This window comes from Oncorhynchus kisutch, linkage group LG19 (genome assembly GCF_002021735.2).
Source record: "Oncorhynchus kisutch isolate 150728-3 linkage group LG19, Okis_V2, whole genome shotgun sequence".
Taxonomy (NCBI): Eukaryota; Metazoa; Chordata; class Actinopteri; order Salmoniformes; family Salmonidae; genus Oncorhynchus; species Oncorhynchus kisutch.
Genome location: NC_034192.2, coordinates 19478005 through 19622183, shown reverse-complemented (window position 1 = coordinate 19622183; position 144179 = coordinate 19478005). Strand labels below are relative to the sequence as shown.

The following is a 144179-nucleotide window of genomic DNA, read 5'->3' as shown; positions in this document are numbered from 1 at the left end:
TTGGGGCTCCTGAACTATTACGGAAAGTTTGTGGCAAACTTGTCCACATTGTTGCATCCGCTTCACCAACTGCTGCAGGCCGATACAAAGTGGAATTGGTCCCCACAATGCGAAGAAGCATTCAAGACTTGCAAACAGCGTCTGCTAAAGAGCAAGTGGCTTGCCCACTATAACACAGAGATGAAGCTGAGACTCGCGTGTGATGCATCTCTATACGGAGTAGGAGCCGTCATCTCACATGTTCTACCGTCAGGTGAAGAACACCCTATTGCATTTGCATCACGGACTCTGTCACCAAGTGAGAAAAATTATGCTCAAATTGAGAAGGAAGCCCTGAGCATAATATTCGGAGTGAAGAAGTTTCACAAATACCTCTACGGAAGGAAGTTCCAACTGCTGACAGATCACAAGCCTCTGTTGGCCATCCTTGGACCAAAATCAGCTATACCAACCCTTGCTGCACTTCGAATGCAACGTTGGGCTCTGATATTGTTAGCCTACGACTACGAGATTGAGTACAGACGATCCAGTGATCACGCAAATGACGATGCACTATCAAGACTACCATGCAATAGTGACTCCGACAGTGAAGATGATAGAGCAGTCTTCCAGATCTCTCTCATTGATGAACTGCCCATATCTGCTTCTGACATAGCAGAGGAAACAAGGAAAGACCCAGTGCTTTCCAAAGCCTTGGACTTAATATTAGGCGGTTGGCCAACCTTCGTAAATGACGATAACCTTCGTCCATTCATCGACAAGAAAGACCAGTTGTCCACTGATCAAGGGTGTATTCTGTGGGGATCAAGGGTGGTGGTCCCTCACAAATTCCAGAGGAGACTGCTATCTGACCTGCATGAGGGACATCCAGGGATCACTCGAATGAAAGCACTCGCTCGCAGTTATCTGTGGTGGCCTGGACTGGATCAGGACATTCAACAGCATGTAGGCCACTGCTCACCTTGTGAAGCTGTTAGCAACAAGCCTGCTGCTGCACCTCTTCATCCATGGTCCTGGGCTGCTACACCTTGGGAACGCATCCATGTGGATTACGCCGAAATTGACAAGCAACATTTCCTTGTTGTCGTCGATGTCCATTCCAAGTGGATGGAAAGTGTTCCCTACTCAACTGACCACAGCGGAGAAGACCATCAATCTTCTCAGACACCTGTTTGCATCCTTTGGACTAGTCAAGGAGCTCGTATCGGACAATGCCCCCCCGTTCACGTCAAACGATTTTGAAATGTTTCTCAAGAACAACGGAGTAAGGCACATCCTGTCACCACCTTACCATCCGGCATCAAACGGAGCAGCGGAGAGAGCCGTGCAAACCTTTAAGAAGGCCTGGACTAGACTCGAGGTTCAGTCTGTGCCCATCCACCAAAGGCTTCCCCGGTTCCTGTTTACTTACCGTAACACCCCACACACAGTAACGGAATGTACACCAGCTGAACTGTTTCTGAAACGTACCCGCCTGACATTGTTGAAACCAGACTTGTCAAGCACTGTGGCAAAGCACCAGCTACAGCAGAAGAAAGCTCATGACAGACACTCAAAGACTGTCAGAGAATTCAAAGAGGAAGAGGGTGATGGTACGTGATTTCAGACAGAGATGGCCGAGACCTCTGCAGTAGAGGCAGCAGCCGTCACGCATGCGCCTGTTATTTTCCTGTGGGCTCAGACGTGTGCGTCATAGTTGCATGGGCTCCTCAATGCTGGGCTCGGGAGATGCTGGGCTTGGGTTGCTCCGGAAACCGGGATACGGGGGTGGTGTCAAAAAGGTGCTGCCTCACATGTTCTTGGATGCAGTTAATCCTGGCGGCCAGCGTTATCAGGGACTCAAGGTCCTCTCCCAGTTCCTGAGTGGCCAGTTCATCCTTGATGGAGTTAGACCCTGGTGGAAAGCGGTGACAAGTGCCTCAGTATTCCACTCACTCTCGGCGGCGAGAGTGCGGAACTCAATGGCGAAGTCAGCCACTGGTCTGGCCCCTTGGCAGAGATTGAACAGTCGGCTTGCCGCTTCTCATCCGCGACTGGGTGGTTGAAGACTTGTCGCAGATCGGCAGTGAAAACTATTATGGAGCTGCAGGATGATCGCTGCTGTTCCCACACCGCCGTTGCCCACGCCAGGGCCTTGCCCGAAAGTAGAGAGATGATGCAGGCGATCATGGCCAGATCGGTGTGGAACGAGGAGGACTGTAGCTCGAACACCAGAGAGCACTGAGTGAGGAACCCCTTGCATTCTCCTGGGTGGCCGTCATAACGCTTGTGGGCTGGGATCTTGGGTTCCCGGTGCAGGTTCCCTGGAGGAACTATGGCGACATCTGTAGCACTGGGCGATGAGACTTGGACATTGGCTCCTCCTGGATTAGGGTTGGGCCGTGGTTGGAGGGAATCGGTAAGTGCCCAGAGGGTCTCTGATATTTGGGAGAGTTGTTCTTGCTGCCGCCCCAGCAGTGCTCCCTGTTGGGTTAAAGCATTCTGGATCTGGGTGATCTCTGCTGGGTCCATGTTGAGGCAGACCCTTGCTGTGATGTGGTAAGGTTGGATCCAGGTGTAGAGAAGAGACCAGATGAGGAATAAGTGGTTAAGGATAAACATAATACTTTACTGAGAACCGGTAGACGCGGGATGACAGTACACTTGGAAAACAACAAACTCTAAGTCTCAAACTCACTCAGGGTAAACAATTCAAGCTTCTGCAAAGGACAACAGGAAACACACCTCTTTTAACAGGGAAATCATGAGTAAATAGGACACACCTGAGTCGTTAATGTCTCTAGGACGGTCTCTGCCGCCCTCTGGTGACAGGTGGAACCATGACAGATTTTTTTATGTTATTACTGAAGGCTGTCTTATATAAGGATGTCCAATGCACTTACTTTTTACCCCAATCCTTTTCATCTTCAGATGTCATTTGGTTGTGAATGTTTTGTTATGTTACTGAAGTCTGTCTTGTATAAAGATGTCCAATGCACTTTCTTTAAAGGGCCTGTGTCTCCTAATGCACATGAGGCGAGTCTGTCGGGACGGGGTATTTGAAATTCAAAAACTGGAACAAACCCCATGTTCCATTGAATATTGTTAAATATTGTAATATTGTATGTGAGCAGTTTTCTTCTAAGCAGATGAACTGAGCAGAACTTTTGTTTACCCTTTGTATATTTCCATGTTGAAAAAAACATTCACAATTTATTTGGTTAGTTTGACCATCTTTGTGTAATCAAATGGAACTGTTGATATGCAACTGCTTGCTAGCATTATGGTTTAGATTTACGGTAAGGGTTAAGTTTAGGTTTAGGATATGGGCAGGGTTGCACATTTTGGGGAATACTCAGAGGTGGAAACTTTTTCCGTGGGAATTAACGGGAATATATGGGAATTAACAGAAATATATGCAAATTAATATTAACACCATTTAAATGTAGATGTTTTTTGCATTGGATATATTTACCATATCATATGGAGACAAACATACACATTTTTACCTAATCATAAGTAGACATAATTGGACATTTTAAAATCCTTCCAATAGAAAAAAACAATAATTTAGTTACGAATTGAACGTTAATTAAATGAGTTGACTCTTTCACATAGGATTATTTCACTGAACAACAAAATAAAGGGAATATTGAATGATCCATTGCATCTCCCAAAAACCTTTTCAACATACATATGTAAAATGATAGTCTAGAAACTAAACTATTTGCCAGGATTGCCACAAATTTTTCACCCCTTATATTGGGGGACCAGTTGCGCTCTGAAGCGGGTGATGTTGGTGGAATTTGGAGGAAACGGGAAAGAGCCTCAGATCCACAAAGTCCCTTTCACCAGGTGGCTGATGAGATATTTTCGCACAACTGCCATATTGCATCTCCATGCCAAAGCCCTTGCTTGGAAGTGTACTTCGCCAGACTGGCAAGAACCTTGCCTAGTGGTTAGAGCGTTGGACTAGTAACCGAAAGGTTGCAAGATCGAATCCCCGAACTGACAAGGTACAAATCTGTAGTTAACCCACTGTTCCTAGGCTGTCATTGAAAATAAGAATTTGTTCTTAACTGACTTGTCTAGTTAAATAAAGGTAATAAATAAATAAATCCAGGCCAAGGTGGCGAGACATGGTAGTGATGACACCATAGGCCTTGTTGATCTCCACACCAGACAGGATGCTCTTCCCAGCATACTTGGGGTCCAACATGTACGCTGCGGCATGTATGGGATTCAGGCAGAAGTCTTCATGCTTTTTGAAGTATTCAGAACTGCAGTTTCCTCTGCTTGGAGCAACAGTGAAGTGGGCAGGGCAGTACGGATCTGCAAGCAGAGTCTGAACATCAGACAGGATGGCATTGTCTCCCTCAATCCGCGCAATGGCTACTGCTATAGGTTTCAGGAGTTTCAGGCTGCTTACCACTCTCTCCCAAAATACATCATCCAGGAGGGTCCTCTTGATGGTGTTGTCCATATCGGCATACTGTGATATGGCCATTTCTTGGAGAGACTCCTTCCACTCCAGGAGTCTGTCAAACATAATGACAACACCACCCCAATGGGTGTTGCTGGGCAGCTTCAATGTAGATTGCTGCTATAACTGACACTTCACATACCTAACCATTTCCTTGGCTCTCTATAAGAGTGTATCCATTGTTTTCAGTGCCATGATGTCTTTGAGGAGCAGATTCAATGCATGAGCAGCACAGCCAATGGGTGTGATGTGAGGGTAGGACTCCTCCACTTTAGACCAAGCAGCCTTCATGTTTGCAGCATTGTCTGTCACCAGTGCATCTACCTTCTGTGGGCCAAGGTCATTGATGACTGCCTTCAGCTCATCTGCAATTTAGAGACAGGTGTTTCTGTTGTCCCTTGTGTCTGTGCTCTTGTAGAATACTGGTTGAGGGGTGGAGATGATGTAGTTAATTATTCCATGCCCACAAATATTCAACCACCCATCAGAGGTGATTGCAATACAGTCTGCTTTCTCTATGATTTGCTTGACCTTCACTTGAACTCTGTTGAACTCTGCATCCAGCAAATGAGTAGATAAAGAATGTCTGGTTGGAGGGGTGGATGCTGGGTGAAGAACATTCAGAAATCTCTTCCAATTCACATTGCCTGTGAGCATCAGAGGTGAACCAGTTGCATACACAGCTCAAGCAAGACATTCATCAGCATTTCTCTATGTTCCACCATTGAGTCAAAAGAACTTCTGATTCCAGGAGAACCATGAGCTGTTGCTATCAACAAGGTGTCTGATTCATAATTTTCACCTCGAATAGAAGTAGAGGGACTTTTGTCAGAGGTTGCTTGTGAGCGCTGAGGGAACTTTATCCACTTGATTCTGCATCTTTGTTGCATTCTTCACATATGATTTGGACAGTATTTGCAGATGTACACAGCTTTTCATTCTACATTAGCTGCAGTGAAATGTGCCCGTGGCATTTAACTGTAAAGATTATAAAAAAAATTGTAAAGAAATAACAAATTCAATTCCATGTACAGATATAAAATATATTCACCCCACCCAGTATTGTAATCAAAACTTACCAGAAAGCATGGGGCGGCAGGGTAGCCTAGAGCGTTGGACTAGTAACCGGAAGGTTGCAAATTGAAATTAAGAATTTGTTCTTAACTGACTTGCCTAGTTAAATAAAGGTAAAAAAATAAATAAAAAATGTAGTCCTTGACTCAGACAGTGTAGTATTGTGGGCTCAATAGCACCTCATTAGTGTGCAAGATCTTCAGAATGCACTGCACATGTGATGGAAGAATGCACTGTGCATGCAGGTGGTTGCAATTCCATTGAATTGGGGATAGTTTAACCAAAATATGCTACAAGACTTATGTGTATCCCACAAAAAAAGGCTCACTGTTATAAACAACGTTTTTTGATGAATTTAAGCAAAAAACAAACAAATTCCCAGGCAATTACGGAAATTTCCCGGAAAGTTTCTGACCCTTTGCAACCCTAGATATGTGTTAAGGTTAGGGTAAGCGTTAAATTTAGAGTTAGGATAACGGTTAGGGTTAATGGATGGTTAGTTGAAATGTTGACAGTTATTGAACATCTACAAACCATCTACTTGGGAGACTATTCAAATGAAGTGATACCAAAGAAATGTTAGTTGTCCAAAATGCATTATGTTTGTTACAGGATATTTTGTATCATATCCAGAGCACTTAATTTTACCTGTAGAAGACTACAACACATTTTTAAATATTTTTTTTTACCTTAAATTCCACTCAAGGCAGCCGGCTGTAATGAAGCCTCACTGAGGCAATCCAAAATCGTCCCCTAAACCCAATGCACTTGTGGAGATCTGAGAGAATTTGATTGGTATACACAATATGGTGTAAATTCCACCTAGTGGGGCAAGGTCAAGCTATACCAGTTGACGCACCTGTCAATTCCTCTCAGATCTCCACAAGTGCATAGGACAGGGTTTAGGGGATGCGTTTTGATTGGGCCACTGCTCTTGGATGTAAAAAACATTGAGACAAAACCTTTCACAGTTAAACAATTATTGAATAGTACAGCTGCTTTGGAATGGTTGAATGGATAGCATGCGCTATAATCCTTTTCTACCCTGCTTATTGTAATGTTTTATAGTAAATGCTTTGCTTTGAAATGACTGTCTGCAGACTTTTGAATGGTAGACCTAGTGTAAATCCTTTAACACTGACCTAGTGTAAAAATCACACTCTGTGTTACATGCACTATATATACAAAAGTATGTGGACACCCCTTCAAATTAGTGGATTCTGGCTATTTCAGCCACACCCGATGCTGACAGGTGTATAAAATCGAGCAGACATCCATGCAATCTCCATATACAAACATTGCCGGTAGAATAGCCAGAAGGCCCATTCATTCTAATTCTGTGGTTGGTACAGTATGCCCATATAGACTTCTCTTAATAATCATGTAGTGTTTCTGGTGCATTTGGACCTTGTACCTCTCCCTCCCTCCACTGAAATAGTGGCTGGATTACATGCTAATCCCATTATGCTGTTGGTGACATGTGAGCACAGATGAATACAGATTAGGAGCAGAGCGTCAGGTTTCATATACACTTAGGCCTAGTATGAACACACACTTGTCTGTCTCCATTGAGGAATAACATTACCATCTCTCAGCCAGACGCAGGGGTTTTGTGACGGTACGTGTGTGTGTGTGTCTGTGTGTGATGTTGTTTCAATCAATAATGTAACAGTACAGCTATGGGATTTGTTTTAGGGTTTTAGTTTTCAGTATTGCTAAATTTGATCTCCCTTCCTTAATATGTATTTCCCTCATTTACCCTCAGTTCCATAGAAGTGTTTGGCGAAGATACAGGAGAGATGCTGCTCTCTTTAGCCTGTCCTGTCCATCAGCTGGCCTTGTTGTAGCCTGAACCGTGTACCAAAGGTCTGTTTTGGGAAAGAGATGACTGATGGCTGAATGAATGTTTAACCCACTGTGCCAATGGGGATGCCAGTGTCTGTGTACATGGAGAGGTGAAGGACCTGATAGGTTAGTGTGATGGTGGGTTCACAAACACAAAGAGAGAAGCGCAATATACTGAGCAGTAGAGAGTGGAGGAAAGAGAGGGGAAAAAAGACAAAAGTCAGGATTGAGACTTGAGAGAGAACATCATTCGTCAGGTGTTGTGTTGTTCTTTCCTGACAAAGTGGCCAGAATTATTATCACAGTCGTAGCAAGCTAGAGTAACAATCCATCTGGAGGGTTTGAAAAGTGGCTACCGAGTGTTATGGTGAGGAACATGGATTCAATCAAGTTACCAGTCAGTCGGCAGGTCAGTCTTTGCTAACCAGTGTGTCAGAGAGAGAGAGAGAGAGGCTGGGTGTGAGTAAGCAGTTATCACAGGATTGGAACTGGTTCTATGGCAAGTTACAGTCAAAGAGAGAGCAGCGAGCTTAGAGGATTGTAGCGGGCAACAGTACCGTTATAGCAATCGTGTTTGTAGTAGAAGAGAGTGTAGTGTTAGTGTGGGGAAGGAGGACCAGTGAGAGTGTATGAGTTAAAAAGACAGAGAGCGGGAGTTAACTGAAATAGCAGCAAGAGGGTATATCATTATCATCATCAGTCCACCATGGCGTCAGCTGCTCTAGAACTGATGGGCTTCTTCATGGGTCTGCTAGGCATGCTGGGTACCCTGGTGTCCACAGTGCTTCCCTACTGGCGGACATCTGCCCACATCGGGCCCAACATCGTCACTGCCGTGGCCAATATGAAGGGCCTCTGGATGGAGTGTGTCTACCAGAGCACTGGAGCCTTCCAGTGTGAGACCTACAACTCCATGCTGGCCTTACCCTCAGACCTCCAGGCCTCCCGGGCCCTGATGGTGGTCTCCGTGGTCTTTTCCGTCCTGGCCGTCGTCATCTCCACCGTGGGTATGCAGTGTACCATCTGCATGGAAGGCTCCGCGGCTAAAGGCCGAGTGGCCGGTACTGGGGGAGGCCTCTTCCTCACCGCGGGGTTCCTGGCTCTGATCCCGGTGTCGTGGACCACCCACGAGGTTGTCCAGACCTTCTACCAAGCCAACCTGCCCAGCAGCCTGAAGTACGAGCTGGGGGACTGTCTGTACGTGGGGCTGGCCGCCGCCCTGCTCTCCATGCTGGGCGGGGGGCTGCTGTGTGTCTCCTGCTGTGAGAAGGCGGATGGGGGGCGCCGTGGAGGGAGGAGGCACGGCGGAGGGTACCCCTACCCAGCCCCGGGCATGGGGGTAGGCACTGGGAGGGCCAGGACCAGCTCACAGACCTATAGGAACCCAACTCTACAGATGGGGGTGAACGCTGCCACCAAGGCAGCGACCCTGGCAAGGAGTCACACCAGCACTACTACCCAGTCCAGCACCCCCGCCCAGGGGGCCAAGAAAGACCCACGCCGCAACCCTGCGGTGGGCTACGATGTCACTGGGTACGTCTGATCGTGTTCAGGCCAATGTTAACATTCACACACACATCACGCTGTCTCTTCTATACAGTATGTGGTGCAGAGCATAACCAACCCAACAACTTGCTAAGGTAACTGACTGTGTTATCTTTTACAATTAACTGATCAGGGGACTTTTAGTGCCACACTACCGTATAGGAAGACTTTTGGCTCCTCGCAATGGAATTCAGAGAGACTTGTAGTGCTTGACCATGCATACAGTACTGTAGTGACTGAACGAACTGAGTATGTTTTATACACCCTTTGATAGATTTACTATTGAAAATGGATTTATTGCAGGAACATCTGTCTTGATGTGATTACTCTGAAGTGTTCGCTCCATCTCTATTTTTTTGCTCTACGACCCCCACAAGCCTTGTCTGAAGGTAGCCCGGTACCAGTTGAGAAAATTAATGGAAGTATGTAATGGTGGTTTAGTGCCCCAGAAAATGTGTTAAATATTGCAAAAAAATATACACATGTATAATCATTTCCTGATCTGTCTTATATCTCTCAGATGCAGGACAGACACTTTAAAACAAATGTCCTTTTGATATATTTTTTCTGTTTTTCCATGTATGAATCTGTTATTCAATGCATTTCTATGGGCTAATAGCAGTAAAGCCAAATTCAATGTTTCATAAAAAAATATATAAAATAAATATGTTTTTATACCTAAATGGGTCCTAGAATTCCAAATCAAATAACTAAATGATCCATGGTATGACCATCTTAAAACAATTCCATATGTTAGCTTAGTAGAACCCCCCCCCCCCCACCTGTGAATTATAATCATTGACAAATGTTTATTATCAATTACTATGTTAGCTAATCTCTACATGTTTCTTTTGATTGATAATCATTAATGTGAAAGTTGAAATGCTTTCTTCTGTTTTGCAGAATGTTTCATATGATTTAACACTGATTGTTTTTTTTCATATTAAGACCCTTTATACAAATGATTGTAACACTTTCTAAACAGAACTTCTATTTTCCAAAGATATTTTGCAGTCAGAATAGTAAAGAAAAATGCAAGTGATTTAACTAAATAAAATGTATTTTGATCTTCATTAGAACCGTCAGTCATTTTCAGTTTATTACAGATGAAGCCCGAGGACGGCTTATTCACCTGAATGTTATCTACTCCATCTCTGTTGTAGAGGGGACACTTATGTCCCATTCCAAAACGGATGAGCCATGAACGATGATGAAAGACAAACAAGAAGGAAAGATGGGCGCAAATAAACCCAAAACAAGCAACAAAGACAAACTCCCCTCTAATCGATAGGTAGTTAGTTTCGGTGTTGGTGACAGGAGTGAGGTACTTGGAGGTTGAGGTGATCTGACAGATGATTTGAAAACAGGTCACTTTGGCTGTTGTCCACAAGTAGACAGACAAGACCGCTGTTTCCTTGTATTGGTGGGAAAGCAACGCAACTGTATGTGGTGTTTAATGACCCCTAAAAAGACTGCTGTAACCTGACACCCCTGGACTTTAACCTTGATTGAGCAGTATTGTGCACGGCTTAACACACACTTCTGCTGGTGGGAAAAACAAACCTAACACACATTCTCTCCATACATACAGTATGTATTTCAGTTTATTCCCGCTCCATTTAATCTGTGTCCATGGGACTGGTAGTTCATCATCCTACTTGATCATTTTGTGTACGAACTTCACTTAAATCTTATCTTTTCACTGAGTTTTAAAAATGGCCTACCAGTCAGGACAACTATTTCAACATGAGAAGAAAAAGGTTCCATGCTCTGTGGGAAAGGAGAGGAGAATATCATGGAAAGATCTCCTCTACAACTCTCTCAAGTGGCTACTCTGCCCTCTACAGTTCCAAAACAGGTTCCAAAGGCAGATCGTGGCGAACAGGAAAGTGAGTACAAGGCAAAACCACTCGCAATGAGCAGTGAGGTACAGGGACATCTAGTGACTCACCAGAGGAATGACACCCGCTCTCAATGAGCAGTGAGGTACAGGGACATCTAGTGACTCACCAGAGGAATGACACCCACTCACAATGAGCAGTGGCGTACAGGGACCCAGAGGAATGACACCCACTCACAATGAGCAGTGAGGTATAGGGACCCAGAGGAATGACACCCACTCACAATGAGCAGTGAGGTACAGGGACCCAGAGGAATGACACCCACTCACAATGAGCAGTGAGGTACAGGGACATCTAGTGACCCACCAGAGGAATGACACCCACTCACAATGAGCAGTGAGGTACAGAGACATCTAGTGACTCACCAGAGGAATGACACCCACTCACAATGAGCAGTGGGGTACAGGGACCCAGAGGAATGACACCCACTCACAATGAGCAGTGAGGTACAGGGACCCAGAGGAATGACACCCACTCACAATGAGCAGTGAGTTACAGGGACGTCTAGTGACCCACCAGAGGAATGACACCCACTCACAATGAGCAGTGGGGTACAAGGACATCTAGTGACCCACCAGAGGAATGACACCCACTCACAATGAGCAGTGAAGTACAGGGACCCAGAGGAATGACACCCACTCACAATGAGCAGTGAGGTACAGGGACGTCTAGTGACTCACCAGAGGAATGACACCCACTCACAATGAGCAGTGAAGTACAGGGACCCAGAGGAATGACACCCACTCACAATGAGCAGTGAGGTACAGGGACGTCTAGTGACCCACCAGAGGAATGACACCCACTCACAATGAGCAGTGAGGTACAGGGACGTCTAGTGACTCACCAGAGGAATGACACCCACTCACAATGAGCAGTGAGGTACAGGGACATCTAGTGACTCACCAGAGAAATGACACCCACTCACAATGAGCAGTGAGGTACAGGGACGTCTAGTGACCCACCAGAGGAATGACACCCACTCACAATGAGCAGTGGGGTACAAGGACATCTAGTGACCCACCAGAGGAATGACACCCACTCACAATGAGCAGTGAAGTACAGGGACCCAGAGGAATGACACCCACTCACAATGAGCAGTGAGGTACAGGGACGTCTAGTGACTCACCAGAGGAATGACACCCACTCACAATGAGCAGTGAAGTACAGGGACCCAGAGGAATGACACCCACTCACAATGAGCAGTGAGGTACAGGGACGTCTAGTGACCCACCAGAGGAATGACACCCACTCACAATGAGCAGTGAGGTACAGGGACATCTAGTGACTCACCAGAGGAATGACACCCACTCACAATGAGCAGTGAGGTACAGGGACATCTAGTGACCCACCAGAGGAATGACACCCACTCACAATGAGCAGTGAAGTACAGGGACCCAGAGGAATGACACCCACTCACAATGAGCAGTGAGGTACAGGGACATCTAGTGACTCACCAGAGGAATGACACCCACTCACAATGAGCAGTGAAGTACAGGGACCCAGAGGAATGACACCCACTCACAATGAGCAGTGAGGTACAGGGACGTCTAGTGACCCACCAGAGGAATGACACCCACTCACAATGAGCAGTGAGGTACAGGGACGTCTAGTGACTCACCAGAGGAATGACACCCACTCACAATGAGCAGTGAGGTACAGGGACATCTAGTGACTCACCAGAGAAATGACACCCACTCACAATGAGCAGTGAGGTACAGGGATGTCTAGTGACTCGCCAGAGGAATGACACCCACTCACAATGAGCAGTGAGGTACAGGGACCTAGAGGAATGACACCCACTCACAATGAGCAGTGAGGTACAGGGACGTCTAGTGACCCACCAGAGGAATGACACCCACTCAGAATGAAACCTGACCAATAGTGAAAGAGAACTCATGCTGGGTTTATATAACTCACATTTCAAACACAGCCAAAGCGATCACACATAAAAACCACAAACATCCAGGACAAAAATACAAATAAATCCACATTTGTTTTGATTGATCTTCACACAACAAATTACATAATGACCAGAAATGTCAAACCTCAGTCATTGAGCTGCGGAGTACCAAACCCTCTCCTCCTTTGACAACATTAGTTGTCTGTCTCTTATTGACGACTCAGCCCTTGTTGAGGCTGTAGAGTCTATAGTACTGGGGTCAGAGATCACTACATCCTCTTTTTCTCCTCCTCCTCCTCCCTTTTCGGTTGATGCTCAGTCGCCGCTCAGGGCCAAACTCAAATCACCAGAGAAGTCCCTAGCAACCAGTACCCATTCACTATCTCCAGTGCTCTCTGGGACATTTCAATATTTTATACCCCATAGAGATCATATTAAATGACTATTTAGTTCATTATTATTACTATTAAATAAGCATTCTAATTCCTAATTCTATGGTTATACCACTATAAGATATGACATAACATGGCTAATGTTATCTGGGTTAGGGTTACATTTATGAGTTAGGTTAAAGGGTTAAGGTTAGGGGAAGGGTTAGCTAACATGCTAAGCAGTTGCAAAGTAGCAAAAAATGTGTAAGTAGTTGAATAATGGCTAATTAGCTAATATGCTAAAACTGTCCGTGATGAGATTCGAACTTGCAACCTTCGGGTTGCTAGTCGTTCATGGTATACGCCCACCCTGACCAACCACCCTCCTTTCGTTTTTGCTTTGAGTAACCATCTGTCTTATGTTACCACACCAAACGTAACACATCACACTCATTTGAGTGTACTGGGTTTACATTTACTATGTTATGTCTAGTCTATGAGACCAGGTTGATATATCAGACATGTAAAATTAATAAGGGTTCCTGGATCCTTACACAGCATTATAAGGCTTTGTTGAGACAATGACTTATCAATGACCCAAGCTCATTTAATCTCTACCATTGTGACGCTGAGTTGTCAAAATGCTTCAGCAAATGTACATTATCCCAGGGGTGTTGATCAACACAATGTAAGTAACCTAATTTATGTCCCTCTAACTGCCCTGAATGCCTCTGCTGATCCTACAGCTATTGTAGGATCCAGGCTGTATCACATCCGGCCATGAATGGGAGTCCCATAGGGTGGCGCACAATTGGCCCAGCGTCATTCCGGGTTTGACTGGGGTAGGCCGTCATTGTAAATGAGAATTTGTTCTTAACTGACTTGCCTAGTTAAATAAAGGTTAAATGAAAAAATATTGTATGCAGTAATCATGTGCCTTACTATACGGTTAGCATTGAGGCGGTGTGCCCTAGTAGGAAGTCCACTGTGTGCAGCTCACCCTGCACTAACATAAATAACATGAGAATATCTACTTCTGCTAAGCTTCCCAGTAAAGCAATGAAAACAATCAAGCATCCGAGAATAAAAGTAGCCCACGTTAACATACAGTGGGGCAAAAAAGTATTTAGTCAGCCACCAATTGTGGAAGTTCTCCCACTTAAAAAGATGAGAGAGGCCTGTAATTTTCATCATAGGTACACTTCAACTATGACAGACAAAATGAGAACAAATTTCAGAAAATCACATTGTAGGATTTTTATGAATTTATTAGCAAATTATGGTGGAAAATAAGTATTTGGTCACCTACAAACAAGCAAGATTTCTGGCTCTCACAGACCTGTAACTTCTTCTTTAAGAGGCTCCTCTGTCCTCCACTCGTTACCTGTATTAATGGCACCTGTTTGAACTTGTTATCAGTATAAAAGACACCTGTCCACAACCTCAAACAGTCACACTCCAAACTCCACTATGGCCAAGACCAAAGAGCTGTCAAAGGACACCAGAAACAAAATTGTAGACCTGCACCAGGCTGGAAAGACTGAATCTGTAATAGGTAAGCAGCTTGGTTTGAAGAAATCAACTGTGTGAGCAATTATTAGGAAATGGAAGACATACAAGACCACTGATAATCTCCCTCGATCTGGGGCTCCACGCAAGATCTCACCCTGTGGGGTCAAAATGATCACAAGAACGGTGAGCAAAAATCCCAGAACCACACGGGGGGACCTAGTGAATGACCTGCAGAGAGCTGGGACCAAAGTAACAAAGCCTACCATCAGTAACACACTACGCCGCAGGGACTCAAATCCTGCAGTGCCAGATGTGTCCCCCTGCTTAAGCCAGTACATGTCCAGGCCCGTCTGAAGTTTACTAGAGAGCATTTGGATGATCCAGAAGAAGATTGGGAGAATGTCATAGTCAGATGAAACCAAAATAGAACTTTTTGGTAAAAACTCAACTCGTCGTGTTTGGAGGACAAAGAATGCTGAGTTGCATCCAAAGAACACCATACCTACTGTGAATCATGGGGGTGGAAACATCATGCTTTGGGGCTGTTTTTCTGCAAAGGGACCAGGACGACTGATCCGTGTAATGGAAAGAATGAATGGGGCCATGTATCGTGAGATTTTGAGTGAAACCTCCTTCCATCAGCAAGGACATTGAAGATGAAACATGGCTGGGTCTTTCAGCATGACAATGATCCCAAACACACCGCCTGGGCAACGAAGGAGTGGCTTCGTAAGAAGCATTTCAAGGTCCTGGAGTGGCCTAGCCAGTCTCCAGATCTCAACCCCATAGAAAATATTTGGAGGGAGTTGAAAGTCCCATGTTGCCCAGTAACAGCCCCAAAACATCACTGCTCTAGAGGAGATCTGCATGGAGGAATGGGCCAAAATACCAGCAACAGTGTGTGAAAACCTTGTGAAGACTTACAGAAAACGTTTGACCTCTATCATTGCCAACAAAGGGTATATAACAAAGTATTGAGATAAACTTTTGTTATTGACCAAATACTTATTTCCCACCACAATTTGCAAATAAATTCATAAAAAATCCTACAATGTGATTTTCTGGATTTTTTTCCTTCTCATTTTGTCTGTCATAGTTGAAGTGTACCTATGATAAATTACAGGCCTCTCATCTTTTTAAGTGGTTGAACTTGCACAATTGGTGGCTGACTAAATACTTTTTTGCCCCACTGTATGTATCTTAAGAAACAAGGTTCATCAAATGAATAATTTGCTAGTAACAGATGACATTCATATTCTGTATGTATCTTAAGAAACAAGGTTCATCAAATGAATAATTTGCTAGTAACAGATGACATTCATATTCATATCTCTGAAACTCACTTAGATAATACCTTTGATGATACAGTGGTAGCAATACAAGGTTATAACATTTATAGATAAGACAGAAATGCCAATGGTGGAGGTGTTGCTGTTTATATTCAGAACCACATTCCTGTAAAGATTTAGAGAGGATCTCATGTTAAATACTGTTGAAGTAATATGGCTACAGGTTCATCTGCCTCACCTAAAGCCCATTCTGGTAGGAAGCTGCTATAGACCACCAAGCGATAACAGTCAGTATCTGGATAATGTGAAATAATGTTGAAAAAATATGGCTACAGGTTCATCTGCCATCACCAAGTGGTACGTCAGTATCTGGATAACGTGTGTGAAATGCTTGATACTGTATGTGATATCAACAAGAGAGGTATATTTTCTGGGTGATTTAAATATTGACTGGCTTTCATCAGGCTGCCCACTCAAGAAAAAACTTCAAACTGTAACCAGTGCCTGCAACCTGGTTCAGGTTATCAGTCCACCTTCCAGGGTAGTTACAAACAGCACAGGAATGAGATCATCAACATGTATTGATCACAGCTTCACTAATGCTGCAAAAATGTGCTTTAAAGCAGTATCCAGATCCATCGGATGTAGTGATCACAATATAGTAGCCATATGTAGGAAAACCAAAGTTCCAAAGGCTGGGCCTAATATTTTATATAAGAGGTCATACAATACGCTTTGTAGTGATTCATATGTTGTTGATGTAAAGAATATTTGTTGGTCCGTGGAGTGCAATGAGAAGCAAACAGACACTGCACTTGACACATTTATGAAATTACTTATCTTAGTTACTAATAAGCATGCATGGAGTAACCCTGGATTGTAAACTTTCATGGTCAAAATATATTGATACAACAGTAGCTAAGGTGGGGAGAAGTCTGTCCATAATAAAGTGCTGCTCTACCTTCTTAACAGCACTATCAACAAGGCAGGTCCTACAGGCCCTAGTTTTGTCGCACCTGGACTACTGTTTAGTGGTGTGGTCAGGTGCCACAAAAAGGGACTCAGGAAAATTGCAATTGGCTAAGAACAGGACAGCACGCTGGCCTTGGATGTACACAGAGAGCTAACATCAATAATATGCATGTCAATCTCTCCTGGCTCTAAGTGGAGGAGAGATTGACTTCACCACTACTTGTATTTATGAGAGGTATTGACATGTTGAATGCACAAGCTGTCTGTGTGAACTACTGCGGCACCCCACAAGACATGCCACAAAAGGTCAGACTATGGGAGGCGCACAGTACTACATAGAGCCATGACTACATGGAACTCTATTCCACATCAGGTAACTGATGCAAGCAGTAAAATTTGATTTAAAACAAATACGAATACACCTTATGGAAGAGCGAGAACGGTGAAGCAACACAAACATAGGGACAGACACATGCATACACACACAAGCTAACATACGCACTATACAGACGTACACATGGACTTTGTGTTGTAGATATGTGACAGTGATGGAGTATGGGCCTGAGGGCACACAGTGTGTTGTGAAATCTGTGAATGTATTGTAATGTTTTTAAAATGGTATAACTGCCTTAAAATGTTGCTGGACCCCAGGAAGAGTAATGGGGATCTATAATAAATACAAATCCTCTACCTATCTCTGGACCATTACCAGACCCTGCCTTCGCCGCACCAGACAGGCTACTGATTTGCTGACTCACGTTGATCCTCTTTGGAGCTGCCAATCGCTTGAGTCCTTGATCCGGCCTCTCAATCCTGCTATGCCCTCTTACGAATCATCAAATAGGCAAAGATCAAATCCTACTACACCGGCTGTGACACTCAGCAGATGTGGCAGGGCTTGCAAACTATCACGAATTACAAAGGTAAACCCAGCCATGAGCTCCACAGTGACATGGGCGTACCTGACAAGCTAAATGTCTTCTACACTCGCTTAGAGCAACTCTGAACCATGCGTGAGAGCACCAGCTGTCCAGGACGACTGTATGATCATGCTCTCCGTAGCCAACATGAGTAAGACCTTTAAAACTTCTTAGGGATAGGGGGCGGTATTTTCACGTCTGGATGAAAAGTGTGCCCAAAGTAAACTGCCTGCTAGTCAGGCCCAGAAGCTAGGATATGCATATTATTAGTAGATTTGGATAGAAAACACTCTGAAGATTCTACAACTGTTTGAATAATGTCTGTGAGTATAACAGAACTGTTTTGGCAGGCGAAAGGATTTTTTTTTTATAGGTCAATCTGTTTTCCATTAGTTTTCTATTGTAAACCCTTTTTAATAGGAATCTGGTTACAGTTCCTATGGCTTCCACTAGATGTCAACAGTCTTTAGAAATTCGTTGATGTTATTCTTTTGAGAAATGAAGAAGTCGCCCTGTTCTTTCCATGTGTCACTCCAGGTGGACTCTAGTCTTTTAGTGCGCACGACCTGGAACGCGCTTCACTTTGTTTTCGTCCGGTATTGAACACAGTTTATCCCGTCTTAATTGTATAGATTATTTACAAATTACGATACCTAAATTTGGATTAGGAAAGCTGTTTGGACCAAGTTTACAGGTAATTTATTAGATACTTTGTAGTCATGTTGGGCGAGTTGGAACCGGTGTATTTTCTGAATCAAACGCGCCAAATGAATGGAAATTGGGATATAAAGAAGAAAATTATCAAACAAAAGGACCATTTGTGATGTTTCTGGGCCATTTTGGACTGCCAACAGAAGTGCCAACGGGATGAAATATGATTGTCTGTGTTTGTTTGATGGGGTGCTGTCCTCAGATAATCCCATGGTTTGCTTTTGCCGTGAAGCCTTTTTGAACTTTTTTGGCTGGATTAACAAGAGGTGAAGCTATTTATTTATTTTGATGTATTATACATGTATTTTTTTGTGAACTTTTATTATGAGTATTTCTGTTTTTGAATTTGGAGCGCTGCAATTTCACAGGATGTTGTCAAATCAGTCCCGTTACCGGGATCTGAGCGGGAAGGGATCACTAGAAGTTAAACGGGTTAACATTCACAAGGCCGCAGGGCCAGATGGATTACCAGGACGTGTATTCAGAGCATTCGCTGACCAGCTGGCAAGTGTCTTCACTGACATTTTCAACCTGTCCCTAACCCAGTATGCAATAACTATATGTTTTAAGCAGACCATCATAGTTACTTTGCCCAAGAACGCCAAGGTAACCGGTCTAAATGACTATTGCCACATTGCACTCACATCTGTAGCCATGAAATGCTTTGAAAGGCTGGTCATGGCTCACATCAACACCATCATCCCAGACAATCTGGACCTCTACATTGCCCTTTCACACCTGGACAAAAGGAACACCTAAGTAAGAATGCTGTTCATTGACTACAGCTCAGTGTTCAACACCATAGTGCCCCTCGAAATTCATCACTAAGCTAAGGTCCCTGGGACTGAACACCTCCTTCTGCAACTGGATCCTGGACTTCCTGACGGGCCGCCCTCGGGTGATAAGGGTAGGTAACAATATATTCGCCACGCTGACCCTCAACATGGGTGCCCCTCATGGGTGCGTGCTTAGTCCCCTCCTGTATTCCCTGTTCACCCACGACTGCGTGGCCGCACACAACTCCAACAGCATTATTAAGTTTACCAGGACAACAACCTCTCCCTCAACGTCAGTAAGACAAAGGAGCTGATTGTGGACTACAGGTAACGAAGGTCCGAGCACGTCCCCATTCACATTGACGGGGCTGTAGTAGAGCCGGGTCTAGAGCTTCAAGTTCCTCGTTCCACAACACTTGGGATATATCATGGTCCAAACACACCAACAGTTGTGAAGAGGGCACAACAACGCCACTTCCCCTCAGAAAAAAATTGGCATGGGCCCTCAGATCCTCATAAAGTTATACAGCTGCTTTATCGAGAGCATCTTGACTGGTTGCATCACTGCATGGTATGGCAACTGCTTGACATCTGACCGCAAGGCGCTACAGAGGGTAGTGCGTACTGCCCAGTACATAACTGGGGCCGAGCTCCCTGCCTTCCAGGACCTCTATAACAGGTAGTGTCAGAGGAAGGCCCAAAAAAAACTGTCCTCTCTGCTACCGCACGGCAAGTGGTACCAATGCACCAAGTCTGGAACCTACAGGACCCAGACCTGCTTCTACCACCAAGCCATAAGACTTCTAAATAAGACTGCTAAATTGCTAATCAAATGGTTACCTGGACTACTTGCATTTACCCTTTTTTGCACCAACTCTCATGCATTGACTATACACACACTCACTGGACTCTACTCACACAGACTTACACTGACACCCAAACTACATACGCTCACACACACATAACATGCACACCCATGCATACTGACGCAACAAACACTTTCACCCTCACCACATACGTTGCTGCTACTGTTTATCTATCTTGTTGCCTAGTCACTTTACCCCTACCTATATGTACAGCACATACAGTTGACGTCGGAAGTTTCCCTGATACTTCAATAAAGAAATATGTCGTAAAGTTGTTTTTCAACCACTCCACACATTTATTGTTAACAAACTATAGTCGGTTAGGACATCTACTTTGTGCATGACACAAGTAATTTTTCAAACAATTGTTTACAGACAGATTATTTCACTTATAATTCTCTGTATCACAATTCCAGTGGGTCAGAAGTTTACATACACTAAGTTGACTGTGCTTTTTAACAGCTTGGAAAATTCCAGAAAATGATGTCATGGCTTTAGAAGTTTCTGATAAGCTAATTGACATCATTTGAGTCAATTGGAGGTGTACCTGTGGATGTATTTCAAGGCCTAACTTCAAACGCAGTGCCTCTTTACTTGACATCATGGGAAAATCAAAAGAAATCAGCCAAGACCTCAGAAAAAAATGGTAGACCTCCACAAGTCTGGTTCATCCTTGGGAGCAATTTCCAAACGCCTGAAGGTACCACATTCATCTGTACAAACAATAGTATAAATAGTATAAACACCATAGGACAACGCAGCCGTCATACCGCTCAGGAAGGAGAGGCGTTCTGTCTCCTAGAGATGAACGTACTTTGGTGCGAAGTGCAAATCAATCCCAGAACAACAGCAGAGGACCTTGTGAAGATGCTGGAGGAAACAGGTACAAAATTATCTATATCCACAGTAAAACAAGTCCTATATCGACATAACCTGAAAGGCCGCTCAGCAAGGAAGAAGCCACTGCTCCAAAACCGCCTTAAAAAACCCAGACTACATTTCTTACAACTGCACATCCGGGGTCAAAGATAGTACTTTCTGGAGAAATGAAACAAAAATAGAACTGTTTGGCCATAATGACCATCGTTATGTTTGGAGGATAAAGGGGGAGGCTTGCAAGCCAAAGAACACCATCCCAAGCATGAAGCATGGGTGTAACGGTTTTCTTCCGTTGAAGGAGAGGAGGACCAAAATGCAGTGTGGTTAGTGTTCAACATGTTTAATATAGACGATAAACAAGAACACTACAAAATACAAAACAACAAATGTGAAAACTGAAACAGTCCTATCTGGTGCAATGACACAAAGACAAGACAACCACCCACAAAGTACCCACAGAATATGGCTGCCTAAATATGGTTCCCAATCAGAGACAACGATAGACAGCTGCCTCTAATTGAGAACCAATCTAGGCAACCATAGACATACAAACTACCTAGAAAGGACACAGCCCCATAAACATACAAAAAACCCTAGACCAGACAAAACACATAAATTCCCCATGTCACACCCTGACCTAACCAAAATAATAAAGAAAACAAAGATAACTAAGGCCAGGGCATGACAACGGGGGTGGCAGCATCATGTTGTGGGGGTGCTTTGCTGCAGGAGGGACTGGTGCACTTCACAAAATAGATGGCATCATGAGGGAGGAGAATTATGTGGATATATTGAAGCAACATCTCAAGACATCAGTTAGGAAGTTAAAGCTTGGTCGCAAATAGGTCTTCCAAATGGACAATGACCCCAAGCATACTTCCAAAGTTGTGGCAAAAATGGCTTAAAGACAACAAAGTCAAGGTATTGGAGTGACCATAACAAAGTCCTGACCTCGATCCTATAGAAAATGTGTGGGCAGAACTGAAAAAGCGTGTGCGAGCACCCCTGCACATCAACTCAGTACCGGTACTCCCTGTACATAGCCACAGTCTATTTATTCCTCGTATCACTTTTTTTTTTTATCGTAAAAAATTTACCTCTGCATTGTTGGAAATTGACCTGTAAATAATCATTTCACTTTTAGTCTACACGTGTTGTCAGCGAAGCATGTGACAAATAAAAATGTGATTTGATTTGATCAATGACAGATTTACAGTGAGGCTGGACTTATGATTGGTCAGTGCTTTTCCATAAGCTATGTGATTGGTAAAACTCAGTTTAAGGTCTGGGCTGAGGTAGAGATGAGTCTCCTGTGGTTTTCAGTTCAGAATTCTCTGATACAGTCTGTGTTCTCCCATCACTAGGGCCATCTCTGTACAGCATTGGTATCCAGGACGTCGGTCACGGTCGACCGCAAACTTCTTTCTAGTAGACCACATACAAGTTTTCAAAATCTAACTTGTGTAACAGTATAGAGCCTCTGTCCCTCTCCTCGACCCAACCTGGGCTCAAACCAGGGACCCTCTGCACACATCAACAACAGCCACCCCCGAAGCATCATTACCCATTATCTTGTTTTGCACACTTTGTACAAAATAATAAAATGCAGTACTACAGGATATTTCTTAATGTAGCTCTTTATTAGCTAGCTATAACTGGCATGATCACTTATCGCCAACCAGGATCAAACTGACCATGACCTAACCATTTGGGTGGTCTTAACCAATCATAGCACAGTATGATATGGCGGTAAAATGCATCCAATTACAATTCAGTATGTTTACACATATGAATATTACACCCATCGCGCCACAAAAGCTACGGCCCTTGCAGAGCAAGGGGAACCACTACTTCAAGGTCTCAGAGCGAGTGACGTCACCAATTGAAACGCTATTAGCGCGCACCACCGCTAACTAGCCAGCCATTTCACATCGGTTACATGTGCACAAAAAATATAAATTTGGGCAATTCACAGCGTTACCATCGAGTCTGCTTAAAAATAATGAGGTCCACAGTTCTGAAGCACAGTATGCTTTGCTTACAGGTTAGCTTCTTTCTCAAATATTGCTGCAATATTTAAAAACTGCTCGATTGACATAAAATTGGACCAACCCCTGGCACTATAGTTGCTACATTTGTTTTCCAAACCTTCGCTACCATAGCAACCATCTGCAGTTAGTACATTTACATGCTTGCCAGACCTGAAACAGACCTGTAACACAATATTTTTTGTTGTTCCAGTGGTAGTTTTTTTTAAAAACTACTTTTCTCCTATGAAGTTGCAGTTACATTTTTAATATGAGTGCTGGACCAAGCAGCGAGAAACCGAAAATCTACCACTTTCACAGTGAGATCATTTTTTCCCCACAACAAATTCAAAATGTGTGTGACTGATTTCCCATTCAAACGTAGCTCTTGATAAGAAGGGAAATGTCGAGAGGCATTTCAAAACTGTTCACAAGAAATATGAAAGTGACTTTCCAGCTAAAAGTGAACTACGTAAGAAAAAAGTAAGAGTTGAAGTCTCAACTAGCTGCCCAACAATCGATCTTTACCAAGGCCCAGTTCAAAATCAAAGGCAGCCACGATTTCATAATTCCGGGTGAGTTGCATACTAGCAAAGCACAAGAAACCGTTACAGGATGGAGAAATAGTCAAATAGGCCTTTTTAGAGGCAACAGACTCATTGTTTGATGTTCTCAAAAAGAAATCTGAAATATTTCCAATATTAAGGATGTTCACCTATCCAGAAATACTGTGAAATGATGGATGAGGATTTGAGGGACCATCTTAAAAAAGACATGAGTATAAATGCTCTTTTCACTTCAATTTGACGAGTCGACAGATGTGATCAACACATCTCAGTTGTGCATTTTCATCAGAATGGTGTTTGAAGATATGACTGCCAAAGAGGAACTGCTCACAATCGTATCGCTAAAATGAAAACTCGAGGGGAGGACATTTTTGTGGCATTCAAGGACTTTTTTAAAACAGCAATCAGTTACCCATTCACAAACTACAGATGGAGCACCAGCATGACTGGCTGCATCAACTTTGCAAAAGTGATGACTTTCCAGACTTCCTCAATTATCACTGCATAATCCATCAACAAGCCTTGTGTGGTAAAATGCTGAATATGAAAGATGTCATGGATATCGCCCTCAAAATCGTGAATTTGATTCAGGCCAGAAGTCTGCAGACCTCTTCAGGTCTCAACTGGAAGAAAGTGAAGCTGAACACAAGGCCTCTTGCAACACACAGATGTAAGGAGGCTTAGTAGAGGTACATTCCTGCAGAGATTTAAGGATCTGTTATTTGAAATCAAGGAGTTTCTGGCCTCAAAATATGCCGAATATGAGCAGTTGGAAGGCAAAGTGTGGCTGTTAGATGTATCTTTTTTGACCAATGTAACTTTTCGGCTGAATGAACTCAATTTAAAGCTGCAAGGAAAATACAAAAATATTATTGAAATAATTAGCCATGTGACAGCTTTTAATCAAACATTAAAATTGCAGTCCTGACACTTGCAGCGACCTGAACTGAGGAATTTCAAAAATATGTCAGAACTCGAGTATGGGAAAGGCACCTGCACTTTGTGACTGGTCGATACGTTCAACAGGTACACAACATTATCGCAGACTTTGACCGACGCTTTCAAGACTTTGCAATCCTGGAACCTGTGGCAACATTTATGTGCTTTCTGTTTGGTGTGGAAGTTGATGTTGATGAAATTGCAACAAACATTGCATCATTGTTTCACATGGAGACATCAGCTGTCAAGAGTGAAATTTTGACTCTGCAAAGCGACCTCAAAATCAAATCGAGGGCATTGGGGGAACACTTTTGGAACCTTATTGTGGAGGAAAAATATCCAAAGATGTGAAAAGTTGCCATGTACTTGACACCATTTTTTGGATCTATCTACCTTTGCGAGTCAGCATTTTAAGACATGAAGATCATCAAGTCAAAATAGCGGTCCACTCTAACAGATGATCACCTGGACACCTGCTTGAGGCTAGAAAGTCTGGGCACCCCTGCTGTACAGTGTCCAGGTCTGAGCAGGATGCCCCCTACTGGTCAGCCAGGGTATCTTCCTCTAAGGGAAATACCAAAAACATGAGCAGGTAAGTGTTAGTACTCCATGACAGCTTGTAGCCTACTTACTAGGTAGTTACAGGGTAATTTAAAAACTAAACATATTGCAACAATAATAACAATATTACACATCAATACAGGGTAATTGCTTACTGTCAGATTCCAATATTGTAAATGACAAACAGGATGATGGACAGCTGAATTCCTTTATTTCTTTTAAACATTTTACTTTATTTTTTCAATACATGACAGTCACCAATAACACAAAACATTCAACATATACACAAAATACACAGTGATGCCAAGGTCATTAATAATAAAACATCTTAAAATATGATATTTTCCGGTTCAAGCCCAGCACCCAACTCCTATTGTGTCTTTTCAAAGACACTTCCAACACACATAGGACTTGTTCAAACTCCTCCAAAACTCCTTTTCGTTCTAACTCGTTCAGGCTTTCTAACCTCTTGGTCTATGGAAGTTGCAGTGTGAACACTTAGCATTGTATAACATCACCCCACCTTGGTGATAGAGTGCAGTGAGGAAGCCCAGGTGGTCATTACCATGGAACAGGGCCTACTCGACCATCTCTCTGCGGGACAGGGGTCAGCTGGCTGAGAAGCAATGTGGAGCTCTGCCCGAGCCACCATCTTGTCCTGGATCACCTGCAGACGCTGCTGCCGCACCCCGGGGGCACACACACCCACCCCATGACCCTGTAGGGCAGAACACACAACGTGGCTGCCTGAAGCACACACCCCACAGCCCTGAACCACACACACACACACACACAGCTGCCTACTTGACCATACTGTTCAATGAGTCCAACCGGTAATACAGGTGGAATAATAATAGCATCCTTTTATCGGTGAGTATTGAAGTAAATAGAGTTGAGGAAAGTTACACCCTGATCTCTTCCAGTTTGGATGGATGCCTGAGTCAAAGAATCAATAACAGGCTACACCACCAGGATGTTTTTCATGTCTGACAACACACTCATAGTTGATCAGTCAATATCACTAACATTTATTCCTTCTCAGGAGGTGTAATTGATAAGCACAACCACACACATTGTCTCTATTCATAAAACATCTCGTCGTTACATCCAGCAGCTGGCAAAAACAGTGGGCAAAACTAGTTAAAATGACATTATTACAATCTGGTTGTAGAGACATTTCAACCAGTTTGCCCACTGTCTGGGGAGCAACAATCACCTTCTCTTCACTATTTTGACCTATTCTTCCTTCTATGTGGCTGTCCAAATGTACTGTCCCTGGTAGTAAATTGCATAAATGATATAAATAAATAACATTCACCATCTCAGTGTTTTAAGGCTGGTCTCTGGGTAACCACAGTTCTATCTCCAGGTCTGAGAGCCCCAACTCCCTAAGACTGGCCAGCTCCCTCCCCCCGTTCTGGTGAGCCTGGAACTGGGATATACTCCTCACCCAGGCATCCTGCTCCCCAAAGGCTTGTACAGCGCCACAGGGGCAAAACACTTCCTCTTGGCAACACATCTGGGACAACACATGAGAGGTCTAAAAGTCTCTCTGAATGTGGTCTGAAAGTACATAATGACATTTAGCAGTAATACTTAATCATTTAGTTATTATGCCTTGATCATTTAAAGGTAAAACTCAAGACTCAATCAGGTATAACACGAGAGTTGAGGAATTCTTATCTTATTGTCTGACTTTCAGACATTGTTTAATTAACGGCTTGGGTTAAGCTAAATTGACGAGTTCATGTGTCTAGACGTTGACAAATCATTGGCTGGCTGGCTGTCCTTAGGTGAACCTGTACTGGAATGCACAGGGGAATGTAGACCCTCCCCTTATATGTCAGTTCAGACATATAAGAATATGTAAATAGTGTGGCTGTTGCAACTTGCTATTGTCATGCTGCAGAAGAAAATAAACAGTTGGATGAGGTGAGTTTCTTCCTTACATGTAAAGCACTTTGAGTTTGTGTTGGTAAAAAAAAAAAAGCGCTATAGAAATCCAAATCAAATTATTATTATTCAGTAGGAGTGTAGGCTATTGTATGTAAACTGTGTGGGTGGTGCTATTGTAATTGTGTGTGTGTGTGTGGAGGCTCACCTGTCTATGTTGAAGTCCGTGTCTAGCTGATGTAGGACGAGGCTGTGGAGCGGTCTCTGTCCCGTTCCTCACACAAATGACAGGTCTTACTGTAACACACACACACACACACACACACACACACACACACACACACACACACACACACACACACACACACACACACACACACACACACACACACACACACACACACACACACACACACACACACACACACACACACACACACACATTACTCTATACATTTTCATTAAATATACAACTGTTTTTAGCAACCAATTTTAACGGTGCAGCTATCACTGGAGTAGCTGACGTTAGCTAGCTAACGTTAGTGCATCGCATTCCAGCTACACAATGTTAGTAATGCAAGTGACAGACAGCTTTTGGCAACACGATTATATAAACACCTCATATATGCGTGCATATTATACAGCAAAATGAGGCCAATAAAACCGCAGTAAATCAATGTAATGTGAGCTTGTTAGCAGAGAACGTTGTTTACCGTCGCATATTTCCGTTTTGTTCTCCTGTAGGAGGAGTTTGGGACGCAGCACGGAATTTTGGGAAATGGAGTGAAATTGTGCTAGCTCAATTTCACAGACTCCAGAGGGAACGATTGTTTAATCTATAATAATAGCATTTAAAGGGAGTTAATGGAAGAGCATTTGAGGACAGAAGCCATTCCCACATAGCTGTGCCTTAGGTTTAGTGTAGAAAGTCTACAAAGGTAGGTTAAGCCAGATCCTGAAATGTTTCAATTTGTTGCACTAAAGGAAAACCTGTCAGCATTGACAGTAATATAATTGTAATAGCATTTAGCTGTTTAGCTGAAACCATAGACTATATGGTTGAAACATCTCTGTTGGATCAACACTCAGATCAAATCAAATTGTACTGGTCACATAAGCAAGTTTAGCAGATTTATTGGGGATGTAGTGAAATGCTCGTTGATAGTTGTGAAGTGATAATTCACCTTAATGTCACATTTTCCTTATAGTCATCTTATGAATAGGCTATACAATATTGGAGGACACCTATTTAATACATTTTCTAGAGTTGTGAAAGAGCTCCCAGAGTGTATATCTTTTTTAGGAAAAGATGTCAATTTTTTACATTTGTTTTCGTACTCGTCAATATCTTCTGCTGTAGATAATATTGGCACTGTACTGATCATAAATGTACAGTAGTAATTTGGGCACCTAAGCTATCCCTTCAAAAAAATATTTTTTTAGGAACCACACCCTTCTGATGTCAGGACAGAGACCACACCCTTTCTACGTCATAACAGAGGGTGTGGTTGAAAGCCATCCTCCCCTCCCTTTACACCAGCATAAACAGAATATTCAGAATGTAATAACACATTAGTTCATGTCTTTTTGGACCGGGCTTTCTTGAATTGCATTGAATACATGTTCCAAGTTAGTTAATAGGAGACATTGCAATATTCAGCTGTGACATATCAATTTGCCTCATAGACATCCACTACAACTTACTTTACATCATTAGGTTGACATGGATGTGTGTGTGCCTTTACAGAAGCTATGACGACGAAATGCATATGCACATTTAGTGTGTGGTTTTTGGGGGATAGTTTGGCGTTGCTGCAAGCTCGGGTAGGTCTGGCCTGTGGCTGGCTGCTCAGCTTCTGATTGACAGGGTTGAGGGGTGGAGACGCAGGGTGGGGTCACAAGCAGGGAGAGGCGGAGGAGAAACGAAGAGAGAGAGCGCCCAACCCTGTACACGGCAACAACACACCGAGAGAGAGAGAGAGACTTTACTGGTGAAGAAAGAGGAATAGTCGACGCCGTGGATATGATCTAAAAGAATACCCGAAGAGGCAAACAATACAACTTTCTCCCAAATAGCAAATAGATTCAAAAAGGTGGAAAACTGCCAAAAAGATTACTATTATTCAAATTCACCCCACCCGATCAACCCCCCTCCCCTCTGCACCCTAGCTACCGAGATGCACACGGAGACTCGAAGCAAGAAAGTAAGTCTGTCTTGACCATTATTGACTTTGCCCTGTCCAGCAAACTGCTATCGGCCGATATTTAAATGAGTTCACATTGTCAGTTTAACATGTGCCAATTTAAAGACAATTGGAGAGTGTCTGACAAAGGAAAAGGCATATGTAAGAAGCTTGACTCTTACATTCAGTTAGCTAGCTAGTTGACCAACTACTAGGCAACGGCACTGATAATAATAGCATGTTAGCTAGCTAGGTGACTGACGCAGGCTACTGAGAGCTAGAGGTGGAGAGTCGAATCGATTCCTCGACTCCCAGTTGTGTGTGTCAAGCTTCGATTTTGCTAGGAATCGACTCATAGGATTCAGTATTTTTGCAACGGAGGAGACTGTTGCCGTAGGCTACTTCCGAGAACACAAACTCTCGCATCTTCCACAGCAAAGAAAGAGGTTCGATAGCCCCCCGACAAATCGACCGCAGACTGTGCTGTTGCCTCTCTCACCCTGTCTCTTAATAAACAATGTTCTCTCCTCTGTAAACGTTAACGATTTAACGGGCATGCAAATGGAAGGAATTGAAACGTGTTAACTATATACCCCTTCTCGGGTAACTGTCTCTCTCACCCCCTCTCTCTGTGCGAGCTTTGGGGTACAGGTTTTTTAAAAGTGCGCTGTGATCTATGTGAGGCAGGAAGGAAACACAGGAACTGCAGCTAGTACATAGAGATGGATAGAGATCTCTAGATGGATATAACCCCTTTTAGTATGGGCATTGCCATTGAGGGTTTCCACCATGAACTGGGTGGTTTATTCCTGTGGGTTGGGAGAGAAGATCAGCTAATGATCAGAGCATTGTCTTCTTCAAATTGGGTTGACTATGGCTTTAAGCTATATCACTGCCATCTAGTGGCCACAATATATGAATGACACAAGATTTGGTTGAGGACTCCAGCACTGCAGGTGGTGGTAAATCACCAATATTAGCTGTATGCTTTTTTCAAACACAGAATAAGAACATTTACATCTTTTAAAATGGAGATGGCCTCAATGGTGCTGCCCATGCCACCATAATGGTACAGATACAAAGATTAGATCTCTATCTATCTCTATGAGCTGGTAGGACACAGTCTTAGTTCCTTAAAGGGACAGTAGCACTCACTCACATCCCAACCCTGGGAACGAGCCAGGTGTAGGCCTACTGCCTCGAGCGACACTGTTCACGCATCCGGCCTGCCGTATCTCGTGCACAGAACTTTACATAATTTGGAAGCCTGCTGTAAATATTTTGGTACAGCCGTCAGGTACAGTAGCAAAAGGTCAGAGTGCAAGACAAGTATTCAGGCTCAACCAGGGACAGGAAAGAACCCATCCTTCAAGCTTGTCTGGGGTGTCAAGACTTTTCATCATTCACAAGATCGTTATCGTTATCCTTCAACAATATGAATAAAGGTTTCATTATGCATCATACATTAAACAGGTAGCCTACTGATCTATCATCATGTTGACACAAATTATGCATTATGTCTGAGATACCTCCACATTACTTTTGGCCTCAGTTATTGTTTTTCTCTAAGCATGACACAAATCCATTTCTTATCATGTCTGTAGTCTGTGTAGTTGCCTTATTATGATGATTGACAGTTTCATGCTGTAATGAAACATGAATCGGATGTCGTCACTCGTCACTGCTACACAAGAGACACAGAGCACACTCCTTTTCCTGTATGTGTGTGTGCAAGCGTGCTTCTTTGTGTGTGTGTGTGTGTGTGTGTGTGTGTGCTCGTCCGTGGGTATTCTCTCTGTGTGCGAGTTTGGCTTGTATACGCCTCTGTATCTGTGTGCATGGCATGGATTAGGCCAGCTCTGAAGGTGTAATCTATACGCAGGGCCTATAACACATTCCTATGCAAGACAGCAGCAGCCTCAGCAGGCCTAATGGTGGTGACCACTGAGTTTTGTGGAGGGAGAGGCCCAGTCATTTGGAGGCCAGTAGTGTCTGTAGCCGACCAATCAGCCTGTTACCAACACTTAGTAAACTTCTGGAAAAAATTGTGTTTGACCAGATACAATGTTATTTCACAGTAAACAAATTGACAACAGCATTTCAGCATGCTTATAGGGAAGAACACTCAACAAGCACAGCACATACACAAATTACTGATGATTGGCTGAGAGAAATTGATGATAAAATGATTTTGGGGCTGTTTTGTTAGACTTCAGTGAGGCTTTTGACATTATCGATCATAGTCCTGCTGCTGGAAAAACGTACAGTTGAAGTCAGAAGTTTACATACACTTAGTTGGAGTCATTAACTCGTTTTTCAACCACTCCAAAAAGTTCTTGTTAACAAACTATAGTTTTGGCAAGTCGGTTAGGACATCTACTTTGTGCATAATTTTTCCAACAATTGTTTACAGACAGATTATTTCACTTATAATTCACTGTATCACAATTCCAGTGAGTCAAAAGTTTTATATACACTAAGTTGACTGTGCCTTTAAACAGCTTGGAAAATTCCAGTAAATGGTGTAATGGCTTTAGAAGCTTCTGATAGGCTAATTGACATAATTTGAGTGAATTGGAGGTATACCTGTGGATGTATTTCAAGGCCTACCTTCAAACTCAGTGCCTCTTTGCTTGACATCATGGGAAAATCACAAGAAATCAGCCAAGACCTCTACAAGTCTGGTTCATCCTTGGGAGCAATTTCCAAATGCCAGAAGGTACCACGTTCATCTGTACAAACAATAGTATGCAGGTACAAACACCACAGACCACGCATCCGTCATACCGCTCAGGAAGGAGACGCGTTTCTGTCTCCTAGAGTTGAACACACTTTCGTGCAAATCAATTCCAGAACAACAGCAAAGGATCTTGTGAAGATGAAGGAGGAAACGGGTACAAAAGTATCTATATCCACAATTACCAATTAATCGGAATGGACGATTAATTAGGTCCGAGTTCAAGTTTTCATAACAATCGGAAATCTGTATTTTTGAACACCCAATTATTATTTATTTTTTTACACCTTTATTTAATCTTTATTTTAACTAAGCAAGCCAGTTAAGAACACATTCTTATTTTCAATGACGGCCTAGGAACGGTGGGTTAACTGCCTCGTTCAAGGGCAGAACGGCAGATTTTTACCTTGTCAGCTCGGGGCATTCAATCTTGCAACCTTACAGTTAACTAGTCCAACACACTAACCACCTGCCTCTCATTGCACTCCACGAGGAGACTGCCTGTTACGCGAATGCAGAAGCCAAGTTAAGTTGCTAGCTAGCATTAAACTTATCTTATAAAAAACAATCAATCAATCATAATCACTAGTTAACTACACATGGTTGATGATATTACTAGTTTATCTAGCGTGTCCTGCGTTGCATTTAATCGATACGGTGCATATCATCGCTCCAATGTGTTCCTAACCATAAACATCAATGCCTTTCTTAAAATCAATACACAGAAGTATATATTTTTAAACCTGCATATTTAGCTAAAGAAATCCAGGTTAGCAGGCAATATTAACTGGGTGAAATTGTCACTTCTCTTGCATTCATTGCACCCAGAGTCGGTGTATATGCAACAGTTTGGGCCGCCTAATTTGCCAGAATTTTACGTAATTATATTAACGACCTATGGCTCTGTGTGTTATTATCTTATAACTAAGTCTATGATTTGATAGAGCAGTCTGACTGAGCGATGGTAGGCAGCAGCAGGCTCGTAAGCATTCATTTAAACAGCACTTTCGTGCGTTTGCCAGCAGCTGTTTATGACTTCAAGCCTATCAACTCCCGAGATTAGGCTCGTGTAACCGATGTGAAATGGCTAGCTAGTTATCTGGTTGCGCGCTAATAGCGTTTCAAATGTCACTCGCTCTGAGACTTGGAGTGGTTGTTCCCCTTGCTCTGCAAGGGCCACGGCTTTTGTGGAGCGATGGGTAACGCTGCTTCGAGGGTGGCTGTTGTCGTTGTGTTCCTGGTTCGAGCCCAGGGAGGAGCGAGGAGAGGGACGGAAGCTATACTGTTACACTGGCAATACTAAAGTGCCTATAAGAACATCCAATAGTCAAATGTTAATGAAATACAAATTGTATAGATAGAAATAGTCCTATAGTTCCTATAATAACTACATCCTAAAACTTCTTACCTGGGAATATTGAAGACTCATGTTAAAAGGAACCACCAGCTTTCATATGTTCTCATGTTCTGAGCAAGGAACTGAAACGTTAGCTTTCTTGCATATTGCACTTTTACTTTCTTCTCCAACACTTTGTTTTTGCATTATTTAAACCAAATTGAACATGTTTCATTATTTATTTGAGGCTAAATTGATTTTATTGATGTATTATATTAAGTTAAAATAAGTGTTAATTCAGTATTGTTGTAATTGTCATTATTACACATTTTAAAAAAATGTAAAAATCGTCTGATTAATCGGTATCTGCTTTTTTTGGTCCTCCAATAATCTGTATCGGCGATGAAAAATCATAATTGGTCGAACTCTAATTGACATAACCTGACATGCCACTCAGCAAGGAAGAAGCCACTGCTCCAAAATCGCCATTAAAAAAAGCCAGACTACAGTTTGCAACTGCACATGGGGACAAAGATCGTACTTTTTGGAGAAATGTCCTCTGGTCTGATGAAACAAAAATAGAACTGTTTGGCCATTGTTATGTTTGGAGGAAAAAGGGGGAGGCTTGCAAGCTGAAGAACACCATCCCAACCGTGAAGCACGGGGGTGGCAGCATCATGTTGTGGGGGTGCTTTGCTGCAGGAGGGACTGGTGCACTTCACAAAATAGATGGCTTCATGAGGAGGGTAAATGATGTGGATATATTGAAGCAACATCTCAAAACATCAGTCAGGAAGTTAAAGCAAATTGGTCAATGACCCCAAGCATACTTCCAAAGTTGTAGCAAAATGTCTTAAGGACAACAAAGTCAAGGTCTTGGAGTGGCCATCACAAAGCCCTGACCTCAATCCCATAGAAAATGTGTGGGCAGAACTGAAAAAGCGTGTGCGAGCAAGGAGGCCTACAACCTGATTCAGTTAGGAATGGGCCAAAATTCACCCAACTTATTGTGGGAAGCTTGTGGAAAGCTCCCTGAAACATTTGTTAAACCAAGTTAAACAATTTAAAGGCAATGCTACCAAATACTAATTGAGTGTATGTAAACTTCTGACCCACTGGGAATGTGATGAAAGAAATAAAAGCTGAAATGAATAATTCTCTACTGTTATTCTGACATTTCACATTCTTAAATTAAAATGTCGATCCTAATTGACTTAAGACAGGGAATCTTTACTAGGATTAAATGTCGAAACTTCGTTTTCACAATTTGGCTCAGGTGTATGTAAACTTCTGACTTCAACTGTATGTGTTATGGTTTTACACCCCCTGCAATAATGTGGATAAAGAGTTACTTGTCTAACAGAACACAGAGGGTGTTCTTTAATGGAAGCCTCTAAAATATAATCCAGTTAGAATCAGGAATTCCCCAGGGTAGCTGTTTAGGCCCCTTGCTTTTTTCAATTTTTACTAACGACATGCCACTGGCTTAGTTGCATGTCAAACCAGAGTGTCTATGTATGCGGATGACTCAACACTATACATGTTAGCTACTACAGCGACTGAAATGACTGCAACACTCAAAGAGCTGCAGTTAGTTTCAGAGTGGGTTTCAAGGAATAAGTTAAACATATTGATACAACAGTAGCTAAGGTGGGGAGAAGTCTGTCCATAATAAAGAGATGCTCTGCCTTCTTAACAACACTATCAACAAGGCAGGTCCGACAGACCCTTAGTCATGTGTCACAAAAAATTGGCTCAGAACAGGGCAGCACGGCTGGCCCTTGGATGTACACAGAGAGCTAATATTAATAATATGCATGTCAATCTCTCCTGGCTGAAAGTGGAGGAGAGATTGACTTCATCACTACTTTTATTTATGAGGTATTGACATTTGAATGCAGTTGAATGCACCGAGCGGTCTGTCTAAACTACTGGCACACAGCTCGGACACCCATGCATACCCCACAAGCCATGCCTCGAGTTCTCTTCACAGTCCCCAAGTCCTGAACAGACTATGGGAGGTGCACAGTACTACATAGAGCCATGACTACATGGAACGCTATTCCACATCAAGTAACTGAAGCAAGCAGTCAAATTTGATTAAAAAAAACACCTTATGGAACAGTGGGGACTGTGATGCAACACAAACATTGGCACGGACACATGCATGCATACACACACACGATAACATACACACACAATAACAAACGCACTATACATACACATGGTTTAGTACTGTAGATATGCGGTAGTGGTGGAGTAGGGGCCTGAGGGCACACAATTTGTTGTGAAATCTGTGAATGTATTGTAATGTTTTTAAAATGGTATAAAATGCCTTAATTTTGCTGGACCCCAGGAAGAGTAGCTGCTGTTTTGGAAGCAGCTATTGGGGATCCATAATAAATACAAACCTAGGCCTGAACCTGACCGTTTTGCATTCAAGCATGCCAAATTGTCACATTACTAAATAAATGGTTGACAAGTTGACAAAGGCAGAAACAGGCTGGCACCCAGGCTAGGAGCATTAGCCCCTTTCGGGCTTCAGCTTGTTTGAGACAGGAGTGGCCCTGTACTATTACAGGGTTGTAGCATGTGGTGCATGATATTTGAGGGAGAGGGGATTCATTTTGTGAGTGTCACAACAGGGGGTAAAGAGAGGTGAGGTGACCCTGATTTGGCAGACTGGGGGCGTTAGCTGACTTTGTGGAGCAGCCAGTCACGGGATTATGAGCTGGGTGGGGAGACAGGGTGGATGGTGTCACAGTCACAGGGGTATTAGTTTGGAAGGAAGGGAAGGACAGTTGAGTGGGGTTGGGGTGGATAGGGTTAACATGGGTATTAGTTTGGAAGGGAGGGAAGGACAGTTGAGTGGGGTTGGGGTGGATAGGGTTAACAGGGGTAATAGTTTAGAAGGAAGGACAGGAGTGGTATGGTTGGGGTGGATAGGGTTAACAGGGGTAATAGTTTAGAAGGAAGGGAAGGACAGTTGAGTGGGGTTGGGGTGGATAGGTTTAACAGGGGTAATAGTTCGGAAGGAAGGGAAGGACAGTTGAGTGGGGCTGGGGTGGATAGGGTTAACAGGGGTATTAGTTTAGAAGGAAGGGAAGGACAGTTGAGTGGGGTTGGGGTGGATAGGTTACCAGGGGTATTAGTTTGGAAGAAAGGGAAGGAAGGAGTGGTAGGGTTGGGGTGGTGTCATAAGGGTATTAGTTTTGGAGGACAGGAGAGGTGGGACGATGGTAAGGGGGGTGTCAAGCGTGTCACTAGGGCTGGCACAATTACAGTATAGACCTAACTGTGTAATGGACAGTTATGGATGAAGACCTTTATGAATATAAAATAATCGGCATAACCGTAAAAAAAAATCTATTAAAATCTGAAAGTATTCAGACCGCTTTACTTTTTCCACATTTTGTTACGTTACAGCCTTAATCTGAAATGGATTAAATTTAGACTTTGTCATTATGGGGTATTGTGTGTTGATTGATGAGGAAAACATCTATTTCATACATTTTGAATAAGGCTGTAACTAGTGATGCACCAATATAACATTTTTGTCCGATACTGATATCCGATATTTTCCTGGCCAAAAAAACTATATTTAACGTTTTAGCGGCCTTTTAAGCATTCTAGTACAGTTAAATAGTTAAAACACACACATGCACGCAGTGGTCTAAGACACTGCATCTCAGTGCAAGAGATGTCACTGCAGTCCCTGGTTCAAATCCAGGCTGTATTACATCTGGCCGTGATGGGAGTCCCATAGGGCAGCGCACAATTGGCCCAGCGTCGTCTGGGTTTGGCCAGGGTAGGCCATCATTGTAAATAAGAATTTGTTCTTAACTGACTTGCCTAGTTAAATAAAGGTTACACACCACACTGACCAAAAAGTAATTTTGTTGGCATTTACGTATGTCCCCATTACCAGTAAAACAATCAAAACCTATATCTTTCACTTACTTTCTGTGCTGTTTCATGGTCATTTGTTCAATTGTTTCATTCTCAACCAGGATTTCATCATACATGTCAAGCTGTGAAGTTTCAGCTCTGTCTGTCCGGTGGCCTCTTCTGTCGTGGGTACTCTTCTTCGGTGGGCACTGTCACTGTGTCCGTTTCCATCTTGTCCAGCTGTGTCTATAACATTTCACGTAAACCCGGTTTCTTGTCTGCATCGATGTAGCGGTCCTTGTACATAGCATCGAGCATGGTGGCAACACAGTAAAGAGCGAATGCCACCGAATCGCTTGTTCACAGCCTGTGCCGGTAGTTTTGATGAGCAGGCGTTTCAATGCCATGACAGAGGGTATCACGTCTGCTGCAGGCGCAGTTGATGAGCTTATTTCTCAAGTCAGTTGTTCGAACGGAGCTAGCTAGTGTGTTCATGTTTCAAACATGTTCTCAAATGCCATTGAAATGGCAGCAGCGGTATGACAACCAGCACATTCTTGAGCAACGCAATACGACTTTCCTCAGTACGAAATACTCGACAACCCACTGTGCTGTCAGACTCGGCATGCTCATGGGGCTAATATTGCTGGTCCAAATGTCAGTCGTGAAGCTAATAGCAGTGCCGCTATTACTGTGTAACTCCGGTAGCGTATACCAGTGCTCGACCAGTTGCCGAAAGCCAACGTCTCCCATGACAGAGAACGGTTGATTGTCAAGGGCAATGAATTCCATTATCTTGGCGTTATGGATTTCACCTTTGAGTTGTCTCGCTAAAATGTTCTTACTCTTTTCAAATGACTGCTCGACTTGTTGACTGCTCGATCCCATTGTGGGCTAGGTTAGGAATGCTGTGTTGCACGTGTAGCGCAACATTTTATGTGGCGTCATTACGTCATGTACCTACATTGTATAGGTATGCACGTCAGCTTTGACATCGGTTTTGCACATCGGCGTTATACTAGACTTCGGGTCTATGTTGGCATTTTTAGCTAATATCGTCCGATTCCGATATGTTCACCGATATATCGTGCATCCCTAGCTGTAACGTAACAAAATGTGGAAAAAGTCGAGGAGTCTGAATACTTCCGACTGCGCGGTATATTCGACTTTGGGAATGGTTTATTCAAGTTTTAATTAAGCCTAAACGATTTGATTATTTTAACAATATTGAATGTATATGTATTGTTTTGTTATTTTGGCTATAGGCTTTTATTAGGTAAGAAGGCTAATTAGAAGGCTCTTTTTCTCAAAGCAATTTGAGTGACTCAACGCATTGTGAAAATACAAATATTTTTCTTAATTCATAGCATAGTTTCCTTTTATCCAAATATCGAATAGACATACAAACAAATTAATTAACACAGGGAATAGTAATAATAGACGAATAATAATGCTAATAAAGTTATAATTATTATTTATTTTTATATGGTGGGTTACGGATTGGCTCTCGGAACAATTCTATGTGGTATATCAGCTTAGCACCCATCCCTCACCCCAACGTCTTACATGCTGACCAGACCGGACAAGTCGTGTGCGCGAGCGTCGCAAAATACATTTAGAAATCCATGTTATTCAATTATTGCACCCACACTGCTCGCGCGCGCCAACAAGAGTCTACGATGCCAAGGGCTAAAATAGAGCTCCTTTCTATTTCTAATGCAGATCGCGCTGAAAGTCCTGCCTCTCCCATTTCCTCATTGGTTTATAGAAGCAGGTACCCACGTGCCATCTCCTCATTGGTTATAACCACGTGGGTGATTGAAAGACGTCCTGTTTTGCCGGTCATCGTGGTAATATTATGAAAGTTTAGATGCCAATCACCATATAAGTACAAAGAAGAAAAAGCCTGGAAGGAGGAGAGATGACTAGAAACGATTCGGTTGGCCGTTTTATGTGTGGATTAATTGTCGGAGTAGAGGACCTTGGGAATTTCAGGTAAATGAACAACTCAATGTTTATATCCCAGGGCAAATTAGCTAGCAACAGCAAGCTAGCTAAATAGTACAAATTAGCTAGCAAGTGCAAGCTAACTAGATACATTGCCATACATGTTTAATGCTTTTCGACCTCTCCCCAAATTAATGTCATTGGTTCAGAGTTTGTTTTGATATTTTAACCTGCGTGTCGTGATTGCATTTGGTCTAGGGGGACAAAATAGATTTATGCACGATGGCGCACGCGCGCAGGCGGTTTGGGTTCCGTGTTAGACTGGGGAAAGCTTTGCCAATAGTGTGCAATGCTGTCATCAAGGCAAAGGGTGGCTACTTTGAAGAATCTCAAATATAAAATATATTTAGATTTGTTTAACACTTTTTTTTTGGTTACTACATGATTCCATATGTGTTATTTATAGTTTTTTGATGTCTTCACTATTATTCTACAATGTAGAAAATAGTAAAAAATTATAGAAAAAAACATGTCTAAACTAGAGGTCGACCGATTAATCGGCTATGGGACCAATTTCATGTTTTCATAACAAACGGTAATCAACCTTTTTGGACGCCGATTATGGCCGATTACTTTGCATTCCATGAGGAAACTGCGTGGCAGGCTGACCACCTGTTATGCGAGTGCAGCGTCAAAAGGACCTTGTGGCTGCAAGGAGCCAAGGTAAATTGCTCGCTAGCATTCAACTTATTTTATAAACAATATTTTATAAGCAATCACATAATCACTAGTTAACTACACATGATTGATGATATTACTAGTTTAACTAGCTTGTCCTGCGTTGCACATAATCAATGCGGTGCCTGTTAATTTATCATTGAATCACAGCCTACTTCATTTCTCCAAACGGGTGATGATTTGACAAAAGCGCATTCGCGTAGAAAGCACATTTGTTGCACAAGTATACTTAGCCATAAACATCAATGCCTTTCTTAAAATCAATACACAGAAATATACATATTTTTAAACGTGCATATATAGTTCAAATAAATGCATGTTAGCAGGCAATATTAACTAGGGAAATTGTGTCACTTCTCTTGCGTTCAGTGCAAGCAGATTCCGGATATATGCAACAGTTTGGGCCGCCAGGCTCGTTGAGAACTGTATTTCTTCCTAACAAAGACCGTAATTAATTTGCCAGAATTTTACATAATTATGACATAACATTGAAGGTTGTGCAATATAACAGCAATATTTAGACTTAGGGTTGCCACCCGTTCGACAAAATACGGAATGGTTCCGTGTTTCACTGAAAGAATAAACTGTTTGTTTTCGAAATGATAGTTTACGGATTCGACCATATTAATGACCAAAGGCTCGTATTTCTGTGTGTTTATTATAATTAAGTCTATGATTTGATAAAGCAGTCTGACTGAGCGGTGGTAGGCAGCAGCAGGCTCGTAAGCATTCTTTCAAACAGCACTTTCCTGCGTTTGCCAGCAGCTCTTAGCAATGCTTGAAGCACAGCGCTGTTTATGACTTCAAGCCTATCAACTCCCGAGATTAGGCTGGCAATACTAAAGTGCCTATAAGAACATCCAACAGTCAAAGGTAAATGAAATACAAATGGTATAGAGAGAAATAGTCCTATAATTCCTATAATAACTACAACCTAAAACTTCTTAACTGGGAATATTGAAGACTCATGTTAAAAGGAACCACCAGCTTTCATATGTTCTCATGTTCTGAGCAAGGAACTTACACTTTAGCTTTTTTACATAGCACATATTGCACTTTTACTTTCTTCTCCAACACTTTGTTTTTGCATTATTTAAACTAAATTGAACATGTTTAATGATTTGAGACTAAATGTATTTTTTCTTTATGTATTATATTAAGTTAGAATAAAAGCGTTCATTGTTCATTGTGTTGTTGTAATTGTCATTATTACAAATATATATATTAGAGGTCGACCGATGATTTTATGATTTTTCAACACAGATACCGATTATTGGAGGACCAAATGAAGCCGATACCGATTCATTTGCCGATTTTATTTATTTATTTGTAATAATGTCTGGTGTGAACCGCTCTCTTGAGGTCATGCTACAGCATCTCAATCGGGTTGAGGTTAGGACTCTGACTGGGCCACTCCAGGAGGCATACTTTCTTCTGTTGAAGCCATTCTGTTGTTGATTTACTTCTGTGTTTTGTCCTGTTGCATCACCAAACTTATATTGCGTTTCAATTGGCGAACAGATAGCCTATAATCTCCTGCAAAATATCTTGATAAACTTGGGAATCCTTTTTTCCGTTGAAGATAGCAAGCTGTCCAGGCCCTGAGGCAGCAAAGGAGCCCCAAACCATGATGCTCCCTCCACCATACTTTACAGTTGGGATGAGGTTTTTTGGGACAGCAGTGGCTTCTTCTGTGGTGTCTTCCCATGAACACTATTCTTGTTTCGTGTTTTATGTATCGTAGGCTAGTCAAGAGATGTTAGCATGTTCCAGAGATTTCTAAGTCTTTAGCTGACACTAGGATTCTTCTTAACCTCATTGAGCATTCTGCGTTGTCCTCTTGCAGTCATCTTTGCAGGACGGCCACTCCTAGGGAGAGTAGCAACAGTGCTGAACTTTCTCCATTTATAGACAATTTGTCTTTCTGTGGACTGATGAACATCAAGGCTTTTAGAGATACTCTGTAACCCTTTCCAGCTTTATGCAAGTCAACAATTATTTGTCTTAGGTCTTCTGAGATCTCTTTTGTTCGATGTATGGTTCACATCAGTCAATGCTTCTTGTGAATAGCAAACTCAAATTTTGCGAGTAAATTTTTTTTATTCATTATAATACATTTTTTGGGGTGAGGCAGCCCTAACCAACAGTCTCGTCTCATTGATTGGACTCCAGTTAGCTTTTGGAGAAGTCATTAGCCCAGGGGTTCACATACTTTTCCCAACCTACACCTACAATGTTTAAATGGTGTATTCAATATAGACAAGAAAAATACAATAATGTGTGTGTTATTAGTTTAAGCACACTGTGTTTGTCTATTGTTGTGACTTCGATGAAGATCAGATTAAATTTGACGATCAATTTATGCACAAATCCATGTAATTCCCAAAGGGTTCACATACATTTTCTTGCCACTGTATGTGTTACCTTCATTTTGGCAGTTACCGGTATGCCTACAGTCGGGAAGGCTGCAGTTTGTGCAGCATGCGCATCAAATATACAGCTTGTTGCATTGTGGCCATTAAAATATAGTCCATAGAAGGGTATTGGAACCTCTTACCCTGTCAATTTGATTGTTGAACTCATGGGTACACTTGCAATGGATGCCAGTCTTGTCTTGAATGTGAACTGCCGTCTATAGATTATATTTCTATGGTTGGTTGCAGCTGTCGTTTTTTAAAGTTTCAAAATACAATTGTGGGAAAAACGTACAGTTTGGAAACCAATTGAAACAAACAGCAGCACTGTTTTTTCAAAGTAGCACATCTGCCATCACCATGAGTAGCTTACATCTTCATCAAAAGGTGAGTCAGAATGGGAAAAAAAAACAAAGCCCCGGGGGCCCATGATTTCTTAATCGGGAGCCCCCACACACACACTTTGGACTAGAATGAGGCTCTCTCTCGATTGTTCCTGCAGAGAGGATTCAACATAATTTATCTGCAGATAATCACCAAAAAGCAGTAGTAGCTTACCAGTATGCAAATTAGGTAGCCAAATGAACAGCTCTTTCACCAATGCGATTCGGTTCCTGATCTGTTCAAAAAGAGCCGTTCGTTCCCGAACAACTCATCACTGATGAGTCACTTTAGCGGTCACTGGCAAGTCCCGGCATAAAAAAAATTAAAACAAGATCTTGGTTTACTTGTCCCCATGCGAAACCATGGACATACTGTATAACTACATTGTATGATTTCTGAATGGCAAAGGGATATAGGAGATTGACTTTATCCAGCCAGTTCAACACCTTTTATAAACTGGTCAAGACTTGCTGTTCGGTCGTCCAGTCAAGGCACAGTAAATAGCCTAAGCGCCCCGACTCTATGGCAGGCAATATGAAAGTTGAAACACACCAAATAAAATGTATGAATGTGCCACAAAACAATTAAGCCAAATAAACTCATCGTAACCACTTACATTACATGGTCAAATCAAAGTTGATTTGTCATGTATGCCGAATACAACAGGTGTAGTAAAATACAGTGAAATGCTTACTTACAGGCTCTAACCAATAGTGCAAAAAAGGTGTTAGGTGAACAATAGGTAAGTAAAGAAGTGACTATGCATATATGATGAACAGAGAGTAACAGTAGCGTAAAAGAAGGGGCGGCGGGACACAATGCAGATAGCCCAGTTAGACAATGTGCGGGAGCACTGGTTCGTCGGCCCAATTGAGGTAGTATGTACTAGAGGTTGACCCATTAATCGGAATGGCCAATTAATTAGGGCCGATTTCAAGTTTTCATCGGAAATCTGTATTTTTGGGCGCCGATTTTTATTTTTTTATACCTTTTATTTAACTAGGCAAGTCCGTTAAGAACACATTCTTATTTTCAATAACGGTGGGATAACTGCCTCTTTCAGCGGCAGAACAACAGATTTTCACCTTGTCAGCTCGGGGGATCCAATCTTGCAAACTTACAGTTAACTAGTCCAACACAATAACGACCTGCCTCTCTCTCGTTGCACTCCACAAAGAGACTGCCTGTTACGCAAATGCAGTAAGCCAAGGTAAGTTGCTAGCTAGCATTAAACTTATCTTATAAAAAACAATCAATCATAATCACTAGTTAACTACACATGGTTGATGATATTACTAGATATTATCTAGCGTGTCCTACATTGCATATAATCTGACTGAGCATACACGTATAAGTATCTGACTGAGCGGTGGTAGGCAGAAGCAGGCGCGTAAACATTCATTCAAACAGCACTTTTGTGCGTTTTGCCAGCAGCTCTTCGTTGTGCGAAGCATTGCTCTGTTTATGACTTCAAGCCTATCAGCTCTCGAGATGAGGCTGGTGTAACCGAAGTGAAATGGCTAGCTAGTTAGCGCGCGCTAATAGCGTTTCAAACATCACTCGCTCTGAGCCTTCTAGTAGTTGTTCCCCTTGCTCTGCATGGGTAACGCTGCTTCGATGGTGGCTGTTGTCGTTGTGTTGCTGGTTCGATCCCGGAGAGGAGCGAGGAGAGGGACAGAAGCTATACTGTTACACTGGCAATACTAAAGTGCCTATACGCAAATGGAGTGGCACACAATGCAAATAGTCCGGGTAGCCATTTGATTATCTGTTCAGGAGCCTTATGGCTTGGGGGTAAAAACAGTTGAGAAGCCTTTTTGTCCTAGACTTGGCACTCCGGTACCGCTTGCCATGCGGTAGTAGAGAGAACAGTCTATGACTGGGGTGGCTGGAGTCTTTGACCATTTTTAGGGCCTTCCTCTGACACCGCCTGGTGTAGAGGTCCTGGGTGGCAGGAAGCTTGGACCCAGTGATGTACCCTCTGTAGTGCCTTGCGGTCAGAGGCCGAGCAGGTGCCATACCATGCAGAGATGCAACCCGTCAGGATGCTCTTGATGTTGCAGCTGTAGAACCTTTTGAGGATCTGAGGACCCATCCCAAATCTTTTTAGTTTCCTGAGGGGGAATAGGCTTTGTCGTGCCCTCTTCACGACTGTCTTGGTGTGTTTGGACCATTCTAGTTTGTTGTTGATGTGGACACCAAGAAACTTGAAGCTCTCAACCTGCCCCACTACAGCCCCGTCGATGAGAATGGGGGCGTGCTCTGTGCTCCTTTTCCTTTAGTCCACAATCATCTCCTTAGTCTTGGCTACGTTGAGGGATAGGTTGTTTTTCTGGCACCACATGCCCAGGTCTATGAACCACCTCCCTATAGGCTGTCTCGTCGGTACGTGTACATTCACTCACAGGAGACGATGAAGAAGCATCAAGCTCTCTCCCTCTTCCGTGAAAATAAATTTGACCGCAACCAACCATATTGCACAAAAATAACACCGGTACTGAGAGGCGGGACAGACTGTAGACTGACAAACCAGCAGTGTTTCCATGTCATAGCTGGCTTTGTGACTGACAGGTGCCTGTCCTATCAATAGATCACTAGAAGATGCAATAGTTTATTTGAGCGGTAGAAGGCTATACAGACTTTTCTGACTAGCAAACTGAAACTTTTAAATGAGGGGGAAAAAAGCCTGAAGTGGAGAAAGTAGCCGGCCGACAATGACTCTTATCGGCTGTTTAGGCACAGAAAACACTGATGGGGGCAAGGTTATAGGGACGAGGCTGACTGTGAGGAGAAGCAGTCAAGCAGAGGTGCTGTCAGAGACAACAGGCACACCACCCTCCTCGCTCTTATTTTTGCCCCTCCCTCAACCAGCCTCCCCCTGCCCAACATGGAGAGGAGTGGAGACATAGAGAGAGCTCTGGCTGGAAAAATAACTCCCCAACACTCTCGCCTACTATAACAAGGATCAGCTAGCTGCTATACCCTAACCCTGCAGCCACCATCTAGGAATGCATACTCCAGTACTGTCTCTGAGTCTCTGGCTCATTGGCTACATCCCAAATGGCACCCTATTCCCTATATGGTGCACAACTTTTGACCTGAGCTCTATGGGCCTTGGTCAAAAGTAGTGCACTACAAATCAAATTGTGTTTGTCACATGGGGAATAGGTTGCCATTTGGAATGCATCCTCTGTCTCTCTGTTAAGGTGTGAAGACAAGACACAGGTATTCTCTCACTTCTACCTGTCAGGACTCAGTTCATATGCTTGTCAACCTGCTCACTGACGCTGGTTTCAGCTAAAGTAGCTCCTCTCAGAGAAGATTCATTCGGGACTCTATGCAGTATGAGGTGGCGGGAGCCGCAGAATAAAGGAGAAAAAGAAAGGGGGACAGAGGAAGGGCGGAAAAGAGAGAAGGAACAGGGAATGTATGGTGTCATTTCTGTCAGGGTTGAACACACAGACTGAAGTTTGTATGAAGAGTGGGGTTTGTGGATTCTCATGTCTGATAAGGATAGAGAGAGTTAGCTACACCTGTCTTTTTATGGTGGACTAACACTCAGTGATAAAACATTAAAGGGTTCTACTATCAGGGCTGCGTCCCACATTTATCCCTATTACCTTTAATGCACTACTTTTGACCTGAGCCCTATACTATGAACCAGGTTTGAGGAGTTACCAAGGTAACTCGGGATAACCGGTACTACAAAAGTTGCTCACCAATACTTCAGAACTAATGTGCTCCGGGTAGGCTAACTCCACTATCCTGCATTCAGAACTAACCTGCTCCAGGGCAGGCTAACTCCACTATCCTGCATTCAGAACTAACCTACTCCAGGGCAGGCTAACTCCACTATCCTGCATTCAGAACTAACCTGCTCCAGGGCAGGCTAACTCTACTATCCTGCATTCAGAACTAACCTACTCCAGGGCAGGCTAACTCAGGGCTAACTCCACTATCCTGCATTCATAACTAACCTGCTCCGGGGCAGGCTAACTCCACTATCCTGCATTCAGAACTAACCTGCTCCAGGGCAGGCTAACTCAGGGCTAACTCCACTATCCTGCATTCAGAACTAACCTGCTCCAGGGCAGGCTAACTCCACTCAGGAGTTATCCCCTTCATTTGAGGAAGATTACTGATTCGATATGTAATTAATCAAATGTTTATTTGTCTAAAAAAAGAGTCATGTTAAAATACCTATCACATTACACATTTAGTAATGACAGAATGCATTTGTTAGGAGTGGGGGGGGGGAAGGTGCTTGTACACACCAAAACACACCGTAGTTGGCATGACGATAAGTAATACAATAAAGACGGCACTTCTAAAAGTTCCAAGCCTGCGAGAGTTAAAAATAGCACAATACCTATATAGGGAATAGGGTACCATTTGGAACGCATGCATCCCCTCATCCATCCTCCCTCACCTCATCCTACTCATCATATACAGTACATTCGGAAACTGTTCAGACACCTTGACTTTGTCCACATTTTGTTATGTTACAGCCTTATTCTAAAATGTATTATAGTTTTTTCCCCCTCATCAATCTACACACAATACCCCATAATGACAAAGCAAAGACAGGTTTTACATATTTCTTTTGCAAATGTAAAAATTTAAAACATTTAAAAAAGAAGGAAATATCATATTTACATAAGTATTCAGACCCTTTACTCACTACTTTGTTGAAGCACCTTTGGAAGTATTTACAGCCTCGAGTATGCTTGGGCACACCTGTATTTCTCCCATTCTTCTCTGCAGATCCTCTCAACCTCTGTCAGGTTGGATGGCGAGCGTCGCTGCACAGCAATTTTCAGGTCTCTTCAGAGATGTTCGATCAGGTTCAAGTCCGGGTTCTGGCTGGGCCACTCAAAGACATTCAAAGACTGCGTTGTCTTGGCTGTGTGCTTAGAGGCATTGTGCTGTTGGAAGGTGAACCTTCGTACCAGTCTAGGGTCCTGAGCGCTCTTGAGCAGGTTTTTATCAAGGATCTCTCTGTACTTTTCTCAGTTCATCTTTCCTTCGATCCTGACTAGTCTCCCAGTCCCTGCTGCTGAAAACCATCCCCACAGCATGATGCTGCACCATGCTTCACCATAGAGATGGTGCCATGTTTCCTCCAGACTTGGCATTCATGCCAAAGAGTTCAGTCTTGGTTTCATCAGACCAGAAAATCTTGTTTTTCATGGTCTGAGAGTCCTTAAGCTGCCTTTTGGCAAACTCCAAGCGGCCTGTCGTGCCTTTTAGTGGCTTCCATCTGGCCACTATACCATACATTCCTGATTGGAGGAGTGCTGCATAAATGGTTGTCCTTCTCCACAAAGGAGCTCTGTCAGCGGGACCATCGGGTTCTTGGTCACCTCCCTGACTAAGGACCTTCTCCCCCGATTGCCCAGTTTGGCCAGGCGGCCAGCTCTAAGAAGAGTCTTGGTGGTTCCACACTTCTTCCATTTAAGAATGATGGAGGCCACTGTGTTTTTGGGGACCTTCAATGCTGCGGAAATGTTTTGTTACCCTTCCCCAGATCTGTGCCTACGGAGAATTCCTTCGACCTCATGGCTTGGTTTTTGCTCTGACAGGCAATGTCAACTGTGGGACCGTATATAGAGAGGTGTGGGCCTTTCCAAATCATGTCCAATCAATTGAATTTACCACAGGTGGACTCCAAGGTCCAATCATCTCAAGGATGATCAATGGAAACAGGATGCACCTGAGCTCAACTTAGATTCTTATAGCAAAGAGTCTGAGTACTTGAAGTTGGAAGTTTACATACACTTAGGTTGTAGTCATTAAAACTAGTTTTTCAACCACTCCACAAATGTCTTGTAACAAACTATAGTTTTGGCAAGTCAGTTAGGACATCTACTTTGTGGATGACACAAGTCATTTGTCCAACTATTGTTTACAGACAGATTATTTCACTTATAATTCACTGTATCACAATTCCAGTGGGTCAGACGTTTACATACACTAAGTTGACTGTGCTTTTAAACCGCTTGGAAAATTCCAGAAAATGATGTCATGGCTTTAGAAGACTGTGATAGGCGTATTGACATCATTTGAGTCAATTGGAGGTATACCTGTGGATGTATTTCAGGGCCTACCTTCAAACACAATGCCTCTTTGCTTGACATCATGGGAAAATCACAAGAAATCAGCCAAGACCTCAGAAAAAAATTGTGGACCTCCACAAATCTGGTTTATCCTTGAGAGCAATTTCCAAACGCCTGAAGGTACCACGTTCATCTGTACAAACAATACTACGCAAGTATAAACACCATGGGACCACTCAGCCGTCATACCGCTCAGGAAGAAGACGCGTTTTGTCTCCTAGAGATGAACGTACTTTGGTGCGAAAAGTGCAAATCAATCCCAGAACAACAGCAAAGGACCTTGTGAAGATGCTGTGAGGAAACGGGTACAAAAGTATCTATATCTACTGTAAAACGAGTCCTATATCGACACAACCTGAAAGGCCGCTCATCAAGGAAGTAGCCACTTCTCCAAAACCGCCATAAAAAAGCCAGACTACGGTTTGCAACTGCACGGGGGACAAAGATGGTACTTTTTGGAGAAATATCCTCTGGTCTGATGAAACAAAAATAGAACAGTTTGGCCATAATGACCATCGTTATGTTTGGAGGAAAAAGGGGAGGCTTGCAAGTCAAAGAACACCATCCCAACTGTGAAGCATGGGGGTAGCAGCATCATGTTGTGGGGGTGATTTTCTGCAGGAAGGACTGGTGCATTTCACAAAATAGATGGCAACATGAGGGTGGATATTTTGAAGCAACACCACAAGGCATCAGTCAGGAAGTTAAAGCTTGGTCGCAAATGTACCTTCCAAATGGACAATGACCCCAAGCATACTTCCAATGTTGTGGCAAAATGGCTTAAGGACAACAAAGTAAAGGTATTGGAGTGACCATCACAAAGCACTGACCTCAATCCTACAGAAAATTTGTGGGCAGAACTGAAAAAGCATGCGCGAGCAAGGAGGCCTACAAACCTGACTCCGTTACACCAGCTCTGTCAGAAGGAATGGGCCAACATTCACCCAACTTATTGTGGGAAGCTTGTGGAAGGCTACCTGAAACGTTTGACCCAAGTGAAACAATTTTAAAGGCAATGCTACCAAATACTATTTGAGTGTATGTAAACTTCTGACCCACTGGGAATGTGATGAAAGAAATCAACGCTGAAATAAATCATTCTCTCTACTATTATTCTGACATTTCACATTCTTAAAATAAAGTGGTGATGTTAACTGACCTAAGACAGGGAATTTTTACTTTGATTAAATGTCAGGGAATTGTGAAAAACTGAGTATAAATGTACTTGGCTAAGGTCTATGTAAACCTCCGATTTCAACTGTATGTAATAATATATTTACAGGTAAAAAAAAAAATTTGCAAACAATTCTTAATTAACCTGTTTTCATTTTGTCGTTATGAGGTATTGTGTGAAGATTGAGGAAAAATAATAATTTCATCAATTTTAGAATAATGCTTTTGACGTAACATGTGGAAAAGGTGAAGGGGTGTGAATACTTTCCAAATGCACTGTCGATGTTACCTCAGAACCAAAACCAGAAGCATTCACACAATACTTTGGTTATGGATTCCTTAGATTAGGACAATGGATGTGTAGATGGAATGCACGTGTACCCGGTATGTATGTTATTTTACTGGAAGCCTGTTTGAAGGTGGTGAGATGAGGTTAAAGCAAGAACACATCTCATTGTGGCTTAAGGATGGTCTCCCTCTTGTTCACTCATTTTCTCTCTCTAATTCACTCATTCTCTAAATTTAAATTCAAAGGGCTTTATTGGCATGGGAAACACGTGTTACGTTGCCAAAGCAAGTGAAGTGGATAATAAACATAATTGAAATAAACAAAACAAAAAATGAACCGTAAACATTAAACTCACAAAATTTCATAGAAACATTTGGAAAAAGAAAGGAATATAAACTTTTGAAATGTCATATGGCTCTCGCTCTCTGTCCTCCTTTGCCCTGAGTGCTCTCCTGAAACTCTGCTATTCCTCTAGCGCTTCTTGTAAATCCAGTAAGATAGAGCCCCGTTTGGTTAAATTTGGTCTGTCTGGCACATAGAACCACTGTTCCATGAATCAGGTGTATTGAAACAGAATGTTTTGTGGTGCCTCGTAGACCCTGTCCTATGTCTTAGAACTAGGGCTGCTTCAAAGAGAAGGGTGGCAGCTGAGACACACACGCACACTGCAGATGTTATCAGCCGGGGGAAGGTTTACTTAGTGGGAGCCTCTAGTTGGAGGATTCTGAGGAACGTGTGTGTGTGTGTGTGTGTGTGTGTGTTATGGGTCTTTGTGTGTGGGTCTTGGGGAAAGGAGGAGCAATTGGCTGGGTGAGAGGATGAAGGCAGAGGGGAGCTGGGAACTGCGAGGGAGGGAGTCAGTCTGGGTTGGGTTTAGTAGGATAGGAGGGGGCTGCCTGGCTAGCTGGCTGTGTGGTTTAGCTTGACGAAAAGGAACTGCATTTTTTTCTTCTGTTGGATAGGGTGGGGATGAAGGCTGTTTGGGAGAGACAAGAAGGGGAGAACAGCTCTTGTATCTGAGTGCCTCTGGTAGGTGTGTGTGTGTGTGGGGGGGGGGGATATTGTCCATGTCTTTCCAGATTAGGGCTGATGTGACGGAGTGACCCCCTACCATCGCACCACAATCATTAACCAGCTAAATAATTCTGTCCCCATAGCAACCCCTGCAGCTCTGCCAAGCGCACAGGGCCAGGCTGAAAAGCGAGAGGAGGAGGTGGGGTGTGAAGGGTGTGTCAATGTGTATGAGAGAGGGAATTTACAAAAAAAAACTGTGCAAACTAGAATGCTATTTGGTCCTAAACAGAGAGTACACAGTGGCAGAATATCTGACCATCGTGACTGACTCAAACTTAAGGAAAGCTTTGACTATGTACAGACTCAGTGAGCATAGCCTTGCTATTAAGAAAGGCCGCCGTTGGCAGACCTGACTCTCAAGAGAAGACCGGCTATGTGCACACTGCCCACAAAATGGAGTGGAAACTGAGCTGCACTTCCTAACCTCCTGCCAAATGTATGACCATATTAGAGACCCATATTTCCCTCAGATTACACAGACCCACAATAAACTCCCATGTCTACTGGTTGAAATAACAGTGTGCCATCACAGCAGCAAGATTTTTGACCTGTTGCCACAAGAAAAGGGAACTAGTGAAGAACAAACACCATTGTAAATACAACCTATATTTATGTTTATTTATTTTCCCTTTTGTACACTAACTATTTGCACATCGTTACATCGCTGTATATAGACATGACATTTGAAACGTCTTTATTCTTTTGGAACTTTTATTAGTCATTTTTACTGTAAATTTGTGTTGTTTATTTCACTTTTGTTTATCTATTTAACTTGCTTTGGCAATGGAGTGAGAGAGTGAGAGATCCATGAGCACCAACATGTAAAGTTCATAGGAGAATGTAAAATTGGGTGTCAAATGAAAGATGAGCATCTATATTTTTGAGAAATGAAGGCATATGCAATTTTTTCAATCATTTTCCATCCCAAAAATGTTGAATAAGTAAAGGCTTTGATATCTTGTCAAACAAATGGAAAAGGGGTCTTATGAAACATCTACCAGAAAAAGTCTTAACAGGATTTAGACATGCTTTAAAACACAATAACGCTGAAGTAAAGACCCTGTCAACTAATACCAACACTATTACTTAGTTTTGGAGAAATGATTCTGCCTTTCTGTAAGTTTAAGAAACCTTGCCTTATGCCTTGAGATTATGTTACCAAAAACCCACATATCTTGAAGATATTCCTCATGAGGGAGGATAAAGTTCACAGAATAAACTGTGAACTGTTAACTGTGAATGTAAGTAACGATACACCTATCAATTAGTTATAGTGTTTTATCGATATCCATAATATGAATTATTAAGTGATTCAAATTCTGTTACCAAATTGTACAGTACATAACAGTAGAGTACAGTAGAGTATCGTGCAGTAGAGTACAATAGAGAATCTAGAATCAAGTTTGGTACAGATCAGGGACTCATGATGAAATTCCGTTACCGGGTGTAAATCCACTTCACTTACTGTAGTTCAATAACCAAAAGAGAGAATTTTTTTCCAAAGTCAATGTGTCAAGCCATAGCTGACACCCCATTCTGTCTGCAGATATCATTGAATCTTAATTCAGATCAGATATTGAAGAGATTTTAGAAAACGTGCACAGTTTTTCCAGTAAATGTGTTTTTGTAAAATGTTCAGTGTAAATTGTTAAAAGTTGTCATTATGCGAAGAGTTGTGTGGTTTGTTTAAACTTTGAAAGAAATGGTTTTTGTTTGGCATACAGTGGGGCAAAAAAGTATTTAGTCAGCCACCAATTGTGCAAGTTCTCTCACTTAAAAAGATGAGAGAGGCCTGTAATTTTCATCATAGGTACACTTCAACTACGACAGACAAAAGAGAAAAAAAATCCTGAAAATCACATTGTAGGATTTTTAATGAATTTATTTGCAAATTATGGTGGAAAATAAGTATTTGGTCAATAACAAAAGTTTCTCTCAATACTTTGTTATATACCCTTTGTTGACAATGACAGAGGTCAAATGTTTTCTGTAAGTCTTCACAAGGTTTTCACACACTGTTGCTGGTATTTTGGCCCATTATTGATTTTGTACCAGAAATGATAGTGACAACAGCCATTACATTCTGAAATTGTCGCCATAACTTTTATTCTCGAGTGTTGATTTTTTTGTCGTTGCTTGACTGCACTAAGGAAGGTCCAGGCAAGAAGCAACTCCCCTGGGAATTATCAACGTTTTCAGTTGTAGTTTGCTTTTACCTCATATGTAATGACTTCCATGATATTGATAAAAATGAAGCCTGGTTAGTTCCAAGGTCATTTTAATATGGTAGCTAGTGTAAGCCTAAGAGCTCCTATCTAGCTATGGTTCAGCTAAACGTCAGCATTCAGCTACAGCCAGCACGTTGATGTGAGGACTCGTTTAGCTTTGTTTAGCCATCTAGCTAATGTTACATAGCTGTTTAGCTTATGTTATAATATGATTCACGTTCATTTTTTATATGCTAACGTTACTTGATCATGAAGCATGTTGTTGTTAGTTAGCTAGCCCGAGTTAGCTGTGTATTGTCAGCTTATTCATTGTAAAATGTTTTAGGAAAGAAGTTGCTTGGATTGGGTAAATGCGCTGAACAAAAATATAAAAGCAACAATTTCTTAGATTTTTGTGTGTTACATTTCATGTAAGGAAATTAGTCAATTGAAATGAATTCATTAGGCAATAATCTATAGATTTCACATGACTGGGAATACAGATATGCATCTGTTGATCACAGATACCTTTAATAAAAGGTAGCGACGTGGATCAGAGAACCAGTCAGTATCTGATGTTACCACCATTTTCCTCATTCAGCACGACACATCTCCTTCCCTTAGAGTTGACCAGGCTGTTGATTGTAGCCTGTGGAATGTTGTCCCACTCCTCTTCAATGGCTTTGCAAAGTTGCTGGATATTGGCGGGAACTGGAACACGCTGTTGTACACGTCGATCCAGAGCATCACAAACAGGCTCAATGGGTGACATGTCTGTTGAGTATGCAGGCCGTGGAAGAACTGGGAGATTTTCAGCTTCCAGGAATTGTGTACAGATCCTTGCAACATGGGCCCGTGCATTATCATGCTGAAACATGAGGTGATGGCGGCAGATGAATGGCACGACAATGGGCCTCATGATCTCGTCACGGTATCTTGGTGCTTTCAAATTGCCATCGATAAAATGCATTTGAGTTTGTTGTCTATAGTTTATGCCTGCACATACCGTAACCCCACCACCACGGGGCACTCTGTTCACAATGTTGATATCAGAAAACCGCTTACCCACACAATGCCATACACACTGTCTGCCATCTGCCCGGTAGAGTTGAAACTGGGATTCATCCATGAAGAGTAAACTTCTCCAGTGTGCCAGTGGCCATCGAAGGTGGGCATTTTACCACTGAAGTCGGTTACAACGCCAAACTGCAGTCAGGTAAAGACCCTGATGAGGATGACGAGCACGCTGATGAGCTTCCCTGAGATGGTTTCTGACAGTTTGTATAAAAATGATTTGGTTTTGCAAACCCACAGTTTCATCAGCTATCCGGGGGCTGGTCTCAGACGTTCTTGCAGGTGAAGAAGCCGCATGTGGAGGTCCTGGGCTGGCATTGTTACACTTGGTTTGCGGTTGTGAGGCTGTACTGCCAAATGTTGTTATGGTAGAGAAATTAATATTCAATTCTATGGCAACAGCTCTTGTGGACATTCCTGCAGCCAGCATGCCAATTGCACGCTGTTTCAAAACTATTGACATCTGTGGCATTGTAGATTTTTAGATTGGATTGTTTTTTGTTGTTGTCCCCAGCACAAGGTGCACCTGTGTAATTATCATGCTGTTTAATCAGCTCCTTGATATGCCACATCTGTCAGGTGGATGGATTATCTAAGCAAATGAGAAATGCTCACTAACAGGGATATAAACAAATTTGTGCAGGAATCTTTTGAGAAATAAACTTTTTGTGCATATTTTTATTGATTGTTTTCATTTCAGCTCATGGAACATGAAACATGTTACGTTCATATTTGTTCTGTGTAGTTTGTGCTTACTGGCTAGTGGCTGCTGTGATATTTGTGGTCAATTTGAGCTGTGGTCCAAGAATGTCGCATTGCCAGCCACAACAAAAGGTAAGGCAAGAATGTAATGTGAATTGAAAAGTATAAATATTTTACGCTGTTGCCTACTGCCTGTATGAGCTCTGTCTTACCTTGTCCTCACCCTGGTTCAACATCCACCAAAGTAGGATAAATAGTGCTGGAGTCACCAACCCATCAATCTTGGAAGTATTCCAAGTCGATCGTGAGGAGTTCTCAAAATAAGAGAAAAAAAGTCATAAATGTTTTAATTGATTTATTTATTATTTATTCATTTAATTTCAAATGTGCCATGTGTGAGCCCTGTGTGTAGTGAGGGGGGAGGGGTATATCTGGCCAATCAAATATAGTTTCTAGGTTTAACGTCTGACAAAGTACGTTCCTGACTCCCACCTTAACTAGCTCAGGCACTTGTTGTAACGCTCACGAGCTTTCAAGCTAACACTACGCAAGCTAACGAAACGATGGCAGAGGCACAACGGAAAAAGCAAAAAACATATAATTTTCATGTAGATGGGGAATACTTTTTTTTCTGTTCACGTAGTTAAGGACAAATTGATTAGCCTGATTTGTCACCAGGCTGTAGCGCTCGCAAAAAGGGGTAACGTGGAGCGGCACCACAACACCATCCACCCCAAGTTCAAAGAAACCTACCCGCTAAAGAGCACGCTTTCGAGTCTGTATTGAAAGCACAGCTGTCGCTTTTTACCAAACCGACAGCTAAAACGTAGGTAGCAACAGAGGCATCCTTCCGTGTCAGCCATCCCTTGGCTAAACGTAAGAAACTGTTCGATGATGGAGCGCTATACAAGGAGGCAATGGCCGTTGCCGCCGAGACGTTATTCAAAGAATTCAAAAACAAAGAGGACATTAAAAATGCTATCGGAGGTGTTGCCCAGCCACTGTGACAAGAAGGGTAGAGTTGTTGTCGGAGGACGTGAATCAACTAGGATATGACAAACACTGCACAGCTGATGGTGTTTGTTCTCATGGCTTTTAAGTATTCAACTACTAAGGAGGATTTTCACACCCTTTTACCATTAAAAGGGAGGACAATAGGTGAGGACATTTACAACGAGTTTAAACGTTATGTGCTTGATAACAGCATCCCCGTTCATAAGCTGGTAGAGATCACTACAGACGGGGCACCGGCAATGCGTGGGGTGCATTCGGGTTTCGTTGCACTGTGCCGTCGTGATCCACCTTTTTTTTCTTTCTTTTTTTCCCCGAGTTTTTGATCCATCAGCAAGCACTAGCTAGTAAAGTAGTGGACTTGTCTCATGTCATGACACTAGCTAGTAAAGTAGTGGACTTGTCTCATGTCATGACACTAGCTAGTAAAGTAGTGGACTTGTCTCATGTCATGACACTAGCTAGTAAAGTAGTGGACTTGTCTCATGTCATGACACTAGCTAGTAAAGTAGTGGACTTGTCTCATGTCATGACACTAGCTAGTAAAGTAGTGGACTTGTCTCATGTCATGACACTAGCTAGTAAAGTAGTGGACTTGTCTCATGTCATGACACTAGCTAGTAAAGTAGTGGATTTGTCTCGTCATGACACTAGCTAGTAAAGTAGTGGACTTGTCTCATGTCATGACACCAGCTAGTAAAGTAGTGGACTTGTCTCATGTCATGACACCGGCTAGTAAAGTAGTGGACTTGTCTCATGTCATGACACTAGCTAGTAAAGTGGTGGACTTGTCTCATGTCATGACACTAGCTAGTAAAGTAGTGGATTTGTCTTGTCATGACACTAGCTAGTAAAGTAGTGGACTTGTCTCATGTCATGACACCGGCTAGTAAAGTAGTGGACTTGTCTCATGTCATGGCACTGGCTAGTAAAGTAGTGGACTTGTCTCATGTCATGACACTGGCTAGTAAAGTAGTGGATTTTTCTCGTCATGACACTAGCTAGTAAAGTAGTGGACTTGTCTCATGTCATGGCACTAGCTAGTAAAGTAGTGGACTTGTCTCATGTCATGGCACTAGCTAGTAAAGTAGTGGACTTGTCTCATGTCATGGCACTAGCTAGTAAAGTAGTGGACTTGTCTCATGTCATGGCACTAGCTAGTAAAGTAGTGGACTTGTCTCATGTCATGACACTAGCTAGTAAGGTAGTGGATTTGTCTCGTCATGACACTAGCTAGTAAAGTAGTGGACTTGTCTCATGTCATGACACTAGCTAGTAAAGTAGTGGACATGTCTCATGTCATGACACCGGCTAGTAAAGTAGTGGACTTGTCTCATGTCATGGCACTAGCTAGTAAAGTAGTGGACTTGTCTCATGTCATGACACTAGCTAGTAAAGTAGTGGATTTGTCTCGTCATGACACTAGCTAGTAAAGTAGTGGACTTGTCTCATGTCATGACACCGGCTAGTAAAGTAGTGGACTTGTCTCATGTCATGACACTAGCTAGTAAAGTAGTGGACTTGTCTCATGTCATGACACTAGCTAGTAAAGTAGTGGATTTGTCTCGTCATGACACTAGCTAGTAAAGTAGTGGACTTGTCTCATGTCATGACACTAGCTAGTAAAGTAGTGGATTTGTCTCGTCATGACACTGGCTAGTAAAGTAGTGGACTTGTCTCATGTCATGACACCGGCTAGTAAAGTAGTGGACTTGTCTCATGTCATGGCACTAGCTAGTAAAGTAGTGTACTTGTCTCATGTCATGGCACTAGCTAGTAAAGTAGTGGACTTGTCTCATGTCATGACACTAGCTAGTAAAGTAGTGGACTTGTCTCATGTCATGGCACTAGCTAGTAAAGTAGTGGACTTGTCTCATGTCATGACACTAGCTAGTAAAGTAGTGGACTTGTCTCATGTCATGGCACTAGCTAGTAAAGTAGTGGACTTGTTTCTTATCATATTAATTTGATTCGCGCCAAAGGACTTCCGCACCGCTGGTTTAACTCTTTATTAGATGTACTTGATGCTGCATACGGTGACTTGATTCTCCACGCTTGCGTAAGGTGGTTGAGTCGCGGGAAAGTACTGCAGCGATTTGTTGACTTTCTGCCAGCGATCAAATCATTTCTGGAGTCACGAAATGAGGAGCATGAGGAATTGTCTGATGATGCATGGCTGCTAGACTGAGGTTTCCTCACGGACATAACAGCAAAACTGAACCAGCTCAACTATGAGCTTCAGGGAAAAGACAGAGACATGGAACACATGATAAGCGCTGTCAATGCCTTTAAGGCCAAGGTGGGTGTGTGGGCCTCAGCTGAGGAATGGAAGGCTGGTTCACTTCCCAAACCTGGAGAAAATGGAAACTAAAACATTGGAAACTAAAAGATGCTTTTCTCCCGCAAGAATTCTGTGTACACCTGGAGAAACTGGCATCCGTTTTCAGGGGAGGTTGTTGCATTTATCTCAAACCCTTTCCTCCCCATTGAGATTGAGGAGGTGTCCGACAGATTCCAGCCAATATTTGCTTTACCAATCGGAGTTGACATGGAGCTAATTGAATTGCTCATCCACAGCCGTCACATTGAATGTGTGTGTGTGTGGGGAGGGGATCTCATCCACAGCCGTCACATTGAATGTGTGTGTGTGTGGGGAGGGGATCTCATCCATAGCCATCACATTGGATGTTTGTGTGTAGGGAGGGGATCTAATCCACAGCCATCAGAGTGAGTGAGTATTGCCAGTTTGAAATCTGTTGTAGGCCATATTGTTAACAAAAGGATATGATCTGTGTTGCATGTTGTTCAAAAAGGGAAAGTGAAACCATATTGTACGTGGTTGGCTGAGGCCTGTAGTTGACTGATTATTTATTGAGGTAATGAATGGTAGTAGGGCTGTGATTTTTGTGAAAATATTTTTTGAACAATTGAATGATGTGACTCATAGTACTTTGAATGCTAGTTGCACTTATTTGAGTATTGTCATTTTGAAGTGTCTTGAAATATGATGTTTAAAAAGGGAAAGTGAAACCGTACTGTACATGATTGGCTTAGGCCTGTATTTGACTGATTTGAGGTTATATATGAATGGTGAATGAGTAATAGGCCTGTGGAAATATAACGATTTAATATGACTGTTATACAATGCTGAATGATAGTTTGACTTCTGATTATACTATTTGTGTAATTCAATGAATACTTTGCTTGTGACTGACAGGTAACAAAATAATGAATGTCAAAGTGGAACTACATAGTGGCTTTGTTTTTTCATCATTGTTTTGCAAGTGGTAGATCTTGGTTTACATTTGAACTTGGAATGTGATCTTAGGCTTAAAGGTTGGTGACCACTGGCCTAGTGAGTGTGAGATAAGTCGACCTCTGTGTATCTAGTCCAGTCCAACCCATCCATAACCACGGGCCACATCGTTCTCTGGGTTACCTTTCTCTTTTTTTTTGTTGTCATGAACTGTTTATTACTTTTACATGCAAGTTCAAATGAACACATGAAGAAAAAATTGAAAGAACCGTCCTACATTTGAAGAAGAGGATGATCCTAGGTCAGTAAAATAAGCTGTATAGTGCATTCAGAAAGTATTCACAACCTTTCCATTTTTCCACATTTTGTTACTTTACAGCCTTTTTCTAAAATGTATTAAGTTACTTTTTTCGCTCATCAATCTACACACAATATCCCATAATGACAAAGTGAAAAACAGAAATACCTTATTTACAGACCCTTTGCTATGAGACTTGAAATTGAGCTCAGGTGCATCCTGTTTCCATTGATCATCTGCAGCATTGTCCCCAAGAAGACAGTGGCCTCCATCATTCTTAAATGGAAGTAGTTTGGAACCTCACAAGACACTTCCTAGAGCTGGCCGCCTGGCCAAACTGAGTAATCTGGGGAGAAGGACCTTGGTCAGTGAGGTGACCAAGAACCTGATGGCCATTCTGACAGAGCTCCAGAGTTCCTCTGTGGAGATAGGAGAACCTTCCAGAAGGACAACCATCTTTTCAGCACTCTACCAATCAGGCCTTTTATAGTAGAGTAGCCAGACGGAAGCCACTCCTCAGTAAAAGGCACATGACAGCCTGCTTGGAATTTGCCAAAAGGCACCTAAAAGACTCTCAGACCATGAGAAACAAGATTCTCTGGTCTGATGAAACCAAGATTGAATTTTTTGGCTGGATGCCAAGCGTCATATCGGGAGGAAACCTGGCACCATCCCTACAGTGAAGCATGGTGGTGGCAGCAGCATCATGCTGTGGGGATGTTTTTCAGCGGCAGGGACTAGGAGACTAGTCAGGATTGAGGGTTAAAGATGAACGGAGCAGAGTACAGAGAGATCCTTGATGAAAACCTGCCACAGACCGCCCAGGACCTCGATTGGAGCGAAGGTCCACCTTCCAACAGAACAACGACCCTAAGCACACAGCCAAGACAACACAGGAGTGGCTTCGGGAAAAATCTCAATGTCCATGATTGGCCCAGCCAGTGCCCGGACTTTAACCCGATTGAACATTTCTGGAGAGACCTGACAGAGCTTGAGAGGAGAAGAATGGGAGAAACTCCCCATATACAGGTGTGCCAAGCTTGTAGCGTCATACCCAGGAAGACTCAAGGCTGTAATTGCTGCCAAAGGAGTAAAGGGTCTGAATACTTATGCACGGTGCACAAGATGCTACCCCATCTTGCAAAATATGTTTTTATTGTGGAACAAAAAGAAATTAGACATTAGAAACTACCCCCCAAATTCAATAATTTGTAGAGCCTGGCTGGTGTTCAGCAATCTTTAAGTCATACCACAGATTCTCAATTGGATTGAGGTCTGGGCTTTGACTAGGCTATTCCAAGACATTTAAAATGTTTCCCCTTAAACCACTCAAATGTTTTTTAGCAGTATGCCTAGGTATGCCTATGCCCTGTCCTGCTGGAGGTGAAACTCCATCCCAGTCTCAAATCTCTGGAAGACACAAACCGGTTTCCCTCAAGAATTTCCCTGTATTTAGCCCCATCCACCATTCCTTCAATTCTGACCAGTTTCCCAGTCCCTGCTGATGGAAAAACATCCGCACAGCATGATGCTGCCACCACCATGCTTCACTGTGGGGATGGTGTTCTCGGGGTAATGAGAGGTGTTGGGTTTGCGCCAGACATAGCATTTTCCTTGATTGCCAAAAAGCTCAATTTTAGTCTCATCTGAGCAGAGTACCTTCTTCCATATGTTTGGGGAGTCTCTCACCTGCCTTTTTGGCGAAAACAAAACATGTTTGCTTATTATTTTCTTTAAGCAATGGCTTTTTTCTGTCCACTCTTCCTTAAAGCCCAGTTCTGTGGAGTGTACAGCTTAATGTGGTCCCATGGACAGATACTCCAGTCTCCGCTGTGGAGCTTTGCAGCTTCTTCAGGGTTATCTTTGGTCTCTTTGTTGCCTCTCTTATTAATGCCCTCCTTGCCTGGTCTGTGAGTTTTGGTGGGCGGCCCTCTCTTGGCAGGTTTGTTGTGGTGCCATATTCTGGATTTAATGGAGCTCCGTGGGATGTTCAAAGTTTCGGTAATTTTTTATAACCCAACCCTGATCTCTACTTCTCCACAACTTTGTCCCTGACCTGTTTTGGAGAGCTCCTTGGTCTTCATGGTGCCACTTACTTGGTGGTGCCCCTTGCTTAGTGGTGTTGCAGACTCTGGGGCCTGTCAGAACAGGTGTGTGTATATATACTGAGATCATGTGACACTTAGATTGCACACATGTGGACTTTATTTAACTAATTATGTGACTTCTGAAGGTAATTGGTTGCACCAGATCTTATTTAGGGAAAAGTTATTTTTTTCATTTCACTTCACCAATTTGGACTATTTTATGTATATCCATTACATGAAATCCAAATAAATATAAATTTAAATTACAGGTTGTAATGCAACAAAATAGGAAAAATGACAATGGAGATGAATACTTTTGCAAGGCAATGTAAATGTGGTATTTCCATTTTTTTTTATGTACATTTGCAAAAATGTCTACAAACCTGTTTTTGCATTGTCATTATGGGGTATTGTGTGTAGATTGATGAGGATTAAAAAAAAGATTAAGGATCAAGGCTGTAACGTAACAAAATGCGTAAAAAGTGAAGGGGTCTGAATACTTTCTGAATGCACTGTATGTCGCTGTAGATCAAAAAGAAGGGCATAATAAATGTTTTAAAGCATTGATAAATCCTATAATAATAGAATAGATACATGTTGAATAGGGACCTTGGCCTGCCTCTTTCAGTGCAGTACAGATGAGCTGTCTTTTCGAGAAGTAGCAGTCACTAGGCCAAACTCCTTCCTTCCTGTGTCTAATATGGTGTCAATCAGCCATCATGTACATCCCAAAGGGTACCCCATTCCCTATATAGTTCACTACTTTCAACCAGAACCCTATGGGCACTACATGGGGAATATGGTGCCATTTCAGATACAGCTGTATGACTGTCTTCTGGTTGTTGAGAGAGAACCCCCCCCCCCTAGATAAACATTGCTACCAGGGAACAAGCTATTTTATAGTTCTGAGAACTGTTTGCCATTTCTTTCTCTCACTCTGTCTCTCCGCCCTCTCTCTCTCTCTTTCACACTCTCTCTTTTTAAGTGTGCGGGTGAGTCAGTTAGGAAGAGTTTGGGAGGCAGGCAGGTAGATTGGAATTCAAACTCCAATTCTTGAATTGAATGTCCTCTTCAAATGGATCCCAATCCCAGTTAGTGTTTATTTGGGGTAGGCATGTGTGTGTTTCTGTCTGTGTGGACAAGAGAGTATTGTGCACAGTGTGCAGTGCCTCTTTAGGGTGTGTCGGAAGTGGTAGCCAGCCTTGCATCAGCAGGGTGTGGTAAGATAAGACCCAGCCTCTCCTCCCTTCTCCTCTTCATTGCCAACCACAAGGGAGACACTCCCAGGTGTGTGTGTGTGTGTGTGTGTGTGTGTGTGTGTGTGTGTGTGTGTGTGTGTGTGTGTGTGTGTGTGTGTGTGTGTGTGTGTGTGTGTGTGTGTGTGTGTGTGTGTGTGTACACAGACTCCTTTTTTTTGTGACCAAGCCTGCTAAAGCCTTAAAACAATTAAATAGTAGTGTTTGTGTCTTTCATTTGGGATCTGTGTGACAAAGTCAATAAATGCCTTTTTGAGGGTACAGAGGAAGAACACACTTTTTGGTGTTCATGGCGCACTCTGATAAAGTACTATATTCTTCTATTTAGTTCCCCTTTTAAACCACAACTTTTCTCTTCCCACTTTCCTTTCTCTCCATCCCTATTCTCTCCTTCTTCTTGATAGACAAAAACACAATAACAAGTCAGTGTGACAACATGTTGCATAACCCACAGCAGTTCACCTTTGATCCCAGCCTGTCAGTGAACACCACTCCTTAGTTTTTCTGCTTCTGCTCCTCCTCATCTTGGGAGAGAGGTGGACAGTAACCCAGTCTTAACCCCTTACTCAAGCCATAGCCTATCTCAGTACCCAGCTTCATTCTCAGTTTCAGACCCTATCCTATCCCCCAGCTCCAGCACCAAGTTTCAGGGGGATGAAGGGGAGCTATATAAGGAGCACTCAGGCTTGGGTAGAGCTTTCAGGCACTGCCTGTACCCTTTTAAAGGGAAACCACACCCGCTGATTTGTCCTAGTTTTTTTAACTTGCTCCTCAAGAAAAGTTGCCGGCCATGACAGAAGCCTAATGTTAGATGGTTTGGGGGGTGTGGCATGATGTGGGGGTGTGTCCTTGTCACCACCAAGACACAGCCATCTGTCAGAACCTTGCTGCAGCTGTTTCCCCCCCACTCAATCACAACAAACAAACCTCCTGCAGGTTGAGTTCAATATCTACAGGCCTACTACTGTGCCTTCAGAGAGCATTCACACTTCACCTTTGACTTTTTCCACATTTTGTTGCGTTACAGCCTGAATTTAAAATGGATTAAATATATATGTTTTGTCACTGACCTACACACAATACCCCATAATGCCAAAGTGGTCTTGTGTTTTAAAATGTTTTTTTACAAATTAATAAAAAATGAAAAGCTGAAATATCTTGAGTCAATAAGTATTCAACACCTTTGTTATGGCAAGCCTAAATAAGTTCAGGAGTAAAAATGTGCTTAACAAGTCACATAATACGTTTTCATAGACTCATTGTATGTGTAATTATAGTGTTTAACATGATTTTTGAATGACTACCTGATCTCTGTACCCCACACATAAAATGATCTGTAAGGTCCCTCAGTCAAGCAGTGAATTTCAAACACAGATTCAACCACAAAGCCCAAGGACGTTTTCTAATGCCTCTCAAAGAAGGGTACATTTTTGGTAGATAAAAAAAATCTAAACAGACATTGAATATCCCTTTTGAGCATGGTGAAATTCATTACATTTTGGAAGGTGTATCAATACACCCAGTCACCACAAATATACAGCATTGTAGTTACTCCACACTACTAACCTAATTGACAGAGTGAAAAGAAGGAAGCCTCTACAGATAAAAAATATAAAAAAACTTGCATGCTGTTTGCAAAAAGGCACTAAAGTAATATTGCAAAAAGATGTGGCAAAGCAATTAACTTTTTGCCCTGAATACAAAGTGTTGTGTATGGGGCAAATCCAATACAACACATTTACTGACTACCATTCTCCATATTTTCAAGCATAGTGGTGGCTGCATCATGTTATGGGTATGCTTGTAATCGTTCAGGACTGAAGAAAAGGAATGGAGCTAAGAATAGGCAAAAATCCTAGAGGTTAACCTGGTTCAGTCTGCTTTCCACAAGACACTGGGAGATGAATTCACTTTCAGCAGGACAATAACCTAAAACACAAGGCCAAATCTACACTGAAGTTGCTTACTAAGAAGACAGTAAATGTTCCTGAGTGGTCGCATTAAAGTTCTGATTTAAATCTACTTGAAAATCGATGGCAAGACATGGAAATGGTTGTATAGCAATGGTAAACAACCAATTTGACTGCTTGAAGAATTTTGAAAAGAATAATGGGCAAATCCAGTTGTGGAAAGCTCTTAGAGATCTACCCAGAAAGTTTGTAATTGCAGCCAAAGGTGATTCAACAAAGTATTGACTCAAGGGTGTGAATACTTATTTACATAAAACTGTTTACATAAACATTTTTTTCACTTTGTCATTATCGGGTATTGTGTTGAGGGAGAGGTTGTTGTACTGGCACCACACGGCCAGGTCTCTGACCTCCTCCCTATAGGCTGTCTCGTCGTTGTCGGTGATCAGGCCTACCACTGTTGTGTCATCGGCAAACTTAATGATGGTGTTGGAGTCGTACTTGGCCGTGCAGTCATGAGTGAAGAGGGAGTACAGGAGGGGACTGAGCACGCACCTCTGAGGGGCCCCCGTGTTCTCCCCCGTGTTGAGAATCAGCGTAGCGAATGTTACCTACCCTTACCACCTGGGGGCGGCCCGTCAGGAAGTCCAGGATCCAGGTGCAGAGGGAGGTGTTTAGTCCCAGGGACCTTAGCTTATTGATGAGCTTTGAGGGCACTATGGTGTTAAAGGCTGAGCTGTAGTCAATGAATAGCATTCTCACAGGTGTTCCTTTTGTCAGGTTTGAAAGGGAAGTGTAATAGAGTGCAATAGAGATTGCATCATCTGTGGATCTGTTGGGGAAGTATGCAAATTGGGGTGGGTCTAGGGTTTCTGGGATAATGATGTTGATGTGAGCCATGACCAGCGTTTCAAAGCAATTCATGGCTACCAACTTGAGCAGGTTACCTTCGTGTTCTTGGGCACAGGGACTATGGTGGTCTGCTTGAAATAAGTTGGTATTACAGACTCGGACAGAGAGAGGTTGAAAATGTCAGTGAAGGCAATTTCCAGTTGGTCAGCGCATGCTCGGTGTACATGTCCTGGTAATCCGTCTGGCCCTGCAGCCTTGTGAATGTTGACCTGTTTAAAGGTCTTACTCACATCGGCTGCGGAGAGCGTGATCACACAGTTGTCCTGAACAGCTGATGCCCTCATGCATGTTTCAGTGTTACTTGCCTCAAAGCGAGCATAGAAGGCATTTAGCTCATCTGGTAGGCTCGTGTCACTGGGCAGCTCTCAGCTGTGCTTCCCTTTTGGAGTAATAGTTTGCAAGCCCTGCCACATCCGTCGTCCGTCGGAACCGGTGTAGTACGATTTGATCTTAGTCCAGTATTGACGCTTTGCCTGTTTGATGGTTCATCAGAGGACATAGCGGGATTTCTTATGGATGGTAGGTACGTACAGTCACTGTGGGGACGACGTCATCGATCCACTTATTGATGAAGCCAGTGACTGTTATGGTGTTCACCTCAATGCCATTGGAAGAGTCCCAGAACATATTCCAGCCTGTGCTCGCAAAATAGTCCTGTAGCTTAGCATCTGCTTCATCTGACCACGTTTTTATTTATCTAGTCACTGGTGCTTCCTGCTTAAGTTTTTGCTTGTAAGCAGGAATCAGGATGATAGAATTATGGTCAGATTTTCCAAATGGAGGGCGAGGGAGAGCTTTGTACGTGTCTCTGTGTGTGGAGTAAAGGTGGTCTAGAGTTTTTTTTCCCCATCTGTTTGCACATTTAACATGCTGGTAGAAATGAGGTAAAATGGTTTTGAGTTTCCCTGCATTAAAGTCCCCGTCCACTAGGAGCGCCGCCTCTGGATGAGCATTGTCCTGTTTGCTTATGGAGGTATACAGCTCATTGAGTGCGGTCCTAGTGCCAGCATCGGTCTGTGGTGGTATGTAGACCGCTAAGAAAAATACAGATAGTGTGGTCTACAGCTTATCATGAGATACTCTACCTCAGGTGAGCAGAACTTTGAGACTTCCTTAGATATCTGTGCACCAGCTGTTGTTTACAAATATACCTCTTGTCTTACCAGAGAATCCTGTTCTATCCTGCCGATACAGTGTATAACCCACCAGCTTTATGGTATTCATGTCGTTGTTCAACCACGACTCTGTGAAACATAAGATATTACTTTTAATGTCTTTTAATGTCCCGTTGGTAGGATATACAGTTGAAGTTGGAAGTTTACATACACCTTAGCCAAATACATTTAAACTCACTCTTTCACAATTCCTGACATTTAATTCTAGTAAAATTCACTGTCTTAGGTCAGTTAGGATCACCACTTTATTTTAAGAATGTGAAATGTCAGAATAATAGTAGAGAGTGATTTATTTCAGGTTTTGTTTCTTTCATCACATTCCCAGTGGGTCAGAAGTTTACATACACTCAATTAGTATTTGTTAGCATTGCCTTTAAATTGTTTAACTTGGGTCCAATGTTTCAGGTAGCCTTCCATAAGCTTCCCCCTCCTGACAGAGCTGGTGTAACTGAGTCAGGTTTGTAGGCCTCTTTGCTCGCACAATCTTTTTCAGTTCTGCCCACAAATTTTCTATAGGATTGAGGTCAGGGCTTTGTGATGGCCACTACAATACCATGCCTTTGTTGTCCTTAAGCCATTTTGCCACAGCTTTGGAAGTATGCTTGGGGTCATGCTACCACCCCTGTGCTTCATGGTTGGGATGGTGTTCTTCAGCTTGCAAGCCTCCCCCTTTTTCCTCCAAACATAATGATGGTCATTATGGCCAAACGGTTCTATTTTTGTTTCATCAGACCAGAGGACATTTCTCCAGAAAGTACAACCTTTGTCCCCATGTGTAGTTGCAAATGTAGTCTGGCTTTTTTATGGCGGTTTTGGAGCAGTGGCTTCTTCCTTGCTGAGCGGCCTTTCAGGTTATGTCGATATAGGACTCATTTACTGTGGATTTAGATACTTTTATACCTGTTTCCTCCAGCATTCTTCACAAGGTCCTTTTAATGTTATTCTGTGATTTATTTGCACTTTTCTTACCAAAGTACGTTAACCTCTAGGAGACGCGTCTCCATCCTGAGCGGTATGACTGCTGTGTGGTCCCATGGTGTTTCTACTTGCGTACTATTGTTTGGTATCTGTCCATTCAGAGACATCAGTATCAAGTCTGTCTGAGTGCCAGGTCTCTTTCCATTCAGGGACATCGGTGTCAAGCCCGTCTGTCATTCTGGACTTCATCACATCATCGTGCAAATCTCCATGTGCTGGCTGCATACATGTTTCTGTGAACACAAACACACATAGTCACTGTTTTATTACCAATGGCAGTTAGGAAAGGTGACATCTGACACACAGTCACTGTTCTATTACCAATGGTAGTTATTACCAAGGCTATGTTATACCCTGGAAATTATATGGTGACCAGGCTGGTTCCAATCAGGCTATGTTATACCCTGGACATTATATGGTGAACACCGTGATCAGGCTGGTTATACCAGGCTATGTTATGCCCTGGACATTATATGGTGAACACAGTGATCAGGCTGGTTATACCCTGGACATTATATTGTGAACACAGTGATCAGGCTAGTTGCACTAGGCTATGTTATACCCTGGACATTATATGGTGAACACAGTGATCAGGCTGGTTATACCAGGCTATGTTATACCCTGGACATTATATGGTGAACACAGTGATCAGGCTGGTTATACCAGGCTATGTTATACCCTGGACATTATATGGTGGTCAGGCTGGTTCCACTAGGCTAGGTTATACCCTGGACATTATATGGTGAACACAGTGATCAGGCTAGTTCCACTAGGCTAGGTTATACCCTGGACATTATATGGTGAACACAGTGATCAGGCTGGTTATTCCAGGCTATGTTATGCCCTGGACATTATATGGTGAACACAGTGATCAGGCTGGTTCCACTAGGCTATGTTATACCCTGGACATTGTATTGCGAACACAGTGATCAGGCTGGTTATACCAGGCTATGTTATGCCCTGGACATTACATGGTGAACACAGTGATCAGGCTGGTTATACCAGGCTATGTTATGCCCTAGACATTACATGGTGAACACAGTGATCAGGCTGGTTATACCAGGCTATGTTATACCCTGGACATTATATGGTGAACACAGTGATCAGGCTGGTTATACCAGGCTATGTTATACCCTGGACATTATATTGTGAACACAGTGATCAGGCTGGATATACCCTGGACATTATATGGTGAACACAGTGATCAGGCTGGTTATTCCAGGCTATGTTATGCCCTGGACATTATATGGTGAACACAGTGATCAGGCTGGTTATACCAGGCTATGTTATACCCTGGGCATTATATGGTGAACACCGTGATCAAGCTGGTTATATCAGGCTATGTTATACCCTGGACATTATATGGTGAACACCGTGATCAGGCTGGTTATACCAGGCTATGTTATGCCCTGGACATTATATGGTGAACACAGTGATCAGGCTGGTTATACCCTGGACATTATATTGTGAACACAGTGATCAGGCTAGTTGCACTGGGCTATGTTATACCCTGGACATTATATGGTGAACACAGTGATCAGGCTGGTTATACCAGGCTATGTTATACCCTGGACATTATATGGTGAACACAGTGATCAGGCTGGTTATACCAGGCTATGTTATACCCTGGACATTATATGGTGGTCAGGCTGGTTCCACTAGGCTAGGTTATACCCTGGACATTATATGGTGAACACAGTGATCAGGCTAGTTCCACTAGGCTAGGTTATACCCTGGACATTATATGGTGAACACAGTGATCAGGCTGGTTATTCCAGGCTATGTTATGCCCTGGACATTATATGGTGAACACAGTGATCAGGCTGGTTCCACTAGGCTATGTTATACCCTGGACATTGTATTGCGAACACAGTGATCAGGCTGGTTATACCAGGCTATGTTATGCCCTGGACATTATATGGTGAACACAGTGATCAGGCTGGTTATACCAGGCTATGTTATACCCTGGACATTATATTGTGAACACAGTGATCAGGCTGGTTATACCCTGGACATTATATGGTGAACACAGTGATCAGGCTGGTTATTCCAGGCTATGTTATGCCCTGGACATTATATGGTGAACACAGTGATCAGGCTGGTTATACCAGGCTATGTTATACCCTGGGCATTATATGGTGAACACCGTGATCAAGCTGGTTATATCAGGCTATGTTATACCCTGGACATTATATGGTGAACACGGTGATCAGGCTGGTTATACCAGGCTATGTTATACCCTGGACATTATATGGTGTACACAGTGATCAGGCTGGTTCCACTAGGCTATGTTATACCCTGGACATTATATGGTGAACACAGTGATCAGGCTGGTTCCACTAGGCTATGTTATACCCTGGACATTATATGGTGAACACAGTGATCAGGCTGGTTCCACTAGGCTATGTTATACCCTGGACATTATATGGTGAACACAGTGATCAGGCTGGTTCCACTAGGCTATGTTATACCCTGGACATTATATGGTGTACACAGTGATCAGGCTGGTTCCACTAGGCTATGTTATACCCTGGACATTATATGGTGAACACAGTGATCAGGCTGGTTCCACTAGGCTAGGTTATGCCCTGGACATTATATGCATCTATGAAATACAAAATAAGCAACAAATAATGTCAGTTCACATAAATGATGTGTCACAATTGAGTTCTCAAATGTATCAAAGCTTTTAGTCATTGTTAGCCACTGCTTGCGGCTTTTGCCTCTAGCTCAGACACCAGCCGCTTTTACCCTGGATAATACCCACCAGTCTGCACAACGGCAGTGTGCACAGCGAGATATCAAACCTGAGCATATCAGGACTGCTTTTCTCCATCATTACTCCAGATTACTCCATTACTGGACCATTATTCCAGATCCTCGCAGCTAGCTAGCTGCTACCGAGTGGCCCAGCCCCGAGCTAGCTAGCTGCTACCGAGTGGGCCAGCCCCGAAGCTAGCCTTTGAGCCAGGCCCATCTCCCGGCCTGCTCAGCGGACCCTATGATCACTCGGCTACATAGCTGATGCCTCCCGGACTCTAAACTAACATGACTAGAAGCCACTACATCGCCGGATTCGTGCCGTAAGCTCTGGACCTTTGCATTGGATCATCGCAACTAGCCAGCTGCTACCAAGTGGCTATCGTGGCTAACGCCCTTGTCCCGAAGCTACCACCAGTTAGGCTTGAGCCAGGCGCATCTCCCGGCTAGCAAACTAAATTACTCCAGCTACATTACCTCTTTTGCCAACTGGCCTGAACCCTTTGTCAACACGGAGCCCCGCAGATCCATTCCGACTGGTCTGCCAACGTAATTCCACCCGTTGTGCCCTCAACCGGCTTTTGCCGGACGTCGATGAAGACGCTTCTACTAGCCCCGGCCTGCTAACTTTATGAATGCCGTGTCCACCCTCATCCTACTCCTCCTCTGTTCCTCGGGTGATGTAGAGGTTAACCCTGTGTGTCCCCAGGCGCTCTCATTTGTTGATATCTGTAACCGTAAAATCCTTGGTTTCATGCATGCGTCAGAAACCTCCTCCCTGAGTTTGTTTTACTCACTGCTTTAGCACACTCCGCCAATCCTGATGTCCTTGCCGTGTCTGAATCCTGGCTTAGGAAGGCCACCCAAAATTCTGAGATTTCCATCCCCAAACTAAAACATTTTCCATCAAGATAGAACTGCCAAAGGGGGAGGAGTTGCAATCTACTGCAGAAATAGCCTGCAAAGTTCTGTCATACTTTCCATGTCTATGTCTATCCAAACAGTTCAAGTTTCTAATTTTAAAATCAATCTCTCCAGAAACAAGTCTCTAACCGTTGTCGCTCTCACCTCCCTAAGCCCCCAGCTGTGCTCCCTAAAACACTTCTGCGAGCAGGCCTTTCTAATCAACCTGGCCCGGGTGTCCTGGAAGGATATTGGCCTCATCCCGTCAGTAGAGGATGCCTGGTTGTTCTTTAAAAGTAATTTCCTCACCATCTTAAATAAGCATGCCCCTTTCAAAAAATGAAGAACAGATATAGTCTTGGTTCACTCCAGACCCGACTGCCCTCGACCTGCACAAAAACATCCTGTGGCGTACTGCACTAGCATCGAATAGACCCCGGGATATGCAACTTTTCAGGGAAGTCAGGAACCAATACACACAGTCAGTCAGGAAAGCATTGGCTAGCTTTTTCAAACAGAAATTTGCATTTCTAACTAGCTCTAACTCCAAAAAGTTCTGGGACACTGTAAAGTCCATGGAGAATAAGAGCACCTCCTCCCAGCTGCCCACTGCACTGAGGCTAGGTAACACTGTCACCACCGATAAATCCACGATAATCGAGATTTTCAAGAAGCATTTCTCTACGGCTGGCCATGCTTTCCTCCTGGCTACCTCTACCCCGGCCAACAGCTCCGCACCCCCCGCGGCTACTTGCCTCCCCAGTTTCTCCTTCACCCAAATCCAGATAGCAGATGTTCTGAAAGAGCTGCAAAACCTGAGACCGTACAAATCAGCTGGGCATGACAATCTGGACCCTCTCTTTCTAAAATGATCTGCCGCCGTTGTTGCAACCCCTATTGTTAGTCTGTCAACCTCTTTCGTATCGTCCGAGATTCCCAAAGATTGGAAAGCTGCCGCGCTCATCCCCCTCTTTAAAGGGGGGGGACACTCTAGACCCAAACTGTTATAGACCTATATCCATCCTGCCCTGCCTTTCTAACAGATAAGAAGTTTTTGGTTGTAGTTATTATAGGAATTATAGGACGATTTCTCTCTATACCATTCGTATTTAATTTACCTTTGACTATTGGATGTTATTATAGGCACTTTAGCATTGCCAGCCTAATCTCGGGAGTTGATAGGCTTGAGGTCATAAACAGCGCTGTGCTTCAAGCATTGGTAAGAGCTGATGGCAAACGCAGGAAAGTGCTGTTTGAATGAATGCTTACGAGCCTGCTGCTGCCTACCAACGCTCAGTCAGACTGCTCTATCAAATCATAGACTTAATTATAATATAATAAACACACAGAAATATGAGCCTTTTGTCATTAATATGGTCAAATCCGGAAACTATCATTTCGAAAACTAAACGTTTATTCTTTCAGTGAAATATGGAACCGTTCCGTATTTTGTCGAAAACGAGTCGCACCCCTAAATCTAAATATTGCTTTTATATTGCACAACCTTCAATGTTATGTCATAATTATGTAACATTCTGGCAAATTAATTATGGTCTTTGTTAGGAAGGAATGGTTTTCACACAGTTCGCAATGAGCCAAGCGGCCCAAACTGTTGCATATACCCTGACTCTGCTTACACTGAACCCAAGAGAAGTGACACAATTTCCCTAGTTAATATTGCCTGCTAACATTAATTTATTTTAACTAAATATGCAGGTTTAAAAATATGTACTTGTGTATTGATTTTAAGAAAGGCATTGATGTGTATGGTTAGGTACATTGGTGCAAACGATTGTGCTTTTTTCACGAATGCTCTTTTGTTAAATCATCATCCTTTTGGCAAAATTAAGTAGGCTGTTATTCGATGACAAGCTAGTTAACCTAGTAATATCATCAACCATGTGTAGTTAACTAGTGATTATGTGAAGATTGATTGTTTTTTATGAGATAAGTTTAATGCTAGCTAGCAACTCACCTTGTCTCCTTGCTGTACTCGCGTAACATGTAGTCAGCCTGCCACACAGTCTCCTCGTGGAGTGCATTGTAATTGGCCATAATCGGCATCCAAAAATGCAGATTACCGATTGTAATGAAAACTTGAAATCGACCCTAATTTATCGGCCATGCTTATTAATCATTCAACCTCTAATCACAAGTGTACTTGTGTCACATGACACACTTTTATTCTGAGGTCTTGCCTGACAAGCTGTGAAAACAGCAAGTGAACAGTGAATTAAATGATTTTTGGAGGTCCCTATACCATTGCAATCACATTGCTGGAAAAGTTGTTATAGCCACTTTTGCTCCTTCTGGTAGGTCCCGACATCCATTCATGACAAGGGAATCAGTCTGGCACCCAACTGTACACTTTGTCTAACAGAAAAACAAGGTCACCGATTGTCATCATCCCTCAATTATAAACATAGCTTGAGAAAATATCGTAATCTCGTTTGGAAGCTAATTCTATGCTTTACAGATGTAGGCTGACTGGCTCCAGAATGGTTTAGATTCAGGTTGGTGAAGCCACTACACTATGCAACCAACTGTGACATGTTTTGCTATGGCCCTGGGTTGGTTTTGAGTCTGTTGTTGCTAGTTAGTCATGGTTGTAGTCAGACATGAGTTAGCTTGTACCACCATAGCTGCATCTAATATTTATTTGTGCCCTAGACATGGGTTGCACCTCAGACTATTGTGACTGTTTAGTCTAAATTACACCAATTTAGAGTGACATGGAAATACGATGACATTGGTAAAGTAGGCAAATAATTTAGAAGGAAACAAATTTGCCATATTATGATGTTGTAAAATTACCTTAAGAGGGATGGCTATTACTGTTACTTGCAAAGTTAGTCAAATAGCTAGCAATGCTAATGTTAGCAAGGTAAAATACAGTGGTCCCCTCAGTCCTAGTTACCTGGCTAAAGTTATACTGCATCTAAAGTCAGTCTGGCAACATCACAATCATGCCTAAAGGTTTTATTACAAATTATTTGCTTTCTTTTGAATTGTTATTGTGTTTCCAAGCCAAATCCGAGTTGTATTGTGGTAGGCTAACGTTAGCCAGCGAGCTAGTTAGGTAGCTAGCTAACGTAAACTTGTACATCGCCTTGGTCCGTACAATTGCCCTTATTTTAGCGCCCCAAAAACGTAATACTTCAAGATAAACTGTGATGTCAATACCATTGTAATTTCTCCCCTTTCCAACAGAATCAATTACATGACCTAAACGCTGCCCGTTTCTGCATGATTCAACAAGGCAATGAGCCCCGTCGGGTCTTTTTAAAAATGGCGGGTGGGGAAGCGAAACTAATGATAGTGAGAAGGAGAGATGTCATGTGGGAAAATTTCTTTTTTTCACTTGATCTGTCCAACTTATCACCTTATCATCTCTAAAATGTAAACAAAACACTATAAAGAATTTATATAATGTCATTACATACCTATTTGAAGGTTTGTGTCGAATTTGAATCGGGTTTTTAGGGCGGTGCTAAAGTGATCTTAGAAGTAAACAGCGGCTTTGAGAATGATGATCGCATGCAATGATGACGCAAAAAATGACTAGGTATCCCCCCCTTACCCCCGCCACTGTCTATTTCTTGTTTTTAAAGGATGATAGAAGTGCTACACCTGGTGGAGAGAGATTGTAAGACAGAAATAGTTGCTTTATGCGTGCTGTACGTTACGACATGACACGTCTAGATGTAACGGAGGGTCCGTTTTTTCAACTTTTCTCCAATGCTATAGAGCCATTACCATGTCGATCAACGCTTGAATAGAAACCTAGTTCACACCCCTGATTTTGAAGTCAACACAGTCGCTACAGGCCCATTAGTTTTCTTTGTAGCCTCGTTTGAATGTTGCGGTTGCGCACATTTGTACAGAATGGGGTGAGTTTACGTTAGTTAGGTAGCTAGCTAGCTAACGCCAGTAATGCTTGGAATGATAATGATTATCAAAATATATATAACCAGCAGTCTATGGTTTAGCTACTGGTATACTCACCACCACTGGGGACCAACAAAATCCAACCACCGATTCCACAAGATAGGGACCTTCGGTAGGGCATGCAAACCATAGTTGGTCAATCCGTATAGCTAGGACTTTTCAGTCTCAAACAACTGTGACCTTTGAGCTCACTGGGGGCAATGAAACAACGGAACCCCATTCAATGAAGTGAAGTGGAGTGGTTGGAGGGGCGATTTGCACGTGGAGCTTGGCAAAAGGGGGCATGATTTGTTGACATAATTGTATAATCTAAACCCAACCTTAATTTACTCATTGTGACGCACTGAGGTTCCAAACTCCGTTTTGGACGAGACTGACTTTATGACCAAAATTATCCAATTCACACTTTGTAGGTAATGTTTACACCAGAATAAATGTTTCTGTATCATATCGATGCCACATAGGCTGTTTTTAAAAATGATTAGTTGGTTTTAGGGGCAGTCGCTCTTTAAGAACCACTGCCAAAGCCAGACAGAGAGGAATAAACGGGGAAAGAGTGAGAGAGAGAGGGGGACAGAGAGGGAGCGACAGGGTGGGACTGGGAGAGGGAAGGACAGGGTGGGACCGGGAGAGGGAAGGACTGAGGGAGGCAGAGAGGAGGATACACATGTAAGGTCACATCTGTGTGGGGTTGGCTTGGGGGATGGGGGAGCAGAGAGGGAAAAAAAGAGCGAGAGAGAGAGAGAGAGCCAAATGTATGACCATATTAGAGAGAGAGCGAGGTTAGTGACACACAGTGGAGGAGGCAGTCAGTGACGCAGTGGTGCTCTCTTTCTATCCGGTCCCATTGCTCTCTCTCCCTCTCTCTCTCTCTCTCCCTTCTGTCGCTCTGTGTGTTAGTGCAGTTGGCCATATGCAGGACAGAGGGGCAGGGAGGGAACAAGGGAGGGATGGCGTTGGCTGGTACAGAACACTGTGTGCCCCAGGGCTGCCCTTACTACACACACACACTGCCCTGACATACAAAATTAAAATGTAGATAGTGCCTTCAAAGTATTCATACCCTTTGACTTAATTCCACATTTTTTTATTTTATTTAACTTTTATTTAACTAGGCAAGTCAGTTAAGAACACATTCTTATTTATAATGACGGCCTAGGAACAGTGGGTTAACTACCTTGTTCAGGGGCAGAAGAACAGCTCGGGGATTCGATATAGCAACCTTTCGGTTACTCGTCCAATGCTCTAACCACTAGGCTAAACCACTAGGCTACCTGCCGTTGTCAAAGGATGAATTTAAAATGAATTACATAATTTCTCTCTCTCACCCATCTACACTCAATACCCCATAATAACAAAGAAAAAACATGTTTTTAGAAATTCTCTGCAAATTGAAATGCAGAAATATCTCATTTGCATAATATTCACACCTCTGAATCAATACATGTAAGAATCACCTTTGGCACCGATTTACAGTTGAGTCCTTTGCACACCAGGATTGTACAATAGTTGCACATTATTTTAAAACATTTTCAAGCTCTGTCAACTTGGTCATTGCTCATTGCTGGAAAGCCATCCTTGCAAGTCTTGCCATAGATTTTCGAGACAATTTAAGTCAAAACTCTAGCTAGGCCACTCAGGAACATTCAGTGCTGTCTTTGTAAGCAACTCCAGCGTATATTTGGCCTTGTTTTAGGTGAAAGGTGAATTTGTCTCCCAGTGTCTGGATTTTTCCTGTGCTTAGATCCATTCGCTTTCTTTTTTATCAACATGAAAACCCTAGTCCTTGCCAATGACAAGCACACCCATAACATGATGCAGACACCACCATGCTTGAAGAGTGGTACTCGGTGGTGTGTTGAATTTGCCCCGAACATAGCGCTTTGTATTCAGGACATAAATGTAATTTCTTTGCCACATTTTTGACAGTTTTACATTAGTGCCTTGTTGCAAACATGATGCATGTTTTGGAATATTTTATTCTGTACAGGCTTGCTTCCTTTTCACTCCGTCATTTAGGTTAGTGTTGTGGAGTTACTACAATGTTGTTGATCCATCCTCGGTTTTCTCCTATCACAGCCATTAAACTCTATAACTGTTTTAAAGTCACCATTGGCCTCATGTTGAAATCCCTTAGCAGTTTCCTTCCTCTCCGGCAACTGGGTTAGGAAGGATGCCTGTATCTTTATAGTGACTGGGTGTCTTGATACACCTTCCAACGTGTAATTAATAACTTCACCATGCTCAAAGGGATATTCAATGTCTGTTTTAATTTTTTTTTTTATCTACCAATAGGTTCCTTGCTTTGCGAGGCATTAGAAAACTTGCCTGGTCTTTGTGGTTGAATCTGTGTTTGAAATTCACTGTTCGACTGAGGGACCTTACATTTATCTGTATGTGTGGGGTACAGAGATGAGGCAGTCATTCCAACATTATGTTAAATGCTATTATTGCACACAGAATGAGTCCATGCAACTTATTATGTGACTTGTTAAGCACATTTGTACTCCTGAACTTATTTAGGCTTGTCATCACAAAGGGGTTGAATTAAAAACATAATTCCACTTTGATATTATGGGGTGTTGTGTGTGTGGTCCAGTCACTTTGATATTATGGGGTGTTGTGTAGAGGTCGACCAATTTATGATTTTTCGACGCCGATACCGATTATTGGAGGACCCCAAAAAAAGCTGATGCCGATTTTGAAGAAAAAAATATGTATTTGTAATAATGACAATTACAACAATACTGAATGAACACTTATTTTAACTTAATATAATACATCAATAAAATCAATTTAACCTCAAATAAAATTAAACATGTTCAATTTGGTTTAAATAATGCAAAAACACAGTGTTGGAGAAGAAAGTAAAAGTGCAATATGTGCCATGTAAAAAAGCTGTCATAAACAGCCCAATGCTTGACGCACAACGAAGAGCTGCTGACAAAACGCACGAAAGTGCTGTTTGAATGAATGTTTACGCGCCTGCTTCTGCCTACCACCGCTCAGTCAGATACTTGTATGCTTGTATGCTCAGTCAGATTATATGCAACGCAGGATACGCTAGATAATATCTAGTAATATCATCAACCATGTGTAGTTAACTAGTGATTATGATTGATTGTTTTTTATAAGATAAGTTTAATGCTAGCTAGCAACTTACCTTGGCTTACTGCATTTGCGTAACAGGCAGTCTCCTTGTGGAGTGCAACGAGAGAGAGGCAGGTCGTTATTGCGTTGGACTAGTTAACTGTAAGTTTGCAAGATTGGATCCCCCGAGCTGACAAGGTGAAAATCTGTTGTTCTGCCCCTGAACGAGGCAGTTAACCCACCGTTCCTAGGCCGTCATTGAAAATAAGAATGTGTTCTTAACTGACTTGCCTAGATAAATGCTTAAATAAACGTTTTTAAAATTTTTATATTAAAAAAACATTTTTTTTAAATCGTCGCCCATACAGATTTCCGATATCGGCCATTCCGATTAATCGGCCGACCTATATTTTGAACGTACTGACACATTTTTTAAAGCGACTATGCATATGATAGAGAAATGAACATTAAATTCTCTGGCAACAGGTCTGGTGGATATTCCTGCACTCAGCATGCCAATTGTACGCTCCCTCAAACGAGTTCTATGTGGCATTGTGTTGTGTGACAAAACTGCATATTTTAAAGTGGCCTTTTCTTGTCTCCAGCACAAGGTGCACCTGTGTAATGATCATGCTGTTCACTGACACACACTGATCAATGCTCACTAACAGGGATGTAAACAAATGTGTGCGTATGGTAAATATCTGGGCTCTTTCTATTTCAGCTCATGAAAGATGGGACCAGCATTTGATATGTTACGTTTCTATTTGTGTTTAGTGTCTATGTTGAGGGACTGTATGTAGTGAGAAGTAGCCACCTGGTACTGCTGGGTCTCAGCTAGTTTTCCTGGATATAATGTGTAACATGTGCTGTATGTCCTACTCCTATGCCAAACTGAGCCATGGCTGGGACATGGACATGGCTTGGGGCTAGGGAAGGGGCTGATTGGAGCAATAGATAGAAGGCTAGTGAAATTGGTAGGGGCTGGCAGGGTTGGGGCTGGTGGAGTTGACGCATATTGTACAGACTGGTGGATAGAGTGTGATCTGAGGAGGTTGGAGGTCCATAATATCCATAGGAAGAGAGGGAGGGCTCAGACATGTAGAATGGTCTGAAAACTATCGGCAGTCAGACGTTACAGCGTGTGGTCTGAAGTGGTCATGCCTGCGTGCTTGCGTGTGTACTGTCCTCTCTCCAGTCACCCCCCCCCCCCTTGACACAGTTCTAGAGAGGGAGCTTTATTGCCCCACCCCTTCTCTGTTTCCCTCCCCCCATGTCAAGCCTCCTGTTACTGAGGCTGCACACCTCGCCCCCCTTTCTTCTGACCCCGCCCCTACTCCACCTTGAGAGAGAGCCTGACTTTTTCTGCAAGAAAAATGTAATGCAATTGTTTTTGCAAAGACTTAGAGGATACTACCCTCTACAACAACCTTCACTCCAAATCAAAATTCCATACCTAAAAACCTTGATTTTTGACAGAATTACCTGGAAGGATTCTTACTACCAAGGACTATCCTGAAAAAATGTATAGCAAACCAAAAGGTATTATTTATTTTATTTTATTTGTTTACCTTTTATTTAACTAGGCAAGTCAGTTAAGAACAAATTATTATGTTCCCTCTGCTCTCTCTCCTACTACCCCTCTAGCTCTCTGTTCCCTCTCCTCTCTCTCCTACTACCCCTCTAGCTCTCTGTTCCCTCTCCTCTCTCTCCTACTAGCTCTCTGTTCCCTCTCCTCTCTCTCCTACTACCCCTCTAGCTCTCTGTTCCCTCTCCTCTCTCTCCTACTACCCCTCTAGCTCTCTGTTCCCTCTCCTCTCTCTCCTACTACCCCTCTAGCTCTCTGTTCCCTCTCCTCTCTCTCCTACTACCCCTCTAGCTCTCTGTTCCCTCTCCTCTCTCTCCTACTACCCCTCTAGCTCTCTGTTCCCTCTCCTCTCTCTCATACTACCCCTCTAGCTCTCTCCTCTCTCTCCTACTACCCCTCTAGCTCTCTGTTCCCTCTCATCTCTCTCATACTACCCCTCTAGCTCTCTCCTCTCTCTCCTACTACCCCTCTAGCTCTCTGTTCCCTCTCCTCTCTCTCATACTACCCCTCTAGCTCTCTGTTCCCTCTCCTCTCTCTCATACTACCCCTCTAGCTCTCTGTTCCCTCTCCTCTCTCTCCTACTACCCCTCTAGCTCTCTGTTCCCTCTCCTCTCTCTCATACTACCCCTCTAGCTCTCTCCTCTCTCTCCTACTACCCCTCTAGCTCTCTCCTCTCTCTCCTACTACCCCTCTAGCTCTCTCCTCTCTCTCCTACTACCCCTCTAGCTCTCTGTTCCCTCTCCTCTCTCTCCTACTACCCCTCTAGCTCTCTGTTCCCTCTCCTCTCTCTCCTACTACCCCTCCGGCTCTCTGTTCCCTCTCCTCTCTCTCCTACTACCCCTCTAGCTCTCTGTTCCCTCTCCTCTCTCTCCTACTACCCCTCCAGCTCTCTGTTCCCTCTCCTCTCTCTCCTACTAGCTCTCTGTTCCCTCTCCTCTCTCTCCTACTACCGCTCTAGTTCTCTGTTCCCTCTCCTCTCTCTCCTACTACTCCTCTAGCTCTCTGTTCCCTCTCCTCTCTCTCCTACTACCCCTCTAGCTCTCTGTTCCCTCTCCTCTCTCTCCTACTACCCCTCCAGCTCTCTGTTCCCTCTCATACCCGTACAGTATCTTATTTTTCTCATCATCTCATGTGGCCACTCCTCTCTTCTTTCCTCGCCCTCTTCTCCTCTCACCCGGTGCTCTAGGAGGAAAAGCAAACAGTGGTAGAGCTTATGAGCCTAGTAGAACCTAAGACTAGAGCCTTGAAACCTCCCTCCCTCATCCGCCTGCAGAACCTAAGACTAGAGCCTAGAAACCTCCCTCCCTCATCCGCCTGCAGAACCTAAGACTAGAGCCTTGAAACCTCCCTCCCTCATCTGCCTGCAGAACCTAAGTCTAGAGCCTAGAAACCTCCCTCCCTCATCCGCCTGCAGAACCTAAGACTAGAGCCTAGAAACCTCCCTCCCTCATCCGCCTGCAGAACCTAAGACTAGAGCCTAGAAACCTCCCTCCCTCATTTGCCTGCAGAACATAAGACTAGAGCCTAGAAACCTCCCTCCCTCATCTGCCTGCATGGTAAACAGGACGTTTTCTCTCTTACATGGAAGTTTCTTGATCAGCTACTCTCCACCAGAGGAAGACTGTGTGTGTCCAGAGTGCCCACTACAATTATGCTCCTTAATTCATTATGACTGTTAAGCAGAACACACAGAGGTCAGAGTGGCAGACTTCATAGCAGCCACTGAGTTTTCTGTATATGTGGTGTAATTTATGTGTGTGTGTGTGTGTCCGTGTGTGTGTGTGTGTGTGTGTGTTTTTTATTATGTGTCTGTCTGTGTTCTCTTCCCCTCAGTCACCTCTTGGCTGTGGTCTTCTATTTGTGTCAGCCGTGTCATCTGTGAGTCGCGATGGTAAACCATATACTGTCTTACCTCATACTGAACAAACATGAAGTCGCGTTAAAGTAGACAGAACATACTGTCATTTCCTTCATTCTGGATCTGTCCCATTTTCCTTACCTCATAGCCAATGGCCATTTTTTAATTGTTTGTTTTTTTATTCCACCTTTATTTACCCAGGTCGGTCAGTTCAGAACAAGTTCTCATTTACAACTGCGACCAGGCCAAGATAAAGCATAGCAGTTCAACACATACAACAACACAGAGTTACACATAAACAAACGTACAGTCAATAATACAGTAGAAAAACATCTTTATACAGTGGGTGCAAATGTAGTAAGATTAGGGAGGTAAGGCAACAAATAGGCCATAGAGGCGAAATAATTACAGTTTATCATTAACACTGTAGTGATAGATGTGCAGATGATGATATGAAGTAGAGATACTGGGGTGCAAAAAGAGCAAGAGGGTAAATAACAATATGGGGATGAGGTAGTTGGTTGTGCTATTTACAGATGGGCTGTGTACAGGTGTAGCGATCGGTAAGATATGTCTCCAGCTTCAGTGATTTTTGCAGTTCGTTCCTGTCATTGGCAGCAGAGAACTGGAAGGGAAGGCGGCCTAAGGAGTTGGCTTTGGGGGTGAACAGTGAAATATACCTGCTGGAGCACGTGCTACAGGTGGGTGTTGCTATGGTGACCAGTGAGCTGAGATAAAGGGGGCTTTACCTAGCAAAGACTTATAGATCACCTGGAGCCAGTGGTATGGTGACCAATATGTAGCGAGGGCCAGCCAACGAGAGCATACAGGTCGCAGTGGTGGGTAGTATATGGGGCTTTGGTGACAAAACGGATGGCACTGTGATGGGCCTTGTGTCACTGTGTGCTGTTAAATGGAGGATAGGCATGCATAGGAACATAGAGGTTTCAAAATAAGAGGCACTTCCTGATAGGATTTTCCTCAGGATTTCACCTGCAATATCAGTTCTGTTATACTCACAGACAATATTATTACAGTTTTGGAAACTTTAGAGTGTTTTCTATCCAAATCTGACTAATTATATGAATATTCTAGTTTCTGGGGCTGAGAAATAGGCAGTTTCAAATGGATATGTTTTTTAGCCAAAAACGAAAATACTGCCCCCTACACGCAAAAGGTTAAAGCCACAATGGTCCCAGAGACTCCTGTGTCCAATTTTGTGTCTATGGGATATAGGCGTGTGTGTTCCAGACGACAGGCCACACTGTGCCCACGTGCGGTACCCACAGGGAGGGACACAGCCAGGCAGCCACGAGGTGTGGAGACAGGGGAGGAGAGGGGGAGTAGGAGGGACAGGGGAGGAGAGGAGGGAAGAGCACTGACCCAAATAGTCACTCTGTTCCCCCCTCTCCCTCTCTGTCACACACGGTCTTCCCCTCTCTCACACTCATCATGCTCTCTTTTTCTTCATATTTTTTTCTGCCCCTCATTCCCTCCCTCTATCCCAACCTTGCTGGGACTTTCACTCCCTGTCTTGTTTCTGTTCCCCTTCCCTCTATCCCGCCCTCTTTCTCTCCCCATGCTCTCTTCCCCCTTCTGCCTTCTACTTTCTCTTCCCCCTCTCTCTGTAACTTCCTGTAGTGGGACAAACAGGGCTGGAACAGGGCTGGGGTCCCACCCACCCACCCCACCTTCTCTCTCTCTGTAACTCCCTGTAGTGGGACAAACAGGGCTGGGGACCCCTCCCTCTCTCTCTCTGTAACTTCCTGTAGTGGGACAAACAGGGCTGGGGTCCCACCCCACCCTCTCCTCCCTCCCTCTCTCTCTGTAACTTCCTGTAGTGGAACAAACAGGGCTGGGGTCCCACCCACCCCTGGGGTCCCACCCACCCCTCCCTCTCTCTCTCTGTAACTTCCTGTAGTGGGACAAACAGGGCTGGGGACCCCTCCCTCTCTCTCTCTGTAACTTCCTCCTGTAGTTGGACAAACAGGGCTGGGGTTCCACCCCACCCTCTCCTCCCTCCCTCTCTCTCTGTAATTTCCTGTAGTGGGACAAACAGGGCTGGGGTCTCACCCCACCCTCTCCTCCCTCCCTCTCTCTCTGTAACTTCCTGTAGTGGGACAAACAGGGCTGGGGTCCCACCCACCCCTGGGGTCCCACCCACCCCTCCCTCTCTCTCTCTGTAACTTCCTGTAGTGGGACAAACAGGGCTGGGGTCCTACCCCACCCTCTCCTCCCTCCCTCTCTCTCTGTAACTTCCTGTAGTGGGACAAACAGGGCTGGGGACCCCTCCCCTCCCTCTCTCTCTCTGTAACTTCCTGTAGTGGGACAAACAGGGCTGGGGACCCCTCCCCTCCCTCTCTCTCTCTGTAACTTCCTGTAGTGGGACAAACAGGGCTGGGGTCCCACCCCACCCTCCCTCTCTTCTTGTAGTGGGACAAACAGGGCTGACACTCTGTGGATCTACTGCTCTCTGTCTGTTGTGGTTAGCTAGCTAGTCAGAGGTGTCACATCACATTGAGCTCACTGCTTACTTTTGTGACTATAGAGGGGTCTCTGTTCCTCTACAATGGTCATTGGGAGAGGACAGCATGTGTGAAGGGGAAGTGGTGTGTGTGGTGGGGGGAGGTGTGTATGTAGTGGGGGGATGGGGTGTCTGTGTAGTGGGGGGATGGGGTGTGTTTGTGTGTGTGGAGCCACACCTAGGCTGATTGGGGGACCACACCTCTGTGAGGAATCTGCTACAGCTGGGTCACATGTCTGCTCCTCCTCCCTCCCTCCTTCCCCACCCCCACACCTAAACATGTCCATATTGCAGCCAACTCATTCTCTCTCAATTCAATTCAATGGGCTTTATTGGCATGGGACACATGTTTACCTTCGGTTGTATTTACAATGGTGTTTGTTCTTCACTGGTTGCCCTTTTCTTGTGGCAACAGGTCACACATCTTGCTGCTGTGATGGAACACTGTGGTATTTCATCTAATAGATATGGGAGTTTATCAAGATTGGATTTGTTTTCAAATTCAAGTCTGTGTAATCGGAGGGAAATGTGCTACAGAGCCTTCAGAAAGTATTCACACCCCTGGACTTGATTCCCATTTGTTGTGTTATTAAATGGGATTAAACTGTGTCATTTCTTGCTAGTGATCTGCACAAAATACTCTTGATGTCAAAGTGGGGAAAAAAACACTCATATTCACATCATTATTAGATAAGTATTCAACCCCCTGAGTCACTACATGCTAGAAACACATTTGGCAGAGATGACAGCTGTGAGGGTTTCTGGGTAAGTCTCCAAGAGTGTTCCACATCTGGATTGGGCAACATTTGCCCATTTTATTATTTTCTAAGTTCTTCTTCAAGCACTGTCAAATTGGTTGTTGATCATTGCTAGCTTCCACTAAGCTAACATATGGGATTGTATCGAGATGGTCACATATTGAAGCCCTTATTTTTGGTTAGAATCATCTACCTCCATACTTCCATTCATTTGTATGGGTTAGCTTCAGATGAGTCCCGTGACACTTGTGTTGGTCGTAGAGCAAAACGGAGAACACCATCTGTTTGTGAGAGTCTCCCCTTTACACAGTGGGGTCATGTTTTCTGGATGTCTCATGGTCTGACAAACACCGCTGTAGCTCGGCCAACTTCCCCCGCAGATGCGGAAGGCCGACATAGGCAGATGCAGCCAATACACAAAAAAAGGTATCTCTAGTTTCAGCTGACATTTTGATGGGGATTGTTTTATTATGTTACACCCGTGCGTTTATCTGAGTATCAATAGACTCTTAAGGATTTTTATGTTTTATTTCTATATATTTTTTGGCACTTTTACCCCTTTTTCTCCCCAATTCTTGTTATCCAATTGGTCATTAAAGTCTTGCCCTATCAGCCGCAGCCCTACAGACTAGGGAGAGGTCAAAGGTCAAGAGCCTTGCATCCTCTGAAACACGACCCCGCCAAGTCGCACTGCTTCTTGACACAATGCTCTCTGAACCCGGAAGCCGGCCGCACCAACGTGTCAGAGGAAACACTATCCAGCTGGACATTTCACTACATACTTTGAAGCACGTTTTACCTGGCTTTAAAGTAGCCTCGACAAAATCGAAACCAAAAATGCAGGCAGTTATTGAGAGAGACAAATACAATATGGCGTCCATCTAACCTGGAAGAAAAAATGATTGTCCTTAAAACAAGCAAACGTAGCACTGACCCAATGACAGACCGTGAATATGCACATTTACCGGGGAGATAGATGGCTGATGTACTCTAGTGGTGCCAATAACTTTAGGTTGAGAATTTTCATAATTAAAAGATAGATTGGAGTCTTTTCGTTGTCTTCTATTTACATCAATGTTGCGATATATTTGTCTGGGTTTCTCTGCTTTTCACTGGCAGTCAAAACTCAACAATAATCTATTTGGTATTTGCTGCATGCTCTGCCCAAATTGCGGGCCCTTCCAACTGTAGGCTATGTGATTTAAATCCACATCCAATCATGCTTTCTGATGTGGTACCCTATTTTTAATAATTGTATTTACTTATGTATATAAGCTATTTAGGCTAATTCAGTGTACTTTAGGGAAAGCTTCCCATAGCCATTCGGAAGTGCCACCTATGTGTTGTAACATCTCATGGGTATTCGGTAAGAAGGATGCACGCCGTTGCATTGCAGTTGCATGTTCTGTTAAGATGAATTAACATAAAGTAAAAGTGATTTCTGGCATTCTGAGCAGGGGGTGGACGCTCTAATCCGGTTGCGCAACCAATGCATATGAATCCAGTCAATTTCTTAAATATCCGGTAAATGAAAATGGTGCCATAATTCCACTTTGACATGATGGGGTATTGTGTGTAGGCCAGTGACAAATTTAGGTTGTAACTCAACAAAATGTGGAAAATGTGAAGGGGTGTGAATAATTTCTGAAGGCACTGTATGTGTCTCTAATATGGTCATACGTTTGGCAGGAGGTTTGGAAGTGCACCTCAGTTTTCTCTCGAGAACCAGGTCTGCCTACGGCAGCCTCTCTCAATAGCAAGGCTATGCTCACCGAGTCTATATAGTCAAAGCTTTCCTTCATTTTGGTGAAGGACAGAGGGGGGCGTGACTTTTAAAAAATGGCAGAGTAATAACAAAAATAGAAAATCATGAGCAAGTCAAATGAATGCTTTAGTGAATCTAGTGTTAACAGAGAGTACACAGTGGCAGAATACCACTGTGACTGACCATTTCCTAAATAAGTCTATATAACATACTGCTGTTAGAATTGTAATGTCATAAACAGAACTGGAGTTATAACCAGTTTTAAGAGGGCATGTCATTTAAAAAAAAAAGGTTTCCCCTCATTGCCCCTCCTCCTCCCGACAGTGGAAGTGGAAGGTGCCGTGCCCAGTTGATAATCACCCTGATAATTTCCTCAACTGAACATAAACTCATTTCACACATATTACAGATGAAATCAATGGAGTCGAGTATGATTGGGGAGAATGGGTGAGTTGATGAGCGAGGGGAGGCGAACGATGCATAATTATGTAATCGCCAGTTGTGAATGAAGAACAGGGCTGGCCATTCTATTGTATTGATACGGCATATTCTAATTCTAATCTCAAAATGGTATGTACCCTATATCAATCCACGCGCCACTGTAGCAGTCGACTCAGTCTTATCAGTCGACTCCGACGCAGTGAGAGTGTCCGGAATTTACAATGGCAAAAAGACCAAGAGGAATGGATACGCGTTCTGCTTCGGCACTGCTACAACATCCGACTGAAAACCACTCGGGTGGTGGGGGAAGAAATGAACCATGACATCTCTGATGATTATTCTTCTGATTCTTGGGCCTCCGTCGTCTCAACCTATACACGCGAGGCCTAAGCGTTAAAAAGCCAGATCGGTGCTCTCTGAGCAGTTGCCCGCGCCACCACCAAAGGAAACGCTGGACATTAGAAAGGGATGCCACCGTTTGGATAGAATAAGCCGGTGACAATGCTACGGGTCCGCTATCAGCACTAACTGTCACCACGGAGCGAGCAGGCGCTGCATCTCAAGCTAAAGTCAATATCGGCAACGCACTCGTTGTTTTATGTGGCATGGACGTACAGCCCACTGTACTGTGGCTGAGGTGCACGGGGAGCCAGGAGACACTGCCTGAGACGCTGTCTGTGGACGACCTGGAAGCGTTCGTTTCGATCCTGTGTGTGCGTGGAGCATTCGGTGGAGCGCGCGTGTGTATGGAGAGCTTCTGCTCAGACACGTGGGAAACCATGTCACGCAATCGTTCCAGCGAGATCATGCGTTACCTCCATTTTGATGACAAAGAAACGAGGACGAGGCGCCTGGAAACATACACATTTGCCATGGAATCCGACGTACAGACAATACTTGACTATTTGACTGCTGTCATATCGCTACTTTTAAATTCATTACAATGCCATTGTTGGTTTTGTGCAGACTTTCACTACTGACGTTTTCTAATTGCTCACCATGCGTCTGGGGTTGGGGTATGTTATTTAGTCGTTATAAAAATAACATTTTCCCGTGTTTTAACACATATGCTTTCTGTTTCATGACAAAGGCATCCCACAAATAATCATGTATTGAACACTTCAATGTTGGTGTTTTTTGCTTTGACATGTATCCTACAGTAACATAAACTAATGAACATGCTATTGTGATTTTTGCAATTAATTCCAGTCATTCGCAGCAGAGAACTGGAAGGAAAGGCGGCCTAAGGGGTTGTTAGCTTTGGGGATGACCAGTGAAATATACCGGCTGGAGCGCTTGCTACTGGTTGGTGTTGCTATGGTGACCAGTGAGCTGAGATAAGGCGGGGCTTTACCTAGCAAAGACTTACAGATGACCTGGAGCCAGTGGGTTTGGCGACAAATATGTAGCGAGGGCCAGCCAACGAGAGCGTACAGGTCGCAGCGGTGGGTAGTATATGGGGCTTTGATGACAAAAATGGATGGCACTGCGATAGACTGCATCCAATTTGCTGAGTAGAGTGTTGGAGGCTATTTTGTAAATGACATTGCATGCAGAATTCTTCAAAAATAAGCTTCATGTACAAAGCAAAACCCCAAGCAGTACATTGCAGAGCAGACTTAGGACTATGCCCGCTAATGTTCAAAATCCAGAAAAGAGCTGTTTTTAAGTGCTACAACCACCTGAAAGGAAGTGATGCCCACACATTTCACCACAAAGCCCTCACCTACAGAGAGATTAACCTAGAGAAGAGCCCCCTCAGCAAGCTGTTTCTGGTGCTCTGTTCACAAACAGACCCCACAGAGCCCCAGGACAGCAACACAACCAAATTATGAGAAAACAAAAAGGTAGCTATTTGACACACTGGAAAGAATCAACCAAAAAACAGAGCAAATTGGAATGATATCTGGCCCTAAACAGAGAATCCACAGGGTCAGAATACTTGACCACTGTGACAGACCCAAAATTAAGGAAATCCTTGACTATGTACAGATACCGTGACCATGGTCTTGCTGTTGAGAGAGATCGCCATAGAGAGAAGACAGGCTATGTGCCCACTGCCCGCAAAATGAGGTGGAATCTGAGCTGCAATTCCTGACCTCCTGCCAAATGTCTGACCATATTAGAGAGACATATTTCCCTCAGATCATACCCACAAAGAATTAGAAAACAAATCAAACATTGATAAACTCCCATATCTGTTAGGCGAAATACAGCAATGTGCCGTCACAGCAGCAAGATTTGTGACCCGTTGCTATGGAAACAGGGCAACCAGTGGAGCACAAACATTGTAAATACAACCCATATTGATCTTCCTCTACTATTCCTATTACAACTATTTGCACATTGTTAAAAACGCTACACAGTTGATAATAGTTTTTGGTTTCTCCTCACTTTTCTGCATTGTTTATTTCACTTGCTTTGGTCGTGTAATCCAATGTTTCCCATGCCAGTAAAGCCCCCTTGAATTGAATTGAACGAGTGTGTGCGTCGAGATTGTGTGTGTCTTTCTCTCTCTCTCTCCACTCCCCTCTGCTTTTAGAGAAGGGTGTGACTGCCTACCAGTGAGAGAGAGGGAGGGGACACAATACTTCTGTTGAGCTGCTTCTCTGTTTCTCTTTCGCTCTCATTCCCTCACTGGCAGGGCTAGGATCAGGCTCTCTCTCTCTCTCTCTCTCTCTCTCTCTCTACTTCTATGTCTCTTTCTCTTTTCCTCTCGCATAGGCCTACCCTTTATATATTATTTGTCTTTCTGCATAGCACAGTTTCAGAGTAATAGGCCTACCGTTTGAGAAGAGGGTAATGCTGGTTTTATTTGTGTGTCATTTCCTATTTTCTTACCTGTCTCTTCTACCCCTCCCCCTGTTCTCACCTCTCCTCTCTTATGGCTTTGTTATCTTTCTCTTTGCCTCTCTCGACCTCTATCTTACCTCTCTACTGCTTTCACCCAACTCCTCCTCCTCTCATCTCTCTGTGTTGTATGTCAGGGTATGTAACAGTTGGCTAGCATGTCCTTTCTCCCTGTGTAGCGGTAGTCTGACTGTTCCCCTGATTACTGTGCCTCTCTCTCTCTCTCGCCGTTCTCTAGATGTGTCTAACATGTCATCTCTTCCAGTGTAACTCTCTTCTCCGTATGTGCTACTACTGGCTAACAGTCCTCTCTCTCCCTCTGCAGTGCCAGTCGAGTCCTAAGAAGGCCAGCAGTGGTGCCAGCTCCCAGTCCCAACCACATCCAAAGGTGCCCCAACCCAAGAAGGAGCCCCAACCCAAGAAGGAGCCCCAACCCAAGAAGGAGCCCCAACCCAAGAAGGAGCCCCAACCCAAGAAGGAGCCCCAACCCAAGGTTCCCAAGAAGGAACCCAAGACCGAGCCCCAGACCCAGGTGGAAGAAGAAGACATGCCCTCAGTACACATCAAACCAGAACCAGAAGAGGTGGAGTGCACGGTGAGAGGAGGATAGGAATGGGTGAATGAGGTGGGGTAGAGGGACAGTGAGAGGGGGTTAGAGGGATGGGGAAGACTAGAGAGACACAGGGACACATGGTTGTAGGTGGGTAGGTGTAGAGAGAGGCTGAAAGAAAATAGAGACCGGCTCTGTCTCTGGACTGTTAGAGAGGGTGGAGGAAAAGGTGGGGCGGTGATGACTGGCTGGAGAGGAAAGAGTGAGAGAGAGAAGGGTGGAGAGGGTGTGGACCGTTAGATAAGAAGAGTAAGGGCGGGGGAGGTTGGTGGAGAGAGATGGAGGAGGGGACCTGCAGAGTGGGTGGGGTTCATTGGGTTAGGACTGTGCAAACTAAGAACAGAAAATTCTGAATAAAATGTTTGGTGTAGGATAGATTATTTGGAATGGGAATCGTGGCAACTTTAAATCAAATCAAAGTTTATTTGTTGTGTATGCCGAATACTTGAAATGCTTACTTACAGGCCCTAACCAACAGTGCAATAGGTATTAGGTGAACAATAGATAAGTAAAGAAATAAAAACAACAGTAAAAAGACAGTGAAAAATAACAGTAGCGCGGCTACATACAGTAGAGAGGCTACATACAGTAGAGAGGCTACATACAGTAGAGAGGCTACATACAGTAGCGAGGCTACATACAGTAGAGAGGCTACATACAGTAGAGAGGCTACATACAGTAGAGAGGCTACATACAGTAGAGAGGCTACATACAGTAGAGAGGCTATACACAGTAGAGAGGCTATACACAGTAGCGAGGCTATATACAGCAGCGAGGCTATATACAGCAGCGAAGCTATATACAGCAGCGAGGCTATATACAGCAGCGAGGCTATATACAGTAGCGAGGATGGCTATATACAGTAGCGAGGCTATATACAGCAGCGAGGCTATATACAGCAGCGAGGCTATATACAGTAGCGAGGCTATATACAGTAGCGAGGCTATACACAGCAGCGAGGCTATACACAGTAGCGAGGCTATACACAGTAGAGAGGCTATACACAGCAGCGAGGCTATACACAGCAGCGAGGCTATACACAGCACCGAGGCTATACACAGTAGCGAGGCTATACACAGTAGCGAGGCTATACACAGTAGCGAGACTATATACAGCAGCGAGGCTATACACAGTAGCGAGGCTATACACAGTAGCGAGGCTATACACAGTAGCGAGACTATACACAGTAGCGAGGCTATACACAGTAGCGAGGCTATATACAGTAGCGAGGCTATACACAGCAGCGAGGCTATACACAGCAGCGAGGCTATACACAGTAGAGAGGCTATACACAGCAGCGAGGCTATACACAGCAGCGAGGCTATACACAGTAGCGAGGCTATACACAGTAGCGAGACTATATACAGCAGCGAGGCTATATACAGTAGCGAGGCTATATACAGTAGCGAGGCTATACACAGTAGCGAGGCTATACACAGTAGCGAGGCTATATACAGTAGCGAGGCTATATACAGTAGCGAGGCTATATACAGTAGCGAGGCTATATACAGTAGCGAGGCTATATACAGTAGCGAGGCTATACACAGCAGCGAGGCTATCGCAGGTGTGAGGCTATCGCAGGTGTGAGGCTATCGCAGGTGTGAGGCTATCGCAGGTGTGAGGCTATCGCAGGTGCGAGGCTATATACAGTAGCGAGGCTATATACAGCAGCGAGGCTATATACAGCAGTGAGGCTATATACAGTAGCGAGGCTATACACAGCAGCGAGGCTATACACAGTAGCGAGGCTAACGCAGGTGTGAGGCTATCGCAGGTGCGAGGCTATATACAGTAGCGAGGCTATACACAGTAGCGAGGCTATACACAATAGCGAGGCTATCGCAGGTGTGAGGCTATCGTAGGTGCGAGGCTATATACAGTAGCGAGGCTATATACAGTAGCGAGGCTATATACAGACACCGGTTAGTCAGGCTGATTGAGATAGTATGTACATATAGATATGGTTAATGTGACTATGCATATATGATGAACAGAGAGTAGCAGTAGCGTAAAAGATCGTTTGGTGGGTGGCGGAACACAATGCAGATAGCCCGGTTAGCCCATGTGTGGGAGCACTGGTTGGTCGGGCCAATTGAGGTAGTATGTACATGAATGTATAGTTAAAGTGACTATGCATATATGGTAAACAGTAGCATCAGTGCACTTTATAGGCCTAAGTTACGTTCTGTGTGCAATGCCGTGAATGTAGAGAGAGAAGGGGGGGGGGGGGGGGTTGTTGTGTAAGCAATACAAAGTTACAGAGCGTCTAGAGAGAAATGCGTTGTGTAGAATAGATTCTCTGTCATGTGAAGTAGATAATCATGTTGGCTCTATAGGCCTGTGTTACATTTCTATGTCGTACGTTGTGAATGGAGGGAGGAAGAGTTAGAGGGGGGAAAGGGAGGGGCTGGGGCTGGGTGGGACACCATTACATAAGTGCTCTTTAGAGAGGGGTGTGGTTGGGCTATATACAGTAGCGAGGCTATACACAGTAGCGAGGCTATACACAGCAGCGAGGCTATACACAGTAGCGAGGCTATACACAGTAGCGAGGCTATACACAGTAGCGAGGCTATACACAGTAGCGAGACTATACACAGTAGCGAGGCTATACACAGTAGCGAGGCTATATACAGTAGCGAGGCTATACACAGCAGCGAGGCTATACACAGCAGCGAGGCTATACACAGTAGAGAGGCTATACACAGCAGCGAGGCTATACACAGCAGCGAGGCTATACACAGCAGCGAGGCTATACACAGCAGCGAGGCTATACACAGTAGCGAGACTATATACAGCAGCGAGGCTATATACAGTAGCGAGGCTATATACAGTAGCGAGGCTATACACAGTAGCGAGGCTATACACAGTAGCGAGGCTATACACAGTAGCGAGGCTATACACAGCAGCGAGGCTATATACAGCAGCGAGGCTATATACAGCAGCGAGGCTATATACAGCAGCGAGGCTATATACAGTAGCGAGGCTATATACAGTAGCGAGGCTATATACAGTAGCGAGGCTATATACAGTAGCGAGGCTATATACAGTAGCGAGGCTATATACAGTAGCGAGGCTATATACAGTAGCGAGGCTATCGCAGGTGTGAGGCTATCGCAGGTGTGAGGCTATCGCAGGTGTGAGGCTATCGCAGGTGCGAGGCTATATACAGTAGCGAGGCTATATACAGCAGCGAGGCTATATACAGCAGCGAGGCTATATACAGTAGCGAGGCTATACACAGCAGCGAGGCTATACACAGTAGCGAGGCTAACGCAGGTGTGAGGCTATCGCAGGTGCGAGGCTATATACAGTAGCGAGGCTATACACAGTAGCGAGGCTATACACAATAGCGAGGCTATCGCAGGTGTGAGGCTATCGTAGGTGCGAGGCTATATACAGTAGCGAGGCTATATACAGTAGCGAGGCTATATACAGACACCGGTTAGTCAGGCTGATTGAGATAGTATGTACATATAGATATGGTTAATGTGACTATGCATATATGATGAACAGAGAGTAGCAGTAGCGTAAAAGATCGTTTGGTGGGTGGCGGAACACAATGCAGATAGCCCGGTTAGCCCATGTGTGGGAGCACTGGTTGGTCGGGCCAATTGAGGTAGTATGTACATGAATGTATAGTTAAAGTGACTATGCATATATGGTAAACAGTAGCATCAGTGCACTTTATAGGCCTAAGTTACGTTCTGTGTGCAATGCCGTGAATGTAGAGAGAGAAGGGGGGGGGGGGGGGGGTTGTTGTGTAAGCAATACAAAGTTACAGAGCGTCTAGAGAGAAATGCGTTGTGTAGAATAGATTCTCTGTCATGTGAAGTAGATAATCATGTTGGCTCTATAGGCCTGTGTTACATTTCTATGTCGTACGTTGTGAATGGAGGGAGGAAGAGTTAGAGGGGGGAAAGGGAGGGGCTGGGGCTGGGGCTGGGTGGGACACCATTACATAAGTGCTCTTTAGAGAGGGGTGTGGTTGGGCTATATACAGTAGCGAGGCTATACACAGTAGCGAGGCTATACACAGTAGCGAGGCTATATACAGTAGCGAGGCTATATACAGCAGCGAGGCTATATACAGCAGCGAGGCTATATACAGCAGCGAGGCTATATACAGTAGCGAGGCTATATACAGTAGCGAGGCTATATACAGTAGCGAGGCTATATACAGTAGCGAGGCTATATACAGTAGCGAGGCTATATACAGTAGCGAGGCTATCGCAGGTGCGAGGCTATCGCAGGTGCGAGGCTATCGCAGGTGCGAGGCTATATACAGTAGCGAGGCTATATACAGTAGCGAGGCTATATACAGTAGCGAGGCTATACACAGCAGCGAGGCTATCGCAGGTGTGAGGCTATCGCAGGTGTGAGGCTATCGCAGGTGTGAGGCTATCGCAGGTGTGAGGCTATCGCAGGTGTGAGGCTATCGCAGGTGCGAGGCTATCGCAGGTGCGAGGCTATCGCAGGTGCGAGGCTATCGCAGGTGCGAGGCTATCGCAGGTGCGAGGCTATATACAGTAGCGAGGCTATATACAGCAGCGAGGCTATATACAGTAGCGAGGCTATATACAGTAGCGAGGCTATACACAGCAGCGAGGCTATACACAGTAGCGAGGCTATCGCAGGTGTGAGGCTATCGCAGGTGCGAGGCTATATACAGTAGCGAGGCTATATACAGTAGCGAGGCTATATACAGACACCGGTTAGTCAGGCTGATTGAGATAGTATGTACATATAGATATGGTTAATGTGACTATGCATATATGATGAACAGAGAGTAGCAGTAGCGTAAAAGATCGTTTGGTGGGTGGCGGAACACAATGCAGATAGCCCGGTTAGCCCATGTGTGGGAGCACTGGTTGGTCGGGCCAATTGAGGTAGTATGTACATGAATGTATAGTTAAAGTGACTATGCATATATGGTAAACAAAGAGTAGCATCAGTGCACTTTATAGGCCTAAGCTACGTTCTGTGTGCAATGCCGTGAATGTAGAGAGAGAAGGGGGGGGGGGGGGGGGGTTGTTGTGTAAGCAATACAAAGTTACAGAGCATCTAGAGAGAAATGCGTTGTGTAGAATAGATTCTCTGTCATGTGAAGTAGGTAATCATGTTGGCTCTATAGGCCTGTGTTACATTTCTATGTCGTACGTTGTGAATGGAGGGAGGAAGAGTTAGAGGGGGGAAAGGGAGGGAGGGGCTGGGGCTGGGTGGGACACCATTACATAAGTGCTCTTTAGAGAGGGGTGTGGTTGGGTTGTCGTGTGAGTGTGTGTGTTTGCCCGCACCCTTGTTTGTGATTGCCCACGCATACATGTTTGCCCGTGCCTGTGAGTGTGTGCACGTCTGTGTGTGTGTGTTGACCACCACTCGTGAGCCGCCCAGCAAAGATTGATCTATGGGTGGGTGGAGGGGCATTTCTGGAGCAGCAGACACTTTTTGGTAACATGGTACCCTCGCCGGTCCCACTCCCATTCACAAGGGGGCAAAAGCAAAGTTTTTTTAAATATTTTGTGTTGTATTGGTTTTGCCCCAAACATGACACTTTGTATTCAGGACAGAACTTGAATTGCTTTGCCACAGTTATTGCAGTATTACTTTATTGCCTTGTTGCAAACAGGATGCATGTTTTGGAATATTTTTATTCTGTACAAGCTTCCTTCTTTTCACTCCTTTTCTGTACAGGTTTCCTTCCTCTCCGGCAACTGAGTTAGAAACAACGCCTGTATTTTGTAGTGACTGCGTGTATTGATACACCATCCAAGTGTAATTAATAACTTCACCATGCTCAAAGGGATATTCAATGTGGGTTTTTATACCCATTTTCCAATAGGCATTGGAAAACCTCCCTGGTCTTTGTGGTTGAATCGGTGTTTGAAATTCACTGCCTGACTGAGGGACCTTCACAGATAATTGTATGTGTGGGGTACAGAGAACAGGTAGTCGATCAAAAATCACGTCAAACACTATTATTGGACACAGAGTGAGTCCATGCAACTTATTATATGACTTGGGCTTGTCATGACAAAGGGGTTGAGTACTTGTTGACTCACAACATTTCAGCTTTTCATTTTAAATTCATTTGTCAAAGGACATTTATGGACAATTTTTGTTAGACATGTTCTGATTCAAAATGATTCCTCCCATTTCGTGCCTACTGAACACAACCCTGGACCCTGCCAGACTGTCTCACTAGTAACAGCCAGAGCCAGAGGTAATACCAGACTGAAGAAGTAAGTCAGTGGGCGATGGATAGAGACGTAAGAGAAGGAGAGCGATGGGGGAAGAAAGTAAGGGATGGACAGAGTGAGAGGGAGAACTAAGGGATTCCCCACAACATTAGATTCACTCTCAAGGGAGCCTGGTGTAAGTCTCTGATTTGTCTCGCCCTTACATCTCACACTCACTCGCTCAATGTTGGGTCAGTCGTGGTGGTCAGGTATTCTGCCACTGTGTACTCTCTGTTTAGGGACAAATAGCATTCTAGTTTGCTCTGTTGTTTGGTTAATTATTTTCAATGTGTCAAGCAATTGTCTTTTTTGTTTTCTCATGATTTGGTTGTGTCTAATTGTGTTGCTGTCCTGCGGCTCTGTGGGGTCTGTTTGTGTTTATGAACAGAGCCCCAGTACCAGCTTGCTTAGGGGACTCTTCTCCAGGTTCATTTCTCTTTGTTATGGAAGGTTTGGGAATCATTTCCTTTTAGGTGGTTGTAGAAATTAACGTCTCTTTTCTGGATTTTGATCATTAGCGAGCATCGGCCTAATTCTGCTCTGCATGCATTATTTGGTGTTTTACGCTGATACACGGCGGACGTTTTTGCAGAATTCTGCAATGCAGAGTCTCAATTTGGTGTTTGTCCTATTTTGTGAATTCTTGGCTGGTGAGCGGACCCCAGACCTCACAACCATAAAGGGCAATTTGTTGAATTTTACAGTAGGTTCCTTTTTGTAGCATCAAAGGCCCTTCTTGCTTTGTCTCTCAGATCGTTCACAGCTTGTGGAAGTTGCCTGTGGTTCTGTTTAGGCTGAGGTAGGTATCATTTTTTGTGTGCTCTAGGGCTATGGTGTCTAGATGGAATTTGTTTCTGGCAACTGGACCTTTTTGGAACACCATTATTTTTGTATTACTGAGATTCAGGGCCCAGGTCTGACAGATCTGTGCAGAAGATTTAGGTGCTGCTGTAGGCCCTCTTTGGTTGGGGCCAGAAGCACCAGATCATCAGCAAACAGTAGACTTCAGATTCTAGTAAGCTAATAAGTATGGGTGCTACAGACTGTTCTAGTGCCCTCGCCGATTTGTTGATATACTCGGAGTATACCAAACATTAGGAACATCTTCCTAATACCGCTTAAGTTTTTATGTATTCAATACAAATCTACTGTTTAATATGTTTCCATCGCATTTTCAACTCTTACTGTCACAAACTGTAAATGTGTTTACTCTGGTATTGGCACCTTAGCCAACAGCTCACAGATGCAGTGCAGATAGGCTGTGTGGTTAGCCTATTCTACATGATGAGATTAGTATGGATAAGGCTGAAAGTATGCGTGTTGGTCAAAAGGTAGTGATCATCATGTAGCAGAATAAGACTATGTTTATTGAATGGAGCATCAAGCTCACCACTTTGCACTTTCACCACCCTGTGCAGTTCATCATCATTTATTTCATCTGTAGCCTAATAAACTGCATGCTTTCCTGAGTCACCACACACCATGTCTTCGCCAAATCTATTTTTACTTCAATATGATGGTTATTATATCGATATCTGTGCATAAAGGCAATCTCCACCTCCATTTTGCACATAATACATTTTACCGACACAAAAAATCCCACCACGTCGAACGAACAAATGATCTGTCTGTATTTACAAAATTGTACTGTAACTTCCTGTTTCCATCACAGCTGACGTTTTTTTTTTTATACGGTTTGACTTTACTCAAACCGTATATGAAAACGTGGTTAGTGTCATGGAAAGAGCAGGTGTCCTTAATGTTTTGTACAGTCAGTGTATATGTTGAAGAGGGTGGGGCTCAAGCTGCATCTCTCTCTCTCGCCTAGGCCCCTAATATCGAGGGAGGCTTCCGCTCTCTGGTAACCATGGCAACGGGGCTCTGGCGGGAGTTGGAAAGACTGTGTGATGTAGTCTGCTTGCCCACACCCCTCCCTACCCCCTCCTCCACCTCTTCACTGCTACCCCACCCCCTCCCTTGCAACCCTCCGCACAACACATCACTACAGCCAAAGGCACACGCAAACACAAATACACACAGTTAAACTGACAAACACAAAAATAAATACCTGCTAGCAATACATTCTCATTTGGATTCTCTCTCTCTCTCTCTCTCGCAATCTCTAGCTCTCTCTCTCTCACACACACACACACACACACACGGTTTTCCGTTAAAATAATAAGAACATTTAATGGAATACCATGTCAAATCCTATTGCATGGTATGACCGTTAGTGTGCAATGAAGTTCTACCATAGTCATACAACAGGTGGCAGCATCTGGAATCCGCTTCGGGCAGGTGAAATGTTGTACCGAAGACTACCTACCGTTAATTCACGTTGACTCTAGTGTTCCTTTCATTTGTTATGTGCATTAGCAACTCACAGCAAAAAAGATACCTAGCCAAGTGATTTCTTCCCCCTACATTCCCTCGGTTTCGCTCCAAGCGCTCCCTCTACACACACACACACACACACACGCGCATGCTGTTCACCCAAGCACCTATATGGCCTACAGAAATGACTGAAAATCTAACTGATGGGATACACACAAAAACTGTTGACAAGCTACATTCCTTGCCAAATCACGCCGACTTTATCACAAATTCAAAATGGACAGGTCGATTAAAGTAGGGAAGTATGTGTTTCAACCACGAGTTGTAGTTTTGGAATCTCGGCTCTTTTAGGATTTTTAGCTAACTGCAATTTTGTTTTTAAATGGTATTTTTATTTAACTAAGCAAGTCAGTTAAGAATAAATTCTTATTTACAATGACGGCCTACTCCGGCAAAAACCTCACCCGGACGATGCTGGGCCAATTGTGCTCCCAATCACGGCCTGGAATCCAACCAGGGTCTGTAGTGACCCCTATAGCACAGAGATGCAGTGCCTTAGACCGCTGCGCCACTCGGGAGTGGCATTTAGAATAGGTTAAAACCCCCCTAAACCGAGGTAGGTTCCAGACTGAAATATGCAACAAAAAGGCAAATTGCGTATTCGTAAGAATTAATCTAGGGGCCTAGTTTGTTTCATTATTAACAAAAGCCTGCCCACCAATTTCCTTTTCTGAAAAATAAAATCCCTGATGATCGGGACTTAGTGGTAGTTTTTTAAATAATTGCATTGTGATTTTCCTTGAGTTTTAAAACCTGTTAAGGCTAGGGCAGAATACTGCCCGTTGGTGAAATGCGTGCCCATAGTAAACTGACAACAAAAAAAATATTAATTGCTAATATATGCATATAATAAATATTATTGAATAGAAAACACTCTAAAGCTTCTAAAACCGTTTAAATTATGTCTGTAAGTAAAGCAGAACTCTCAGGGCACTCATTCTCCCAAACTCTCTCTTGTCATCCAAAAAGTTGGCCCAACTTTGACGTCATCGCCCCCACCCTTCCCAAGCACCTACAGTCCTGGGAACAGTTCCTATGCCTTCAGCGCGGTGTCCGCTTTCAATGGGGCTTCTCATTGTGTGAATCGCGCGCTCACGAGAGTTATGACGGGCCGAATCCTTTCGGTCGCGCGAGAAAACAGGTTTCTCTCACGAGCATTCTGTCTTTCTTCCAAGATTGATTAAACGATGCGTGTGTTTCTCTTTGTCCTGAGAATTGCGGTGAAGCTATATAGCATGCTAACGCTGTGTTCTGAACCAAGTTTGACAAGTTTAGTCGACATATAATATGTAATTTCGACGTTTTGGTGCGAACTAACTTTACTTTTTGGCTGCATTTCAACCGAAATATGTCGTGTTTGATAACCGAAAGACACAGACTTCAAAACTAAAGCTGTTTTTGGTAAGTATAAACCCTTCCAGGTCTTCTGATGGAAGAACAGCAAAGGTAAGGGAACATTTATGTGTTAAATTTGGGTTTCTGTGGAGGAGCCAAAATGCTAATTCCTGAGCGCCGACTCACATTATAGCCTAGTGAACGAAATCTGTAAAGTTAAAAATAAATGTAACACAGCTGTTTTATTAAGAAGAAGTGTATCTTTCTAAGTATATGTAGAACATGTATATTTAGTCAACGTTTATGATGTGTATTTCTGTTATCTGGCAGAGTTACCATAATTTCTCCAGGCATTGTTGTAGCATTTTTTTAGCCATGACCTTCTATGTAAACCGTGATTTATGGATATAATTAGCATATTATTGAAAAAAACAAATGTACTGTATAACATGTCCTATTCCTGTCATCTGATGAAGATTTTCAAAAGGTTAGTGAATTATTTTACTTTTAATCCTGCTTTTGTGATTGCATCTATTGTTCTACAAAATGGCTATGTAAATTAGCCTATCTTTGGTGGTGGTTTGACATAAATATGTGCTATGTTTTCGCCGTAAAACATTTTAGAAATCTGACTTGGTGGCTAGATGAACAAGGTGTTTATCTTTCATTTGAGCTATTGGACTTGTTAATGTGTGGAGGTTAAATATTTCTAAGAATATTTTTTGCGTTCTGTGTGCTACTGTGTCAGTTGAGCAGTGGGGGGAGGTGCCCTAGCGGGACGTGTGGTGCCAAGTAGTTTTAACATTTAAGGATTTAAACGTTCGTTCACCCACAGTCCGTCATGGTGTTGTTGTCCAGGGCGAGTTAGTTCTCCTGACTCAGAGACAGTAACTCCACTTTGGGGTGTGTGCTTGTGTCAAGTTGTGATGTGTTATTGTTTGTAATAATCGGTAATCTTCAAGACTTTACATTGATGTGTTTGTTGTTTGGGTTTGACTGACGGCTCTTTATTGTGTGTGTTCGTGCCATGCACTTAGTTTCTGTGTTTTCAACTGTTGTAACCACAATCAACTGTGGGCTCCACCCTGCTTTAAAGCACAGGTTGTGTGTGTGTGTTATTAAAGCCCTGCACAGGAATGAATTTTAATCCCTACCCATGTCCGAGACGTTCAGGCCCTACCCAATTTGCTTCTGCCAAATTTAAGGCAAACCCAAAATCTGAAATAACTTCCTCCTGTAGTATCCATTAGCTGCTTGTCTGTCTTTCGCTCCCTGCTCAGCATGCGCTCTGTGCATGGCTCTGCTTGTGTGAACATCCATAGCAACGCCTCTGCTTTCTTCACTCTAAAGTCTGACAAAACTCAAGGAACATTATTCTTTTTGGGAAAAGAATGTGGACTCTGATAATATTCTGGTCATGTTTTTGACGAGGTTGAAGCACTTCTGATACCATGATATATACTACGCAGCAGATGATCAAATTAGTGATAGCCGAGTCCTACCCATACCCTAGTTATTGATGAAAAAACAGGCCTTTTGGGCTCGGGCCAGGTAGCAGAGCTTGTGTGTGTGTGAACTGGTTGCACAAGTGTAGTGTTTGTAACGCAAGACGGAGAGACGGTCTCTTGTCAGAGATCACATTCATTTTAGGAGATTGCAAAATATTACCTTTTTATTCAAGACAGGAGAAACATATTGTTTCAGGTGATAAAAAAAATATTATTTTGTTTAGTTACTTTCCTCTTTCCAAGCAACTCAAGCTAGCCTTCACATAGCAGCCAACGTTAGTTAGCTTACTCATAGCAGCCAACGTTAGTTAGCTTACTCATAGCAGCCAACGTTAGCTAGCTTACTCATAGCAGCCAACGTTAGCTAGCTAACCCATAGCAGCCAACGCTAGCTAGCTTACTCATAGCAGCCAACGTTAGCTAGCTTACACATAGCAGCCAAAGCTAGCTAGCTTACTCATAGCAGCCAAAGCTAGCTAGCTTATACATAGCAGCCAACGTTAGCTAGCTAACTCATAGCAGCCAACGTTAGTTAGCTAACTCATAGCAGCCAACGTTAGCTAGCTTACACATAGCAGCCAACGTTAGCTAGCTTACACATAGCAGCCAACGTTAGCTAGCTAACTCATAGCAGCCAACGTTAGCTAGCTTACACATAGCAGCCAACGTTAGCTAGCTTACACATAGCAGCCAACGTTGGCTAGATTACTCATAGCAGCCAAAGCTAGCTAACTCATAGCAGCCAACGTTAGCTAGATTACTCATAGCAGCCAAAGCTAGCTAGCTAACTCATAGCAGCCAACGTTGGCTAGTTAGAAGATTCTATAGCAACACAAACATCATTATCATCAACTATTCGGAGGCTACAGTCATATAATATAACTGGCTTGACATCCAATGTTGTATTATTTAACATTATTGTTAAAATAGTACTCATTTATACAGGGTATGTACGGTCATGAAAATTGTGGAAAAGTTTTAGAACAGTCATGGAAATCATTAGAATGATTTCTGCCAATGTAATTTATTTTGGCACAATTTTCAAATATTTTACAAATTAAACAAAAATCAACATATCAGCCAGGATGGGAATGACACTAGCACATCTGTGTTTGTGTGCATCAGCTGCATGTTTGCGAGTTGAGTGGACCATTGCTCAAGGAGAGAGACATCACAGCAGCAGGTAGGCATAGCCTATCAAATATGATGGAGAACAGATGAACTAGGTAGACAATTAAAATCATATCTTGTACCCTCTAGTTAACTGTTCAGCTGTTATTAGCTTGTATTCATGTTTTCGTCATGCCCCAAAATATCTTCCACCGACACGTACTTTTTTTCAACGATTCATATGATTAATTTAAACTGTTATTTTTGACAAAACAAACGATTCACTTCTCCATTGTATTAGTTGGGATTCGGTTTAATCGCAGTGAATCTAATCAATTATGAACATTGATTTTAGATGTAGCCTTCCCTTTGGATGGTGTTGCTTCACAATGTGTTTTGTAGATAGTACTTCCAGTTGATTTGGACATTGCAACTCTACATACTCGTCAGCCTGCAAAGTAAATACATCTAAGCTAAGATAAACATGACTAACCTTGTAGCCTACCATAGCCATTTGATCTTTGAGATATTGAGTGAGATAATTATTTCAAAAGGCATAAAACGTATTTGGTTGTCAAGGGTGGTCCACCATCCTCCAGGAGAGCTAATGGATAGCAGGCCTTTATTCCAGTCCCCCTCTAAAAATACATTTTAGAAATGAGCTGCTCAACCGGACCAGGATAAAACTCTGTCTGATGTGTTTGAGCAGGGCTTGATGAAAAGCCTGCACACCCAGTATTTCTCGAGACTGAGGGTTGACCATGTGTTTTATACAGTTGCCTAACAGGTGTTCAATACTGATAAAAAATATAAATGCAACATGTAAAGTGTTGGTCCCATGTTTCATGAGCTGACATAAAAGATCCCAGAAATGTTCCATAAAAAAAACGTATTTCTCAAAAATGTTTTGCACAAACTTGTTTGCGTCTCTGTTAGTGAGAATTTGCTATTTGCCAAGGTATTCCATCCACCTGACAGGTGTGGAATATCAAGAAACTGATTAAACAGCATGATCATTACACAGGTGCACCTTGTGCTGAGAACAATTGCCAGTTTGCAATTGGCATGCTGACTGCAGGAATATCCACTAGAGCTGTTGCCAGAGATTTTAATGTTAATTTCCCTTCCATAAGCTGCCTCCAACATCGTTTTAGATCATTTGGCAGTACGGCCACACAACCTCAGACCATGTGTATGGCGTCGTGTGGGCGAGCGATTTGCTGATGTCAACTTTGTGAACAGAGTGCCCCATGTTGGCGGTGCCGGTTATGGTATGGGCAGGCATAAACTACGGACAGTGAAGACAATTGCATTTTATCAATGGCAATTTGTATGCACAGAGATACTGTGACGAGATCCTGAGGCCCATTGTAGTGCCATTCATTCACCGCCATCCCCCCATGTTTCAGCATGATAATGTAGGGCCCCTTTGTCGCAAGGATCTGTACACAATTCCCAAAGCTGAAAATGTCCAGCCATTGACGAGGAGTGGGACAACATTCCACAGGCCACAATCAACAGCCTGATCAACTCTATCAACTCTATGCGAAGGAGATGTGTCGTGCTGCTTGAGGCAAATGGTGGTCACACAAGATACCGACTGGTTTTCTGATCCACGCTCCTACCTTTTTTTTAAGGTAAAGTATCTGTGACCAACAGATGCATATCTGTGTTCCCAGTCATGCATATCATTGCACACCATGTGTTTGAGTAAAATCAACTATATATGTAGGCTACTGAGCTTGTTTGACGCTTTAAGCACACTGTGATATAATTATTAAGATACACAAATGACTCGAAGGAGCCTAACGAGAAGGAAAAAAGCTGTTGCCGAACCAAGGCTGCTGGCCTTCATAAATTCTGTCATTACACTGCCGATTTTGGCAGTAATAGGCTACACCAGGGGTCGGCAATCTTTTCCATTTGGAGTGCCAATTTATCTTACCATTTCTACAGATCTGTGTGCCAGTTATGATTTTCATATGCACATTTTCGTGGAGCACTTTCATTTCTTTTATAATAGTATTTTCATCTCAAAATCGTTGTCTTGATTAATAAATAAAAAAGTATGTGAAAATGATACAAATTTCTATTGTCATAGCCAACTACAGTGCCTTGCGAAAGTATTCGGCCCCCTTGAACTTTGCGACCTTTTGCCACATTTCAGGCTTCAAACATAAAGATCTAAAACTGTATTTTTTTTGTGAAGAATCAACAAGTGGGACACAATCATGAAGTGGAACGACATTTATTGGATATTTCAAACTTTTTTAACAAATCAAAAACTGAAAAATTGGGCGTGCAAAATTATTCAGCCCCCTTAAGTTAATACTTTGTAGCGCCACCTTTTGCTGCGATTACAGCTGTAAGTCGCTTGGGGTATGTCTCTATCAGTTTTGCACATCGAGAGACTGAACATTTTTCCCATTCCTCCTTGCAAAACAGCTCGAGCTCAGTGAGGTTGGATGGAGAGCATTTGTGAACAGCAGTTTTCAGTTATTTCCACAGATTCTCGATTGGATTCAGGTCTGGACTTTGACTTGGCCATTCTAACACCTGGATATGTTTATTTTTGAACCATTCCATTGTAGATTTTGCTTTATGTTTTGGATCATTGTCTTGTTGGAAGACAAATCTCCGTCCCAGTCTCAGGTCTTTTGCAGACTCCATCAGGTTTTCTTCCAGAATGGTCCTGTATTCGGCTCCATCCATCTTCCCATCAATTTTAACCATCTTCCCTGTCCCTGCTGAAGAAAAGCAGCAGATTCCCAAATGGGCACATTTATATGCAGGCTAGGTAGCCCATTAGCCTACAGTTGAAGTCGGAAGTTTACATACACCTTAGCCAAATACATTAAAACTCAGTTTATTTTCAGAATGTGAAATGTCAGAATAAAAGTGAAGAGAATGATTTATACCAGCTTTCATTTCTTTCATCACATTTCCAGTGGGTCAGAAGTTTACATACACTCAATTAGTATTTGGTAGAATTGCCTTTAGATTGTATAACTTGGGTCAAATGTTTCGGGTAGCCTTCCACAAGCTTCCCACAATAAGTTGGGTGAATTTTGGCCCGTTCCTCCTGACAGAGCTGGGGTAACTGAGTCAGGTTTGTAGGCCTCCTTGCTCGCACACACTTTTTCAGTTCTACCCACAAACTTTCCATAGGATTGAGGTCAGGGCTTTGTGATGGTCACTCCAATACCTTCACTTTGTTGTCCTTTAGCCATTTTGCCACAACTTTGGAAGTATGCTTGGGGTTATTGTCCATTTGGAAGACTTTAACTTCCTGACTGATGTCTTGAGATGTTGTTTCAATATATCCACATAATTTTCTTACCTCATGATGCCATCTATTTTGTGAAGTGCACCAGTCCCTCCTGCAGCAAAGCACCCCCACAACATGATGCTGCCACCCCCGTGCTTCACGGTTGGGATGGTGTTTTTCGGCTTGCAAGCCTCCCCCTTTTTCCTCCAAACATAACGATGGTCATTATGGCCAAACAGTTCTATTTTTGTTTCATCAGACCAGAACACATTTCTCCAAAAAGTACGATCTTTGTCCTCATGTGCAGTTGCAAACCATAGTCTGGCTTTTTTATGCCAGTTTTGGAGCAGTGGTTTCTTCCTTGCTGAGTGGCCTTTCAGGTTATGTCGATATAGGACTCGTTTTACTGTGGATATAGATACTTTTGTACCTGTTTCCTCCAGCATCTTCACAAGGTCCTTTGCTGTTGTTCTGGGATTGATTTGCCCTTTTCGCACCCAAGTACGTTCATCTCTAGGAGACAGAACGCGTCTCCTTCCCGAGTGGTATGATGACTGCGTGGTCCCATGGTGTTTAAACTTGCGTACTATTGTTTGTACAGGTGAACGTGGTACCTTCAGGCATTTGGAAGTTGCTCCCAAGGATGAACCAGACTTGTGGAGGTCCACAATTTTTTACTGAGGTCTTGGATGTTTTTTCCAATGGTGTCAAGCAAAGGGGCACTGAGTTTGAAGGTAGACCTTGAAATACTTCCACAGGTACACCTCCAATGGACTCAAATGATGTCAATTACCCTGTCAGAGGCTTCTAAAGCCATGACATCATTTTCTGGAATTTTCCAAGCTGTTAAAAAGCACAGTCAACTTAGTGTATGTAAACTTCTGACCCACTGGAATTGTGATACAGAGAATTATAAGTGAAATAATCTGTCTGTAAACAATTGTTTGAAAAATTACTTGTGTCGTGCGCAAAGTAGATGTCCTAACCGACTTGCCAAAACTATAGTTTGTTAACAAGACATTTGTGGAGTGGTTGAAAAACGAGTTTTAATGACTCCATCCTAAGTGTATGTAAACTTCCGACTTCGACTGTGTATATACGTCTGTGCATAATCAGGTGCTCGTCCTTGTCAGAGTTGTCCACTCTGACAATGAGAACTGTAAAATACTGTAATAGTAATAATATATTGAAAGCATTAACAGAAATGACGGTAACAATACAAACAATGAAGATTAGACATTCTGTGAATGAACGGTGAATGTGGTGGGACTGGTGTGCGTGGCCTCCGCCAAGGATTAGTCCACTGAGAAATGCATCAATCAAAATGTCCCATAATCATTTCGTTTTTTTGCAACTGCTCGACTAAAAAAATGATCAGTCGACCAACAGCCCATCGACCAAACAATTTGACTAAATGTGGTCAGCCCTAACATATAGTACCAGTTAAAAGTTTGGACACACCAACTCATTCCAGGGTTTTTCTTTATTTGAACTATTTTCTACATTGTATAATAATAGTGAAGACATCAAAACTATGAAATGGCACAGGACTCATGTAGTAACCAAAAAAGTGTTAAACATATTCAAATATATTTTATATTTGACATTCTTCAAAGTAGCCACCCTTTGCCTTGATGACAGCTTTGCACCCTCTTGGCAGTCTGTCAACCAGCTTCGTGAGGTAGTCACCTGGAATGCATTTCAATTAACAGATGTGCCTTGTTAAAAGTTAATTTGTGGAATTTCTTTCCTTTATGCATTTGAGCCAATCAGTTGTGTTGTGACAAGGTAGGCGTGGTATACAGAAGTCAGCCCTAAGTCCATATTATGGCAAGAACAGCTCAAAGAAGCAAAGTGAAACGACAGTCCATCATTACTTTAAGACATTAAGGTCAGCCAATCGGGAAGGAGTATTTGAAAGTTTATTCAAGTACAGTCGCAAAAACTATCAAGTGCTATGATGAAACTGGCTCTCATGAGGACCGCCACAGGAAAGGAAGACCTAGAGTTACCTCAGATGCAGAATATAAGCTCATTAGAGTTGCCAGCCTCAGAAATTGCAGCCCAAATAAATGCTTCACGGAGTTCAAGTAACAGACACATCTCAACATCAACTGTTCAAGGGAGACTGCGTGAATCAGGCCTTCATGGCCAAATTGCTGCAAAGAAACCACTACTAAAGGACACCAATAATAAGAAGAGACTTGCTTGGGCCAAGAAACACGAGCAATGGACATTAGACCGGTGGAAATCTGTCTTTTGGTCTGATGAGTCCAAATTTACGATTTTTGGTTCCAACTGCTGTGTCTTTGTGAGACGCAGAGTAGGTGAACGGATGACCTTCACATGTGTATTTCCCACCGTGAAGCATGGAGGAGGAGGTGTGATGTTGTGGTGCTTTGCTGGTGACACTGTCTGTGATTTATTTAGAATTCAAGGCACACTTAACTTAACCAGCATGGCTACCACAGCATTCTGCAGTGATACGCCATCCCATCTGGTTTGTTCTTAGTGGGACTATCATTTGTTTTTCAACAGGACAATGACTCAACACACCTCTAGGCTGTGTAAGGGCTATTTGACCAAGAAGGAGAGTGATGGAGTGCTGCATCAGATGACCTGGCTTCCATAATCACCCGACCTCAACCCAATCGAGATGGTTTGGGATGAGTTGGACCGCAGAGTGAAGAAAAAACAGCCAACAAGTGTTCAGCATATGTGGGAACTCCTTCAAGACTGTTGGAAAAGCATTCCAGGTGAAGCTGGTTGAGAGAATGCCAAGAGTGTGCAAAGCTGTCATACTTGAGTAAAAGTAAAGATGCCTTTAATAGAAAATACCTCAAGTAAATTCACCCAGTTAGAAACTACTTTAGTGAATGTCTAAAATTATCTGGTTTAAAATGTACTTAATTACAGTGGTGGAAAAAGTAAAAATTTTGTTACTTAAGTAAACAGTAAATGCTATACATCAAATTCCTTATATTAAGCAAACCATCTGGCTCAGATTTCTTGTACTTTTAATTTACGGACAGGGAAGGCCATTCTCCAACACAGTATTTGTGTTTAGTGAGTTCGCCAGATCGGAGACAGTAAAGTTGATAACGCATTATATTGATAGGTGCGTGAATTGTCTCATATTACTGTCCTGCCTGAGCTTTCCAAATGTAACTAATTTTGGGTTTCAGAGAAAATGTCAAAAGTTAAAAGTACATATTTTCTTTAGGAATGTAGTAGAGTAAAAGTTGTGACAAATATAAATAGTAAAGTAAGTACAGGTTCTCCAAAAACTCCTTAAGTAGTATTTCAAAGTAGTTTTACTCTCTCTCTCTCTCTCTCTCTCTCTCTCTCTCTCACCACTGCTATCTAGTTGTCTAGGTAGTACTATAGCTGGAACACAACATTGTTGACTCCATCATCATATAGACCTTAACCAGGGCGTATGACTGTACTCTAGTATCTATTTCTCTCTCTCCTCTCTTCTCTCTATCTGGCTGTGAGTAGAAATCCATTAACCCTTTGAGCTGTTGGCTCTATTAAGATTCACCTCAGACTTTAGGCATGACCTTCAGGGCCACGGCAGAGAGCTATTGACTGGAGACCGATAAGCCTGGAGAGAGTGAGGGGTAGGAAGGGAGAAAGAGAGGGTCACCGAAATTGGGAGAGGTACCATTTGCACTTGCACTCTCTGTCTGCCTCCTTTTCTCTACTCTCTCTCTCTCTCTCTCTCTCTCCCCCCCTGCCTCCTTTAATCTTCTCTCTCTCTCTCCTCCTGCCTTTGTCTCTGTCCTCATGCCTCCTTTTCTCTTTTCTCTTTTCTCTTTTCTCTTTCTCTCTCTCTCTCTCTCTCTCTCTCTCTCTCTCTCTCTCTCTCTCTCCTCCTGCCTTTCTCTCTGTCCTCATGCCTCCTTTTCTCTACTCTCTCTCTCTCTCTCTCTCTCTCTCCCCCTGCCTCCTTTAATCTTCTCTCTCTCTCTCCTCCTGCCTTTGTCTCTGTCCTCATGCCTCCTTTTCTCTTTTCTCTCTCTCTCTCTCTCTCTCTCTCTCTCTCTCTCTCTCCTCCTGCCTTTCTCTCTGTCCTCATGCCTCCTTTTCTCTACTCTCTCTCTCTCTCTCTCTCTCTCTCTCAATCTCACACTCACACACAGACAAAGCATTGTTTCTCTCACCTTGTGACCTATTGATTTCCTCCTTTAGAATAACTTAGTGACTTAGTCAGAGCCTATTGGGGTTCAACTGAGTAGACTGCCAGAGCTATAGGTTCCCTCTCAGCAGTCCATTGCAATAACCAACAATGCAATATCAACACCAGCATTGCAGTGCAGTAGCATGAATGAATACTGTATTGTACCATAGGGAAATGTGTCTGGCAACAATACAGGCTATTCCTGGCATGCATAACACATCACAAGACATACACCCGTGCATAGCAAGCCATTCACGTTTAAATGACATCAACTACTCTGCATCTGGTGACCCATTTATATGGCAGAGTTGTTGAATTAAAAGTCAGAGTAAATACCCCTCTCGTCTCTTGCCAACCTTCCAGTGAGTCTGACACAGTTCTGCCACCAATATTGTTCGCCATCGTCTTTACCCAATCACGTTGTTAATGGGCCCATACATTCTCTCTCTCTCTCTCTTCATCCTGTAAGTCTCCTCTCCAACTCTCTCATTCTATCGTTCTCTCAATCTCTTTCTCTCCTCCCTTTATCTCTCTGTGGTGATAGTGGGGGCTGCGGTGCGGGGCTGGAGGCTTAGCTTTTATAGAAGTGCACAGAGCTAGATAGAGGTCTATATATAAAGTAGTGCTGGGAGGGCAGCCTACAAGGATAGAGAGGGAGGTGGATCACTCAGAGACCGTACAGGGAGAGCGATGGAGGCTGCAGGGAAAGGATAGATACTTAGCTCAAAGTACAAGGATATAGAGGCAGAGGCTGATGATGGAGGTCAAGCTGTTAGTCATTGCTGAGAGAATACAGGGTTAGAGACTGATAGAAAGTCACTCAGTATAAAGAGAGAATACAGGGTTAGAGACTGGTAGAAAGTCACTCAGTATAGAGTACAGAGAATACAGGGTTAGAGACTGATAGAAAATCACTCAGTATAGACTACAGAGAATACAGGGTTAGAGACTGATAGAAAGTCACTCAGTATAAAGAGAGAATACAGGGTTAGAGACTGGTAGAAAGTCACTCAGTATAGAGTACAGAGAATACAGGGTTAGAGACTGATAGAAAATCACTCAGTATAGACTACAGAGAATACAGGGTTAGAGACTGGTAGAAAGTCACTCAGTATAGAGTACAGAGAATACAGGGTTAGAGACTGATAGAAAATCACTCAGTATAGACTACAGAGAATACAGGGTTAGAGACTGAAAGCAAGTCAGTCCGTATAAAGAGAGGATACAGGGTTAGAGACTGATAGAAAGTCACTCAGTATAGAGTACAGAGAGGATACAGGGTTAAAGACTGATAGAAAATCACTCAGTATAGAGTACAGAGAGGATACAGGGTTAGAGACTGATAGAAAGTCAGTCAGTATAGAGTACAGAGAATACAGGGTTAGAGACTGATAGAAAATCACTCAGTATAGAGTACAGAGAGGATACAGGGTTAGAGACTGATATAAAGTCAGTCAGTATAGAGTACAGAGAGAATACAGGGTTAGAGACTGATTGAAAGTCACTCAGTATAGACTACAGAGAATACAGGGTTAGAGACTGATAGAAAGTCACTCAGTATAAAGAGAGGATACAGGGTTAGAGACTGATAAAAAGTCACTCGGTATAAAGAGAGAATACATGGTTCGAGACTGTTAGAAAGTCACTCAGTATAAAGAGAGAATACAGGGTTAGAGACTGATAGAAAGTCACTCAGTATAAAGAGAGGATACAGGGTTAGAGACTGGTAGAAAGTCACTCAGTATAGAGTACAGAGAATACAGGGTTAGAGACTGATAGAAAGTCACTCAGTATAAAGAGAGAATACAGGGTTAGAGACTGATAGAAAGTCACTCAGTATAGAGTACAGAGAGATACTCAGGATCTCTGAGTGTTCAGTGGTGTAGTAGTAAAAGTAGGTGCAGAGAACACTTCATTGCTGCCCTCCATGTCTTTGTACTTACAGGAGACCTCTCATCTCTGCCTCGCTGAAACAGTACTTCTCCCATTCGCTAGGCCTGCTGCGACCACACTACAGCCCCAAGATCTGTCTTCTCTTTGAGACCAAGCCTTCGCTCTGGCACAGACGTCAGTTCAACGTCTCTTCAACGTCATTTCAAAGACATAACGTGGAAACAACGTTGATTCAACCAGTGTGACCCCAGTGGTTTGCTTGAGTTAGGCAACAATAGGTTATAACATCTAACTTCTGACGCCACTTTCTGTGTGTGATGTGGCCAACTTTCTCTCAGTGTTTGTGAGCTCTCCACCGCTCATACAGTCACTAGGTTTGTCCAAAATGGCACCCTATTTCCTATATGCTGCACTACTTTACACCAGAGCCCTATGCACTATATAGGGCCTGAAAACTCAACTCTGGACCTCGGTGCAAGTTTCACTGCTTTTGATCAATTGTTCCATTCTAATCAGGCACTTATTTAGACACCAGGTGGGTGTAATTAATTAGCAGGTTAATTAATTAACAGAAAACCAGCATGCTTCGGACCTCGTAGGGTAAATGTTGAATGCCCCTGAAATAGGGAATAGGGTGCCATTTGTTAGTGTGCAGTAGGAACAGGGTGTAATTTGTCATCTGATTTTCAGGAGCATTGTTTTAAATGTTTTAGCTGAGAATAGTGTCTGTGTATTTATTATGGATACCCATTAGCTGCTGTCAAGACTCTTCCTGGGGTCTGGCAAAATTAAAGCAGTTATACAGTTTTTACATTATAATACATTCATAACACACTAAGTGTGCCCTCTGGCCCCTACTCCACTACCACATATCTACAACACAAAATCTATGTGTACATGTGTGTATAGTGCGTATGTTATCGTGTGTGTGTGTATGCATGTGTCTGTGCCTAAGTTTGTGTTACTTCACAGTCCCCGCTGTTCCATAAGGTGTGTATCTGTTTAAATCTGATTCTACTGCTGCATCAGTTACCTGATGTGGAATAGAGTTCAATGTAGTCATGGCTCTGTGTAGTACTGTGCACCTCACATAGTGTGTTCTGGACTTGGGGACTGTGAAGAGACCTCTGATGGCATGTGTTGTGGGGTATGGATGGGTGTTTGAGCTGTGTGCTAGTAGTTTAAACAGACAGCTCGGTGCATTCAGCATGTCAACACTTATTACAAACCAAATAGTGAGGAAGTCAATCTCTCTTCTACTTTGAGCCAGGAGAGAATGACATGTATGTGTCTCAATACGCTTCCAAATGTAGACCATTGTGAAGAGGATATGGGAGAGAGATGGCTAGAAAGAAAGCGAGAGAACGTGATCTGGAGGGAAGGTGTGGGGGACAAACAGACTAGCATGAGAGGATGCGGTGAAAGCAGAGACAGGGAGGGAAAGAGGAGGAGCGGGAGGAAGGGAGTGGAAGCAGAGACAGGGAGGAAAAGAGGAGGAAGGGAGTGGAAGCAGAGACAGGGAGGGAAAGAGGAAGGGAGTGGAAGCAGAGACAGGGAGGGAAAGAGGAGGAGCGGGAGGAAGGGAGTGGAAGCAGAGACAGGGAGGGAAAGAGGAGGAGCGGGAGGAAGGGAGTGGAAGCAGAGACAGGGAGGAAAAGAGGAGGAAGGGAGTGGAAGCAGAGACAGGGAGGGAAAGAGGAGGAAGGGAGTGGAAGCAGAGACAGGGAGGGAAAGAGGAGGAAGGGAGTGGAAGCAGAGACAGGGAGGGAAAGAGGAGAAGAGTGAGGAAGGGAGTGGGTAGATAGAATGAGGGGAAAAAATTGTCAGCTGATACCTCCCAGTTTCCATGACAACCAGAGGCCTTTCCCACCCACTCTCCTTTTTCTCTTTCCCTTGCTCTCTCTCACTCTGCCACCCTCGCTCTCTCTCGCTCTGCCACCCTCGCTCTCTCTCTCTGCCACCCTCGCTCTCTCTTTCTCTGCCACCCTCGTTCTCTCTCTCTCTGCCACCCTCGCTCTCTCTCTCTCTGCCACCCTCGCTCTCTCTGCCACCCTCGCTCTGCCACCTTCGCCCTCTCTCGCTCTGCCGCCCTCTCTCGCTCTGCCACCCTCTCTCACTCTTACTCTGCCACCCTCGCTCTCTCTCACTCTGCCACCCTCGCTCTCTCTCACTCTGCCACCCTCGCTCTCTCACTCTGCCACCCTCGCTCTCTCACTCTGCCACCCTCGCTCTCTCTCACTCTGCCACCCTCGCTCTCTCTCTCTCTGCCACCTTCGCCCTCTCTCACTCTCACTCTGCCACCCTCGCTCTCTCTCTCTCTCTGCCACCTTCGCCCTCTCTCACTCTGCCGCCCTCTCTCACTCTCACTCTGCCACCCTCGATCTCTCTCACTCTGCCACCCTCTCTCTCTCTCTCTCTCTCTCTCTCTCTCTCTTTCCTTTTCCCAACAACATGTATCCTAACCTCCTATGTTATGTACACTGACTGACCTCCTTCCCTCTCTGGGTCCACCTGTGTCCACTCTCTAAGTGTGGTTATGTAGGCTAGGAGAGTTTGGGTAGTGGGTTTAGCCCATCATCCCTATAGCCATCTCTCACTGAATACTGAACCAGACAACCCAAAAGTAGGAATTGTGTGTTTGTCTTGAAATGACTTCAGTAATGATGAACTCATACCCATCATTCATCTCACATGCACTGAGGCTCAGTGTCTGTGTACAGTCACTAACAAACCCCTGCCTTTTCTTGTGCCTGTGTGCATGGTGGCGGTTGTGTCAGCGTGGGCGAGTATAGGTATGTGCATGCCTGCCCCCCTGGGCTGGGCGTATGCCTGAGCACTGGGTCGTGCTCTGCTCCAGGCTGGATAGGGATGTTGTGTTCTGCTCTATGCTTAGTGCTCTCTGCTCTGTATGCTGTAGCTGGGTGCACTCTGTGCCTCAGTGCAGGGCTTGGCCGGGGCTAGGCAGGGCAGGGCAGCTCTCTCCTGGCAGCATGCCATCTTTAGGCCTGCTGCTCTGCTCTCCACCTCCCAGCCCCACCTCCCAGCCCCACCTCTCCCTCTCAGCTCCCAGGGCCCCACACAGCAGCCATTGTTCCCCTACCCAGCTTTGCTCTGCTCTGTTTGTGCAGCCAGAGAGTACAGCTGAGCTGAGCCAAGGGGAGAGCAGGGTGTGTGTGTGTGTGTGTGTGTGTGTGTGTGTGTGTGTGTGTGTGGAGGAAAATCATGTGCTGATCATCTCTCTTATTTCCTTCTTTCTCTTCCTTTTTCTCCCTATTCATCTCACTTCTTTCTCCTTGACTCTGTCAATCATTCTTCTTAATATCTCTCTACCCTCTCTTTCTTTCCTCTCTTTCTCTCCAACCCTCCCTCACTCCCATCCCCTCCCTCTCCTCCTCTCTCTCATATCCTCTTCCCTCTCTCTCTCTAGCAGGCTGAAGTGGGTGAGGAGTTTCCCCAGCCTACAGACCTGAAGATCAAGACAGAGAAGACCCAACCTGAGTCTCCCCCTCCCCTCTGCACAGCCACAGACATGACCATAGACACAACCACAACAGACACACAAGACGACTCCTCCCGCCCCTCAGAGGACCAGACGGAACCTGTCGACCTGTCACTTGGCAAGCCACGCCCCTCCCTGCCCGTTTCTACACCGTCCACCACAGCCAACCCCGCCCCCAGCTCCGTGGCGCCGCCCACGCTGTCGGCAAACCACATCCCTACGGTAACCATTCTAGACACCATGGTAACCACGCCAGTTATTAAGCCAGTCGGCTCGTTAGCTAGCTCCTCTTTTGGAATGATTGGTAGTCGTGTCTGTTGGCTGAAAAGTTAAATCACTCACACAAATTAGGGCCTGCCAAAAATGTGTCTTATGTAGTAACTTAGTTTACAATGTTTTTTTATTTTGACAGGCTCTGTCTTTCAGTTTAACAATTGTTTTTTACTTTTCTATTTAACCTTTTTATTTAACTCGGCAAGTCATTTAAAGAACAAATTCGTATTTACAACGACGGCCTACCTCATACTGACATGCTCTTTATTTTCTTCTCAGCTTAGCTGTTGACTCAATGTCTGTGTCCAAAATGGCACCCTATTTCTCTTTCTGGTCAAAAGTAGTGCACTTTATCAGGGTTTCCCAAACTTTTTCACGCAGGCCCCCCCCGCCCCTTTCAGCATTGGACCCCACCCCGGGCGTGCCATGTCTGTTTCTATGGGGACAAGCACTGTTCATGGCACAAACTGTTCACAACCCTGTTGTTGGTGGAGAGAACATTTAGCTGGTTTCAAGCTTAATTCCCACAATTCTACACATTATTCTACACAATTATTACCGTTTAATGTGGCATGAACACAACCAGTTATGATATTTTAATCTGATTGTCAAACACATCCAAACTGCATGTATACTCGTGCCATTTGATTCATGGAAATAGACATCTGTTACAAAACACCATAGTGTGCTGAATGACATTCAGTGATTGCTATTGATTAGGCCTACATGAATTGATGCGTCTTGTTGACAAATTGCCCTTTTTAGTAGCCTGAAGTTGGAATACCTAAAATGGGTATAACATTTAGAGACCCCACCAAAGTTTGACTTTTGTTGGATTTAGGGGGGCTGAGCCCCCTGGCTCCCCTGTAATTCGCAACATGGAGTGACTCAAACCCTACAACAAAAAGTTGTGGGCAGAACATGTTGAGATTAAACTTTTTTTTGCCGACATGGGCAAGTTGATCTGGACATTTCTGACAAGTTCTACCTCTCCGAGGTCTGTAATGACTGACACGACAAGAGGAACTGATGATGTACTACCCAGTTTGGGAAACACTGCACTATATAGGGAATCTGGTGCCATTTCAGACAGTACTGCTCCGCCCCCCTGTATACCCACCTTAACCCCTGCTCTCCTCCATCCCTCCCTCCCTCCAGATGCTCTCTCCCGGGTCCATCCTAGCATCTACCCAGGGGGCAGGCGGTCAGCAGATCCTGCATGTCATCCACACCATCCCGTCGGTCAACATGCCCAGTAAGATGGGCCAGCTGCAGACCATCCCCGTGGTGGTCCAGTCTCTGCCCTTGGTCTACACCACCATGCCCACGGACGGAGTGGCCACCGCTGCCATCACAGTGCCCCTCATCGGGAGCGACGGGCGCTCTGAGGGATCCGGTGAGTCCCGAGGGAAAGGGAGGGAAGGATATGTTCCGTTTTGTTGAGATGAAGCTATTCCCTAGAGCATAGAAATGGTGAGGCTGAAACAATTACAACATGAACGTCGTAAGTACAACCTTATGAAATAAGTGTTGAAATTAAAGCTTCAAAGTTGGAGAAATGATAATTGAGTTCTCTCTGGTCACGTCCGTCCTCTTCTTCTCCTAATCACACTCTCTTCTCTCCGATTTCTCTCACTTAAAGTTAATCTATTATGTTGACAAAATAGCCGAGTTGACTAACGATGGAAATACATGTCGTCAATGATTGAAGGCAGGCGAGATCAGGTGGGACCATTCTAGCCAATGAGAGGGCAGATACACATGTGAACAACAGGCCCAACTAAGACGTTTTTCTTAAAGTTGCCAAAATGCCCCATGCATCCACTTACAGCGCATTCAGAAAGTATTCAGACCCCTTTACTTTTTCCCCATTTTGTTACGTTACACCCTTATTCTAAAATTGATTTTTTTAAAATGTTTTAAAGGTCTCATCAATCTACACACAATACCCCATAATGACAAAGCGAAAACAGTTTGTTTTTACAAATTTTGCAAATATGTTAAACATAAGAAACAGATACCTTGTTTGCACATGTATTCAGACCCTACGTTATGAGACTCGATATTGAGCTCAGGTGCACCCTGTTTTCATTGATCATCCTTGAGATGTTTCTACAACTTGATCGGAGTCCACCTGTGGTAAAAAATGTGGATTGGACATGATTTGGAAAGGCACACGCATGTCTATATAAGGTCCCACAGTTGACAGTGCATGTCAGAGCAAAAACCAAACCAAGCTCCGAGACAGGATTGTGTTGAGGCACAGGTCTGGGGAAGGGTACCAAAAAATGTCTGCAGCATTGAAGGTCCCCAAGAACACAGTGGCCTCCACCAAGACTCTTCCTAGAGCTGGCCAAACTGGGCCTTGGTCAGGGATGTGACCAAGAGTTTCTCTGTGGAGCTGGGAGAACCTTCCAGAAGGACAACCATCTCTGCAGCACTCCACCAATCAGGCTTTTATATTAGAGTGGCCAGATGGAAGCCACTCCTCAGTGAAAGGCACATGACAGCCCGCTTGGAGTTTTCCAAAGGACACATAAAGAACTCTCAGACCATGCAAAACAAGATTCTCTGGTCTGATGAAACCAAGATTGAACTCTTTGGCCTGAATGCCAAGCGTCACGTCTGGAGGAAACCTGGCACCATCCCTACAGTAAAGCATGGAGGTGGCAGCATCATGCTGTGGGGATGTTTTTCAGCGGCATGGACTGGGAGACTAGTCAGGATCAAGGGAAAGATGAACGGAGCAAAGTACAGAGATATCCTTGATGAAAACCTGCTCCAGAGCGCTCAGCACCTCAGATTGGGGCGAAGGTTCACTTTCCAACAGGACAACGACCCTAAGAACACAGCTAAGACAACGCAGGAGTGACTTCGGGACAAGTCTCTGAATGTCCTTGAGTGGCCCAGCCAGAAACTGGATTTGAACCCGATCGAACATCTCTGGAGAGACCTGAAAATAGCTGTGCAGCGATGCTCCCCATCCAATCTGACAGAGCTTGAGAGGATCTACAGAGTGGAATGGGAGAAACTCCCCAAATACAGGTGTGCCAAGCTTGTAGCGTCATACCCAAGAATACTTGAGACTGTAATCACTGCCAAAGGTCCTTCAACAAAGTAGAGTAAAGGGTCTGAATACTTATGTAAATATCATATTTCAGTTTTTTATTTTTAATACATTTGCAAAATGTTCTAAACCTAATTTTGTTTTGTCATTATGGGGTATTGTGTGTAGATTGATGTGGGGGGGGACAATTTAATCCATTTTAGAATAAGGCTGTAAAGTAATTTATTTTGGGAAAAGTCAAGGGGTCTGAATACTTTCTGAATGCACTGTATGTCAGTACATTTGTAACAGCCTAAACCTTACGGAACTTCTATTCGATCAAATAAGCCTTGCGTAATTCGACACTCTCTCATAGACCTCTATACAAAAAATGGCTTATCGCACGCCAGCAGATTTTGGGCGGAGTAAATCCTCTCACTAACACACAGTTTCTCTCCCCTGCTCTTTATCTTCATCACTTTATCTCATCATCTCGGTCTCTTGACCTCTTGAACATTATCCTCCTCGCAAGCAATACGTCTCTCGAGTCTCATCCATGCTAACTCTCTTTAAACCATACTCGCTTATCTTCACACACACACACACAGACACACGCATGAGCTCTTTCTCTCGCTCTATCACAGACACACACACACTAGTTGTATGTCACTGTCATGGACTTTCTCGTTCTCTCTTTCCCTCTCCCTTTCAGTCACTGTTTCTCTTTCACCCCCGCCATGCTCTCTCCCACTGGCACGGCCCCGTATTGTCTTTCTAAGGATCCCTCTTCACACATGCACACGTGCGCACACACACGTTAATGATGCACTGCATATACAGACTGACATGTTAATTCATAAGGAGAGCTCTCCGTATAGTACAGTACGTCTCTTCCTGAGGAGTCATTCTGTGTCCCAAAGAGCACATTATTCCCTATATGGAGCGTTCTACGGAAGTGGTGCAAATCCGGTATCCTACTTTTCCCAAACTTTCAGCACACGTCTTAATACATACAAGAGTGTGCATAGCTGTCGTCAAGGCAAAGGATGGCTACTTTGAAGAATCTCAAATATAAAATATATTTTGATTTGTTTAACACTTTTTTTTGGTTACTACATGATTCCATATGTGTTATTTCATAGTTTTGATGTCTTCACTATTGTTTACAATGTAGAAAATAGTACAAATGAAGAAAAGCCCTTGAATGAGTAGGTGTCTAAACTTTTGATTGATACTGCATGTCAGGTAGACACACACTTTGTTTGTATTGCATATTTGAAATCTTTACCCGAATTTCTTACCACCTCACGAAATGTGTCCCTATCGAAAGAAAAGTTGCAGTGAAGGGAGAACCATGTCTAGTATTCTATATAGTATAGTATCTATTACAGGTTTATTTTAGAACATGTATTTTCAAAACCTTTACATTTCATTTAGAGAAATAAAACCTCTATTGTTCTCTGTGAAATGTTCAACGTTGATTGTATGAATCTGAAACTTGTAACATAATTTGCGCGGCTGGTCAAGGGTCCGGAACTAATAATTCTACTGCAAATTGACAACAACTAAGCCCCAAAATAAATTGTATTTGAAAATCATATCTTGATTACATTGATACACGATCACATATGTCAATTTGTATTATTTGTGGGAATACTTGGGAACAGATTTCCTAAAATAAACCCATTTTTGCTGAATTCCTGGTGATTTTAGTTTTAAAAAATAACCAAAAACTAAAATCCCCCCCCAAATAAAAAAACGTTACTAAAAACTTTAGCGTGCCAAAATAAATCACATGCGGGCCGGTTTATCTGACTTACCTACTAGTTAAATAAATGTTACATTTAGTTGCTGACCCCTGCAGTAAAATCTAGTAAAGACCAGTAGAGCAGGGCACAATAGAGCACAGTACAGAAGTGCAAGGTTTCCCAAACTCAGTCCTGGTGACCCCCCTGGTTGCACATGTAGTTTTCATTACTCAGCGGATTCAAATAACCAACTCATCATCAAGCTTTGATTATTTCAATCAGCTGTGTAGTGCTAGGGCAAACACCAAAATATGTACCCAGGTGGGGCCCCAGGACCCAGTTTGGGAAATCCTGCAGTTCAGTACAGTAAAGCACAGTAATAATGGCACAGATACAAAGATGAAAATAAGAGATGTACATCTGTCCAAATGAAAGATTATATCAGTGGAGGCTGCTGAGGGGAGAATGGTTCGTAATATTGGCCGGAACGGAGCTATTGGAATGACATCGAACACCTGGAAACCATGTGTTTGATGTATTTGATAACATTCCACTGATTCCGCTCTAGTCAATACCACGAACCCGTCCTCCACAAATAAGGTGCCACCAACCTCCTGTGATGTACATCACAGCAAACCTATATAGGTAACTACCTAAATAAAGGAAACATTTTGTTTAAATGAGGGACACAAAGTATATTCAAAGCAGGTGCTTCCACACAGGTGTGGTTCCTGAGTTAATTAAGCAATTAACATCCATTTATGCTTAGGGTCATGTATAAAAATGCACAGTTGCCCATTATTTTGGTGACGATGGCTATTCTTCGAAAGAGGGGTCTCAAAGAGGCATAGGGGGTTTAAAGTGTGTGTGTGTGTGTGTGTGTGTGTGTCTGTCACCAGAACTTAATCCAATTGAACACTTATGAGAGATTTTGGAGTGGTGCCTTAGACAGCGTTTTCCATCACCAAAACACCAAATTAGGGAATTTCTTGTGGAAGAATGGTGTCGCATCTAGGGCTGTTGCGGTGACCGTGGCGTTCACAAGTCATGAAGGCAGTCAAATTCCACATGAGCATTTAGTTAAGGTAATTAGGTTTCTCCAAGCTCTGATGCTGCTGATGGTCCTTAATAGTCTACCAAACTTGTTAACTGCCTGGTACTCAAGCACTCTATTGCCCCTCTAATCACTCTGACATCAATGGAAATGTAATGGAAAATCTAATCAAACACTTCATGAAAGCCCATGAATTCACGTTGCGCAACATTTCTATAGGCTATACAATTGCGAGGGAAAACACAGTGATGGCCTCTATTTAAAAGAGGAGGATTCCATCAGCTTTCTATAGGCTGGGACTACTAAATGTATTCTCAACTTCACTTTAGGACAGAGTATGAAAATGAAAATAAACCACAGGAAAAGCATCCTTGATTCGCTATTTAAGTGTATAGATGACATGTATTTTTTCCTCTGCCCATATTTAGTATATGTAAAGACAAGATTCAATCAAGAACAGTCTGATGGGTGACGATATTAGCCTATCACTTGTGAATGATACATTATCACTTGTGAAGGATGCCCAGAATAGGAAACAATGCCTTTTTTTTGCAACTTAGTGGCACACCTCATGTAGTCTAGTCCATAGTCCTATATGTTTTAATATGGTTAGTATCACACCTCATGTAGTCTAGTCCATAGTCCTATATGTTTTAATAAGGTTAGTATCACACCTCATATAGTCTAGTCCATAGTCCTATATGTTTTAATAAGGTTAGTATCACACCTCATATAGTCTAGTCCATAGTCCTATATGTTTTAATAAGGTTAGTATCACACCTCATATAGTCTAGTCCATAGTCCTATATGTTTTAATAAGGTTAGTATCACACCTCATATAGTCTAGTGCATAGTCCCATATGTTTTAATAAGGTTATTATCACACCTCATATAGTCTAGTCCATAGTCCTATATGTTTTAATAAGGTTATTATCACACCTCATGTAGCCTAGCCCATTGTTCTATATGTTTTAATAAGGTTTGTATCACACCTCATGTAGCCTAGCCCATAGGCCTATATGTTGTAATAAGGTTTGTATCACAACTAAAGTGGCCAAATAACCTCTTTAAAATCAATCAATCAAAGGTGTAGAGCCAAACTGGCATATATAAGCAGCATGTGAGTTTCGAGTTTGGGGAAGATAATTTTCACCATAAAAAGGCAAATTTCTAGTAAAAGCATACCATGCAAAAATGCATTTGTGGTCACTTTTAGAGGTTGACTGATTTATGATTTTTCAACACCAATAACGATTATTAGAGAACCAAAAAAGCCTGTACTGATTAATCAGACGTTTTTTTATATATTTATTTGTAATAATGACAACAATACTGAATGAACACTTTTATTTTAACTTAATATAATGCATAAATAAAATCTATTTAGTCTCAAATAAATAATGAAACATGTTCAATTTGGTTTAAATAATGCAAAAACACAGTGTTGGAGAAGAAAGTAAAAGTGCAATATGTGCTATGTAAAAAAGCTAACGTTTAAGTTCCTTGCTCAAAACATGAGAACATTTGAAAGCTGGTGGTTCCTTTTAACATGAGTCTTCAATATTCCCAGGTAAGAAGTTTTAGGTTGTAGTTATTATCGCAATTATAGGACTATTTCCCTCTATACCATTTGTATTTCATTAACCTTTGACTATTGGATGTTCTTATAGGCACTTTAGTATTGCCAGCCTAATCTCGGGAGTTGATAGGCTTGAAGTCATAAACAGCGCTGTGCTTCAAGCATTGCTAAGAGCTGCCGGCAAACGCAGGAAAGTGCTGTTTGAATGAATGCTTACGAGCCTGCTGCGGCCCACCACCGCTCAGACTGCTCTATCAAATCATACACTTAAATATGCAGAATAGCATATTCTATATGCCATTCTGTTCTTCTGAAATAAACTACATTTTCTTGATATCATGTTTCTTTAGACCTGTCTAAAATAAATAATGGATTTGTGAAAGCGTTGGCTATATTACATGGATTTATTAGACTTTTTTTAAATGGAGCTGTTCCAAAGGTCTGCCTGCATCGGTGGCTTGTAGGCTATGTGTGGAAGCCCGGAAATGCTTAATTTGTTTATGTTAATTAACGGTCAATTACCGTAAGACCAACAGTTATTTGCTTGACAATCGCCGACTGACAAAATTTCGTGACCGCCACAGCCCTAGTCGCATCCCTCCAATGGAATGCCAGACACTTGTAAAAATCTATGCCAAAGTGCATTGAAGCTGTTCTGGTGGCTCGTGATGGCCCAACGCCCTATTAAGACACTCTGTTGGTGTGTCCTTTATTTTGGCAGTTACCTGTACTTTAGTCCGAAAACCGTACTTTCCATATTTATTGATAAATTAGATGTTCGGTAGTGACACTTAAAAAATAAAAATCCATGAAGATTTACTAACTTGCTCACCATTTTCTCCAAAATGTTTGCAGACCGACTACTCACCATGAGGCCATGCTGGAGAGGGGTGCAATCCCTTGCCATGTCTGTTTCTATGGGGACAAGCACTGTTCATGACACAAACTGTTCACACCCCTCTTGTTTGGCGGAGAGATCATTTTGCTGGTTTTAAAGCAAATTTTCTTGCAATTCTATACATTTTGCCATGTCTAACGTGTATTCATGTCAATATTTCCAAATTGCACCTTGTGCGTTATACTATTACAACTTTCAAGAGTAAGTTGAAAGCCGGACTGAGTTCCTTACATGAAATAAATGTATTTTATTTTTATTTCACGGGAGAGAGGGTGGGGCACGGGAGAGAGGGGTGGAGTACGGAGGGAGGGACTTTTAGAAGGGGGAAGAGTTCTAGAAGAGAGGAGGTGGGTCGTTTTGCCTTTGAATAAGGTGGGTTTCAGGGGTATTAGGGTTAACAGGTGGTTGGTTATCCCAACGTACAAAGGACAGTTATTTACCCCCATCCCAACCCCATCATCACAAACAACCCTCACCCTCACTCATCCTCAGGCAAGAGAACCTTTAAACAGTGCACTCACCACATTCTGACCCACTAAAGGAGAAGGGAGAGGGGGGTTCACAAATACAATCAGCAGCCTCCGCAGCACAGCCAACCATACCTAAGTATAATGAGGAATTCTCTCACACACAAATAGAAATTCAAATGAGCTCAGCTGGGATGCCTTGACTTACCTTTTGTGTTGCCAAGTACTGTGTGTTAATGCTGGATTTAAGTTGCTAACCCCTGTTGTTTGTCTTTCTCTATTTATACCCATCTTTCTTCCTCTCTCTCTTTCTTCCCTCGCTCTTCATCTTCATCTCTCCCTCCCCCCCTTTCTCCCTACAGTGCGTATCAAGCCTGGCTCGGCGTCCCCAGTGGAGTACCAGAGTGACAGTGATGTGGAGAGCGGGACAGAGTCGGGTTCAGCTTCCTTCAGTACACCGGGACTGGACACAGGGTGAGTGTCAGATAATGGAAGGTGGTGGTATAGGCCTGGACACAGGGTGGGGGTACTGTAGGACTCAGCTTCCTTCTTTGGACACAGGGTGAGTGTTAAGGCTTCCGCATGCTTCCCAGCCAAAAGAGTTCGGAAACAGTTTGCATCTATTATGACAACATTTTGTGACGTTTTTGTTAGTTTTGGACTTCGGCAAGGGTCTTTTCAGCTGTTCGGGCACACTGTTTTTTTTCTCGGTAGCCGAAGTCTACACCCCCTTGTCGGCGATTGGTCAACAGTATGGATTCTTCAATGAAGTGCCTGTTGTCATTCAACAAGAGACTTGTACTCATGCACATTTTTCCACTTGAGAAATACTGCCCCAAACATCTTAGTCAGATGCAAAATTGCGCAACTAAGATCTCCTCGTCAAAAATGTATGACAGATTTCTTGAGTTATCATAGATAAATCTGGCTCCTGGCTATGGCGTCTCAAAATGGACAAACGTTTTTTTCAAGCGAAGGCCTTTTAAGGGAACGAGCTCGGCAAGCGCCAGCCGAACTGAAGCAGGCTGACGCCTTCAGAGGATGGGTGATACATTTCTTTGTTTTTTTCATCAATATACGAGAACAAAACTTATTTCAGAAGATATATTGCATGATTTGTGGGTAGTTGAGTAGTCCTGTCATACACTGTCTTCATAAAGTATTCATACCCCTTGACTTATTCCACATTTTGTTGTTACAGCCTGAATTCAAATTGGGTTCAATAGATTTTTTTCTCACCCATCTACACAGAATACCCCATAGTGACAAAGTGAAAACATCTTTGTAGAAATGTTTGCATATGTATTGAAATACAGGGCCTCCCGAGTGGCGCAGCATCGCAGTGCTCGAGGCGTCACTTACAGACACGGGTTTGATCCCAGGCATGTGCCTTTTTCTCAGGGGGGGGGGGGGGCTTCCGTCTGGCCACTCTCCCATAAAACCCAATTCGGTGAAGTGCTACAGAGACTGTTGTCCCGTCTCAGCCAAGGAACTCTGTAGTTCTGTCAGAGTGGTCGTTGTGTTCTTGGTCACCACCTCTTGCCCAGTTGCTCAGTTTGGTTGGACGGCCAGCTCTAGACAGTCTGGGTAGTTCCATACTTTTTCCATTTCCCACTGTGCTCTTGGAAAATTGAAACACCCCCTAGATGTTTTATTTTATTTTACCTTTATTTAACCAGGTAGGCTAGTTGAGAACAACTGCAACCTGGCCAAGATAAAGCATAGCAGTGTGAACAGACAACAACACAATTAACAAGTCAATAACACAGTAGAGAAAAAAAAGAGTCTATATACATTGTGTACAAAAGGCATGAGGAGGTAGGCGAATAATTACAATTTAGCAGATTAACATTGGAGTGATAAATGATCAGATGAACATGTGCAAGTAGAGATACTGGTGTGCAAAAGAGCAGAAAAGTAAATAAATAAAAACAGTATGGGGATGAGGTAGGTAAATTGGGTGGGCTATTTACAGATGGACTATGTACAGCTGCAGCGATCAGTTAGCTGCTCAGATAGCAGATGTTTAAAGTTGGTGAGGGAAATAAAAGTCTCCAACTTCAGCGATTTTTGCAATTCGTTCCAGTCAGAGGTAGCAGAGAACAGGAATGAAAGGCGGCCAAATGAGGTGTTGGCTTTAGGGATGATCAGTGAGATACACCTGCTGGAGCGCCTGCTACGGGTGGGTGTTGCCATCGTGACCAGTGAACTGAGATAAGGCAGAGCTTTACCTAGCATGGACTTGTAGATGACCTGGAGCCAGTGGGTCTGGCGACGAATATGTAGCGAGGGACAGCCGACTAGAGCATACAGGTCGCAGTGGTGGGTGGTATAAGGTGCTTTAGTAACAAAACGGATCTAGTTTGCTGAGTAGAGTATTGGAAGCTATTTTGTAGATGACATCGCCGAAGTCGAGGATCGGTAGGATAGTCAGTTTTACTAGGGTAAGTTTGGCGGCGTAAGTGAAGGAGACTTTGTTGCGAAATAGAAAGCCGACTCTAGATTTGATTTTGGATTGGAGATGTTTGATATGAGTCTGGAAGGTGAGTTTACAGTCTAGCCAGACACCTAGGTACTTATAGATGTCGACATATTCTAGGTCGTAACCATCCAGGGTGGTGATGCTAGTCGGGCGTGCGGGTGCAGGCAGCGAACGGTTGAAAAGCATGCATTTGGTTTTATTAGCGTTTAAGAGCAGTTGGAGGCCACGGAAGGAGTGTTGTATGGCATTGAAGCTCGTTTGGAGGTTAGATAGCACAGTGTCCAAGGAAGGGCCAGAAGTATACCGAATGGTGTCGTCTGCGTAGAGGTGGATCAGGGAATCGTCCGCAGCAAGAGCAACATCATTGATATATACAGAGAAAAGAATCGGCCGAGAATTGAACCCTGTGGCACCCCCATAGAGACTGCCAGAGGACCGGACAACATGCCCTCCGATTTGACACACTGAACTCTGTCTGCAAAGTAGTTGGTGAACCAGGCAAGGCAGTCATTAGAAAAACAGAGGCTGCCTTGGCCAGGTCGATGAAGACGGCTGCACAGTACTGTCTTTTATCGATGGCGATGATATCGTTTAGTACCTTGAGCGTGGCTGAGGTGCACCCGTGACCGGCTCGGAAACCAGATTGCACAGTGTTTTGCAGCTCTTTCAGAACATCTGCTATGTCACTCTGGATTTGGGTAAAGGAGAAGCTTGGGTAAAGGAGGCTTGGGCGAGTAGCTGGGGGCGGGCGGAGCTGTTGGCCGAGGTTGGAGTTGCCAGGAGGAAGGCATGACCAGCTGTTGAGAAATGCTTGTTGAAGTTTTCGATTATCATGGATTTATCGGTGGTGACCGTGTTACCTAGCCTCAGTGCAGTGGGCAGCTGGGAGGAGGTGCTCTTGTTCTCCATGGACTTTACAGTGTCCCAGAACCTTTTGGAGTTAGAGCTACAGGATGCAAATTTCTGCTTGAAAAAGCTGGCCTTTGCTTTCCTGACTGACTGCGTGTATTGGTTCCTGACTTCCCTGAACAGTTGCATATCGCGGGGACTATTCGATGCTATTGCAGTCCGCCACAGGATGTTTTTGTGCTGGAGTGAACCAAGGGCTATATCTGTTTGAACGGAGCATGCTTATCTAAGATGGTGAGGAAGTTACTTTTAAAGAATGACCAGGCATCCTCAACTGACGGGATGAGGTCAATATCCTTCTAGGATACCCGGGCCAGGTCGATTAGAAAGGCCCGCTCGCAGAAGTGTTTTAGGGAGCGTTTGACAGTGATGAGGATCACTCATCTCAAGGATGATCAAAGGAAATTGGATGCACCTGAGGTCAATTTGGAATGTGTGAATACTTATGTAAATGAGCCATTTTTGTGTTTCATTTTCAGTTAAAAAAAATGTTCTTCACTACTGGGTATTGGCAGGTCCTCCCATAAGGAAAAAAATCTATTTAATCCATTTGAATTCAGGATGTAACACAACAAAATATGGAATAAGTCAAGGGGTATGAATACTTTCTGAAGGCACTGTAGGAGTAGAGTGATACAGGGAGAGTGTTTTGCAGGACTGGGGTTGAGTGTATTAGAGTAAAGTGATATAGGGTGAATTTGCCCCTTCACTGGGGGTTTGGCTGTGGTGAGCTGGGCCCGTCCCTCCTCTCCTCTCTCCGGCATTAATCACATTACTGCAGCACTGCTCTTCTCTGGACCCTTACATAACCCCTGAACACTGGAGGAGAGGCAGTGTGTATGTGGCACACAATGTGTAGTGAGGCAGCAACCGGGAGAGACAGAATGTATTCATGTGTATCTCTATTTGGTAGGAGGATGCAGCAACCTCAACACCCCAAGGCGTAGCTTTGTGTGTGTGTGTGTCAGAGCTTGCTGCACTCTATCGAACTGAAATGCAGGGTGTGTGCTTGGAGAGTTCACTTAGCTGACGTGTGTGTGTGTGTGTGTGTGTGTGTGTGTGTGTGTGTGTGTGTGTGTGTGTGTGTGTGTGTGTGTGTGTGTGTGTGTGTGTGTGTGTGTGTGTGTGTGTGTGTGTGTGTGTGTGTGTGTCAGAGCTTGCTGCACTCGATCTAACTGAAATGCAGGGTGTGTGCTTGGAGAGTTCACTTAGCTGACGTTTGTATGTGTGTGTGTGTCAGAGCTTGCTGCACTCGATCTAACTGAAATGCAGGGTGTGTGCTTGGAGAGTTCACTTAGCTGACGTGTGTTTGTGTGTTTGTGTGTGTTGCTGGGCAGGGTTGTCACAGAACTGGGTGTAAACAAGGTTACGTAATGCAGTTTGCCGTCACACCTCCTTATAAACGGTTTGGAGAGAGAGAAAGAGAAGGAGCGGGGTGAGTGAGTGTGTTAGAGGCGGGATGGGGTGAAGAAGGAATACTATTCTATTCTTTAGTGTGTTTGAGAGAGAGAGAGAGAGAGAGAGAGAGAGAGAGAGAGAGAGAGAGAGAGAGGGAGGAAAAGGAGTGAACTAGTTGGCAGGCAGGGTGGAGAAAGGGAAGGCCGGCCGCGAGGAACCCGGAGGATGGGAGAGAGAGCGAGAGGAAGGAAAGGAGGGAAGAGAGAGGAGAGATCAGCATTGAACTGGAAGCTGTCCAGCTGTATGGGTTTTCAACAGTTACTCTCTAGCCCTCTCTGCTGCCTGTGGCCTGTAACTTCACCCAGGGATCATAGATCACTATTAACTGTGATAAACCTAAACAATCAACTTAGTCATCAGTGATTACCAGGAGTGAGGCTCTGTTAGAATCATTTAAATTAACATGGTGTATTTGACTATTATGTATGTATACTGGACAGAAATATAAATGCAACAATTTCAAAGATTTGACTGAGTTACAGTTAATTGAAATCAACACATTAGGCCATATCTATGGATTTCACATGACTGGGAATACAGATATGCATCTGTTGGTCACAGATACCTTAAATGTAATGTAGGAGCGTGGATCAGAGAACCAAATCTAATTTTATTTGTCACATACACATGGTTAGCAGATGTTAATGCAAGTGTAGCGAAATGCTTGTGCTTCTAGTTCCGACAATGCAGTAATAACCAACAAATAATCTAACCTAACAATTTCACAACAACTACCTTATACACACACAAGTGTAAAGGGATGAAGAATATGTACATAAAGATATATGAATGAGTGATGGTACAGAACGGCATAGGCAAGATGCAGTAGATGGTATAGAGTACAGCATATACATATGAGATGAGTAATGTAGGGTATGTAAACATTATATTAAGTGGCATTGTTTAAAGTGGCTAGTGATACATTTTTTATATCCATTTACATTGTTAAAGTGAGCTTGAGTTGAGTCAGTATGTTGGCAGCTGCCACTCAATGTTAGTGTTGGCTGTTAACAGTCTGATGGCCTTGAAATAGAAGCTGTTTTTCAGTCTCTCGGTCCCTGCTGATGCACCTATACTGACCTCGCCTTCTGGATGATAACGGGGTGAACAGGCAGTCGCTCGGGTGGTTGTTGTCCTTGATGATCTTTATGGCCTTCCTGTGACATCGGTCGGTGTAGGTGTCCTGGAGGGCAGATAGTTTGCCCCCGGTGATGCATTGTGCAGACCTCACTTGTGCATCTGTAAAAGTTTGTGAGTGCTTTTGGTGACGAGCCAAATTTCTTCAGGCTCCTGAGGTTGAAGAGGCGCTGCTGCGCCTTCTTCACCACGCTGTCTGTGTGGGTGGACCAGTTCAGTTTGTCCGTGATGTGTACGCCGAGGAACTTAAAACTTTCTACCCTCTCCACTACTGTCCCGTCGATGTGGATAAGGGGGGTGTTCCCTCTGCTGTTTCCTGAAGTCCACGATCACCTCCTTTGTTTTGTTGACGTTGAGTGTGAGGTTATTTTCCTGACACTACACTCCGAGGGCCCTCACCTCCTCCCTGTAGGCCGTCTCGTCGTTGTTGGTAATCATGCCTAACACTGTATTGTCATCTGCAAACTTGATGATTGAGTTGGAGGCGTGCATGGCCACCCAGTCATGGGTGAACAGGGAGTACAGGAGAGGGCTGAGAACGCACCCTTGTGGGGCCCCAGTGTTGAGGATCAGCGGGGTGGAGATGTTGTTACCTACCCTCACCACCTGAGGGCGGCCCGTCAGGAACTCCTGTACCCAGTTACACAGGGCGGGGTCGAGACCCAGGGTCTCGAGCTTGATGACGAGTTTGGAGGGTACTATGGTGTTAAATGCTGAGCTGTAGTCAATGAACAGCATTTTCACATAGGTATTCCTCTTGTCCAGATGGGTTAGGGCAGTGTGATGGCGATTGCGTCATCTGTGGACCTTTTGGGGCGGTAGGCAAATTGGAGTGGGTCTAGGGTGTCAGGTAGGGTGGAGGTGATATGGTCCTTGACTAGTCTCTCAAAGCACTTCATGATAACTAAAGTGAGTGCTACGGGGCGGTAGTCGTTTAGCTCAGTTACCTTAGCTTTCTTGGGAACAGGAACAATGGTGGCCCTCTTGAAGCATGTGGGAACAGCAGACTGGGATAAGGATTGATTGAATATGTCCGTAAACACACCAGCCAGCTGGTCTGCGCATGCTCTGAGGACGCGGCTGGGGATGCCGTCTGGGCCTGCAGCCTTGCGAGGGTTAATACGTTTAAATGTTTTACTCACGTCGGCTGCAGTGAAGGAGAGTCCGCAGGTTTTGGTAGCGGGTCGTGTCAGTGGCACTGTATTGTCCTCAAAGCGAGCAAAGAAGTTGTTTAGTCTGTCTGGGAGCAAGACATCCTGGTCCGCGATGGGGCTGGTTTTCTTTTTGTAATCCGTGATTGACTGTAGACCCTGCCACATACCTCTTGTGTCTGAACCGTTGAATTGCGACTCTACTTTGTCTCTATACTGACGCTTAACTTGTTTGATTGCCTTGCGGAGGGAATGGCTACACTGTTTGTATTCGGTCAGTCATTATCTGATGTTACCACCATTTGCCTCAAGCAGCATGACACAAGCTGTTGATTGTGACCTGTGGAATGTTGTCCCACTCCTCTTCAATGGCTGTGCAAAGTTGCTGGATATAGGCGGGAACTGGAACACGCTGTCGTACACGTTGATCCAGAGCATCCCAAACAAGCTCAATGTGTGACATGTCTGGTGAGTATGCAGGCTATGGAAGAACTGGGACATTTTCAGCTTCCAGGAATTGTGTACAGATCCTTGCAACATGGGGCCGTGCATTATCATGCTGAAATATGAGGTGATGGCTGCAGATGAATGGCACGACAATGGTCCTCAGGATCTCGTGCATTCAAATTGCCATCGATAAAATGCATTTGAGTTTGTTGTCCATAGTTTATGCCTGCACATACCGTAAACCCACCACCATGGGGCACTCTGTTCACAACATTGACATCGGAAAACCGCTTACCCACACAATGCCATACACACTGTCTGCCATCTGCCCGGTGGAGTTGAAACCCGGGATTCATCCATGAAGAGCAAACTTCTCCAGTGTTCCAGTGGCCGTCGAAGGTGAGCATTTGCCCACTGAAGTCGGTTACGATGCTGAACTGCAGTCAGATTAAGACCCTGGTGAGGACGACGAGCACGCAGATGAGCTTTCCTGAGAGGGTTTCTGGCAGTTTGTGCAGAAATTCTTCAGTTGTGCAAACCCACAGTTTCATCTGCTGTCAGACCATCCCGCAGGTGAAGAAGCCGAATGTGTAAGTCCTGGGCTGCATAGTTACACGTGGTTTGTGGTTGTGAGGGCGGCTGGACGTACTGCCAAATTCTCTAAAATGATGTTAGAGGCTGCTTATGGTAGAGAAATTAACATTCAATTCTCTGGCAACAGCTCTCGTGGACATTCCCGCAGTCAACATTCCAATTCAATGCTCCCTCCAAACTTGAGGCAGCTGTGGCATTGTGTTGTGTGACCAAACTGCACATTTTATAGTGGCCTTTTATTGTCTCCAGCACAAGGTGCTCCTGTGTAATCGTCATGCTGTTTAATCAACTTCTTGATATTCCACACCTGTCAGGTGGATGGAATGTCTTGGCAAAGGCAACGCTTACTAACAGGGATTTAAACAAATTTGTGCACAATATTTTTGAGAAATAAGCTGTTTTTTGGAATGGAACATTTCTGGGATATTTTCAGCTCATTAAAGATGGGACCAATACTTTACATGTTGTGTTTATATTCCTGTTCAGTGTAGTTCCCTCATGTAGCCATGTCCAAATACGTAGGGGCGAATCACAACTTCCCATTGATATTTCTATTCAGTGTAGTTCCCTCATGTAGCCATGTCCAAATTCGTAGGGGCGAATCACAACTTCCCATTGACATCCATGCTTGACTAAGTAAATACAATTGGAAGTTAGGATTCGCCCGAATAGTGTCACCTAATGATGATGCAGCAATGACAAAATCATTTGTAAGACTTCTATTCATCAATCATACAGATCCGTACAATAGAGTGCATGAACAATAAACCCATGGATAGGTGTTAATTGTCCAGTCAGCCACACTAGGGCAGTTCCCCATAGGTGTTACATCACAGTCCTTTCCTTCTAGGTTTAGTTAGGGCTTAGACAGTATGGGTGGGGTTGGGGAGGTAAACCTTATAGAACATGTCTGCTCATGTAACACTAACATTTAAAGACCTTTTATCAAGCCCACATTAAGTATTTCAATGTGTTGTTGCTGTTATACTCATATTCTTTTGGATGTCATGTGCTTGTATTTTCTATTGTTTTAGTGACTATTTGTATGTGCATTGTGGCTGTGTAAAGGCCCTTACCTGCCCAGAGACTACTGGTGCAAATGACCTCTTTTCTACCCCCAGCACATTTCCATGGAAGTTGCACTACTGTAATATTGGTGTTGGTTAATGTGCACTGTCCCGGTGAAATTCAAATTCAAATAATGATCCTAATAACATTTCAAATATGATTTGAACCCAGGTCTGAAGAGTTAATAGACCGGTAGCTAGCTGCTTTCTAGTAATCCTGCTAATACAGGTGATCCTCTGACATTCTGTCATTTCACTAAATACATGACTCAGTGCATCTCACTCCAGCCTCACCCATATAATGTCTGCCCTCTCTCTCTCCTCTCTCTCTCTCTCTTTGTCACTCTCAGGTCGGGCGTAGACATGGACATGCAGGTGGATCCTGATTCGCCGGATATGAAGAGGAGGCGTGTCCATATGTGTGACTATGATGGCTGTAACAAGGTGTACACCAAGAGCTCACACCTTAAAGCCCACCGCAGGATACACACAGGTAACACCAGTGTTGGGAAAGTAATATATTACTAACTGAAACTTTTTGGGGCAAAAGTAACGTTACTTTACAATATTACTTTGTGTGGTAAGTAACGAGTTATATTACTTTGCTTTGCTTTCATGGAAAAAAATCCCAATCTCACCGTTTATTTCATTGTTTGTTTGACTGTCAGAGGGAGCAGGGCGAGCCGTGCGTACTCTACCAAAGATAGGCTACTTACTAAATCAGGTTGGATTACTGCTTTCTCCTTCCATCTGATAGGCTACTTACTAAGTCAGGTTGGATCACTGCCTTCTCCTTCCATCTGATAGGCTACTTACTAAGTCAGGTTGGATCACTGCTTTCTCCTTCCATCTGATGGGCTACTTACTAAGTCAGGTTGGATCACTGCTTTCTCCTTCCATCTGATGGGCTACTGACTAAGTCAGGTTGGATCACTGCTTTCTCCTTCCATCTGATGGGCTACTTACTAAGTCAGGTTGGATCACTGCTTTCTCCTTCCATCTGATGGGCTACTTACTAAGTCAGGTTGGATCACTGCTTTCTCCTTCCATCTGATGGGCTACTTACTAAGTCAGGTTGGATCACTGCTTTCTCCTTCCATCTGATGGGCTACTTACTAAGTCAGGTTGGATTACTGCTTTCTCCTTCCATCTGATAGGCTACTTACTAAGTCAGGTTGGATCACTGCCTTCTCCTTCCATCTGATAGGCTACTTACTAAGTCAGGTTGGATCACTGCTTTCTCCTTCCATCTGATAGGCTACTTAGCAAGTCAGGTTGGATCACTGCTTTCTCCTTCCATCTGATAGGCTACTTAGCAAGTCAGGTTGGATCACTGCTTTCTCCTTCCATCTGATAGGCTACTTACTAAGTCAGGTTGGATCACTGCTTTCTCCTTCCATCTGTGGCGCTGCTTAATTAGCCGTATACTGTATACTGTATACTACACATCTGTACAGATTTCCTCTCCTTTCATTGAAAATCTTTCCCTGGAGCCGCCAGTTCTTTCTGTTAGACCTCACATACACAGCCTATAGAGATGTATAGACGTCAGAGGTGCGCCCTCTATACATTTCTATGGACAGCAGCCCGTCATTAAATTTCTCAAAACACCCTTTCTCCGCTCGCTCAAGAACTAAATGAGGAAACAAGTCGAGATCGGATCATGGAAACACACCCGGTGGAGATAAGATTCTGAAAGTAACACACACGTTGTTTGACAAAGTAACTGTAATAAAATAACCCAAGTAATGCATTACTTTACTCTGTTGCTCATAAAATGTATTAGATTATGTTACTTGTTAGTTCTGTAACGCGATACCCCCAACACTGGGTAACACATACCCTGACCTGCCCACATACTCATCTATAGCCCATGACTTATCCAGGGCCCGCATTCTGGAGCCTAGTGTTTTCCAACTCCAGTCCTCAAGTACCCCCAACAGTACACATTTTTATTGCAGGCCCAGACAAGCACACCTGATTCAACTGATCATCAAGCCCTAAATTAGTTCAATGAGGTATGTTTGACCCAGGCTACACACTTTTTATGCTGTTGGGAGTTCTCGACGACTGGAGTTGGGAAACACTGCTGTAGCCAATGAATAGCCACTGCTGTAGCCAACTGCTCTTAAATGCTAGTAAAACTAAATGCATGCTCTTCAACCGATTGCTGCCCACACCCGCCTGCCCGACTAGCATCACTACTCTGGACGGTTCTGACTTAGAATATGTGGACAACTACAAATACCTAGGTGTCTGGTTAGACTGTAAACTCTCCTTCCAGACTCATATCAAACATCTCCAATCCAAAATTAAATCTAGAATCGGCTTCCTATTTCGCAACAAAGCCTCCTTCACCCATGCTGCCAAACATACCCTCGTACAAAATAGCCTCCAACACTCTACTCAGCAAATTGGATGCAGTCTATCACAGTGCCATCCGTTTTGTCACCAAAGACCCATATACTACCCACCACTGCGACCTGTATGCTCTCACTGCGACCTGTACGCTCTCACTGGCTGGCCCTCACTACATATCCGTCGCCAAACCCACTGGCTCCAGGTCATCTATAAGTCTTTGCTAGGTAAAGCCCCGCCTTATCTCAGCTCACTGGTCACCATAGCAACACCAACCCGTAGCAAGCGCTCCAGTCGGTACATCTCACTGGTCATCCCCAAAGCTAACACCCCCTTAGGCCGCCTTTCCTTCCAGTTCTCTGCTGCCAATGACTGGAACGAACTGCAAAAATCACTGAAGCTGGAGACTTATATCTTACCGATCGCTGCACCTGTACACAGCCCATCTGTAAATGGCACAACCAACTCCCTCATCCCCATATTGTTATTTACCCTCTTGCTCTTTTGCACCCCAGTATCTCTACTTCATATCATCGTCTGCACATCTATCACTACAGTGTTAATGATAAATTGTAATTATTTCACCTCTATGGCCTATTTTATTATTGACTGTACGTCTGTTTATTCCATGTGTAACTCTGTTGTTGTTTTTGTCGCACTGCTTTGCTTTATCTTGGCCAGATCACAGTTGTGAATGATAACTTGTTCTCAACTGGCCTACCTGGTTAAATAAAGGTGGAAAAAGTTATTTAAAAAAATAGGCACGTTGCGTAGATCTATACTATAACTTCTTATCTGAAGATGCCTCGTTTTTTCTCAATTACATGCACTGAATGTACTTCCTATTAAACCAATCAACCAACTAACTCTGTCTTCTTCCCTGTAGGAGAGAAGCCATACCACTGTACATGGGAGGGCTGTACTTGGAGGTTCGCCCGGTCAGACGAGCTGACACGACACTTCCGTAAACACACGGGCATCAAGCCCTTCCGCTGCACCGACTGTGACCGCTCCTTCTCCCGGTCCGACCACCTAGCCCTGCACCGGAGACGCCACGTCATGATGTGAACCATGACCTCTGGCCCCTGATCTTTAAATCCTTCCCCCTACTACCATCACCCCCCCACCCCCACCCCCCCTCGGTACTCAACTGAAACTCAGATGGGAGGGGCTAAACCCTGAATTGTCACTTCCTGTTCCTGTCTCTTTTCTCTCCTCTTCCTCTAATTTGAACTGTGGGTCATCATGGAGATCAGGAAATGAAAGAGGTGGAGAACGCAGATTGCAAAGTAAATGATGAGAGCAGTTCATTGTTGTTATTTGGTTGCCCGGCACCTGAAGGGGGAGTCCACCACTCTTCACAGCCACCCTCACCACAATGCTTACCTTCTCATCTCTCCCTCACACCCCACTCAGTGTGACCATGGCATGACGCCAACCTCCTCTATGGCTTCCTATCCTATCCTGGACTGAGAGAGAGAGACAGAGAACGGACTTTGAAATGATGCAGGGATGCCTACACCATGCACTCAGCTCAGAGGAAGAAGATGAGGGAGGAAGAGAACGGAGAGGAGGTGAAGGGGTCGGGGAAGGATATGTGGCTTTTGTCTTGTTTGTTGACTTCAGAGGGGAAGATACTGTAGATACCTTTACTGTATTTTCTTTCTCAACTTCTGTGATCCTGCATTGTGTGTGTGTGTGTGTGTGCGTGCGCGTGCGTGAGTGTTAGTGAAGCTTGTGCTATTTAAAGACAGTTGAAGATGCATAAAGTCCTCTCCTCCATATTCTTCCCGAGCAGAGTCCGCAGACCCCTCGGGGTGTGTGGGGTAGAACTGTTCTATTCTATCTAATTCAACCCCCCCCCCCCCCCACTCCCCCATCCCCTAAAACAGGGAGCTACAAGACTGTGAATTTTTATCAAGATTCTGTTTTCCTCCGTTTCAATCAGAAATGAAATCATGTTCACTTGCCCCACATTTTTTACTTGTTTGTTCAGTAACAGTATTTGTTGTTTAAAAAAGTTATTTTTTTCCTTCTTCTCCTTCCCTCCTTCTCTTTGCCAGTGAATGGCTCTTAACAGAATAACATCCTTTTTTTGTCCATTTCAAATCCTTAGATTGTGTTTGAGGCTGTGAAAGTATAAGAAAAAAAAGTTTGAGATTACAAATGGAACTCTCGCAGGGATCTAGGGGGAGCTTGTGTGTGTGTGTGTTTTTGCGTGTGTATGGACGTGTGTGTGTGTGTGTGGAACAAATAATCAGAACTGATGATTTTCGAAGTGTGTGTTTGGGACAGCAGAGTGTTACCTCTTGCTCGTCGGCGCCTTAATGAATCAAAGTCAATCTGAGAAACTCTGGTTTTAGAAACGCGCGTTTATTTTGGTCTTCAGGGTTACCCAGGAAACGGGGTCTTATCGCCCTGACGACAGGTCACGAGGCACTCTCTTTTTTGTTACAAGCATTTCTACCCAGACTCAGATCAGGGCTTGTATTTACAGAGTCACAGAGTAAGATTTTTGATCTAGGATCAGGTCTGCCCTTTCCATACGATCTTATTCATTATGATCTAAAAGGCAGAACTGATCCTAGATCAGGAATTTACTGATCTTGATGTCTTAAGCTGGCTGTTTTTAGCTCCTGCTCTCTGGGTTCACTTGATTATGCAACTTCCACAGACCTCACTCCTTACGCTGTACTGGGGTCAGTGGATAAGTATGTGTTGCTAGTGGAACATACAAAGAGCTCACTCCAAAGTGCTGTTATGGAGTAAGTAGCAACATACATCTTGCTACTGGGACATACACAGATCTTGCTCCTAAGGGCTGTACTGAAGCCAGTGGCTAAGTACGTGTTGCCACTGGAACGCACAGCTCCTGTGGTACTAGTGCTGAGTGATTAACTGAAATGTCGGTTATTTTAAGTTTTTCAAACAACTAATTGACCAACATCAGTTCAATTATTTAAATTCCATTGTTCCGTTTTTTCAGTGAGCTCATTGCACCGTTTCTGTACAAATAAATCAGATATAGACTGAACTGTTTGATGTGGGAGGGAGTTGTAGTTTCAACAGGGCCAATATTCTAAATAGTTTAGCTCATAAAACACGGTGAATAACTACAATGACCATAATCCATTGCGTATCTACTTGTCTGGTCTATGTGTTCTTTTAGGCCAGCTATGGAAGAGACAGAAGAATGCGTGATGGTGAGAGGATACAGAGAGCAGCTGTTGGTTCGCAAGGTATCTGTACCTGCAAATACATGATCTAAGTGATTTGATATTTGGTATTCAGCAGTCATAAAATATGCGTTATTTACTTTGAAGCTACTACTAAAATAGTGATTTTGTCAGACAGCATAGGCAGCAGCTCTATAGAGATGAGTTGGAATGAAATACAAATACAAAACTACAACTCCCTCCTACATCAAACAGTTCAGGCTGTAAAGTCATCAAATAAAACAAATGTAATATACCCAACAGCTGAAATATGTGAATAAATGTTGGTTAATATAAGTGATGCACAGTAATGGGCAGTCACTACCACCATGGGACATTTGTTATTTGTTTTGTTCTGTTATTACAGCATTCAACCCTTTTTGCTTTTAATAATTGAACCGAAACCGAACCGACCTCAAAAAGTACTAATCGCTCAGCACTATGTGGGACATACATACAGAGAGGGCATACTTGAGGACATGTAAACAAATTGTTTGGCTGTCTCGCTAGCAGTCGCAGCAGCCATAATCATTTCAAACGCTTAGCTAAATAAAACCCGAGCGAATTTAACATCCCTTTTCTGTTGACAATTTAAAAACAAAATGCAGATAATGCTTGTCTGACTCTGAGCCCAGCCTTGGTGTGACTTGAGTTGAGCGCATGCCGGAAGCAGCGAGAGATCTTATTGGTCCACACAGAGCAATGCAATGTTCCTATGAGTTTCTCTCATTCTCTGCTTCGACTCCTAACAATTGATACTAAGCACATCTTTCTAGAAGAGTATATGCATTTGATTGCAACTTGTTTTGTTTTGTAAACTGTTCATATTAGATGTTAAGGACTATGAGAATAATGAAAAAGAATTAAGAAGTGTACATTCTGTATATAAATCCAAAAGCATAATAAATGTAACAGGTGGAGTTCTATTTTTAACACTGACTAGACAATGTGAAAATATCATTTGTATTTTCTTTTCTCCTCTGTTGGATGGATTTACAAATGAAATGTGTATAAAAAGTGAAATTCCTTCTTTACAAAAAAAATCCCCCAAAATTGGTCCCTTTTGTGTTGTGCTCACTGTTGTTGCATGGAGAGTAGCATTTGTTTTTGTGAAGTTGGTGAGCATGTCGGTGTGAACATGGTGCCCTAACCTAACAGTTATGATGACCTGCAACAAGCACTGAACCGTCTCGACCATATCCTTATCCCAAAAGTCACCCTATTCCCTATGTAGTGCATTACCTTAAGGTTCTGGTCAAAAGTAGTGCACTATATAGAGAGACGGATGCAATTGTGGACACACCCCAATGCCGAAAAACTGATAATCTGTCATATCTGTTGTCGTTGGTCAAACCCACCTCAATTGCATAGACATGGCAATGCCAGTGATATACAATACAAGACACCAACTCATCCATATGAAATAACATCAGAATCCTTTTTAATGTACTCCATATACCACAAAGAAAACCATCCAGTAATACATCAATACACCACGATAGTGATGCTCTTGCCAAGAACATGCATCTATGGTTCAGACTTGGCAGCATACGACTGGAGACTTCATGACCATCTGCTCCTTACTGTATCTGAACAAGCACGTTTATCCACTATTCGCTAGTCACCCATCACTTCTACAATACGGCACCACATAATGTAAGGGTAAATTGATTGATTGTGTGTGTGTGTGTGTGAGTGTGCTTTTTCTTATCATTAATCAAAACTCTTAAGAAATCATAATTTTAGGTATTTTTTATTGAATGCAGTAATTTATGGGCCAGTACTATATTACTCAGTGCAATGCAGTTATCGTTATAATAATACAAGTCATTAATATTATTTCTTTTGTATTTGTACAGAACAAATGTGTAAAGATCAGTGAGGAAAACGTGAGCTTTTTGATACTGTGAGATGTTGTTTCATTAAGTCAGTTTCCCCCTGTACAGTTGTGATTTACCCCACTCCTTTTATAGAATAAAATGTTTTTGGTTCAGATTGATGATGCAATGTCTTTATTGTTGCCTTTTACGTGCTGCCGACACCAGCCACAGGCATGCGTCCGCATGTGCCATCTCACACGTTGATTTTGTCCATCGACAAGCACACATGAAACATTAATGGACTTGTTGTTGCTAGCTAAATTGTCCTGGAAGATAAACATTTGGTTGTTATTTTACCTGAAATTGCATTTAGTCCTTTTCTGCTGAATCTTTGTATAATTTTGTAGTAGTGTGTGATTGCGGCCTGCAATTCGGGGCGTTCCTGCGGTTGCACAATTAAACAGGATGTAAAAACAGCACATTTAAAGTATTCACTCCATTTAAGTGTATTCATTTCAAATCAAATGTTATTGGTACACAGATTTAAACAGAACATTAATATTTCAACTGCACATTTCAAGCTTTCACTCAGTTTTTCTTTTCTTTTTCGGATCAAATCTAATTTTGGTCGCATACACAGATTTGCAGATGATAATGAAGGTACAGCTAAATCAAATCAAATCAAATCAAATTAAATTTATTTGTATAGCCCTTCGTACATCAACTGATATCTCAAAGTGCTGTACAGAAACCCAGCCTAAAACCCCAAACAGCAAGCAATGCAGGTGTAGAAGCAAATGCTTTTGTTACTAGCTCCAACAGCACTAGAATGTCTCGCAAATGCAAATACATACATTTTTTGTATCTTAACAACAAATCAAGAAATAAGAATCCAAGTAGGTATATTAGTGAGACTATCAATACGCTGTGTGTATAGACAAAATATCATTGGGAAAAGATAATGGTACGTACAGTTATTTTTTTTATTTAACCTTTATTTAACTGGCTTTGCCTCTCAAGGACATTCAGAGACTCTATTGACAGTTAGGGCTGTTGCGGTGACCGTATTACCGTCACATCGGCGGTCACGAGTCATGAAGGCAGTCAAATTCCACGTGACCATTTAGTCACGGTAATTAGGCTTCTCCAAGCTCTGACGCTGCTGATGGTCATTAGTAGCCTACCAAACTTGTTAACTGCCTGGTACTCAGCACTCTATTGCCCCTCTAATCACTCTGACATCAATGCAAATGTAATGGAAAATCTAATCAAACACTTCATGAAAGCCCATGAATTCATGTTGCGCAACATTTCTATAGGCTATGCAATTGTGTTAGAAAACAGAGTGATGGCCTCTATTTAAAAGAGGAGGATCCCATCAGCTTTCTATAGGTTGGGACTACTATATTTATTTCTCAACATTCCTAATATACACATTTTAAAAATGAAACACGGGAACAGCGTCCTCCGTTCACTATTTAAGTGCATACACTGCATTTGGAAAGTATTCAGAACACTTGAGATTTTATGTTACAGCCTTATTCCAAAATGTATTAAATCTACACCATAATTACAAAGCAAAAACAGGATTTTAGACATGTTTTATCACATTTACATCATTAAGCACCTTTGGCAACAATTACAGCCTGGAGTCTGCTTGGGTATGACGCTACAAGCTTGGCACACCTGTATTTGGGGAGTTTATCCCATTATTCTCTGCAGATCCTCTCAAGCTCTGTCAGGTTGGACGGCGAGCATTGCTGCACAGCAATTTTCAGGCCTCTCCAGAAATGTTCGA

General features: G+C 43.4%; 2 protein-coding genes and 1 long non-coding RNA gene across 7 annotated transcripts; 2 read left to right on the top strand and 1 right to left on the bottom strand.

Moving 5' to 3' along the window:
• The first annotated feature begins 7028 nt into the window (after positions 1-7028).
• cldn2 (claudin 2) lies at positions 7029-9999 on the top strand. Of its 2 annotated transcripts, XM_031798334.1 has the most exons (3): positions 7029-7154; positions 7302-7402; positions 8137-9999. In XM_031798334.1, the coding sequence occupies exon 3, from the start codon at positions 8139-8141 to the stop codon at positions 8922-8924; it is 786 nt and encodes a 261-aa protein (XP_031654194.1). In that variant the 5' UTR covers positions 7029-7154; positions 7302-7402; positions 8137-8138; the 3' UTR covers positions 8925-9999. The 2 variants fall into 2 exon arrangements, with proteins under 2 accessions (XP_031654194.1, XP_020364814.1); XM_020509225.2 differs by lacking the exons at positions 7029-7154; positions 7302-7402 and having other exon boundaries at positions 7421-9999.
• Positions 10000-25305: 15306 nt separating this feature from the next.
• On the bottom strand, positions 25306-27820 carry LOC109864418 (uncharacterized). The gene is made up of 3 exons (XR_002251447.2): positions 27723-27820; positions 27218-27306; positions 25306-25834 (listed from the first exon to the last, which is right to left on the bottom strand). It is a non-coding gene; the product is annotated as an uncharacterized LOC109864418 (long non-coding RNA).
• A 996-nt stretch (positions 27821-28816) lies between these two features.
• On the top strand, positions 28817-142556 carry LOC109864417 (Krueppel-like factor 8). 4 transcript variants are annotated; one of them, XM_031797289.1, is made up of 8 exons: positions 28876-29213; positions 90965-91027; positions 91064-91234; positions 116607-116921; positions 118110-118347; positions 126106-126217; positions 135339-135481; positions 138233-142556. In XM_031797289.1, the coding sequence occupies exons 1-8, from the start codon at positions 29187-29189 to the stop codon at positions 138412-138414; spliced, it is 1251 nt and encodes a 416-aa protein (XP_031653149.1). In that variant the 5' UTR covers positions 28876-29186; the 3' UTR covers positions 138415-142556. The 4 variants fall into 4 exon arrangements, with proteins under 4 accessions (XP_020307786.1, XP_031653149.1, XP_020307787.1 ...); XM_020452197.2 differs by having other exon boundaries at positions 28817-29213; positions 90965-91234; XM_020452198.2 differs by having other exon boundaries at positions 90965-91234; positions 116610-116921.
• The last annotated feature ends 1623 nt before the right edge of the window (positions 142557-144179 follow it).

Excerpts from the sequence above, each read along its gene's own strand:
- cldn2 (XM_020509225.2), top strand. The coding sequence starts at position 8,088 with ATGGCGTCAGCTGCTCTAGAACTGATGGGCTTCTTCATGGGTCTGCTA.
- LOC109864417 (XM_020452197.2), top strand. The coding sequence starts at position 29,187 with ATGCACACGGAGACTCGAAGCAAGAAA. Across the intron at positions 91,235-116,606 it reads CAGAAGAGGTGGAGTGCACG|CAGGCTGAAGTGGGTGAGGA; the intron begins GTGAGAGGAGGA and ends CTCTCTCTCTAG. Across the intron at positions 116,922-118,109 it reads TAACCATTCTAGACACCATG|ATGCTCTCTCCCGGGTCCAT; the intron begins GTAACCACGCCA and ends CCCTCCCTCCAG.